Source organism: Tauraco erythrolophus, chromosome 26, assembly GCF_009769465.1.
Source record: "Tauraco erythrolophus isolate bTauEry1 chromosome 26, bTauEry1.pri, whole genome shotgun sequence".
In the NCBI taxonomy this organism is placed as follows: domain Eukaryota; kingdom Metazoa; phylum Chordata; class Aves; order Musophagiformes; family Musophagidae; genus Tauraco; species Tauraco erythrolophus.
The window spans coordinates 5,737,013-5,877,368 of NC_141490.1; the positions used below are offsets into that span (position 1 = coordinate 5,737,013).

Below are 140,356 nucleotides of genomic sequence, written 5' to 3' on the forward strand. Positions count from 1 at the left end.
GGGAAGAAAATCTCTTCTCTAGGCCGATTGGGATGGCGTGGTGGCTGCAGATGGAGGTAGAAGGAGAAAGAGGGAAGACCAAGCCCAAAATCATACTTAGCCCTGGTGTCTACAACATCCATCAGGGCTAAAGACAATCTGTGTCTCATTCATCATCTGATGTAAACAGAGGGAGACTCACTGGAACAGAGCGGTGTCACTGGATGAATGGCCTGCAGTTGGAAAATAAACATTTCAAACTCTGCCTCGCCGTTTATTTTTGCTAGATGCCTTCGCTGCGCCCGGGCGTTCTTGCGAGCAGCGGGGTACCCCTGCCCCGAATCCATCCCCAGGAGCACGGCTGGAGTGTGGGATCGTGGTGCCGGGCGAGAAACACCCCAAATGGAAGTGCAAGACAAACTTTGGAGCAGCCACGGTGGTGGTCTGTCCTGGGTGCTTTCATGCTTTGGAGCCAAAGGGTTTCTCCCACCCCGGGGGCTGTGGAGGGGTTTCTCTCTTGGCATCACTTAGTTTTTGAGCTGGTGGGAGATGTTGCAGCGAGGCAGCAGGGTTGGGGCTTGCAGGAGGAACATCTCTCCCTACCTCGGTCCCACCAACCTGGGGTCAGTGGCGATGCAGGGAGGTGGCACTTGCAGGTATAATTGGTGCATCTCCATCAAATCCTCTCCCTGTTCACGCACCACTGGAGTTCCACCGAGAGCAATTGGGTTTTTTTTCAAACCTTTTATGCCTGTTGTATTTTCCCCCCACTTCCCCTCTGCAAAAACCCACCAGGTGCAGTCTGGAATCCACCCTTGCCCAAATATGCCTCTAATTGTGATTTATTAAGATGGTTGTTGTATAGATGATGAGAAACATACTCTGGGAGATTTAACAGCCTCGGAACAGACGCCTAACTGTTACAGAGCTGTTAATCCTTTATAAATATGTTTTTAATCATGCCAGTATTTGACATACGATAACTGTCCTATGAAACGTAACATATAGCTGGCAATAACATGTAGCTATAACAATATAGAACTGCAAGCTACTTTTATTTTTCTCCTACAGGCTCATTAACTTCTGCTGCTCAGGAGGTATCACCCAAACCACAAGTGGATGGCTCAGCTCAGGTATCCTTCTCCATCCCACGCGGATCCCAGCTGGGGCTTGCACTTGCTGTACAAGGACCTTCAGCAGGAGAAGGGCTTGCCGAGACCCTCGTAGGTGAGTGGCTTTTGCTCTTGCCATGGACCTACTACCTGCCTATTTTTAGCGTTGCTCAGTGCATCTTGTTCCACCTCAAGCTGTGCTGTCTGTTCAGGTTGTAAGAGCAGCGAGATGACATATATCAAGCGATGCCAGTGCTTGCAACTTGAGTAGCTGGGGGAGCTCTGCTGAAATAAACCCGTTGTGTCTTATTCTGGTGGGTGCATGCAGTGCAGCAGCAAAAGCAACGTTTTCATCTGCAGAGCTTTGCAGGGAGCTTGACAGAAGCGCCCAAAGCAAATGCACACACAGCATAGCTCGTAGCGCGGTGCGTACCCCCTCCCGTGTATCCGTTCTGACATCAGGAATAGTCAATCTCATGAGCAGTGACGTTTTGGGTCTTATATTTCTGGTGGTGAGAAGAAAACAAGCTCCCCCTCACCAGCTACACTCGGTTGGAAAATAAATGACATAACCTGGGTTGGCTTTTCATGTGCCTTCTGACTCGACGTGCCATCCAGCTGCCCAGTCGTTTCCAAGGATGGGCTGGAGAAGACAGGTTGAGAAGGGGGAAAATTTCCATTAAATTGAAATTATTTGAGCTGGAAAAATAAACCCTCGCCGTAGCTTGAAGCAGATGTCTGCCTGGTGCCTCCCCTGCTTGGAACTAGATGCTGCCATGCCCCCAGTACCGCTGGGTCTGGGCCAAAGCCTGGGGTGGCTGTGTCTGACCTCCTTTTGCGGCTCTTTTTGTCTCTGGGTCTCCAAACTGACACTTTTTTGTGCCTGACACCACGCAACCCCCGGCCCCCTCGGCTGTCGGGGCAGGACAAGGGGCTATTCTTTGCAGAGAACAGCGGGGGATCTCATAACGGGGCGGTTGGCCCTCGGCCATCACCCACCACTGCCCTCCACACCTCGGTCACGTCTGGGCGCTGGCATTTATCGGGATCAGGCTGTGTCGGGCATCACGAATGAGTTGTGCAAGGAGGGAGGATGGGGAAGACGAAGGTCAGTGCTCGGGGAGACAGGCTTTGTCTCCCTTTCTACGAGATACTTCTCTGCGTTGCTTCTTGTGTCTTAAGGTGATGGGCTCCACCTGAAATGCTCCACAGTGGTCACAGCATGGAGTGTGGAGGGTACCAGGAGCCAGGGGAGGATGCAGGCGGTTGCAGGAGCGAGTGAGGATGCCCAAGAGTTGCTATGGGTAATGCAGAAAGAAAAGGAGGGGAAAATTTTGGCTGAGCCCAGTTAAGGATGGTGGTCGTCTCCATTTTCCTCTGTGAAATACTTTCTTTATTTCTAAAAAATGAAAAGGTGTGTTTTGCGTGGCTAAAATCCCAGAAGGAGCAAGGTCTGGGGGGCAGAGGAAAGCTGAGGAAGCAGGGCTGTGCTGATACCCCCAGGCTGGGGGGGTTCATGGCCCCCCAGTCACCTGGGGCTGTCAAAGACTGTGTTGGGCTAGTGCTGGGCTCGGCTGTGGGGAAGAGGGTGAGACCCCATGTGTGGGAGGACCAGGGTCAGGGCTAGGAGACAACGTGCAGGGCAGAATTAGCAAACCTCTGCTTTTTTTGTTGTTCTTCTTCTTTTCTGTTAAAAAAAGGCTCATCTGGGGAGGTTTTCCTACCAGCCTCCCTCTGCGCTGCAGGAAGGCCAAGCAGAAACTTCCCAAGGGTGGCCGACTTTCCATAGCTGCTTTCTAGAAGACTTTTTTCCCCTCCCCATTTCTCCTAAACCCTTCTCCCTGTCTGACCAGCTGTCGAGCAGGGCCAGGTCACCCCACGAACCTCTCGGAGACCCTCAGCAGCAATAAAGCTGTCGGCAGCGGCGCGGTCCGGGCGGCCGCGTGCTGGAGATGCACTTAAGGGGAGGCTGAGCCGCCGGCTCGACCCGGCTTCCCTTCCATCGCCGCGTGGTCTCACCCTCCATCACCGCCGGCGGCGTGTGCCAGGAGACAAAGCTGGCGCTTCTCCCACCAGCGGAGCGGTGAGCCGGCGGCCAGGATGTCTGGTGAGAAGGAAGAGGCTGTCTGGGAGCGCCAAGGGGGACCCCTCCGCCGACCCTCTCCGCTCGGTCGAGCCGGGAGCGAGAAGCCTGGGGCTCTGCCTGGGTCTCCGCAGGCATCTGGAAGGGAACCGGAGGGGATGGGCAGCTCCGGTGCAACGCACGTGCCAGAAACGGGTTTGCCTCATCCTTGTTTTGTGCGTGGGGAAACTGAGGCACGACAGAGCCAGAGCTGGCGCGCTAGGATGCTTCTGAGGACTGCCCACCAGTAGAAAGCAGAGAGTTTTAAAGAAATAAGAAATTTCCACCCTGTAAAATTCAAAAATTTCTGTCGGTCTTATCTTTAAATTCGGAAGTTTGGGATTTCACCTAAAAAGAAACATTCGCCAGAAGAAATATTTCCTCTTGTCTTTACAAATAAGAGGGAACGTGAGAGGAATAAGGGCACAGCACAAGGCACTAACCCTCCTGAAACGCAATGCTTCCAGAATCCTGAATAGGTGTTTTCATGGAATCGAAGCACGATTGCTGCAAAACGCTGTCTGGCAAAACTCGCCTCAGCTGGAAAAACACTGTCTAGCTCGCTCTGCCTTCGAGTTATCTCTCTAGACCTCATACAAAGTCTTATTTATTCACTCCCTTTTCAGATGGTCTCTACTTCTCCATCTCTAGGCGTCCACAAATCATGATTTGCTTCTCTAGCATCAGGAACTCACTGAAAAACCACGAAGGATTTTCTTCTTAATTTCATTTTTTTTGTTGCTCCTGCTGCGTTTCAATTCACCCTTGGATGTGTCTGAGCTCCTCAGTGAGTCTCGGAGCTAGAAATGCGTTTTCTTCCTTGGCACTGAAGATGCTGATGAAATTATTCAGCCCCAGCAGGTAGAATCAAGCAACTGTTGGGTATCTCTAAGCTCCCGATGAGTTTATCAGCGCTGTGGTAGGGCTGGTTGTAGGACAACAGGGAGAAGTTGGTGTTTCCCCAAAAAACATATAGTATGTGAGCTTTGGTTTTCTTATGGCTGTCTCCTCTACTTAGTCTTGTGGTCTGTAATGCTCTCAGCACAAGGCTCTCCCGGGAAGCATCCAAAGGGATGGTGGAGACAGTCGTGTGCAGGAAAGCAGCTCCCTGCCTGCTGTCCTGGGACAGGGGGGTGGTCATCTGGGACCTTTGTGCTTTGCTCCCTGTCTCCTGTTGCTATTTCTGTTCATCCTGGTACCCAGGGAAAGCAGGGGTCAGAAGAAGCCGTGTCCCTTTCCAGTGTCACCAGAAGGCTTGCCGAGGGATAAAGAGGTATTTCTGAATTTAACCGGGCTCACTGGAAGCTCTGGTCTGACTTTCTCACGGGAAGAGTGGACTTGGCTGCTCCGAACAGGCTCCAAATTACCCCCTGCCTGTGTGTGTTTGTGCATTGCAATCTCCCTGACATCTCTTCCCCCGTGGCAAACGCTGGCCCTGGCCAAGCCCCCGCTGTCCATCCCCGTGGCCTCGGGTACCGCAGCCATGGGGTGACAGCGCTCTGAGTTTTGGGTTATTAGGATGGGGGTCCAGCAGTGCACTGGAGACGGTGTGATTTCACGTTTCCCTTTCAAGGCTGAGGATGGTTGTTCCATCAGCAGCCCGGTGAACCCAACAGCCCCCGGGGCAGCCGACAGCTCGATTGGAAATAGATACGGTCCCCATCCCGCCCTCGTGTTGTTGTTGGCAGGCGGGGTTGGAGGCCTCCAGGTTGGGTCTGTCCAGAGCACAAGCGAAGGAAAATTGTTCTCATCTGAACAAACACAATCAGCTGTTGCCAGCAGCTCCAGTGCCCCGGCAGAGGATTCACATGGCTGTCCGTTTTCCCCTGGTCTGAGTGGTTTGAGTGGCTGGTCAGAAGGACTTGCCTGTCTTTGTTGGATGTTTTTAGGGGATGTTGCAATGCCTGTCTTCACCATCCAGGTGATGGAGTTGAGCTGGTGGAGGCAACCATGAGCATTGCCCTTCTCCAGAGACCACCGCTCGCCTCTGATGCAGGGAAGGTTTTTGCAGGTGTGGTTGCGCTTTCCCAAGTGATGGGAGAACAGGAGCTCAAAGCAGGAGGAGGTGACACGTCAGGGCTAGTGGTGCTGGAGTGAAAATGCTGCAACCAGCACAAGCTATGTGACCCATTTTAGACCACTTGCAGTGGTTGGCTTCATATCAGGTTAATCAGCATCGATCTCTGCAGGCTCACACCTTGAGCGCTGACTTTCCCAGCGGTGAGTTGCTGACGGATGGTATCTTGCAGAGACAACTTGAGCTCACCCCAGGTAACAACCTCTGACTTACTCCTCTCTCCAAACACTCTCACTTGAGCCCCTTCCCTATGTGCCTCCAAAACCCACCCCACGTCCTGCCTGGGGGACCTGTTCTGTATAAGCCTCAGGTGAGGGACGCAACACGGTACCTGCCACCTTTAAGGAGGCTGCAAAATCATCTGCTAAAATTGCTGATGCCACTCGCAGCAGATAAACCTGCAGTTTCCCCCACCCACGTGTGCTCTGTAGGGAGGATGCAGGTTTCACCGAGGCTGCAGAGCGTCACCACGGCTTCGAGCTGGGCGATCCTGGCAGACGCGCTAACTCCGCGTCGCCCAGCCAACCTAAACAGGACCGAGTGACCCAGTGACATGTATTATATTAAATTATATTACATTTCCTGTTCACAAACAGGCCCTGGGGCTGCTGCCTGCTGGGTGTCTGCTGCAGAGGAATTTCTCTGCCTTGAGCAAGGGGGTGGCTCTGGTCCTGGAGGGATCTGCCTGGTTGTTTGGGGAGGAAAATGTCTTTTCTCTGGCTTGGCCAGATAGCAGAGCACAGGCTTTTGCTTCTTCTTGTGCCATGTGAGCATCAGCAGCATAAGGTGGGATTGTCTCTGTCGGTACCAGCTGTGCTCAGCTGCGCTCGGGTTTGTTGCGTGGTGGCTGTTTTAATGAGGAACCTTCCCTGGAAAACCTCGCCTGGCTGTGACTCAAACCAGCCCTTCCACCCTTCTTCAGAGAGTCTCATATAGCTTCAGTCTGTTCCCGTTTGCCATAAAACAAGTCAAACCCCACCTGCTTCCTACCACCCACGGGCACTCCACCAGGCCCACTTCTCCTGGGGAGCTGCGCAGGTTGCCACTCATTTCTCATGGCTACTGTCTCCTGTAAGAGATTTCTGAAGCATCTGGCCCAAAAACCTTCAAAAACCTCCCCAAAGCGTGAGCCTGGAGTGCTCAGGGCATGAAGGACATGCACTTTCTAACATCTTCTCCACCTTTACTGGGTACCTCCTGACACTAAGTAACGGAGGGGGACGAGAAAGGCTGTAAAGCTACTTAAATTGTGAGTAATTTTTCCTGCTTTGAACTGCAGTGCCCCACACAGAGCACGTACCCCATCGGTGCAGGGAAATGACATCCACGTTCCTCTTTTACTGTTCACTCGCTATTTGGCCATTAAGCAAACGGGGGAGCTGGGGGCACTCATTCTTGACCTTGGGGAAAGCAGGAGGCTTATAAAAACTTTTAAGTGCTGCAGGAATTACGAGGCAATTAAAAAAAAAAATCAGGCTAGAGCTGGGACCGCCTCAATAAAACGGAGAGGAACTGATGTCAGCTCTGCGCAGGACGCGGGGACCGACGCTCCTGCCCTCTCCGGTGGATGCTGAGCTCCTGAGGTCAGCAGTGCCGAGGCCTTACGCTTCCCACCAGCATGGATTTGGAAATGCAAGAGAAAGAAGAGACTCTTTTGGGGCTGGGTGGGCTTTTTTATTTCTCCCTTGGTGGGTTCAGCTGACCTGAATCCCTCCCTCTAAATGCAAAATCCTGCATGATCCCAGGCGGTGGGTGTTTTATAAATGTGTAACGAATAGCCACCAAAAAAGCAAAAATTAGTATTGAAGGGGTGAGGAGGGATCCCAAATCACTGCTTTTGGGGTGTAGGAGACCCAGCTCTAAGGGGGAGGTGTATTTTACTCACCACTAGGTCATAAGGATTAAACCCAGGGAAGCTGGTTTTAATTTATCAAGAAGTTTATCACAGTTCAGTTTGGGTTTCCTGACCCGATCAGAACAAGAAGAGGAAAAATCAGCTGGGATCAGTGGGAATTAATACGCAAGGGTTTCCCATTTCTCGTTGCAAGACCAATTTCTTTCAGATCTGAGTCTTTCCAAGAGTGAGGACTTAACGTCCTCAGATGGGGTCGCAGCTCAAGACCCTCAGGCTGGTGTCGGAACGTTTCTCTTCGGTGTAAGTGATGTCTCGTGCCAACCACTCGAGTTCAAGTGCGTGGTGACTGGGAGCGAAGCCCCTTCTGGGCTTCCTCTTAGGAAAGTCCCAGAGAAACCAGCGTCTGGCTCTTGGGCTGCGGTGAGAGCGTTGACCAACATCTTCCAACCCATTTTAAACCAGGAGGAGGTGAAAAAAAAAAAAGGTCTGGTTTTTCGTCTGTGTTTGCTAAACTCCTGTTCAGCCAGTTTACTTGGCTTTGATTATTTACTTGTCTGTACTGGAGTGCTGGCTGGATCGCGGTGATGCAAGTGTGTTTCTTTAGGGTAGACAAGGACTTGGAATAAAACCCAGGACTGGCATAAATGTCCAAAGAGGGTCCTGGGGTGCAGCATTGAGCCTCCTTAGGATCCACTTCATGTGGGGTGAAATGCCGTTGGCACCTACTAATGCAATAAAAGCCACTGGTGCTCAGCTGGTAGGAAGATTTCTGTGGCAAAATCGCATCACACCACTCGTGTTCGGAGAGAGAGGGTCCGGGGGTACGTGGTGTGTGTGTCACTGCCGTGTCAGGCTGCTTTCTGCCCTTGAAATTTTTGTAAAACTGCACGTTTCGTGTGGTTTTGGTGTTGTAGCTAAAAAGCATTTGGCTGGTTTGGGGGATAAGTGTTTGGGGCTGGAGGTGAAAATTCAGGTGGCAGCTGAATTGGGGAAGGAAGATGCTGGGAATGCAGAGATGGGGAAGGTGCCTCAACCTCCCAGCTTGGTCCTTGCTGCTCTTGGAGGCAGGTCCTGGGAGATACCAGCCTGATGCTCAGGGCTCAAATAGCCGAAGGCACAGCCCTTGGCCAGTGTTGTATGGAAATAACTGGAGTTAACCCAGCAGAAAGCCAGTGAGCAGGATGATTTGACCCCTCTGTGCTCCACCAGCCCACTTCAAGGGAGCAAAGGTCTTGTTGAGCTCTTGTGTTCATGGTGTCCCTTGACTTTGCTGATTCCTGGCTGCAGAAATTAAAAGCCTGAAGGAAACAATCTCACTCGGTTTATATTTCCTATATATAGGAAATAAAACAAGAATGCACAAACACAGGGTCATGCGAAGGGAGTGGGTTAGGGGGCTGGAGGAGAGTGACCTTTGCAGGGAGACTTTGCTGCAGCGAGCAAACCTTCCCCTGCCCTCGCCAGCTCAGCACAGGGCCCCCATCGCAGGAACGGGGCATAGCAGGGGGTCCCAGCAAGCAAGGGACCGAGCTGGGGAGCAGAGGGCTTTTCCCCCGGGTTTTGCCCTCCTTGCACACCAAAGGCACTGTGTCCGAGTTATCCACATCTCCTGACAGGTTGTTGGTTTTGAGATAAACCTCAGAAGCCCTTTAGCAGAAGGATTTGCTCCGTCCATTTGTCAGAGATGGGGAAATTGAGGCACGAGGCAGAGCTGGGATGCCCTCGCTGTCCCCTAAGGTGCAGGGAAGAGGAAAGAGGAGTTGATCCTATGCCCTTAATGTCCCTGAGCCCTTCCCGTGACACTGCCTTCCTGGCCGGAGATGTTGGCTCCGGAGCACAGCGCTCAGCTCTTATCTGCCCACCCCGTCTGGTTCCCCCGGTGCCAACTCCACGAGGAAGCTGAGGGTCCGAGCTATCGCCGCTCTCCTGGGAAGCAGATAGCAAACCAAATCTCTGCTGATGTTTGCAGCTTGGAAAAACAGCAGGTCTGGTGGGGAGGAAGGATTTTGCTTCCTAGGGGACAGCTCCCCCATCCTGCCCCCCCTCTTCCAAATGTGCAGGTGCTTCCTATCCCTGTTGACTTCAGGTTTGGGGTATCCCCCGGGTAGGATGTCTCCAACAAACTGAGCATTATCTGCTTTCGCAGCTTTGGGAGGAAGCACTGGTAAGGTAGCTCACAGGTAACCCTCCCCCAGATTGGCACTTGGCTGCCAAAAAAAATGGTGCAACAAGTCCCAGGAGCCCTCGCAGAGACCAGCTGCCTCCTCCGAGAGCGACACGTGGGAGGTTCCTCGGTGGGACCCGCACCCGTCTCCGTCCCGCGGCGGTGGTCCTCGCGCGGCAGAGCGGTAAGGACGCAGATGGTGGGTGTTAAACACCAGCAGCCGCGCTCAGCTGTTCTCCCAGGCTTTGGCTCTGGTGGGAATTCAAGCTGGGCGTTTAACAGCCCTACCCTGCACATTCCCATCCCCACGGAACTGCTCACGCATCCCTATAACCCGCTTTACAGCAGAACACCTTCTGGGCAGTCGGCAGGGATGGGGGAAGGTTTCCTCTGCAAAATGTTCCCATAATTATTTCTGGCTTGATTAATACGTTTTACCTGTCCCCTTCTCATCGGGACCCATCTGAAAGCCAAGCTGGGATTTTTACACTTCAGGAAACCTCGGGTTTTTGCCTGTTTCCAGGGACTGCATTAAAATGTAAGGCCTTAATGAGAATGATACAGCTTCCTAGTGGAAAAAGTGAGTTTCTTCCAAATCAAAAAGCTTTGCAAAAACAACACCTTGTTTCTCATCTCTTCTTTTCGCTTTATTTCCAGCGTTTTGTTTTGCTCTTGTAAAAAAAACTGCCAGTGTGAAGCCTTGCTGCAGGTCATTTGCCTTGGTTTGGGTGGGATTTAGTATTCAGGTATGTATTGATGATGGAGATGACTACTTTTGAGAAATGATTAGGTACTGAGAGGAAATATTTCTGCCTGGTTAAGAGGAAACTACTGGATGCTGCCCAAATGGGGCACTGCACCTACTTGTAACTGAAACGGAGGATGCTGTGAACTCATTTTAGAGCCAAGCTGGGTCCAAACCAGGTGAGCACCCCTAAATATTTGTCACGTCCCCCTTGTCACCCCGAGCCTGGGAAGTGCAGGAGATGGGGGGAACCCAGTGAGGACGCAGGAGCAGCTCCAAAGGAGGAGCTGGATTCTGCATCGCGCCCACGGGAGCGACGCTCCCGTCTGCGAACTGGTTGCAGCTGCTTGTCTCTACCTTGTGATGAATCCCAGACGATTTCTCAGCCTGAGCTGTGCAGTCACTCGTGTTAGATTAGGAACTGGAACTTTTACAGGCTGTATGTGGGGTTTGTGGCTTTCTTTCCCTCTCTCCCTCTCCAAAGTCCATGATTCTTAATAAATCATCCTCTAGCGCGAGCTGAGCCTTGCTGTTTTAAGTTTAACTAGCTTATTTTTTTGCTGATAAGCCAGACTTTGAATTCTTCCCAAGATCACGGGTTGGGGCCAGCAATATCACGAAGGAGAGACGGTTAATCATGATCTATCACATGCCAATAGGAACAGCACCGGGCGCTCGCCGCGAGCGGCGCGTTTCCCTCGTATCAGCGTTTACAGGCAGGGCTCTTGTGTCTCGCAGAGTTGGTGGGAGGGAAGAGTCAGGGCTCCCACCAGATATAAATTAGGTTTATTATCGGAGCCGCCTCGATGGAATCGCAGGGAGGACAGAGCTCTAAGTAACGTGCGAAGGGTAAAGGGGAAAATGGACTTCAGTGGCAGGAAAATGTTGTAGTAGGCTCCTGTTTCTTAGGCTGTATGTATACAACGAGCTCGTTAAGGCTTTGATCCTGACTTTGCTCCAAATTCCTTCTCTTGCACCATCCGCAGTCCAAAGAGACCCAAATCCCCCCAAGGATGGGACTCGAAGGGTGGACCAAAGCATAGAGAGAACCTGCTACACCCTCTTCTTGTTTCTTTTATTCTTTGCCACCACTCTGGCAGCACATACATTTCTTTTCCTTGACAGCTCCAGGTACATCCTCAGATCCATCTCGGTTTGAGCCTCCTCCTCTCCCAGCATCACTGTTGACTTTGGCCAACTTCTACATAGATGTGTCTGCTCGACTCTTCTCCTTCTCAGAACCCAGACCAGCTCCCATCCCATCCCATCGCGACAGAGGTCTTAAAGTTGTGTTCCTATGGGATTAACCCTGCAAAGACCGATGTAGCACACAGCATAGGTCACCCTTATCAGAAGAGGGACCAACCCAGCTCTAGGTAGAGCAGCTCTCGGGGGGGTTTGCACCCAGCTAGCTTTACTGGTATGAGGTGGGAGGTGGAGGAGTCCTCCCTGAGGCATGTCATGTGCTAGCAGCCTATGGAAAGAATGGATTTATCAAGATTAAAAGTAGTCCTGGTGAGAGCAGCCAGGAGGAGCTGGGAGACACGCGTGGGGTTGTGGTTACCAGCCCTGCTCTTCCTCTGCTAACGCCTGGTACCAGGCAGCCCAGCCCTGTCCACCCCAATCTGTCTTCGGGCTGGCTGTGAACCCCCAGCCTGACTCATCCTCCTAGTTCAGCCAAACAAAAATCCCCATCCCTTCAGACTCAGCATCCTCCCGAGAAACCCCTCAGTGCTGGATGGTGACAGCACGTCTTCTATGTCACTTGGTCCTGCAGGTCACAAATTCCTGCTCCTTTGCAATGGGGGTGGGTGAGGGAGGGAGCATCTTGCTCCGTGCCCCTCTGCTCGGGATGCAGCTCCCCATGTCACACAGATCAGCCAGTTTGTCTCCTTGGAAAATTGTTTGCTGCTCGCTCAGCTGGGGTCTGGAGATCAGCCAGAGTCCGTCCGTGCCTCTGTGGGAAGGCAAGATGGGAAGACATGGTGAAGGCGCGCTCGGGGCTTTGCTGTCTTCGTGGGAATTTGTCTCGCTTTCCTGTTCCTATTTTTGCCTTCTGAGGAGATGTTTTAAACCACGAGGTTGCCGTTTTTGTTTCTCTGCAGTTCAGAAAGGTCGATGACTGTGAGCTGATGGCATCTGTCCTGTCTTTGCTGCCTTCTTGCCAAAGCTACCAGCACATGCAGCACCAACACCTTCTCCCTTGGCAACTTTTGCAGGAGAATCATAGAATCATTTGTCATGTCCCCCTGACGTGGTTTGGTTTGGAAGGGACCATCAACATCATGTAGTTCCAACCCCCCTGCCTTGGGCAGGGACACCCTCCACTACACCAAATTGCTCAAAACCTCATCCAGCCTGGCCTTGAACACTTCCAGAGATGGGGCAGCCACAACTTCTCTGGGCAACCTGTTCCAGTGCCTCACCACCCTCAGTGTAAAAACTTTCTTCCTTATCTCTCATCGAAATCTCCCCTCTTTCAGTTTAAAGCCATTGCCCTGTGTCCAAAGCCCCTCTCCAGCTTTCTTGTAGCCCCTTTAGGTACTGGAAGGTCTCCCCGGAGCCTTCTCTTCTCCAGGCTGAACAGCCCCAACTCTCTCAGCCTGTCTCCATAGCAGAGGTGCTCCAGCCCTCGGATCATCCTCATGGCCTCCTCTGGCCCCACTCCAACAGCTCCATGTCCTTCTGATGCTGGGGACCCCAGAGCTGAACGCAGAACTGCAGGGGGGTCTCCCGAGACAGAGCAGAGGGGCAGAATCCCTTCGCTGATCCTGCTGGCCACAGTGCCACACTCTGGCCTGTAGCCAAAGGCCAGTTTGGCTGGCAAAGGCTGGGACCACCTCAGAGGTGGGCTGTGCTCCTCCCCAATGAATCATGTTGGCAGGGACGCTGGCAGCATCCTCCACGGCTCGGTGGGATTAGCAGGGCTGATTCAGCTCGGTGGGGTCTGGCTTCCCTCCCACCTCGCCTCGCTACAGCCATCGCTTCGCAATCGAACTCCCAGGGCGAATCCCTCGAAGAGGGGGAGAGCTCCGTCACGCATCTGCTGATGGATGGATGCGTGTTTACTTTGGCCTTCCCGGCCTCGTGGCCACGGATAGTTATCTGAGTGATGAATTCTTCTGCGCAGGGACCCCCAAATCATGGGGGCAGAGGCGAAAGCATCTATTACAGCAGTTTGGCACAAGGGAGAAGGAATAACAGAGAGGAGACGGTGGTTGCACATCAAAGCTGAGCCCCAGAGTTCCTACCCTATCTCCTAGATTTCATCTGGCTGTGGTGAAACTCTAGGCACAAGTGAGTGGGCTTGAGCATTAGAGGCTCGTGTGTCTGTCTGCAGGGAGAGAAGGGAATTTCTCAATTCCAGCTATGTTAGGCATGTTACTTTCTTCTGTGCCAACCCTGCCAGGGATGGTTTTTTCATAGGGTGGAGAACCCTGCTGCAATGACTCGACATGCTTCGGCTTCGGGCCACCACGTTGCCGCAGGAAAATGTGACAGGGCGCTTTGGCATTGCAGCTTGGATGCCCTGGAGTGATCATCCCCGGCTCCATCCAGCCGTGGGGCTGAGCTTGGGCTGTTCCACGGCTCATGTGGAGCCAGCAGCTCCCAGTTCGCGCATTGTGCAGCAGCTGCTGCTGGATTTGCAGATTCCAGCAGCGGGAAGAGCTGAGACCTGAAGCCTCATCCATGGCACCTCCTTGTGCCTGCGCCTGTGTTGGAGTGGGACAGTCTTTTAGAGGGTTGCAGAGATCTGATGACAGGACAGGATAGAGAAGAAACCATAAAACCCCCATGAGAAAGTCTCCCTCCTGCGAGGTTTCCTTGCGATGGACATGGAGAGGTTAGCCTGGACCTGGATCCTTCTTCCCCTAAACCACCCAGGACATGCTGCCCTCTCAGGGCTGAGAGTCCTTTTGCAGGATCGAGTGACCCAGGAGGCTCACGGAGGGGAACCATGGGTTTTACATCCCCCTACAAGGGTTCATAAGGCACCAGCAGCTCAGAGGACGTGTAGGTAACAATCTTGCTGGCAGCCGAAACCCAAATCCCCCTTAGCAACAGTAGGATGGGTTTGAGATGGCTTTGGCTTAGAAAATATCATAGTTTTCAGTGGAAATCTAAGTGGAACAAGTCCAGGACAGGGATGCAGGGCCAAGCTCTCATGGGTGGTTACGTCACCAAGGTGCAGGTAGATGTGTAGAGCTATTTGCAAAGAGAACTGAACCCCTATTTTTGGTCGAGCACTGTATTGCTCTGAAAACAAACCCCCTTTTGTATCTAACCCCAAACTATACCAGCATCCCAAATCGTCTGACAGAGGAGGTGTGGGGAGGCCCTCCATTGCCTCCCCTGATCCCTTTGCGCTGGGGACTGCCTTTGGAAAGGTCAGCAGATCATAGAATCATGGGATGGTTTGGGTTGGAAGGGACCTCAAAGATCATCTAGTTCCAACCCCCTTGCCATGGGCAGGGACACCTTCCACTACACCAGGTTGCTCAAAGCCTCATCCAACCTGGCCTTGAACACTGCCAGGGATGGAGCAGCCACAGCTTCTCTGGGCAACCTGTTCCAGTGCCTCACCACCCTCAGTGTAAAAAAATTTCTTCCTTAGATCTGATCTAAATCTCCCCTCTTTCAGTGTAAAGCCATTGCCCCGTGTCCTGTCACTACACGCCCTTGTCCAAAGCCCCTCTCCAGCTTTCCTGTAGCCCCTTTAGGTACTGGAAAATCCACCTAGACCTTCTCCAGGTCATCTGGGTGGCACAGCAGTAGGAGAAAAAGCTAACAAAAGGAGTCGCGTTTCTTCTTCCCCCTATCCTCAAAGCTTTCAAAGCGTTCTCCACGGAAGGGGACCTTTTGCCAGCATTGTGCAATCCTGGCTCGTGTTTGCCTTGAACTTTAGTCCTCCTTTAATCTATGCCACGGTGACCTCCAGGGGAAAGAGCATTCCTTGTTCCCGATGTAAACGGTGATCAAAACCCTTCAGCTCGGTCCCAGGCCATTGTTCTGTGTCCTGTCACCTGCCTCGTCCCCGGGGTAAGGACCGTGTCCGTGGATCAGCGAGTGGTCCTCCCTCGGAGCCGACGCTCCGGTCTCCGTCGGCTGCCAGCGAAGCGATCTTGCAGATGGCTTATAAAATTAGCATTGTCCCCTATCGCTTTGTCATCCCGCAGAAAGCCACGCTGAACTTTGGGATGTTTGTTTGTTTGCTTGTTTTGGCAAGAGGAAAAAGGGCCTGATGGAAGTTCGGGGAAACGCGTCCTGCGTCCTTCGTCTCGCGGCGTGGCTCCGACTGGAAAAGCCGTTCCCTGCTTCCTGCCCTTATCAGTTAATGGGGTGGTTAATGCAGGAAGGGCAGCTGGGCAGCAGAAGGCACAGCCCACGTGTTGAGTGTTGCTGCCACAGTTATTAATAACATCTTGGGCAATGCCGGATCCAGGAATCGCGGGTTTGGGGAGCATGTGTTTGGTCACCCGGTTCTTTCAGAGCCGGAGGGGCAAGGTGTGTTTTGGGGGGCTCTCCCTGCCAGCACCTGGGTGCCTGTTTATTCCAGTTGATGGTAGTTTGGCTGGTGACTCAGTTTCCCCAGGGTGTCGAGCTGGAGGACAGTGTAAGCTACAGGGACAGAAGCTTTCCACCTTTTTGGAAAATGAGGAGTTGCAGGGGGTGGAAAGCAGAGGGGGTTCACATGGGCAAAGCGGGGTGCGCGCGTGTTGTCCAGGTTCCAGCCATCCAGACCCTCCCTCTTTCCAGGAAAGCACGTCTCTCACCCCAGCCTTCCCAGGCCCTGTTTTGTTGGAAATGACAACAAACTGCATGTAATAATCTCAGCTGGCTCTTTCCTGGAAGAAGCTTTTGCTGTCCCACCCTCTCGCTGCCTTTCCCCACCCCGGAGCGCGTCTTCCAGGGACTCCTCCAGCCCCACCAGTTCTTCCAAGACCTCTCAAGACCATCTGTTTCACATGAGGCCGGTCGCCTGGAGCCGGGTGGATTTTAGCAGAAGGGGATGTGATACCGGGCGTTAGGGCTGGGATCTGGTTGGGCTGTTGGGTTTTTCCTCCCCTTAATTGTGATATGGGTTTGGTGGTGGTGTTTTTTTTTTTTTTTTTTGCTGAGGTCCAGATTTATTAACCCCACGTGGTCAAGCCTCGTGGGTGACGGTAAAGCTGTGTTTGCATTCGAGTTGAAGGGCATGAAAAGGGCCAAGGAGGACAAGTTCTGTATTAAAGACCTTAATTTAAGTGCCAGGACAGGTCCAGGTGTGCGTACAGGATCCCTCCTCTGAGAGCATCTTCGAGGGGGTAAAGCAGTTTCTCCTCTGTCTTCAAAGCTCAGAAACAAAACCACAATTTTAAGCTTCTTTAAGGCATCTGCAGATGAGGTGAAGCCATTTAAGTGAGGCAAAACCATCTAAATTATGCAAAGTCCCTTCCCAAACTTGCCTGCAGTCGGAGAAATCCTGATTCATATCTCCTGGTCTTGAATCCTACAGGTGCCCTTGAGGAAACGAAGATAAATTTGATCCAAAAAAAATTCTACAAGGACTAGGTTGGGGTGGATTTAGTTATGCAAATTTGGTATTTGTGTTTCACGTTAAACGAGAGCATCCACCTTCTGCAGGCTTGACCAGAAAAGAGGGGATTCAGCCCGGAGGAAAGCATCAACACAAATAAAAGCAGTAAATACAAGACTCCTACAAACCCTGCTCTGTATGTCTGAATTAATGGGCATCCCCTTCGTCCCCAACCCAGGGGCGACCACACTGCATCTCCTGTCTGCACGGGCCATCCTCCGCAGGGCAGGACACCCACCCGAGTGTGGGACCACCATCTTTCCCCGAGGCAAGGATGGCCATTGTGGTCCAGACAATGGTCAGGGAGCATGAATGGAAAATGATCTCCTGTGTTGGGCTGACAACCAGCTCTCTGTTCCCCGGGCAAGTTCTCAGCTCCTGGGCCAAGGGAGCGCTCCCACCCCAGGCAATCCCCGCTTTGATCTTCCTGCTGGCTGCATTGTGTTTTCCTACTGCTCCTGAAGAATTGAGTGCATTAAAAAAAAAATAGAGAGGGAAAATATTCTTTTGCAGCCTTATTTACTGGTTATTCTTCAGGAGTTCCCCATGAAGCCAGCTTCTAAGAGCACAGCAAGGAGACAAAGAGGAAGGGGAGCTCTCTGCTATACCCAGGCTGTCAGATGATGCTCACACAAGACTCACATTTACCTGAAACCATCTCGGCCACCTCTTACCATGCCAAGAGCATGAATTCACCCTCAATGAGTAGAAGATGGTGAGTTTTAGCATTTTCACCTCCCACCTTTTGCATTTTGCCAAGAAGCAGGGTATTAGTTGGGGAATACAGGTGTTTTGGAGACTATATATATAATTACAGGAGCTCAAGATGATGTTTTTCCTAGTTGATGCTGTCCCAAAATTGTTATAGACTCTGTCCCCTCCTTACCCAGCCTGCAAATCCCGAATCTCCCAACATTGCATCCCGCGGTGGTGCAGAGCAGGGAACAACCGTGGGAGAGGAGCTGTAAAGAAAGTAATCTGGGCTGTTTCTCTGCAAAAAGTGCCAGGAGGAAGGGGCTGGGATGAAGGAGATCCGAGTCCTTTTCCACCCAGCCCCTCCATGTCCATGGATCTCGCATGGCTCACTGTTATTCTGGCTGACCAGGGCGAGGGGCAGAGGGATTTGGGGAAAGCGGGGGGAGGACAGGATTTTTTCATATGTGAATTGCCAGACCCCTTCTTTCAGTTTTTTTACTTTTTTTTTTTTTTAGTGTACTTTTGAGGAATGTCCCAACATAGAAAACTTTAGCCCAAAAGGAATTTTATCCAAAGAATTTATGAGCAACTTGAAAAGAGAAGGCGGTGAGAAGAAACTGAAAGCCAGATGTAACTACAGCTTTAGATGGCTTTTAGTTTTCGTTTCAAATTTTGCAGGGGCTCTAACTGGGAACTGTATGATTCCTGCAACGTTTGTAAGTGGATGTTGAGGCAACCATGAACTTTTGATTGCTTATTTCCTGGTCTTCTGCACATCTTCAAAAGGGAATAACCGACTCTTTCATTAAACTCTTGCTTTTAGATGCTGGCATGAGGAACAGAACAGCAGGAATCGGCAGAAATGCTGTGAAATCCTGGACTCGGGGGCTGCAAAACACCCCAAGCAGCACAGAGACCTGCTCCTCTTGAAGGCACATCCTGGAGGCTTGGTTCCAGAGAACAAAATTATTCAAAATAAACAGGTAAGCAAAGCCTCGCTTGTTATGCTTCAATACATACTCATACTGTGGCATGAACTGATCTGGAAACACGAGCAAACCTTTACTTTGCTAAGGAGGGGAAGATAAAGGTAGGTATGGGTTGGGGAGAAATGGTGCAATGCTCATGGTGGAGGTAAGTGGCTTTTGAGGAGAAGAGCAAAGCAGAAAATCACCTTCTAGTAAGTGGAGTGAGCTCCTGCAACACAAACAAGCTGCCAAGTGCTTCTTGGGGGAGGACATCCTTGGCTAAACCACCGTCATCCAGGATGGGGCTAAGGGATGAGGCTGAGATGCTCAAGGCACAGGATTTCCCCTTTGTGGATAAAGGCTCGGATCTTCTTAAACTGGTACCATTTTGGGGATCGGTTTTGGTGGCTGCTGGAGAAATCGGTAACAGCTCTACAACGAGGTGCAAGAATTAAACAGAAAGCGTAGGCTAAACCAGGGTAGAGGAGGCTTGCACAGCTTCCCTGTGGAATGATAAGGGATAATTAGGACAGGGCAAGACCTTAGAACCTACTTAGCATCCTCTGCTACCCCTTCTCCTTTGCTTTGAAGAAGAATAAGACCCCCTCGCAGTATTGAATTGTAGATGTCCCATCCCTGGCAGTGTTCAAGGCCAGGTTGGATGAGGCTTTGAGCAACCTGGTGTAGTGGAGGGTGTCCCTGCCCATGGCAGGGGGGTTGGAACTAGATGATCTTTGAGGTCCCTTCCAACCCAAACCATTCCATGATTCTATCCCTGGCTAGCGTGGGGGTGTTGGGGGTTGCAACAAGTTGGGGGAGAGCAGCCTCTCCCTCTCTCCCCTGCCCCGTACCCCAAGCAGCATCAGGGCCTGGTGCTCCCCAGTGTGTTTAACTTCGCTCTGTGTTTTGCCAGAGACTGTTAGTAAGAAATAAGGCTCTGCCTTTTTATCATTCCTCTGAGCGTCTGTCTGATGTCATTCTGTCTGGCAACCCAGCGATCAAAAGAAACTCCCCTGGGAGAAATTTCTCAAACAAACAGCCAGCAAGGAGGGAAAAAAAAAATAAAAATACCCCATTAAATACAATAAAATGCAAAAACCACAGCGTCTCCCTGGTAAATGTAAAGGCAGTGTAACCCAGGCTCCAAACACAGAAACTTGTCTCCCACCCTTCACCAAGGGCCAGATCCAGAGCAGGGATTTAGGGTGCCCTGTGCTTACCTGGATGATTATCCGTACTCGAAGCTATTTCAGAGTCTGAGATCATGAGGCTGGAGTCCAGGATCTCCCTGCACACACATTTTGGCCAGTGACACCCCCTGCCATCACGCTGGCGCACTGGGACCTGCAGATCAAGCAGCTTTAGCTCTGAAGGTTTTTAAGCAGATTGGGATTTTTGTTTTTTTGCCCTTGTTGTAGAAGGCATAGGTATGCCTGCAAAGCAAATTCTGGCTCTGCTTCTCCACGTTCCTTAATTCTTGGAGCTTTCAGGGGTGACAAACACCCTGTTGCCAACCCCTGCGAGCCCCTGGGATGTGTGTAGGCTTCTAGTTTTGGCAGCTCTGATTTCTCATTGATTTGTTTGGCGCTGGCAGAGTCCTAAGAGACCTGCTCACCAAAAAGGGGTAAGACTGAAGGGATTTAATGCAACCTCACACAAAGCTTCATCCCTCCCCAGACTGGGGACGGAGTCCCCTAAATGCTGAAACACTTCACAGCCACATTTTCCTTTCGAAAACGACCAAACAGCGACTTGACTCTGGATTTGGAGGACAAAGATAGGAGGAATGGTTCATAATCTGTCTGAGAAGAGCTGTTGCTGATGAAAAGCTACCCTTTGGAGCTGGATCCTGGCTGAATTGTCTTGGATCCATCATCACTCGCACATCTGACGCCACGATTCTCCCCTCGAAGCACCTTGCAGAGGTCGTTCTGCTTTGCAAGCCTCGTTCCCTCTTGCCTTGCAAATCTCTCTGCTGGAAGGTTTCGGGGCCTTCCCTGGAGCCCCTCTCCTCCTTTTCCTTGACCAAACCACCTGCTCTTTGCTCGGCTTTGCTGGGAAACTTCCCACGAGCCGCTCTGCCCATCGACAGCCGTGAAAAACGGGTCCATTTTCATTGTAGGGACCCGAAGCGGCGAGCAGCAGCAATCGCAGGGCACACACCCACCCTTTCCATTTTTTCCCAGAGTGGGAAAACCTTTGGAAATTCCTGGGAAATTTATCTCTTTTTTCTTTTTTTTTTTTCCTGCTGCTTGAGGCCAGTTTCCTTCCTTGCAGATCATGGATTCCCAGGCAATGCAAACAGCACTATCCCTCCAGGTCTTTCACCCGTTTTGGGGGGGGGTGTCACTGCTTCACGCCTTCCCAAGGCGGCACTGTGCATCCCCTGCCACCAGCTGCTTCCTTTGCAGTAAGAGGGGAAACTGAGGCACAGACTTGACCTTTTCTTTCGATGAAGGAGACCTTCTCCAGACCTCTGCACGATCCGAAGAGATGGGGCAAATACCCCCATGTGCCAGACAGGGATTTTGCAGCACTGGGTCAGGGCAGGATTGAGACTGGCCGCAAGCGGAGCGATGCAGAAGTGAATTTAGTTCAAACTAAACCAATCCAGGCATTATACATTCACTGTGGGAACAGCGTGTGGATAAATGACAGTTTTGGCACACTCATGCTCCACTTCTAGTTGCTGGTCGCTGCCTCAGTTTCCCCTGGAATAGGGATTGTCTCCATCTCCGCTGTGAAATCCTACCCAAATGTCCATTTCCAGCCCTTTTAGGTGCGACCCTCACCCCCAAGTCCTCCCAGTCAAACCCTTTTGGGTCTCTCTTAAAGGGGCCGCTATCTCTCACGCTTGGCTGGGGGGAGCTGCAAGGTTTTTCAATCATCTGCTAATGATAGGAAAGCAACTTTTATTCCCTCTCTCCCCAGGTCTTGGCAGGAAAGGTGGAATGCGGATCGCGAGAGGAGCAGCCACCTTTCAGGCCAACAGCTGCTTTGGGGGATGGGTTAGATAAATGTGCAGGATTTCCAATCAGCCCTACACATCCCGGCCAGGAGACTTCACCGGAGCGCGGGTGCACGGCTGACTCCGATAACACCGCGTTCATCTCGGGCGATCCCGGCTCCCGAATCCACCGCGAAGGCACTGCTTTGGCAGCTGAGGATGCTCAAGGCGATGGCAGAGAGAAAACCAGGTCAGCCCGCTTTGGAAAGAGCTGGAACGCAGAGGGATCTCCTCCAAGACATCTCTTACAGCTTTTGGATGCTGGCTCTCACGGAGAGGATGCGGCAGGCTCAGGAATGAAATTTTCCGGGTGTTTTCGCATCAACCTGTTGCCGTTACCCGCTTGGCCGGCCACCTGCTTTCCATCGTGGCGATGGGACGCCCGGACAACGGAGGGGCCACCCCAAAGAGTTCACCAAAAGGAGATGCGACCTGGGGAAGGGCGATCCGCAGCCGTCGACTGGCCAGCGTAAGCGGACAGCCTCACGCATCGAGAGGAGATCTTGTGGGAAGTTTGGGTTTCTTCTTCTTCTCCCTCTCTCCTCTCCCCTTCCCTCCAGCCACCCCCTTCCCTGCTTCCCGCTCACCCAACTTCACGTGCAGTGGGAAAGGAAGCAGCCCCTGGGGAAACACGCTGGTCTGACTTTCCATCTGGGCACGGTATAACACGGCCTTGGGAACGGCCAGGCACGCTCTCATCTTGCATTCTCCAAAATCAAAGCAAGGCAAAAACTGTCTCTCCTTTTTCCCCTCTTGCCAAGGGCTAGAAATCCCATCAAGATCCAAAGCGTATCATTCCAGTGGGAGATTTAAACCGGGGGAGGGGCAGAATTGGTTGTTTGATGATTGGGTTGGGGTTTTTTTAAGAAAAATCCTTAATATCTCCCTTCCCTCTTTCACTGTACAGCACAAATCCTCTTTCCAACACATGCACGAGAGCAGAGCTGAACCGTTCGCGCAGAAAACAGGTGATAAATCACGGGGCAATTGATTCAAACCATTCCAGGGAATGGGAAACACATGGACGGCCTTTCTAATTAACTGTTTGATATGGCTGCGGTGAGTTTGGGTGTAGTTTTCCAGTGTTTTGCGTTTGGCTTGTCTCAGCCCTCTCCATGGTAACTGCAGTTTACCGGAAAGTGAGAAAATCCTGCGTTCAAGAGAGCTTAAGTGACTCGGTACAGTTCAGCTCAACCACAATAAAAAAGCCAAAAAAAAAAAAAAAAAGAAAGAAAGAAAAAGTAAATACGGTGTTTCCTCTGTGGGAAGGTTCCCTTCTCTTTCTTTTTCCAGCTGGAAAAACAAAACAGAATAAAAGGTCCTTCTGCTTTATCTGTAAATCTCCACTTTTTGGTGGGTTCCGGAGCCCTCCAAGACACACTCTGAGGTTTGTGGGTCCGGGCAAAGTCCCTCTGCCACCTCTCCCACTCGTACATGAGCACCAACCGAGGTACTGGAGCAGCCCATCTATCCCCTCTGCTCAGTGAAACCACCCACCAAAAATCCCAGCAAGTGCCAGGCTGTGGATGAGCTGAGACCCCTTTCCACCCATACTGCTTGACGCATCGCTCTGTGTTCTCGTGGAAGACACATCTGTGGGTTGGTTTGGATTCCCAGGGTGGCATCTTGCACCAAGGTGTCACCACCGGGATCTGGGCTGGCAGGGTGCCACCCTAGAGGGATGGAGAGGGCTCAGGGCACCCCTTTAGCCCTGATTTATGCTGTCAAAGTAACCAAGCCTTTTAATTTGTGGTTAATTCACAGCGATTCTTCAACTCAAGAAGCTCTGTTAAGGACACAAAATGCTCCAAGAGGCAGTTGCATGTTGGAGGAGGAGCAAGCCCAGCCTTGTAGGACATGCAGAGACATTAAACCTCTGTGCTTCTCCCATGGGAGATGGGAGCTGAGCACGTACCCACAGGACAAACCCCAGGAAGCATCCGACTGCCTGGAAGGGGAGCTGCTTTGGTGACCTTCACAGCACTGAAATGGGGATGGAGCTGACCTGGAGGAGTTGGAGGTGATGAAGGGCATGAGGACCAATAGCTGCCAAAAGGATTTTGTAGATAAAGAGGAGGATGAGGAGGAGCAGGCTGGGGAGGACAGAGATCTGCCAGGGCCACCTGGGTCCCTCTGGACGGGGTTAGCAAGATGCCCTGGGGACGCTCACCCCAAACCTATTCAAGCCCAGCACGTCCTGCCAACATCTCCAGAGTAACCGGTGCATTAAAATGTAATTTAAAAAGGAATAAAGGTTTAATCCATCTGTGTTTGAGAACAGTCTTTTCCCATATCCTGCTTTTGGCACGTCCTCCCAGCCGGGGCGTTGCACCTCGCTCCGTAACGTGGGCACAGCTGCTGCAGCCGGGGAGGGGAACATGACACAGGCAAACGAGGTTGAGATGTTAATATTTTATTTTTTATTGGCCTTTTTTTTTTTTTCCTTTTCTTTTCTTCCCCCCCCACCCCATTTCACCCTTTCTGCACCACGACTCCCTGGGGCCCTGACGGAACATCTGGCCAAGCCACTTCTGGTTCCATTTATTGGCAGATAATTTATTTGTAGATCAGCAGGGAAAAGTGACCCAACCATTTACTCGGAGGTATATTGGTTGACCCTTTGGTGATGCTTGCTTGAACACGGGTTCATTAGGTGTTTGGGGCCTGATCCAGACCCAAGGAAGTCAAACACAGATCTCCCCTGTAAGATCCAAGGCTGTTAGATCTTAGTCCAAAAACACTGGGGGAAATTAGTCAAATAAATGCTCTGTGAATATTATTACATCTTATTCATTCTCTGGGAATATTTTAAAGTATTATTCACTCCTTGTGCATATTATTAGAGCAGCTCCCACTCAAAGAAGGAAATTAAATTGTAAAAACCACTGTTTCTCTCTGTCCTTTTATCTTTTATGTTCCTTTTCCCCACCATCCTTTTCCTCCAACCTTTCTTTTCGGAGTCTACGAGCTCAGGATAAGGCAGGAGCACCCCAGATCCCAGCACCCGAGCAGTATCTTCTGGATGGGAGCTTTCCCAGCACCTATCACTGCAAGGCTTTGCCTGTCCTCCTCCCGATCGCTGCTTCGTGTCGTAGCCGTGAGCTCAACTCATTGCATCGAAAAGGTGTCAACAGGCTAATACTCCCTCGTCAGCAGACTCTCCGAAACTCTCTTAAGGCTTTCCAATGGCCATGGATCCTATTCAAACTCCGTTCCCCATCTCTGGCTAAAATTATCCCGCTTTCAAAAATATAAATGATTTTTTTTATTATTATTTCTTTTTTTTTTTTTTTTCCTTGCACAATCAAAAGCGTGGGCTTAGTTTTCTTTGACTCAAAACGCAGAGGCATTTTCCAAGGAGGCATTTGGGGAAAAAAAAAAAACAATAATGACAATTCCACAAATTTTGCAGCCAAAAGCAGTTTGACCCTTTTCCCCAGGGAGGAGTTTCATTTACTTCTGGCGTTGCCACGCATACCGGTGGTCAGCCCCGTCGTACATGTGGCTAATCACAGCGTATAAAATGAAACAGGATTCTTTGGGCTTTTGGGAACAACAGCTCAAGCTGGGCAGGGAATGCTTCACCGCTGGCCACATCAGCACAGAAACCCCTTCTCGTGTGCATGGCACAAGGCAGGGTGACAAATCCGGCCGGTTTTCCGTTGCCCGTGGACCAGCAGGACCCGGGAGCCGGCAGCTGCTTCTGTCTCAAGGCTGAAAAAATGCAATTTCCCCTGTTTCTTGATAGCACCTGGGGACTGAGATTTATTTTTATGGACTCAGCCTGCGTGCCAGCCTCCCGTGCACGTTTTTAGCAGCTTTGTCAACCCATTAACACCCCGTCCGGCTCTCAGTTGCCACCCCACCAGGAGCACATCCCTGGCGACGGCTGGAGCAGCATCCTTTGGTGCATCAGTGATGGAAATGCCTTTTCCTACCATGCCCCGTGCAGATGGGATGGTGGGGAGACACCTGTCCTTCCCAGGGGCTGTTTGAGGTCTGTTGTGGCCCTGCAGAAAGGCATGGATGGATTTTAATCCACCTTGAGTAGCTTTTAGGAGCGGATGTGAAGGGCTTTGGCTTGTGCCCAGGAGCTGCCCACCTTTTTGGGGTTCATGCAGGAGGTGTCCTTTCCACCTGAGGATTTTCAGCTGTAATGAGATGAGTTTTTCCTGCTTATGACCAAATCTGGACAATTACATTAAAAAAAAAAAAAAAAAAAAAGGACAGACAGACATCCAAGCCAGGAATGAAATCACCACGTGCTTTCATAGCTTGGTAGGACTTTGGGATGGATTTCAGCCCTACTGTCCTTTGCCTTTTACTTTTGACCAGGGAGGAACCGGTGGGACTGTGGGATGAAGAGAATGTTTACAGAAACAAACTTTTTCATCAGACATCTACCCTTACTGATGGATATTTGAAGAGAGTGAACTCCGAACAACGGTGGATGTTGACTTCTGCAGTTTCTTTGAACTCCCTGGCTTACTGGCCCCATTAAGGACTTACTCATTCATGGTGAAACAGTTGAGAACTGAAAAAGGAGAACCTCCTCTAGTCTGTCGGGACAACTGGTTGCTGCTTTCCGCTCCAGCACTGACTTATTGTGTGACCATGGTCATGTCATCTCATGTCCCTTGTCTCCTCCATGAAAGATGGCCTTGATGCTCATGGGGATGCTGCCATTTCCAGCCCAACGGTCCTACAGAAAGCCAAAGATTAGTATTTTTAAGGACAGTAGCCACAATGATGTTTTCTTCACAGGCTCTTTCCGTGTTTCTGTGTTTCTAAATCCTTAGCCCTTTCAATTTCTTGGGAAAGCATCTGGTTTCCAGCTCTGGGTCTCTCCAATCTGTCATTTCCCACCAATATACAAACATCCCTTTTTTGGGTGATGGATTAGGGCTGCACTTTGGCTTGAATCACACAACCCAGACTGGAAGAGGGGCTTTGAAGTCGTGAAAATTCCACATTCCCGTGCTGCCAGCGGAACGGCGCACAGGAGGGACGTACATGCTGGGAAACACAGACCCTGGGTCATTTACACCACTCCAGTGTCACCCTGTGTAACATTACGCACTCGGTTAATTCACCTAAAGGGCATCATTACCCTCTGCAATAAGAGCTGGATCTCACATGGATTTACACATCCTCTGGAGAACGTGCTCCTGGCCTTTGAGGGAGCCCTCGAGACCACCGCTACCATAGACCCCCGTGCTTAAATCCCTATAATAACATTCTCTATAAGTCCACTCCGTGCTCCCGGAGCGCTGCAATGCCACTTTAATGCCTGCACATACTACCTTGGCAGCACAAAACGCCCTTGCATTCGTTTCCCAGCATCTCCATCCCCCACATTTGTTTGGGACCCCCCTCTTTGCAGCGACAGCGGGGCAGCGAGGACGTGGGACGCGGGTGAGAACAGCCTGTAGCTCTTCTCCCAACACGAGCACGAGGGCTGTCGCGCTGGGTCCCAGGACCTTTCGCCTTGCGTGTGAGAAGTCTCCACTTGGAAAAATTTTAGCGAGTACTACGATGATTTTCTGCTGATTTACCAGCCGAAGCTGTAAATCAGCACTTGTCAGAGGCTTGAGTTACGTGCCCGTGCCGGAGATGGATGGAGCCAGCTGCCAGGAGGAATTACCAAGCAGCAGATTTGGGTCTGAAATCATTGTTTTAGGCCTCAGAGCGAGCTAAAATATTCAGGTGATTTATACAGGAGGAAACAGCCTTGTGTCCTTTTCGACTGGGGTCCTGAATTCTGCCAGTAACGACCTGCAAAATCTCCTGGTTTTAATCTCACGTTTGGGAAGGACACCACTAATTTAATGAATCTGAACTCACCAATATGATGAAGTTCAGGGGTGAAGTCCTGCCCTCCATGAGGGATTTTGCCGTAGTCATCTGCCAAGCAACAGCTTCCCCAGCACGTGCTGCCCATTGTTTTTTTTCTTATCCCACTTTTTACTTCTATTTTAGGTACTGCCCTTGGGTAACACCCGCGGGAAGCCTCCACGATGCCTCGGTACGTGGGTGCTGCAGTGATGAGCCAGCCCAGATGGAGACAAGGTTGGTTGTTTGGCTGTTCAGCCAAGCAGAGCTGGATCGATTAGGAAAAAGGACGTCCCGTGGCGCGTACGAGTAAATAGGGAGTTAATGAATAAGGTGCCAGCAGATGGTGCTCAATAATTTGCAGCCTCCTCGCAGGGGTGAAGTGGTCCATCTTCAGCAAAGGGCTGTTCAGAAGGAGGATTGAAAAGCATTTATTGCTCTGAAGGTACCACTGCAAGTAGAGCTGAGGGGGAGTTTGTCACGTTGTCCCACCTTTATTTCAAACACGTGGCGGCATTTACAAAGAAAGTGCCTTTTTATTGCCTTGGACCCTGATCCTGCTGCTTGTTTGCATCCCCGGGGTTTTGTTTGTTCAGAAAACATACAGAGGGGAAAAGATAACATGAAAAAAAGGTGTTGGGATTCAGTTCCAAAAGAATCTCTCGGTGCCTTGGGAAGATAAAAGTGGTAATCATATCATTTGCTGTATCTCCCGTGGATGTTCCACTTCCGTCGCTAAACCGCTGCAGCGGTCGCTTTGGTTTTTCTCGTGTGCAAACAGAAAAGTGTGAAACGTTAACGGCTGAGATGAGCAAGTGGCCTTGGAGGCAGGAGTTGAGTGTTTTCCTTTCTTCTCTTTCCATGGCTTACATGCTGCTGCTTTCCCGGACGTCCCTTTGCCTGGGCCACCCGCCCACCCTTCCCCGTCCCTGCATCCCATAACCCGCTCCCTGCACACCTCTTCCCGGATTGCCCCAAGGTCACGCAGGAGCTGCCTGTGACATCGAATTTCTTTGCCATTCCAGCCTCAGACGAGCGTTTCACAACGCTCAGATGTTGCAGAGATAACAAATCCTCCTCCTTTAGACCCACATCTCCTCTGGGGTCCCGGCGCGGGGACCACGTACCAGCCGTATGGGCATCCAGCCCTCAAAGGATGCTCCCAGTCTGCAAAGTGCCCCATGATAAAAAAAAAACCATGCAAAAAACTTAAAGCAGGAACACGTGTTATGGATAAGACTGGTGTCCCTTGGGGAAGCAGCATCCCCAGCCAGCAGGGCGGCACAGGCAGCAGGTGCAGGGATGGAAGCAGTAAAACTGTTTCTAGGGCTTAGGAAAAGCTGAGGTTTCTGGCAGGTTCCTGAGCCGTTCGGTTTGGCTCAGAGCTCTCCGCTGTATAAATTGTGGAATTAAGAGTCAAACATGAAACTGGAGCAATAGGCCAAAGGCAGAGCTGGCAGCTGGCTGGAGGTCGGGTGGTTTTTTTTCTCCGTGTCCAAGCCAGCCCTTTCGAAGAGAGAAAGGCGAGGAAGGGGGAAACAAAAGAAAGGGGAGCCCAGCAAAACGGGGATGGAAATAACCCTCAAAGGAAGAGGGATGGAGCAGCAAGGGAGTGGAGAGGTTGATCCAGTGGTCGCATGGTGGGAAGCATCTGCGGAGCGAGGCAGTCCAGGGGATGGGGGAAGCCAACACCTCCTCGGGGATCATCTCCCAGGTGGGTATCACTTGGCACCCATCCTTGGTGACACCGGGTGCTGTCCCACTCCTTCCCAGGGCCCTGACTCCGCTGCCACGTGAGCGGGAGGGCGTTTCTCCACCGATGTCTGATTATTGTTGGTTTTGCTCGAAATGCAATTCCGCTTTTCAAGATCGGGCCCGTGCACTGGGGTGACCTCCGGCGTTTTACTGCCGTGTGGTTTGGATTAGCTGACTCATTGTTTATGGCGGGGTTTCATGGCCGTGCGGTGGGGCCAAGACACACGAAAAAAATCATCCGTGCTGGGCACGGAGGGAGATTTCATCTGCAAAGCATCGATGTGTTGTGAGATAGGCAGGAAAGCAGAGTTTTCCTGGGAGTCTTGGAGAAACCTGTGATTTTTTCGTAGGGAATTTCTTACGTGCTGCAGGTAGCTCCCAGGACCGAGGGGATAAAGAGATTTCCAGCATCAGAAACCTTATCTTCATCCTCCCAACTTTTGTTTTCTCTAACCAGTCGTCCAGACGTGCTGGGGATAGAAGTCAGATGTGGTCTGAATAGACGTGAGGGATTCAAGCGGGGGAAGTCATACCATGTGGACGAAGCAGGAATTTGAGAACAGAGCCGCTCAGTATGGACATCGCTTCCTTCTTCTCATGGTTGTGTACTGCAGACCCCATCCTTTAATCATGCACCCCCTGAGCTCAGCACTGGGGGATCTGGGGATCTCAGCAACCCAGGCTTTCTTCTTTCGGAGGCCAAGCAGAGCATCAAGCCCTACTTCTTGGTGGGGCCATCATCCCCACACATGACCAGATGCGACGGGACGTGCCAGCTCCCTGTGGTTGTGCCTGGGTAGAGTTTTGCTGAACGAGCCCACTCCTCATCTGCAACAAGGATATTTGAGGCTTACTCCTCCCAGAGTACGTGATCTCAGCCATGGCTGAGGACCGGGAAGGAGGTCAGGTCCGTGTCCAGATGTCTGCAGGGTCTGTGGGCGTTTAGATTGCAGATTCCTTCCGGCCCCAACCCCATCCCCGTTAAAACTCGCAGGAGGTTTCTGTTGACTTCAACTTGCAACTCCTGGGTTGCAAAACACCAAAAGATTCAACAAATCCAGCTGCTGTCACCCATGAGCCCAAAACCTGCTGCCACGAGGCTCCTAAATAACCAGCGAGGCTGTCACCCCCACACTCTGCCGTACCCCAGGCAAGGGCTTTCCTCTCGCTCCTCTCCTTACGTCTGCCAGCGTGCGAGCGTGCAACAGCAACCCGGATCAGACCCATATTGGGCTCTGAACTGCAACACGGAGTCGTTGCAGGAATGTGCCTTCCTGGAAACAGGCTACGAGTCCCGGTGCGATGCAAATGGGGTCACATTGTTCCTTCCATCGTGCTCATCCCTCCCTGGTGGAGCAGCAATGCCAGCTCCAGCTGCCCTGCACCTCCACTGCCGTTTGCCACCCGGGAGACAGAGCCCTTCCTGGGCTAGACGGTGTCTCTGGCACACCGAGCTCCTCCGTTGGGTCTTCTCAGGCTTTGCTGTTGAACGTTGGGGCTTGGCAGCTCGTAACTGCAAGGTGTGCTGGAATCGAAGCGAGATGCAGCGTTAAAAAGCACAATGAAAGGCTTTTAGGTCTTCTTTATGTTCTTGACCTCCCTACCACCGCTCCCAAGCCGCTATATGCCACCCGGCGCTCTTAGCAGACAATATCCCATTGATCGCCCGAGGAGCTCGTGCCAACCGAGAGGGCCGAGCTGAGGCTCCGCAGCGTCGCCGAGCCCCGATCCACCCCGGGAAATGCCTGGCACAATGCACAGACTGTGTACGTCGGCGCATCGTAGCACCGCTACGACGTCGCTGGAGGCCCGACGATCAGCCGGCACAAAAAGGGTCTTATGGCAGCGGGGCACAGGCCTTCCTTTCTCCAGGCCATGAATGTCACTGGTTTATTCCCTTTTCTCGCTGGAAACAGAATGCCCTTTAAAAATCAAGTGAAAGAGCTGAACTGGCCATGCCTTTGGTCCCCCGCTGCGTGGCCTTTTCTGCTGGGTGCCCTGCCCGTGCCGATAACCCCGGCTCATGCTCCCCGGGAGAAGGGAATTAGCATTTCATATTTCTAACATGCAAGTCGGGAGCGAGAGCCCAGCCACCCGGCGTCCAGGCTGCTGCTGTCCCATCCCAAAACTCCTCCTGCTCTTTGCCAGCAGCCCCAGTTGGGTCTCATCTGAGCCCTTGGCCCTGCAGAGCTGCCAGCATCGGCTTTGCCGGGATCGCCCCGAAATCTCTCCCCTCCCAGGAACTGCTGTTAGCAGGTGGTAAAAGCCAGCGTGAGAGGTAGGGATGAAGCTGGGTAAGATGCTGAAGAGAGCTCAAATAACGACCTAGACCCTCCTGGCCATGAAATGTGAGCAAGGGCTCCAAGGGGCTGGCTCCTGTTGAGGTCACCACCATCCAGCTCCGTCCTTGGGGTCGTACCGGGCTTTGTTCTGCTCAGCACTGGCTTGTTTGGTTGTGCTTGCTTTTTTTTTTTTCTTCTGTCTTTAATACCATGTTATTTTTATATAAGTCTCTTTCCAAAACAAGGCCTATAAAGTCTTCAAGCCATGTCTCCTCTCCCTGCCCCTTCTTCCCCAAGTAAATATTTTTAGTTCTCGTAAACACAAGCCATTAAGCGCTCGAGAGTGAAAACCAGTGCTCTGGGGAGGCACCGCTGCAGGGGCAACCCACGTTCCTCTCCATCCGGAGATGCTGAAAGCACAACCCAAAATTACCCCCTTATTTTAGCACCTCTGGCTGGACCCCGTGGCGTGGATTTGGGACCCACCAAACGCTCAACCCACCACCCAGCCCCTGCTTGTCTTTTTCACGAGGAGCTGGAAAGAGGCAAAGCAGGTGCTAAACTGGGATTTTTTTCTTTTTCAAAGGAAACCCAAAGGAATGAGCTGGCCGGAGCTCGGAGGGTTGCAGCTATCCCCAAAATTTCACAGTTTGGAAAACTCTCATCCCTGTTGTTAATTGCCCCAAGCCTTTGCCGGATGCGGTGCAGGAGATGCCTCTTGGCCCTCAAGCTGCCTGGATCGGGCGCTGACAAGGTGCTGTCTTTTGGTTTAAATAGCAGAGGGAGGAAAAAAATAAAGATTTAGAAATTCTCCAGTTTGAAACCCAAGTGGACATCTCCTTTGATTCAGCCTCACCCCTCTCCATGAGCTTTCCTGCTATCACTGCCCGAGCTGGCACCAAACTACATCTCTCCAACATCCGATCCCAGCTCTGATCACGGAATCCCTGCAGCTTTCACCAAATTTCCCTAAAATTGATGGGAAATTTACCCCCTCCTTTTTTTTTTCTTTCTCTTCCCTAGTAAAAATGTTGACATTTGGGGAAATCGGAGCAGCTGCAGAGTTTCTCTGTGCTTTGCTGGAGGCCGGCGCCCGGGTTTTATACAAATTGCACAAGGGACCACAAAGGATGTAAATACGTTGCCCACAAGGATCGTTCGGAGCGGTCCAGCGAGGAACACGTCCCATTCCCAGGTGTCAGCCTTCGACTCAGGTTGCGCAACGAGCCGGAGGGTTGGGATTGTGCTGATGAGAGCAAGATGTCCCCAGGAAAGAGGACATCCAGAAAAGGCTGGAGGAAGGCAGCAGTGCCAGGAAAGGACACTGGGAAAGTCTTTGATGGGAGCAGATATGACGTTGGCTTGGACGCAGGAGTCCTTTGAAGGAGCAAGGGGCTGAGGACGTGGCTTTGGGACAGAACGTGGCTTTCTCTGGCTGGTTGGGTCTCCTCCCCCTTGATCTGTGGGGCTCAGGGTGGCTTTGCAGAGCTGGACTTAGCAGGACAAGGTTTGGAGAGGCAGGCTGGGGAAGGGGCTTAGTGGCACGGCTTAAAGGGAGCGAGATCAGAGCTGGGCTCCCGTCCAAGGTTCAGGGCAAGGCATAACTCTGAATTTTCCCAAGCTACCCAAGCCTCCTGGGTTTGCAGCTTTGCAGCCTCATGAGATCAGATTCCCATGATGGATTCCCAGAGGCAGAGACAGAAAGCTTCCCAAAAGGGCCCAGATCCCATCTGCTGAGCAGCCTCCTTCTCAGGCTATTTGCGGTATTCAGATTTCAGAAGAAAGCAGCGAATGAGGAGGAATTTCTCCCTACTTTGAGGCTCCTGTTTCCCTCCTCCCTGGAGAACCTTGCTTCCTCCTGCAACAATCCAAGGCCAAGGCCAACCCATCCAGCCACCCGTGGTGTCAGCTCTTCCCACCATCCTTCTGCCCCAAAAAGCCTCCTGCTGTGGAACCAGCTTGTTGCCAGCAGGTGCAACCAAACCCCTGCTTTCTCCCTCCACCGGGCATTTGTAGGGTTCATTGGGATGTGATTTGCACAATTTAGGATAAGGTGCATTTCTTGAGCTCCCCCAGTCTCTAAGCAGTTGCTGAAAGCTCAGGAGCCCCCCAATTTGTGGTTGCATGTCTGGAGGGTCTGCATTAGTATTTCTTTCCCTCCTGCTTCTCTCCCACACCCTCTCTTTCACCTTTATGGGGAAATAGTGTCATCTGTGAGGACTTGTGGACTTTGCTTTCCAAAGGGAAAGGGATGCTGAGAGCTTCTTGTAACACAGCCCCAATAGCTGAGCCCTCCAGTGTCCTTTCCCCTCTCATCCGCCTTCCCAACCCTGAGAGGGGACAGGTCTCATCACCAAGAGCTATAAACTGCGCGGCAGCGGGCTGCGGGTCGGGTTTGCTGTCCCCGAAACAAGGTGATGTCGGGCTTGGAGGGTGATGTCAGATCGCCCCGAGTCACCACAAACCCACACACGTTCGTTTTCCTGTCGAACGGGCTTCAAACGAGCCCGGTGTGAGTAAACATGGAAGCGCGGATTGCCAAGGCTGTACAAACACTCCCGGCTAACCCGTTTATACTCAGCAGATGTTAATGTTTAGCAGGTGGGGATATGCCAAGAGGGTGAAATAAGAGGTTTCCGTCTACAACGGGCGATGTGGCTGCCGGAGCCGGCCCTTTTCGGTGGGTAAGACCCCCGTGGCAGTGGGCTGTGGGATGCAGAAGGCAGCAATCCAGCCTGGAGCATCCCTGAAACCCCTCTTCTGCGCCTGGTACCACCCGTTTGCCCCCAGCACGTAACTCAGATCATCTCTGGGATGTGCCAGGAGGGATCTCATCTTTGCAGGGAATGCTCCAGGGGTTTAGGAGGTTTTGTCAATTGGGGCTATTTAGTATCCATAGGAGCCAAGCTGTGGTGCATGCAGGATGCAGCGATCCAGCCTGGAGCATCCCTGAAACCCCTCTTCCGTGCCTGGTACCACCCGTTTGCCCCCAGCATGTCAGTCAAATCATCTCTGGGATGTGCCAGGAGGGATCTCATCTTTGCAGGGAACGCTCCAGGGGTTTAGGAGGTTTTGTCAATTGGGGCTATTTAGTATCCGTAGGAGCCAAGCTGCGGTGCGTGTAGGGAAGCAGCCGGGATCCTAAAATAATGTTATCTTAGCAAATGGTTTTGTTATGGTTGTCGGCTTCCTCCAGGAGCGTTTCTTAATCTCGGAAAGCAGCGATCCCAACACGGCGGGAAGTTTTTCATTATTGGCTCCGAGGAGTTCGGAGATGAGAGATTAGGAGGAAAGGCACACAAATCCACCGCTCCGGGCAAGAAAAATACAGGATCTCTCTGCGGTAAGATGTGAAAAAGCCTTGGAAATCCTGGCTGCATCCAGATGTGAACTCAGGTAGCCCAAATCCATGACAGGGGTGACCAGATGTGGGCCATGAGCAACTGCTGGCATTGCTTCAGCAAAGAAAATCTAAAAAAAAGTGGGGAAAGGAGGAACCTCGCACCTGGGACAACACCCTCTCGTTCCCTCATTCCGCTACATTCTTTGTGTCGTTTTCCACAATATTTTGAACAAATCCCAAATATTTCTACTTGGAGAAGCACAATATTGGCTCTTTGTATATATAATGTAAGGTAACAGGTTTTTTCCGGTGCTCACACCGCAGACGCAACTGGGACCTCCAGCCCAGACACGCAGATATGGTGCATTAGGGCTGCGGGAGTTTCACAGCATCTTGGGATGCACCCACCAACTTGATGTTGTTTTCCATTTGGGGAAAAAAAAAAAAAGGTGTTTGTACAGTAGGATCTCTTTTTTTTCCACAGGCACCCACAGAAATTAAAGTCGGTGTCGGGAAAAGGGGTAAAGCAGGAGACTAAAGGACTGAATGGGTCAAAAGAGGAGTTTTATGTGTCCCCTGCATCCAGCTACGCTCTGATCCAGCAAAGCAATGTGATTTCTTGCAAATATCCATTTGTCTAGTGCAAAAAACCTTACATATCTCTTCCTCGCCCTTGGCTCGTGGTCCAAACCCAATTCCTATGGGACTGGAGTGTGTTCCACAGGGGCAGCGTGGCTTGAGCAGGGATTGAACCTCTGCAGCCTGGATTTGAGCAAGAGCTCAAGTTTGCTTCTGGCTTCAGAGGTCATTTGGCACAAGATGCTACAGCCATGGGAGGAGAGAAGGTGTATATATAATTTTTATATATGTATATGTGTAGGTGAACCAATCTGGGGAAGGAAAAAGATCCGGAGAAGACTAAAACAGAGGAATGGAAGTAGCAGCACGTGAGAAGCGGAACCAGAAGGTCCCGTCCCAAGGGAGTTTCACCTTAATACAAGCAAAGGTAGACACTGAAATATCTCACTGCTGCTCCCTAAAGGCTTTATCCCCCCAAATTCAGACTCACTATCCAGAACAAGGAGGATTTGGGGCCTTTTCCTAATCGTCCGTGCTTGCATCTTTCCCACCCAGCAGCATCCATCCCTCAGCAGCCCCCGTCCGTCTGTCCCACCGGGTTGTTTGCTTTATCGACGTTTTCAGCGCCACGAGGGGAAGGTTGTCGGGGTTTGTTTTATCTCCTTCCCACTCCAGTTTTATCAGTTATTTATTTATTTGGGTTTATTGCTTTCCTTGTTCGTTTTGTCGTTTCGTTTACTCAAGCCCCAAGGCTGCTGAAACGAGGCACCGCAAAAGAAAATACAGGGCAACTAATTATTATTTGCGTGTTCTCTGGAACAAGCCAAGAAAGAGTCTCCAGGGAGAGGGTGGGATTCGCCTCTGTTTGTTTCTTCAGAGGCAATATTAAAAAGAAAAAATGTGGAAAGGCGGGTGGAAGAGTTAACCCTTGCCGAGCTGCGTCCCCGCACGACGGAGGGGGCTGAGAGCTCCCGGCAGCAGGGAGGAGAAAGAGGATGAATCCGAGACAGGTTCCCTGGTTCTTTTGGCTTCCCACCAGCTGAAACAATGCAAAAATAAAATGCAAGAGGAATCCCTGGCAGTGAGGAAAGAAAAGCCGTGCAGCCTGGTACCCAGCGAAGGGCTGGGTTATTTTTTCCCACGTAAACTCACCCCTCAAAATAAAAAAAAGAAAAAAAAAATATATATATATACTCCTCAATGGCATTTTCAGGAGTGGATGCCAGCTGGATTTGGTGAATCATGTCCAGACCTGGGTGTGGAGGCGAGGGGCTCTCACATGGCATCCCGAGCACCCGGTCACATGGGATGTTCAGCATCACCCCGGGGGCCGAGGAGCCCCCACACGGTCCCTCGGGTGACTCAGAAGAAAAAATTTGGCTGCCCATCGCTTTGTACCAACTCGTTGGCTTCTCAACAGAGCTAATTTTGTGCCTCTTTTTCGTTTTGTTTTCTTTTCTTTCCTAAAAGGAAACACAAACGTTGGCCCCCCCCCGCATGCACACGCACACCACGCGCTAATTACAGCAGACTTTTATTTTTCAAGTCCAAATAGGAAACACCAGCCACAGCCGGAAAACCGCCTCGGCTGCACACTTCCAGCAACCCTTCAGCTGCAACAGAAAATAAAATCCCTAAAAAACCTTTTTAATTGCATCTGCATTGGGGATGGATGGAAGGAAGGGGGGAAAGAAGGAAGGGAGGAGGGAAGGAAGGAAAGAAGGAAGGAAGGGAGGAAGGGATGGAGGGAGGGAGGAAGGGAGGGAGGAAGGAAGGAAGGAAGGAAGGATACAAGGATTTATGCAGAATCATTTATATTGGAGATGGGCTTTTTTTAAAAAAAACAGCTTAAATGCTTTAAAATTACATGCTTCACGAAGTCAGATCCTTGCTTTCGAGGAGATGGTCCTAAGGACTTTGAAGGAGGATACGTGTTATCCCTTTTTGCTTCCCATTCTCCTCCTCAAAAGCAGAAAAAAGAATAATTTTAAAAGGGAAGGAGACAAAGATCTCCTTTTCCAAAAGACACACATTTCAAATGATTTTATACAAGAAAAGAAAAAAAAAAAAAAGGCACTGTGAACAACATAAAAGTGATTTTCCTTTCCTCTCCATCACCTTTTGGCAGCCTGGGGACAGCGTAGCACAGCAGGCACAGACTGACGGAGGGTCTCCGGCCCCTCTGCGATGCTCCGGGGATGCGGAGAAGCCAAAAAAACCCCGGGATTCAGGTGGGATACCAGCTGCTTTGCATTAGCAAAAAACCCTCTTGAGGTTTCCCTTGTTTTTCTTCTTTCTCCTTGTTCCTTTTCTCTCTGCTTGCTCCTTTTTCTCCTGCCTTTGGGAGGGAAAAAAAAAAAAACACCCCAGGTTCTCCGTGTCTTTCAGTGCCCATTTTCCTCCGTGTTTGTTTTTCCATCTAATATATCCTCACCTTGAAAGTAGGTGCTGAAGCCAGGGGGGTTAATGGGCAGCTTGGGAATACTCTGACCAAGGCCATACCTTGCTGCAGCCGTCCTGCACGACCCCAAGTAAGACCCCTAAAACCCAGATCTCGCCTCCCCCCAAAATACTGGAGGTATCTGAAGGCGGATGAAGACGTGGCCTTCAGTCTCCCTAATTTCACTTAACATCTAGTGTGGGGATATTGAGTTTTTTCCCCAAACTCCCTGGGATTTTTTAAGATGCTTAGATAGACCAGGCTTAAGTAGACTCAGCTGACTTATCATCTCGCTGCACCTTCTCCTCCATCCCTTGTCCAGATGTCCTTCCCCTTCCTCTCACGCCTGTTTCTATAGCATATGGGGCTGCTTCTGGACAACATATGTCCCCGAGAAGACAGAGAGCCTTAATTATCTCTGTCATGATGATGTGGTCCCTATAGTGACCATAATTTCAAGAACATGTGTTTCTGCTATCCGGAGCCTGGGCGCTGCACTTTGAAAATATTCCAAACGATATAGAGTTGCAGGAAAGGCCGAAGCAGTATATTAGCAAAAAAAAAAAAAAAATTAAAAAGCCTGTTCTGTGACATGGGGAGGGATATATTTAGGATATTTTCCCAGCTTTGTACACTCCGAAGGCTTTGATTCAGCCGCGGTGTAAACTTCCAGCATGTGTGTGAAGTTGCTTACAGGGCTGTACCGAGCTGGGAGGTGCTGAAGTGCTGCTCAAAATTAAGAACATGCTTAAGGGCTGCGAAAAATGTGCGGAATTTAAGCATGAATAGCAATTAAGCACTGAAACGTGGCCCTGAGAGCCTCGGTGGCTCAGGGACAGAGTGGCTTGCTGAGCCAACTCCGACCGTGCCCGACACTTTGGCCACCTGAAAGTGTCTCAGATGCTCTGTGGAATCCCCACAGCCTCTATTTTTTTTTTAATTTTAGAGCAAAAAGCAGCTGTGGCTGCAAATAATTACCCTCACGCCTGGATTACGTACGGTGTTGTTCCTTCCACGACTCCAAAACATTTTTCCTCGAGGGCTTATATTTCCAGAGCTGTCAATCCAACACCTCTCACCAGCGCTGAATTAATTTACAAGAGTGGGCAGAAAAAAAAAAAAAAAGAAATGCTTTCAAAAATAAATAAGCAAGCCACATTAATTAATCATTTGGGAGACCATCCACCTCCCAGGCTTGCTTGGCTGAACTTGATATTAATTAGGCTGAATCCAAACGCAGCACCTTCCCCAGGAGTCGGCTGGAAAACTCTCACCGCTCACCCCACGGCTGCAATTTCCAAGGGCTTTACTTAGTTAAGGATTATAATCTTTAACAGCTGCCTGATTTACTCAGCTCATTCCCTCGGATTTACCCCTCATTCCTGCCGTGGTCCTCGGCCGACGAACACCGTCTCTTCCCTCCTTCCGCCGTCGCTTCTTCGAGGATTATGCGTTTATAGGAGCGAAAGTACGTGGTGGAGACCTGCAAGAAGATCAAATCCTGCTCCCAGTCAATGGGGAGGTGGAATTTCTCTTGCCATAAATCCACGAGCTCTGCTTGCCAGATTAGAGTTGGCCGGATGAATTTGGCGCTGACCGCGGTTTATAATTAGAAAAAAATATTAAAAAAAAACCAAATCAAAACGGCAGAAATGGTTGTGGGAACGTGTCAGTTTGTTGGCCAGGGAGGACGATGGGGGGAAGTTTAGTCTGCTGCAAATAGCGGGCGAGGGTTGGCATCGCCGGGGGGTTGGCATCCCTCCCCAGCCCTCTCGGCTGGACTGGAGCATCGCCCCGGCTGCGGAAAACCTGCCCGGGCTTCCTGCGAGGGTCCGACCCGGGGATAGGATCCATGACCATGCCCAGAGATGTCAGGGTGGGGAAAAAGGCCTTTCCTGCTTGGAGAGCAGGTTTTTTCCTGCCAGCACAGCCTGTCCTCTGCAGCTGTCGCAGCCGTTGGCACCAGGAGAGGTGGGGGAGAAAAGGTGGGGAAAGGGGTTGGGGTCTCTCATCCCTGACCTCCCATGAACATCCCAGTTCAGAGAGCTCCGCAGCCCTTCGCCGTTTATTTCCCGAGTTTTCTGCAGGACATGTGTTACCAGTTAGGTCCATTTGTTCAACCTGTGTCTGGTTTTGCTTTTGTCTCCTGGCAAAACCCACTAATAATAATAATAATAGTAATAATAATAGCAAGGCAGCATCCCAACCTCAGGGAATGGATCCACAGCCACGTCAAAGCTCCCTGGACCGGAGAGACACAAGCACTGCCCTCGCCCTCAATAGTTTCTCTCCCTGACATCACACTCCAAGTAACCCTTTCTTTTTTTTTAATTTTTTTTTTCAAGTTTTTTGGGTTTCAGCTCAGGGCAAATGAAAATCAGCAGGTTTGCAGGTGGTGCCAGACGCAGGATGGAGTTTTTGTCTCATAAAGGCATCCGGTACGCCTGGCTCAAGCCATCTTCAGTCCTCAGCCTCAGCCAGGGATGGGGTTGGAGCTCTCAGCACTTTGGCTGGAGCACGGCAGAACCTTCGTTCTCAGCAGATCCCCTTGTGTATTAAATAGTTTAGGAGAGTTGAACACTTGCTACACACGTTGCTGCAGGAGCCTGGAGATCTTGACGTCCCGTCGTGAACACCAGCCGTGCCTCGTGCTACTGTGCCAAGGGGGTAGATTCAGTTTTTGTGCCATTTCAGCTGCTTTAAATGTAAGAAAATGTGTATTGGGTCAGAGAAGAGGTTTATCTAATCCAACATCAGTCTTCAAAGGTGGCCAAAAGCAGATGCTGGGGGAAGTGCTCAAGAAAAGGGCAAAGAAAGTGGATGGGAGGCTAAAATAACCAGGGGAACTAAATGCACATGTTCTAGCAGAGGACTTGGGTAGGTATTTTCTTTTTTGGCAGTTTTTTTTGTAGGTTTGTTTTTTTTTCTTTTATGCAAAAACTCACAGTCCAGTTTGTGTGCCAAAGCCAGGGAAGGGGAAAATAAAATGCCACCACAGGGACTTTTCAGAAATACTCCCCGTGCCTCTCCTGGGGTGTAACTCGCTCCTGGGACCCTGCAGCTTTGCCCTTCACTGATTGAGACATTTGCTGGGAGCTTGATGGACACTCCTGGGCACAACTTCTTGGTCTAATGGAACGAGTCTCGAGTCTCCTGCCCATCAGTCTGTCACTTTTTGATTCTCTGGCCGTTTTTAACCCCATTTTAACCACAGCAAAGCTGAGGTTTCAAAGCTACGGGGTTGTTTCACGTTTAGCGGAGCTGGAGGATGCAGGTGAAGAAGCATCAGTGTCCCCTGAAGGAAAAAAGCAGCCGGCTCAGCCTTTTATTAGATAGCAGAGAATCTAAAGAAGATGAATTGACAGTGAAGGGAAGCAAAACACAAAACCTTTCAGTATCAGAAAACCAAGAAGCTGGAAAAAACACCCCTTCCCTTCAAACACAATGTATGATGCTCCGCGTCGTTTCTGTTTCACCAGGAGCCTGTTCCTGCAGTTTCAGGCTTGATAGGGATGCAGGATATCACCTGCATCACCTGCCTGGTTCCAGGTGTTGGTGTTTGGCTCAGCCCCATTAAGTCACTCCCAGCTTTCCTACAGCAGAGCATCCTGAGATCTTGCTGGGCTGAACACCAGCTTTCCCTTTGAGTGGGTGTTTCTGGCATTGCTGCTTGATTTCTTCCTTACCAGGTAAATATTTGGGGGTTTTGTGAGGGTTTTTTTGTCTCTCTGGGTAATTTTTTTTAAGGGCATCTGGTTAAAAATGTAGCTGTCACCCGGTGCTGGAGGAGCAGGGTGTTGTGTTTAACTTGGGTTTCTGCTCCTGGACAGATATTTGAGATGAAATCTATGGCGTGGGCTATTGTGCCAGGTGGAAGTCTTCCTCTCTGTTCCTAATGAAGCTGTTTGCAGCTGGAGCCTTTGCAGTGTGTGATATATTTGAGCTGAAATGGAATTTTCTTGTGGAAAGAGGCACAGATGATCAATTCTTCATTTCCCTGTAGGAGCCAGTGAGGAGGAAGGTGCTTAGTTGGGTCTGTTGTGTTTGTTTCTTTATGGTAATGAAAAGCAAAGTGAGCTTGCCCCCCACTAAAACACATTAAATTTGTCAAATTGTTATAACATATCAGGGAAGGAAATTGCATTTGCTGGGGGAAGATAAAATACCAGCTAATCTGTCCCCATGAGGGCTGGAGGGGGTGACATCAGGCATCCCTGAGCAGACGTGTCCCATGAAAAGGAAGGGCTTTATCTCACCGTTGGCCCTGAGTTGGGAACGAGGGCTCTGACTCAGGGAAGGTGTGCTGGGAATGGGCAGGAGGAACACGTGCTGTTTTCCAGGCACCCAGCAACCCTGCAGCTGTACTGGGTCAGCTCAGCTGTAAAGCAAACCTTGCTTTTCCCAGCCCATCCAAAGGTGATGTGAACAGGGGCTGGGACGGAGGCTGTGGCCACATACGGAGCGGATGACTCCAGAATAGGATGTTGGGAAGGAACAGTCCAGGACAATGGCATGTTCCAGGATGTGAGCACATTGTTCCAGTTTACATTAATCCCTTTAACTCTATATTGCTGTTATCCCAGCAAAAGAGCATCCTGATTTCAGGCTAAAGCAAACCAGCCTCGTGCCTCTAACGTCCCGCTGCAGGCGAGCCCAGGGCTCGCAGGGACTAATCCACCACTGAGCTCCTTCAGACTGGGGCTCTTTTTTTTTTTGCCAATAACAAATCCTGTAGCAGAAGCAAGTCAGAATAAACCTGTTAGGCCTCCAAAGTTGTTTTTTTTTTTTTCTTTCTCTCCAGTTAATGAGTTGAGGCTTCAAAGAGGTCAGGATGGCAGTAAGACAAGAAATACCCTGCAGCCACCAACGAAATGACACGGGCACGATCGCATCCCCCGGGGGAGCCAGGTGTAACTTTAAATACAGTTTTATTTCAGGTTTGCTATTGATGCACAAACAGCAGAGATTGAGGTTTAGTATACACGGTATACACAAAGCAGCCAGTACGATCGGCATCTCCGTCCTTTTGCTGCACACCCGGCAAAAGAACCGCACGCAAGAAATCCCTCCGGCCCCGTCCTTCCCCTCCCAGTGAAGGAGGCTGATGGTTTCTTGGTGGCTTGGAAACTATCAGGTGGATGGCAAGACACAAAAGGGCAGCTCCTGGGAGCTCTGTCCCCAAACGCGAGCGCGGCGGGCTTGGCTACGCAGGAAAAACCCTCCGAAAATAGGAAAAAAAAAAAAAACCACGTTCATGGGAATGGAGACCTGGAAGGGATTTCCTAGAACATTAAATCCCCTCCCCTGCTGTGCAGAGTAACCACAACATCTGCTCCAGGCTCTACTGAGCAGTGTGGAGATCTACAATGTTATTGTGTTCAAAGAGGCATTATAGAAATCCAGGGTGGATGGCTCCACAAACATGGTCAAGAGGAGTTTGCTACGCTGGTGGAAATATCTAGCAAAGAAACCCTTGTGCTACTGCTGGCTCGTTTCTTGCAATCTTTCTCAACTTGCCCACAGCTGGAGACCTTTGGGAGCAGAGCAAAGGAGTTTCCACGCTCTACCTGCATGGGACTGAGCAAGCAAGGTAGGCTCCAAGCCTGTAGTAGCTGAGATGGCATCTTCTGCCTGCCCATAATCTGGGTATCATCCCTATAGTCCCTTTCTGCTGATCCCCAGAGCTCGCCTCTGGCTTGCTCACAGTCCCAGCTAATGAATTAAGAGGCACCTTCAGCAGTAGAAAAGCAAAAAGTGAAATGGTCCCTGATGGTAGGATCTGAGCAAGAGACCTAAGCAATGCATTAAGGGGCTGCTGGGAAGAGGGCGGTGTGTGAGGTAAGACAGCCTCGGACCACGACTGGCACGATGCTACATAACCATCAGGGGCACTGAATAAACCCTCCTGTAAAACCCTGCACGGGGCAGCTGGTTGTAGATACTCTGCAACAGCAAGAGGCTCAACCCTCCCATCCCTCTTTCCCCACATACCTGAACCCCACTGAGCCCCTTTCCCCCAGGAAAACCCGAGACCCAAATTTATCTTCCACTCCCGCAGCTCCAAAGCGATGCCAGGAACGTCACCCCCGTTCCACTCTGCTGGAATTCAGCTCAGGATACCTCAGGAGGGGCTTAATGCAGAGATAAATAACCCAACCTGGCCCAAAGGTTGGAGGGCAGAGGGCGGTGGAATGTCTGGGCATGGCGTACTGGTCCCAGTAAGCAGTGAGCACCATTTCCAGAATCAAAGCACCAGCGACTCGTGGGGCCAGTACTACAGTACAGTTGCTTGTTGCTTTTTTTCCCTTTTTTTTTTTGGAATGACAGCTCAAATCTCAGGTTCGTAGTGATCCCTTTTAGCCCTGAAAAACTCCGGGTGGGCAGTTTACAACCTGCCCTGGACTGGGATGTAAAGAAGCATCCAGCTCCACGCTGGGTGCCGGCACAGCCCCATCCCAAAGCACCATAGGAAAACCTCAACCAGGTGAGAGAGCCCACTGGGAATAACGCCGTCCCCACTACGCAAGGGTCACATCCATCAGGCAAGGGGAGGAAGGAGGTTAAAAAAAAAAAAAAATACAGAGTTAAGCACCATAAAATCTACACTGGTCAGGTCATAAACGTGAGGAGAAAATGAAAATAAAGCCACCACCTTCCAGCCTGGTCCGGCGATGCTGCTGGGGCTCTCCCGAGGGCTGGAAGCATCAATCCCAGCACCTCATCATACTGGTGGTCGGACAATACAATTTGCCCTCGTTGCATTGGTAAATCCTTTTGGTCCTGTTTAGCACTAGTGGTGGGGGAGGCCGGGGAGGGGCGAGGTAGGCTTGGCCCTGGGAAGACGGAGGAAGCTTCAACTGTGCAATTTCAGGGCATCTCCCTGCCTGTCCTGGGATCCATCCTGGCCAGCGATCCTCCTCGTTTCCATGTCCCCCTCCGCCGGTGGGTTTCTGCGTCGTTCGGCGGCTTCGAGGTAGACGTTCGTTCCCGCTCTGTCTCCGAGCGACCTGGTCAGTAAAATCCCTCTCTCCCGGGTGCACGGGGCACGCGTGCTCTGTCCCCAACACCCAGGTCCCTTTTTTTGTTGGTTTTCTCTTTTTGTCCCTTTTTTTTTTTCTATTTTTTCTCCCCCCCACCCTGTTTGATATGTGCTATGGACATCATCCCCTCTCCCAACCCCTGGCTGCTGCTCGGCCACGTCCAGCCCGAGCCACGCCGTGCCCTTCCTCGGAGACACCCCCTTGACCCGCTCAACACGGCCTCAAGGTGCAAAAATCCAGCTCCTGCGGCTTCCTCCGAAAATTGCAACTCTCCCGGGGCAGCGAGCGCCCGGCTGGCACCGCGCACTTCAGCGCCCGTCTCTTGAAACCCCGACCGCAACTCTTGGAGCAAGGAGACCAAGGTCCAACTTCCCAGGCCGGGCAGGGCTCCCCGCACAGCCGGACGTCGGCCGGCCGCTGCGCCGCGTCGCACTCGGCGGCCGGTTGGCCGTAGGAGTCGCGACAGGCCACCGAACGCTTCTGCAGCCCGTCGCCGCAGGTGACGGAACAAGCCTCCCAACCGCCCGCTGCCCATTTGTAGGAGGGACGTTTGTAGCTCGGTCTCCCACCGTCCAAGCGGTTGGACAGGCTGAGGACGCTGTTGTTGAGGTCCGGTGGGGTCTTGCCCTCCTTCTTGTAGGAGGACTTGTCCTCCTTGCTCTCCTTGGGGAGGTAGAAGGAGTAACGTACCCGAGGAGGAGTCATCTTCCCTACTGAGAGCACCTCCAAAGTCAGAGGTTCCTGGATGGGTTTGAAGGCTTGGAGGCTCTCGACGGCGGTGCCGGTGCCGCTGTACCGCAGGACGCTGCCCTTGACCATCAGGTCCCTCTCCACGGCTGAGACGATGAAGTGGCCATTGAGCAGGTACTTGCCCTGCCCGTTCTTCAGTGCCAGGTAGTTGTCGTCGCTGATCAGCCCTTTGTAGCCCCGCTGCCTGATGTCGATGTTGGAGGCGCCCGCGGGGATGACCACCACGAAGTTGTAGCCGTGCCTGGAAGGGAAGAGCAGGTGGGGCAGGCCATCAGGCGGGGGGACATCCCGCTATGACGTGGCCTCAGCCAGAAGCTCTGCAGCTACAACCCTGAGATCTTCCCACTGCTACAATTATCTCCTCCTTCCTGTGAAGACCACTTTGAATGTCTTCCCTGCGCTGAGCTTCATCTAGGCTGAGGTCACCCAGATACAGGAAGATGCTTCAGCTCCTCTGGCTCAACAGTATGGATGTACTAGAGAGAACTCCATCAGCAGAAGCTGATAGCACATTAAGTGCATCCTGCTTCTCCTTCAGAGCTAGCCCAGGTCTCCATGCAGTGATGTATGCTAGCACCAGGAGAATTTCTCGGGATGGACTTAGCCCCCATCACCATCTCCATGGCCTTCCTGCATCCACCCAAAAAGCAGAGCTGGGAGAGGGCAAAGCAGAGGCAGTCTCCTAACACTTACATGGGTTTGGTGAACAAGCCCGAGACTTTCTTGCAGCTCTTGTTGTCTCCTCCACACACACTGCATTTGTCAAACTTCTTCTTGGAGCCCAGCTTCCCGTCGCAGCCCGCTTTGATGCATTTGCCCTGGACGCAGACCGAGGTGGAGTCTGGGGAGCAAGGGGTGCCATCCACGACCTGCACGAGCAAAACAAGGCGCTGCATTTCTCTGTGCCTCCCCACAAACCCCCTGGCTGCAGCCATCCAACCCAGGTCTATCCAAATCCATCCAACAGGTCCCAAGGAGATGCTAGCAGGCACCACGTTGCTCCTTCCTCGTGCTCTGCTTTGTAGTCAGGATTTTTAGGGTCTCTGAGAAGAGATGGATGTGACTATGTCCCTTTTCTGTTGCACCTACGTAATTTTCTAGCTGTCTCCCCAGCACTGTAATTATCATCCTCTATTTCAGGGCTATGGGCATATCCCAGAGGCACCTTTACAAACCCGGAGGAAGATCCTTCCCAGACCAGTTCCAGCCCTGAAATAAATAAGCGGACACGTACACGCTGATTCATGCCAGCCTGGTGGATTCCTCTCCTCCACAACTTCATCTCACACCAGACAGGGAAAATGCATTCATTTCCAGACACACTGGAGTCACCCTACAGCCCAGACGCTGCCCTTGGAGATCCCTCACCAACCTTGGGGGCCAGCACGTAGAAGTAGCCGGTGCCGTTAGCCCGGCAGATGAGCTTGCATTTATCCCGGGGCGAGACGCCGGAGTATTTGGGGACCCAGGAGATGGAAGCAGTGAGGCGGTTGGTGCTGTGGCTGTAGCCATTGAAAGCCTCACACTGTTCCTCGCGGAAGCTCTTCCCTGGCACTGGAAAAAAAAAAAATTAGGGATGTGTATGGCATCGAGGACCAGCCCAGACCTCTGACACTGGTTTTACAGGGTTGTTATAGATGATGCAGGCAACCAGGAGTAAGCTGAGCTCCAGCCCCTTACCTGCAGCAGAGCAGGGCTCCAGGTTGCAGGAGCGGTACTTGACGCGGACGCCCTCGCAGTAGGAGCCCCCGTTGGCGGGTACTGGGTGGGTGCACTCCCGCTTGGCCAGCTGCACCCCGCCACCACACGTCCGTGAGCACTGCCCGTAGGGAGCCCACTTGGCCCAGCCGCCGTCCACCTGCGGGGATGCGGTGGGATGAGACGCTGCATCCCCTTCACCGCCGCTTCCATCCCAAGCCGGGGACTCTCTGGACTCGGAGCCATCCCTTCGCAAGCAAAAACCTCTAGTGGCTGCCCCCAAACCTGCCTGGGGGTGGATGGAGCCCATCAGCAGCACCTCTCCTTGAGAATTATGCAATGCTCAAGGGATCTCCATCTCTTTTCTCATCAGGGTCCCCCAGCACGCGGAGGTAGGGGATCGCTCAGCCAACATCCATGCAAAAAAAAAAAACCTCAGGGCGACCCCGCGGGCTGTTTTTGGGCTCACGGTGCAGGTACTCACCCTGTACTTACTGATGTTATGCCTCTCAACGCAGGCACCCTTTAAGCAGAAGCGTCCCTCGCCACAGCCGGTGCCGTCTGCCCAGGGGAAGTGGCGGGTCTGGCAGACGACCTGCCCACGCGCTTTGCCCGTGCACCAGAGCTTGGCACAGTACTGCATGTACGGGCAGGGCTTGGAGCCCACGCCGAAGGCCAGCTCGCACTGCTGGTTCAGGCTGTAGCTCGTCCCCGGCAGGTCTTCGGGCAGCGGGATGGGTTTGGCAGGCTGGTCCAGCAAGCAGTCTCCTGCAGGAGTGGGGATGGAGGGTCTACTGGGTGCTTGGGGAGTTGTAAGGACCAGGGTGGGGAGGTGAGGGATGGCTGCTGGCAATTTGGCTAAAGCTATGGGAGCCGCACGCCGCTAACAGGCTATCCCAGGGATGCCCTCGAGGTGGGCTGCATCCCAGACCCAAGTGACTCCATCTCTTGGTGATGGGTAGAGCCATGCCAGCAGCCTCAGGGCAGATGTCACTGCTGGGGACACCAAGGAAGCCTGGCCAGTGCGGAAAGTCTGCCAAAGTCTCTGTTTCCTTCTAACTTTGGTCGCAAAGGAGGGAGAAAAGTTGCTCTACAGCCCATCAGCCTCTCCCAGGAACCAGCCCCAGGGACAGATCCTGCTCCTACGGAGCAGGGACACAGGTAAGAGGGTGAGGGTGGCGGGGGGCTCACCGTGGCCGCTGTCGAGGAAGTCAGTGATGATGGCAGCGCTGCAGGCGGACCAGGGGTTGGCACGGTCGATCTGGATGAGGGTGGGGGACATCATGTGGTTGGTCTTCAGCCGGCCAAAGACCTCCTCACAGGCCTTCACGTTGTCGTGCGGCATGTTGAAGACGTGGCCTGGGGAGGTGGGATAAGGAGGGGCAGCATGAAAAACCCCACTCGGCACACAGATTCGGGCCCCCACAGCTTCTTGCAATGGGGGAAACTGAGGCACGGAGTGGGGCACACCCTTGCAAGGATTGCAAAGGCTGTCTACAGCCTGAGAGACACCTGGGGAAGGATGATGCTTGCACACAGCCTGGCTTGGACTGCACGCAGATGCTGGGAACTTGCAGGACTGTCACACGTGAGCCACACTGCCGGTGGCATCCCTGAGCCAGCACGCTTTCTGGCACACTGTCCCGTGCATCTCCAGAGGTAGGTGTGCCCTCCGCCTGTTATTTCAGGACTCCTGAATCCTGGAAACCCAGCTGAGGTAGCAACCACAACAGCAAAGCCTTTTGCTTTCTTGGCAGCTCTTTCCCACCCAGCTCGGGGGGGGTCTCATGCCCCAAGGTGGAGTTTCCCCCCTCACCGGATAGCAGTTATTGTCTGATTTTCCCGGAGGCTGAAATCAGGGTTATTTTGAACCTCACCGCCTCCTGGCATTCCTCCCGAGAGGAAGAGGAGAAGCAGGGAGCCTTACCCAGCTCATGGGCGGTGGTGAAAGCCGAGGGCAGCCCATCGTCCTCAATGACGGAGCAGCTGCGTTTGGGGTCGCACATGGTGCCCACGTCTGCCATGCCCAGCGTGTCGCAGGTGGTGGCACCGCACAGGTCCTGCGAGGCACGGAGGTGAGGGGTTAGCACCAGGGCCAGCACCGGCATCGCCGTTCCCCATCCCCACCCCACCCCCAGTACCCCACTGGGAGCTGATCCCAAGCTGCTGGGGGAAGGCAGCCCAAAGGGATGGGGATCCCAGGTGAGGAACCTGACCTGGACCAGGCTGCAATGATGTGTTTGCATTTAACTCTGGCACTGGGGATGCTTTTTGGGTGTAGCATCCTCCTGTGTCCCTTTTCCCACCCGAACGGCTCCTCTGGCCAGGGTGAAGCTGGTTTTGGCACCGAGACATCAGCCTGGCTCCATCCTTCTGCGCGAGCTCAAGGACCGGACCGAGGCAGGCGGCTGGGAAGGCACCTGGCCTTGGGCTCACAGCTGAGCAGTTTCTCAACCTCATTTCTCAACTTCTTCCTCGGAACAAGAAGCCCCTGGCCTGGGTCCAGAGGTTCCCAAGGCTAAGGGAAGCGCTCCTGTTTCTCCAAAGCACTTTGCAGCCATCCCTCGAGGAGGAACCAGCCCAGCCTTCCACCCCCAACACAAGGACCGCTGGACCCTACGTAGACACAGCCGGGACAGGTCCCATCGTAGGTGGATCTGCCCTTCTTTGGGATCCCAAGGTGCTCGTGCAAACAAAAAGTCCCTGTTCGAGGAGGCATCATCTCTGCAGCCAGGCAATAACCTTGTCCTTGGATGCCCCCTTCCCACGCTGGGATCTCTCGGTGGCTTGGAGGGAGACCATCCCCATCCCTCGGTGCTGTCCTAGCCGGGCTGGGAGCTGCAGGGAGACCATTCCGGAGAGGGCAGGGAGCAGTTTTCCACGTGAAAAGAAAACGTAAAGGACTCTCCGGGTGCTCCCGTGCTATAAATAAGCGTGATTCATGCTGGGCGCTCGCCCCGCCAAGAAAGCGCCTGGCTTGCTCGAAACCTCGCACGAGCGGCTCCGCCAACTTTTCCAGCGAGGTTTCCAGGCTGAAGGCATTCCCGCGCGGGCAGGTTCAGCCGTGGGTAAATAACAGTCCCGATGACTTCAGAAGAGCCCCAGCCAGGGCCGAGATGGCTTTAACAGGAGACCTGTGGCTACGAAGACAGACGAAACGGCCATCTCCGGAGAGGCGAGGCAGAAAAACACGTGGATCTGTGCCGGCTACCGCGGCGGGGGGCAAACCCCATCGTACGAGTGGGTTCAGCCCTCTGCTCCGTGCTGGGTTTCCTTGTCAGCTGGCACCCTGCCACATCCCTGATCCCACCACACACAGATGCTGGCAGGGATGAGAAGGTGGCAACCCTGCATCCCTGGTTGTGAGCCCGGGGTGACTAAATGGGGCTGGCAAGCCTGGATGCGGGGTCTCCTGTCCCGAAACATCACCGAGAGCCGGTGCCGCCATCACACTGAGCTCACCCAAGGATGCAGCTTGCCCAAACCCCCCTGCCCGTGCTGTCACCCACAGCTGTCCCAGCGCTGGGGGTTTGGGAGTGAAGGTGGAGCATGGGGAGGGGGGGACACAACGCAGCATCGCGGGGACGAGGTGGCCACCGGCAGCCCCCCCGCTCGCTGCTCTTTGAAGAGTTGCCGTTTCCTCGCTGGCGCGGAGAGGTTTTGGCTCCCGGCCCAACACCTGCGCTGACACACTGACCCACTTCTTGCTCCCGGCTGTGGGGATACACGAATGAGCGGCTCTTAAAGGGGGTTTCTCCTAACCCCCTGCCCTCTGCCACAACCAGCTGGGGACAGCCTGCTTTGAAAGGCTGGGCAGCACCCCTGGGCTCTAAGAGGGGTCCTGACCCCCCCGCTCAACACCTCCTCCAGCTTTGCTGGAGGTCCAGCTTGCTCAGGAGGGAGGATGGAGCTACAGAGGAGAGGAGAGAGAAACACCAGAGGTTTAAGGTGGGAAAGGCTCATGCAGAGGTCCAGCTCTGCCTTTGCATGGCGTGCTCACCGTCACCGATACCCAAATGAGGGGATGATGCCCAGTGCCCCTCATGCTGTGTCAAAGGGCTGCCAGCAACCTGCTTTGATGCACCTCTCCTGCCAGCCTGATCTTCCTCTGTGGGTACTTCTTCAGCCTCTTGTGAACTTCTTGAGGTGTTCTGCAGGTCACTTGGGGAGGATCCTTGTGATTATTGCATTAGTTCACCTACTCAGAGGCCAGGTCATACGTAGTCTGCCAACCATGGAAGCTTCCCCGTGTGTGCCCAAAGCAACCCTGAAAAGCTGAGCCTTCAGCTGCCAGAGCGTGGGCTTCCAAATTCCCCCCGCAGCATCTGCTGCACGCTGGGCTGCAGCCAGATGTTCCTTGGTGCCACGTCCCTTTGGTTTTAGAGCAAGCCAAAGATGTTCTGCTGGTGGAACATCAAGGTTCAGGATGGGTGGGAAGCGTGGCCGAGCCCTTTGCCGTGGTGTGCAACGCTCTTTCCCAGAGGCAGGAGCGCTGCTGAAGGCTGGATGCTCTGCAGGACCCTCCAACAAGCGCCGACTCAGGTAGGAAAGTGAAGGTCCCACCGCTGTGGTTGCTGGAAGATCTACACCCACCGGTTGAGCGGGACCGAGCTCCCCAAAGGCAAATCCACAATCCAAGCACGACCGATGTCGGGAAGGGAGCAAAGCTGAGCAGGAGAGGACAGCCCCATTCATCGGCCACTCGTTGACACAACTGGAAACTGCCCATCAGCCCGGCTCGAGATGAAATTTAAGTTGGGGGCTTATGTAACAGCTTTTTGGCAGGGAGATGAGCTCCGGGGTGTCAGGGGACCGCAGATGGACACGTTCAAGGAAGGCAGATGTCTCCTCCACCGTGTGCCTTGCTTTGGGATTTCAGGAATTGATGGTTTAGCAACGTGTGAAAAATGCAGCCCGGCTGCGATCGGCGGCTTTCGAATCGCTGGGACCGAATCCATCCCCACGTGTGGCTCCGGTGACTTCACTGGTTTTCCACCAGAGATGGAGCTGACTGGTCCCCGCAGGAGTGTCAACCACTGTCCTCCTCTTTGCAGCCGCAGGAGCTGCTCCAGCAGGCTGGAGTTCAACCCTGCCTGTGCTCCAGCAGGATTTACAGCCATCTGCAGCACAAGGCCCCTGCCCAGAGTGGGGGGGGGATGAGGAGAACGGGTGGGACGAGGTCATACACGTCCTGCACAGCATCGTTCCTGTTCCGGGCCATCATCAGCCAGCGCTGACCCCAGGCCAGGGGCAGCTGAACCGAGCTGGACGCTGTCTCCCTCCCACCCACAAGCGCTTGACTTGGAAAGACAATTTGGGAATGGTCTCCCTGCTGTTGAGGGGAGTTCCGGACCTGTCCCTTATCCAGAGACATCTGGGCAGGCATGGGGGAAGGAGAATGTATGAGCTGCTAAAACACAACAGTCCCCTTCAAACCGGGCTCATCCTTCTCCTCTCCCATTAGCAATTTGGGGGTGCAGGCTGTCACACCCCCACCAGGCACCGCACCGATGTCAACACTGAGACAGCAGCACAGGGAAGAAGAGGAGCATTTTGGTGGGGGGAGACCCTGGGACTGGTGTCACTGCTTCGGTGTTACCCAGTTTACCAGGGTGGGGGGGATGGAGACCTCACCCTGGCGCAGCAATCGCTCCTCACCTCGCGTAGCCAAAGGCCACCAAAAGGCAGCTGGCCAAAGCCCCTCTCCGACCACAGGGATGTGGCCAGCTCACAGCAGCGATGGGGGAGACTCTGGCCTCCCCCCACCAAAAGCTGCAAGCTCTGGCTGGATCTCTGGTGCTTTTCCTTCCAGCCCTGAACCGGCTCCACGTGGAGCAGCCAGCGTGCGGAGGAGAGGGCCAGGTTCTCAGGAGGACCATGAGTCAGAGGAAGCGGGGAGAGTCTTTGGTTTGTTTCTTGGCAGGTGGCACCTTGAGCTGTTCCCAGCCGGGGAGGGGGAAGCGAGGCTGCACTCCTCCTCTTTTGGGCTCAGACCCCGCGTTTTGGGGTGGCGGCCGCTGCGGACCGTTGCCACCGGGCACTGGCTCCTGCCAGCAGGCAGGGGATGGAGGGGCAAGATTCTGCCCGTGGGGACAACCCGCCTTTGCAAACCTCCTGGCCTTGCTCACTCCCTGGCAGGGCTTTCTCTGGGGCTACTGGCCAAAACCTGCCCAGAGGACAGCAGGGCTGGCTCCAGTAGGCTTGTTCCACACCTCTGCTCCCCGCCCCATCCCAGCATCTGAGGGTGGAGGGGTCCTTTAGGAAAGGGGGAACCAGTCACATGTGCAACCTCCTCCAGCGTGCGCTGGCGATGGGGCACAGGTGGCAGGAAGCCTTAGCATGGTGCAGGGCTCCTCGAAATGGGGGACAGCCCCTCTGAGTCATCCCCGCTGCACCCACCTGCTTGGTGAAGAGGATGGCGGTGTCCCAGTACTCAGGGTGCTTGTCGCTGACCTTGTTCCACTTCTTCTGCCAGGCGCAGAAGTTGCGGAGGGTGAGGGCGGCGTTGCCGGTGATTTTGGGCCCCTTGTCATCCTGTCCGATGAGGAGGAACTTGACCACGGAGATCTGGATGGGATTACGGATGCTGGGGTGCTTGTAGAGGCGGGCGGCCGTGGCCATCAGGGTGAGCAGGTAGTGCTGGAGGTCATCTCCGTGGAACTTCACCATCGACTCGTCCGCCACCACCAAGGTCTCCACGTAACGGGGGATCGAAGCGAAACGCTTGGCCCGACCCCCTTTCCCCCCTCCGCGTCCCCGGTACTTGTCCAGCGCCTGCAGCACCCCGGGGGTGAGCCCGGAGCCCACGGCGCAGCGGGATGCTCCGGCCCCGACGGGGCGGCCAGGGCTGCGGCGTTGCAGGCGGTGGGCTCCGCCGGCCGCCCCCCCCGCCAGCGGGCTGATGATATACTCGGCTCCGCGGTAGCCGAAAGCCCCCCGCAGCCCCCCGCAAAGGCTGAGGGCGGCGAAAGACTCGCGGTCGGCGTTGACATCCCCCGAATAAAAGCAGTGGCGGAGAGCGGGGAGGGGGCGGGCGGCCCCGGGCGCGACCCCCAGGTAGTGGGCGGCGAAGGCGGGAGCGATGAAATGGGCGTCGGGGGAGAGGTGGAGGTAGAAATCTTCCCCGAAAGCTGAGAGCTGGAAAACCACCGCTTGCTCTCCCCGGGGGGGTTCGGCTGGACCCCGCCTGAAGTAAGGCCGCCCGTTGATGTCGGGGTCCAGGCGGAGGGGGGTGACCACCTCGGTGTCCCCCGGGGGTCCCCCCGAGGGCAGGCTCAGCCCCGGGGTGCCCAGCAGCAGCAGCGGCAGCAGCGGCAGCATCGTCCCGGCGGGCTCACGCCGGCGGCATCGGGGTTTGGGGGAGGCGGAAGGGAAGGGGGGGGGAGGAGAAAGCAGGACCCGGCCCCCCCCTTCCTCCCGCCCTCCTCCTCCTCCTCCTCCTCGTCTTCCCAAAACTCAGCGGAGGCTGGAGGGGAGCGGAGCGGCTGTGCGAGCCGCCTGCCCCGCCGCTACCTGCCTTGTGGGGCGCATCGGGTTTATATACGGAGGGACCGGGGGGTGTGGGGGGGAAATGGGGCGCGGTTTGGCCCCGCCGCAGCCACTCCGGTGCGGGGGGCCGGGAGGCGGCGGAGCGGGGCCGGCGGAGGAGCGGGGCCGGGAGAGCGGAGCTCCGCCCGGGGCTGCCGCCTCCTCCCCGGGGCGGTGCGGGACGGGGGGGGGGCGGCACCGCGATGGAAGGGGGGTGGGATGGGATGGGATGGGATGGGATGGGATGGGATGGGATGGGATGGGATGGGATGGGATGGGATGGGATGGGATGGGATGGGATGGGATGGGGGGGGCACATCACTTGGATTCTCGCAGCGGAGAGGGGACCCTGCAGCCCCCCGGGGATGCTCCCGTCTGACCCGGGCTCCCTTCAGCCGCTCTCCGGTCCCGGGTCTAAGAGACGGGGGAGGATGAAGGTCGGTGACCCCCGGTGGGGAGTAAATCCACCAAGATGGGGGTGCTGAGTGGGGGGGGTCTGATTGAGGAAAGGGGTGCACAGTGAAGATGAAAGGTCCTCTGCTCCACCCTGGTGTTTGGGACGATTGAGCAGAGTGGGGCACCTGCTATTCGACAGCCGAGGGTTTGTGCTTTTGGGAAGATATCAATATGTTTTTCACAGTGCAGGTGAGTCTAGCACTGAGATCCGGGCTGTGTCCCCCCATGTACCTTCAGACCTGCCATCCCAGCGAAACACCACCCCGATGACCCCACTTTCTGTGCCTCCAGACCTGGGGTACCTCGTGCTCTCCTCCACAGGGGACCAGCTTTTGGTGCATCCCTCACTATCCTACCCCAGCCCCGTCCAGTGGCTCCAACCAAGGGGCAAAGGGGCGATTTCCACTTCTGAGAAAGAGCTCAGCCTCCCTCCATCCCTAGGGCCACCAAAGGGAGCACTCGGTAAGTGTTAATACCCATAATACTCCCTCCTCTGAGACCTCAGGACACATTACATGGAGTGTACAGGCATCTCCCCATGCCCACCGAACAAAGTGATCATCAGAAGAGTGTTTGGGATCAGGAGAGATGGTGGGGCAGCTGATGCTATCAGGAGATAGAAAGATCTCATCATGGGTGGGAATTTTTGGAGCAGGACAGTTAAAAGGAGAGCGATAAAGAGCCCTCGGTGACCACCTGTGGCTGAGGAACAGATTTATTGAGAGCAAAAAGCACCCCGACATCAGGATGGGCTGCACAGGAGTTGCCCAAGGGGTCTTTTTTCCCTGCAGCAGTTCTCTTTCCACCCAAGCTGGTTTTGTGCCCAGAGGGAAGGATGGACATTCCAGTAACACTCCCAAGCTACCCCTGGGCACTGAAGTCCTGCATGTCCTCACATCCCACTGTCCAGCACTCCAGGAGAGTTTAAGAGTAAAATTAAGTCCTTCTCATAGACAAGCTGTTTTTGATGTGATTTCAAGCCTCGACAAAGGCTGTGAGCACGGCTTAGGAATTTGTGCATATATGAAATATAAGCCAAGGCTGTTGCTTAACACACAGAGCCCGGGTGCCAGCGCTCCGCCGCGCCGTGGTTTGCTGGGTCGTGTGCCTTGCAGCTGAACTTGTGACCCAAAATAATCCTCTGACTGTGCTGGGCTCAGCGAATCAGGGATTTTGCCTGCTGGCCAAAGTGCAATGTGGCCAGGGACGTCGATAGGACTGCAAAGAGAAAACGGGCAGCACGAGGAGTGGAGGTGCAAGGGGAAAAGGACACAACCTTGAGCATCTCGAGGTGCCAGGAGAGAACTTCTCCTTCCCACGATGCTGCCTTTTTCAACAGGACAGGTTTATCCTGGAGACCACTGCAGCATCCAGGGTGGCACGTGGTCCCAGAGGTGCCACCTGACAGCAGCAGCATCCAGCTCTGGGCTGAGCCTCTGGCTCCTGGGGATGTTCTGGCAGTGAAGCTTATTTCTGAAGCCACACCGGGGTCCTGAGCGGGACGAGGAGGCTGCTGTGCTTCCTCCCATCCCCACCTCCGCTCTGTTTGCTCTTTGTGGCTTCATGTTTAAAGACACAAAACTCTCGTTCTCTTCACATGCGACGGGCAGGCAGCAGCGCTGGCACCATCTCAGGTGGTGTTTGGTGTTCAGCACTGGGGAAAGACACAGCAGAAGACCTCACAGGCTGGCACGTACGCTGATCTGCAGGAGCTTCTGGGGGTCTCTGCCCTGCAGAGATACCGGTGAGGAGCAGACGGGAAGGGGAGCAGAAAGAAGGTCCCTACGTGCACCGTGACAGCCCCTTGGCTCCAGACACCCCAGCCCAGCAGTCATCAAGTCAAGGTTAGTCATTGCTGCCACAGGAGCTCCAGCCCCTCCATCTGGTAGGTCTTCCTCAGCAGCAGAGGATGAGTCAAACCGAACTGGCAGGACTTCACCTCCAGCCTGGAGAACGTCTGATCACCTCCTGATGGGGAAAGGCAGGCAGAAAACACGAGTGTTTCGGCTCTGCCTGAGCCTAGGCTCCCTCCACCCCACCAGACCCTGGCTTTTAGCTGGGCTCATGCTGTCCCATGATATTAATGCTGTGCCAGCATCTTTGGGGTTGACGTGATGGGACGGATCAGCTGGCTGCTCTCTCACAGCCTTCCCTGTCCTCACCCTGTCTCTGAACAGGTGGGAATCACCTACCCAAGGACAGAGCTTGGTTCACAAGCCACATCATCTGCTGCCTTCATTTTCCTGCCCACGGCGAGTAGAAAAGCTGCTGAGGACATGGAGCATATATTGCCCTTAGGGCTCACCCATTACAGGCAGCTCCAGGAGCTACTGGCATGACTCAGAGCACTCCAGACAAGAAGGGAGGCATGTTTTTATCTTCTTTTCCCTCCATCCCAAGGGCACGATGTGATTTTCCCAGACTCTGTCACTAGAGAGGACCCAACCAAAGCCCTTGAGCAGTCCCAGGGTTGCAGCATCTGCTCGAGGCGCTTCTATCTCCGCGGCGTGTCCCTCTCGAGCCAGGGTGGGCAGAGGGGAATATCTCTGTTATGTCTCCTGCCAAAAGGAAAGGGCAGATCACAGCGATGGGCCACGACAGGGGAGGGTCAGGGCCTGGAGAGAGCAGGTAAGTCCCTTCTTTGGGGACCTCCCGGCAGTTGCTTGCACTCTGCAGCCCCATATAGCTGTGGGAAGGAGCTGGCCCAAGATTATATTTCTTTCCAGGTGTTTGGGGTTGAATTTGGCTGCTCTTCATGCCCCGTAGTTTGCCTGGATTTAATGGAAATAGGCTGGATATAAGTGACCTAAAGGAAAGCACGTGGAAAGCAGGGAATGGAGATGGAGGATGCCTTTGGACCTCACCAAACAGCTATGGACAATAAGATATATTAAGATATATAAGGTAAATTCGGATCCTACTTTGATTTTTTGCCTGGAAATCACTTTATGGTAAATGCTATCTGACCCAGGCCTAACCCATAGCTCACCCTGATCTTGAAATATCAGTGTGAGCTGGTCTGCAGTGTGGACCTTCCCTCTCCCACCTTCCTCCCGCTTCATCCCAAGCGCCTCCGGGAAGCAACGACAAGTTATTTTCATTCTTTTTTTTTTCCACCACTGTTGCGATGCCAAAGCTGCAAAGTTAGAAATATAAGAAGAGGGAAAAAAAATCCCAACAAACCCAAATCTCACGTATCTCCCGGATGTTCCAGTTCACCAAAGAAACAGTTTTAAATAGACTGTCCAAGAGCTCCGCACCAAAGACGGAGTGAAAAGGTTGTAGGCAGGGAAAAGCCGGAGTTGCAAGCCCTTCACTTGTCTTCTGCTGAAAGGTTGGCAGATCGGAGGCCTGGGCTTTCACCCAAAAGTTCAGGCTGTGCTCTCCCAACTCCCCACCACATGGGCAGGAAGGAGGATCCTCTCCAGGGACCAAAGATGAGTCAAAGCGAGTTGTTAGGCGGCTTTCCAGGAAAGAAAGGCTTGGAGAAAAAAAAAAAAAATAATAAAAATCTGGCTGGGTCTAGATAGGGTCATCGAGGGAGAGATACACAAGAAACCTGAGCACGTTGAGGTCTTTGGAAGCTAAACCCAGCCTCATCCTTGGTCCAGGAAGATGCTGAATTTAATTAGATGTATTCTGGCTGGGGTGATAGCGACTGGAGACGGGCAGGATGCTCTGCCTTGGGTTTCTCATGCAGCCCTTTGCAGTTCTTCCATGCCACAGGGATGGCAGCAGCACTTTGCCAGCCCTTTGAGAGAAGAGGATCTATGCTTTAGACACCTTCAAGCACAGGTCTGTGTGCAACACAACAAAAATCAAGGCAGCCTGCTTCCCCCATGCACAGGCGACACGGGAGAAGGATGCCTGTGCATTATCTTCTTGCTCCTGGAGCAGGAGCATCTCCACCACCTTCTCACTTGGTCCAGACACATAATGTCACTGCTGAGCATCTGGCAGGCCTTCAATATGGGAATACCAAGGTATGTGGAATAAATTGTAAAGCTTGGTTTGGCCTCATTTCCAGCCAGTATTGCAGGTCCTGGGGTTGCTGATAGTTCATCTACCCAGAAAACATCCAAAACTCCCCACTGTGTTCACCCTCCTTGGTATTTAAGGCTCTCTCCTGTTTAAAGGGAGACAGAAGCAGGTTTTTTCCAGGATGCTTTCAAAGAGTAAGTGGAAATTTAGGGGAGCTAGATGATAGTCCCACATATTAAAAAAAAAAAAAAACAGTACCAGATGCTAAATATTGTTCATACAAACACCTTCAGCCTGAAGATTTATGACCCAGGACTACACAGTTCTATACTGTACGCACCTGCCTGAGATAAGGTCCATCCTTGATTAATTAATGGCTTTAAACTGAAAGAGGGGAGATACAGATTAGATCCAAGGAAGAAATTTTGTACAATGAGGGTGGTGAGGCGCTGGAACAGGTTGCCCAGAGAAGCTGTGGCTGCTCCATCCCTGGAAGTGTTCAAGGCCAGGTTGGATGAGGCTTTGGGCAACCTGGTGTAGTGGAAGGTGTCCCTGCCCATGGCAGGGGGGTTGGAACTGGATGATCTCTGAGGTCCCTTCCAACCCAAACCATTCTGTGATTCTATGATTCTAATTAACTTCATGTGGTGCTCGTGTTACAAATAGATAAACCAAACATGCATAAAGACACCAAGCTTGCAAAAAGGTGAAGCTGCAGGTCTGGGTAAGCCTGAAACTTTGGCAAAATTATGCACATCTGGAAGAAACTTGGGGTGATGGAGATTCACAAGCCAGCTGCTGAGGACGCTCATCACTCAGGCAAGCTGTTACCGAGTTCATTCATTTTCCCATAAACTCATAAACCACACGAGGGTGGAATTGGGAGGAGGGGGGGGGGGATTCACACTTTTTTTTTCCCTAGAGAAGAGTATTTTCATTATAACTTGTATTTACTGAGCACAGTTTATGGGCTGGTTCACAGGAAAAGCAGCCCTAGGGCAGGCTTGGAGGTCTCTGCCAAATTTGGAGGTTTTTAACCCCAGGTCAGACACAACTTCGCAAGAAGTTTGGGGAAGGACCAGGCCATCCTCGAAGGCCCTTCTCATTGATGTGCTGGTCTCAGGACACCTTGTAAGCCTCAAAACCCAGCCGAGAAGTGGGGAAGCAGCTCCCCAGAGAGGACAAAGCCTGGGAGGAGGCTGCAGAGCTGGAAACAGGGTTTAACCCTTGATTTTGGAAAGCCATAAACCTGCTTCTGTTACAGCCACACCTGCAAGCAACCGAAGCTCCAAAACCACCCTGAAGCACGGTTGCCCTCTGGTGACATTGCCTAGCTCTGCAGACCAAGGTATGGAATGTAATTGAATGCAATGGATGGTGTCACAACTCGAAAAAGCAATTAAAAATGCAGTTAAAAATGGAGAGTAAATGTGGAGGTGCCTCCAGATGGTTTAGAAATCCGAGCTGTAATCCTTTCAAATCAAATCAAATCAAATCTCAAGCGTGGCCCTTTGCTCTGGGTGTACCCAGTTTACCCTTGCGCCCACAACACCAAGAATTTTTGGAGAAGGCATCATGGGCTGATAAACCCAGACCCAGCCTGCTGGTCCCTGCCCTTTCCTCAATTCTAAAATATCTGATTTCCCCACATTTAAAGGACTCAGCAGGAATTACAGTTTCCCCAGCATCACTCTCACAGCCACTGGACCCGCCGTGTTTTCAGTGCACGTTCCCCAGGGACAGGCTGCTGCACTGGGGGGGTCAAATATTGCACTAAGGACAAGGCAAACTCATTTTTTTTAGGGGGTACTGAGGGATTTTGAGATACTAAACACTAAACAATCACCACTTGTAAGACAGGGGGTCCCTCTCGTGGCTGTGGTCATGCAGTGGGGGGTGCCAACGCAGGGATTACAGTTTTATATTAGGATGGCACATTTTACTACTTAATCCACTTGCAGATTCTCACTTGCTCCGAATCAAGCCCAAACCTCCCCTTCTCGTGCAAACCTAAGGTGGGCAACCGTTTCCCTGAATCTCACTTGCCAACCTTGGCGGCTAAGATGGTTTCACTGAAGATAACGTGGCAGGACACGAGGCCACGGCCCTGACTTAAAGCCCAGCTGCTTTTCTGGGAGAGGTTCCATCCCACTTGCTTACTTTAAAAGGCAAACTGATGGAAATGCTAATTTTGACATCAGGTGGGTTTGGGGGCAGTTGCAGGACCCCTTCTCTCTCAGTGCTGTAGGATCTGCTCAGTGGCAGCAAACCCGTAGGGATGGATTTAGGGTTTCCCACCACGCAGCGTAGGGCGGCACTGACATCTAGTGGTAATATTTTGGGGGATCGGAGCTGGTTTTTTGGTAGCTCAAATAATTCTGCTGAATGTTTTTCCCCAGGCTGAGGGCAAAGCAAACAGAAGAATGCCTAAAACACCAGCCCGGCACTGCAAATTTGGATGCCATCCCGTTAACAGAGCAAGGAGGGCACAGCAAAGCATCCCGGAGATGATGCAAGGGCTAGAGCACCTCTGCTATGGAGACAGTCTGAGAGAGTTGGGTCTGTTCAGCCTGGAGAAAAGAAGGCTCCGGGGAGACCTTCCAGCACCTTCCAGTACCTAAAGGGGCTACAGGAAAGCTGGAGAGGGGCTTTGGACAAGGGCATGTAGTGACAGGACAAGGGGTAATGGCTTTGAACTGAAAGAGGGCAGATTTAGATGAGAGATAAGGAAGAAATTTTTCACCCTGAGGGTGGTGAGGCACTGGCACACGTTGCCCAGAGAAGCTGTGGCTGCCTCATCCCTGGAAGTGTTCAAGGCCAGGTTGGATGGGGCTTTGGGCAACCTGGTGTAGTGGAGGGTGTCCCTGCCCATGGCAGGGGGGTTGGAACTGGATGATCTTGAAGATCCCTTCCAACCCAAACCATTCTGTGATTCTGTGATTCTGTAAATTGGGAAATCTCATTGCCACAGAGCAAGAGTGGGAAATCCAACATGGATCTCATCCTGACAACAAAAACTGCACTGGGAGGTGGGTGTAAAGCGATGGGAGCACAGGGCTTCGCCCTGCGGGGAGGACGCGGAAGGGAACCACCGGCTGCCTGGCTCTGCAGAGCTGGGGATGTGCGGGGGGGGGAGCAGGGGCAGACGCTTGCAAGCTGCTTGATCAAAAGGGTCTTTAAATCACAGTGACGAGGGAGTTAATGGCTTTCACATGCTCAGACAGCCCCATAGAAATGAGAGCCACCGGCGAGGTTCGGTGGCAGTGTGTCTGCAAGGGGTTAAGAAGCAGGAACCCCAAAAAGTCTTGGGGTGCCTCATCCTCTGCTGGAAGGAGACGCAGAGGGGCAGTGTGGTGAGGTTTTGCCCTCTCCCAGAGGACCTTCGAGCTGGTTCGTAACTCATATGGGCTACAAGAGATTCCAGCTACTGTTTGCAGAGCGAGCTGCTAATGAAAACCAGCGGTGCCTTCAAGCTAAGATGCAAGCATGTCCTCCGAGATCAAAGATGCAGCTCTGAGAGCGGAAAGCCGGGAATAAATTGCATCCTGTCGGACACAGAGACGTGCCCCGTGTTGCCTGCAGCCTCACCTGTCCTAGTTCAGAATGGGGGCACCACTTCTCCTCACCCACCCTCCCATGGCAAAGTCAAAGCCCAATGACATGCACACCAGTGCAGGCACCTGCAGTGGGCTTTGGGGTTGGAGGAAGCAGAATCAGGGCTCACTTTTGGCTTCTGGTCCCTCTCTGCGCTTTCCTTCTGATTTTAAAACTCAAACTGTGTTTTCTCCCCAGCCTGGTGAAGCTGTAGAGGGAGGAAAACTCACTCTGGCTACTACGAAGAAGCCACTCTAGGGGCAGGCTGAGGTCCCTGCCAGCCGGAGCCGGCTGCCACAGGAGAGCAGCCAAGGCACTGGGTGTCCAGGGAACATATTCGATACGCAGCCCTGGAGAGATGTCCCAGGCCGAACTACACCGTGCCTGAGATTGCTTCTTATTATTTTTTTTTAATTATTATTTCCTCCCCTCCTAAAAAAAAAAACCCAACAATTTAAAAAGCAGTAATCAGAGCCGTGGCCCTGGGGCAGCGCTGCTATTTGGAGCCAGGGCTGTGTGTTTACTATATAGGTAGGGATGTGGCTTTTAAGTGGAGATAATAATAGAGAGGCAGATGTAAATACATCCTCACATAAAGGGAGAGCAGCATTTAACCCTGCACCCCGTTGCTCAGCCATGGCTGGACTCTGGTTTCCCAGGAATCCGGAGGTGCTTTACCCTTTCAGATCTTTTTAAGCTTAGTCTAAGGGAGTGGGGAAAAAAAAAATGAAAGCCTGCGATGTAGAGGAGCTGGTCCTTGGATTTGTATCCACAGGAAGGTTAAAGGAGCACAAGCCTGGTCCTGAGTGTGTGCTGCTCCCTGTAAAATGTTTAGAAAATCAGGAAAAGGAGCAGGATAGGACCAACCATGTCCAGACTGTGGCCAGGACATCCCGGGATATCTCATTGCTGCACAAAGGGTGCTCCGGAAGCCAGGAATCTCGTGAACTAATGGGAAAGGAGGGCTAAAGAGGAAAGAAGGAGTAATATCTCAGGATTATTTTCCCTTTCTCCATTACAGCTGGTTGTTCCCTGGTGCTGAGAGGGTTCCCAGCCAGGGACAGCGTGTTTCTGCCCATCTCCTGGTGTTTGCCACCGCCGAGTATGTGACAGTGGCTACCTGGTTTTACAGCCTCAGACTTTTATACTCCCGTAGGATTTTCACTCACCACAGGGGAATGCGGATGGGGAGAAAACCTTAACGTGGAAGGGAGAGATTTGAGTTTTAAATGAAGTCGCACAACACCCCCCAACTCATCATTAAAAAAAAAGTGCGACAGGAGGAGCTGGCTGCATTGTTTTATTCTCATAGGTATTTTCCACTAGTCTGATTTAGCTCCTTGCCTTATTCCAGCTGGAGGAAAGCTCACGTGGACCCAGCTGTTCGTTCAGGGCATGGAAACCTCCTTGTACGTGTCACCTTTGGAGCTTTCCCTGGGGCCCAGAGCCCTCTCTGTCCCCGGCTAAGCGAGGGACATGGGAACCGCGAGGCAAAACCTCCCGAGGCACCTTCTGCCTGGCGGGCTGAAATGAGATGCTCTCCAGCTGGCAGAGGCATGGAGCTTTCCAGCAGGGAAGGGATACTGGGGGAAAACGAGAGAAGAATCAGCTCCCTGCGGTAACTTGTCCCATGGTGGGGAAGCGGCGGGGGGGATCGGGGTGCCGACCCCCAGGACCACCTCCCCGAGCCCTTTGGTGCCCGCCTGGGCAGGATCAGGCGGGCGGGCAGAAGCTGGGCTGAAGGGGTTAATGCTGGGAGAGTAACAGGCTGGAGTTGACACTTGGAGGCAGGCGGGGCTCCCGGCGCCTGATTGGCCTCAAATCGCATCCAAAAGTGGGTTGTGTTGTGGGTTTTTTTTTTTTTTCCCTCGTGGTTTTTTTTTTTTTTTTCCCTCTGCTGCTTCTTTTTTTTTTCTCCCTTTTTTTTTTTTTTTTCTGTTTCACTTCTCCTCCTCCCCCAGGCTCTGGCTGGCAGGGGAGGGGAGTGGGGAACAGCGAGAGATCAAAAATAAACCTCTTATGTCAAAGCCGGGGGGAGAAAGTATAAATACAGCGGGCTCCGCAGCCGGCGCGGAGGCTGCGGGGGAGCCACCGACAGCCCGGCGGGGCGGCAGGGCCGGGCGATGGGGCGGCGGGCGCTGCTGGGGGGCCGGGCTCCGCTCCACCTGCTGCTGCTGTGCCACGCCTGGGCACTGCCACCGCCCCCCCGGGAGCCGCCGCCGCCGCTGCTGCCCGCCCGCCTGCCCGCACCGTCGGGGCAGCTGGCCCTGCGCTTGGCCGCCTTCGGCCGCGCCGTCGTCCTCCGCCTCCGGCCCGACGCCGCTTTCCTGGCCCCCCGCCTCCGCTTCCAGCGCTTGGGGGGTCGGAGGGCGCCGGGACGGAGCCCGCCGCGCCGGGGGTGCTTCTATTCGGGGACCGTCGAGGGCAGCCCCGACGCCCCCGCCGTGCTCAGCCGCTGCGGCGGAGGCGGCTTCCGCGCCGCTTTTCTCCTCGACGGAGCGGCTTACGAGCTCCAGCCGCTCGGGCGGCCCTGGCCCGGCCCGCCCTGGAGACGCCTGCACCGCCTCCGGCGCCGCGCCGCCCCGCCGGGAGCCCGGCCCGCCGCCGCCGCCGGCCCCGGGGAGCCGCTCCGCCGGGCCAAGCGCTTCGTCTCGCAGGCGCGGTACGTGGAGACGCTGCTGGTGGCCGATGCCTCCATGGTGCGCTTCTACGGGGAGGACGTGGAGGTAAGGGCTGGCGGTGCCCTCCGACCCCGCTGCCTCTTCATCCTCCATCCCTCTGTCCCCTCCATCCCTCTGTCTCTTCGGTTCCTTCATCCTCCGTCCTCCCCTGCTCCTGCATCTCCCTCTCCCCTTCTGTCCCCCCCACATGTCTCTTCGGCTCCTCCATCCTCCCCTGCATCTCCCTGTCCCCCCCACAACCCTGCTGCGACCTCAGCCCACTGGGGTCCACTGCCGGAACCCTCCCTGCCCGCCTGGCCCCCGCAGGGACAAGCAGCCCCGGAGATGCCAGGGACCACCTGGGGTGAGGGGGTGGAGAGCTGGGGACAGAGTGGGGGGCCTTGGCTCTGTCCCCACCTTTCCTTGCTGTGCAGGAGCCCTCAATCTTTGGGGCAAAGGCTGCAGGGATTGATCTATGGGGTTCAGCCAATGTTTGGGGACCCTTTCCCAGACCCAGCATCCATCCTGTTGAGCCTGTGAGTGCAGATGTGATGTCCCGTCTGCCCGGTGTCCCCGTAGATGAGGGACAGAGAGAGTTAATGCCTTTCTTGCTCCAGGGAAAGAGCTGTGCTGCAAAGTGATGGGCTTAACTCCCTTCCGGACAGGAGCTTGGGCCAAATAGTAAATAAACCAGGGGCTGAGTAATGCACAGTCCTGCTCCTGAGCCACCTGTTAGCCGAGCAGATGCACCAGCAACCCTTTCCCCCCAGCCACCACTGCCAGAAACGTTCTCCTGTCCTTAAACATGCTCCAGCTGTGGAGACCCTGTCCATAGCCAGGCTTTGTGGAGACCCCGGTAGCTGAGATCATGGCTTCTCGTCCCCCCACATCCATCTCCAGGGCTGTTGACCAGCTGCTTTCATCAGCACCAGGTTATTTTTCATGTCTCTCACAAAGCCAGAGAATTTGGGTCCTCGGGTCCAAATTCAGGTTTGCACGGTCTGAAATGCACTTGGGTCTTTGTGAGGGATAACTGTGTGCTGAAGTTGGTCATCTTCTGCCGTGGGTTGGTTGGGTACGGGGCTGTTGGAGGAGTGCTTGAAGGTGGAGCTCAGTGAGGAGCAGTCAGGCAGCTGAAACCAAGCTGGATTTGCTGTTTCTGCCTGCTTTGTCCTTCCCCTGGGGGCTTCATCCAGCTTCCCCGCTCCTATGAAGCAGTGTTTGAACTCAGAAATGCTAAACCTTGGGGTTCCATCTGATTTCTGCTGCTCAGCATCACTCGGGGTTTTGCCACCAAGTCAGGCTGGCAGGAACAGATAGAGGATGAAGGAGTGATAGGTGCTGCATGTGGAGACAATCCCCCCACCCCAGAGCTCACAGCAGTCAAAACCAGAATTTGCAATGGAATAACTTGAATTTTTAAGCAACAGGCATATAAACGGTGGTGGAAATGACTCTCCCAGTAATGTGAAGCTTCCCCAAGAGGACAGGAAAAGTAGTTTATTGCATCTCACGCAGACAGGTGGGCACCTGATGGTTTTAAAGGAACACCCGAGAGTCTGCTTCCTGCTACAAATAAGGTGATATGTTTTGGGGGGAAAAATCCTGATAATGCCCAGCTTGAGTTGAGGGGAAAAAAAAAAAAATAACACGAGTAAATCTGTGCCACGGCAGCTCTCAAAGGGAAAAGGCTGCTGAGCTGCATGTAGACACAACTAAGGGGCTGAAAGGCTGGTACCCTGCCCTGGTTGGGCTGGTATGGCCCTGGGAGAGGGGTGATGCTGCCTGGTACGTCCATGACAGCTCCCTCCTTCATTACCAGTGTGTTTCCAGTCTGCTTGGCTCCCATTTTACCATCATCTCTTCTTTGTCCCCAAGAGCAGTATCTTCGCATCACCTCAGGATATTTCTTGGTGGGAAAGAAAACCGTTAAAGATCTTGTTTTGGATGAACAGAGCAATAGGGTATTGAAGTGTTTAGGAGAAAACTTCATCCTGCTTTCATGTAGCAGTTAAAAAAAACAAGTCACCTGCTGAGTTTCTGTGTCTTTTGTTCTCAGCAAGAAAAATGCAGGGAGAAGCACAGTGGCTGCTAATGCAGGAGACCAAATAGCCATCTCACTTGTCCCTAAATACCTACATTTTTGGGGCCAAAAATGAAAACGATGGCTTGCTCATGCTAGTGAGATCCTAGAGAGCTGACTAGGAGATGCCCAGGGAGCAGAAACCTTGAGTCAGAAGAATTCATATTTATATAGTGACTTTTCTTCCTGTAACCACATTTTAATTACCAAATATTTATTAAAGGTCACAAGCATTGTTTGTATTCCCAGTGATTTTCTTGCACAAGCTGTAACAGCTCGAGTAGAAGATAGTCACCATAAGACGTGTTGAAGCATTGCAAGTTATAATGGATGTTATGCTGTTACTAGGAAAATGCTATTGATGATTTATTTCTAATCAATCTGAGCCATTACAGCTCAGCTGTTAACCTAATTTAGACAACAAGAGCTTAATTATAGCTTCATTACTATTAATCATAGAATGGCATAGGCTGGAAGGGACCAGGAGGAAATTATGAAGTGGGAGCAGAACCAGACCTGAAATCTGGGGGTTTTAAGGGTTCTCTTGGCTTGATTGCAGGAGATTGCAGCAGGATGGTGCTGAGCAATAACACCTGTGAGGAGCTGGCAGGATGAGACCCTCAGTGACTAGGAAGAGCCCCCTTATATAAGGATGGGGATGAAGCCACAGGCTGGATGTATAAGTCATCCTTTGCGTTTTTCCTGCAAGGGACTCAAAATGCTTGGGGGGGGGGGCGGGAAAAACCAACAGTGAGCATCACTAACACAATTAAATGGGAGTTTTGAGTATGGGAAACTGAGGCAGGAGATGGTGCAGGGGCTCATCCCTCTGATGTGCAGAAGAAAGGGGGTTTGGGCTGAGCACCTGCAGCGCGGGCTGCACTTGCCGAGATGCTCTGCGGGTCTCAGGGGATGTTTGCCCAGACACCTACAGCAACAGGCAGTTCCAAAAACCACCCGCAGCGTCCCCAGCCAGTTGGCAGCAGAATGGGATTCCTGTGGTGGGATTTCTCCAGTCTCTCGGGTCCGGATGAAACACATTCCCAAGCTTTCATCTGCAAATGTGATGGCTACGATCCCCTTTTCTCTCCCTCTTGCTCTTCCAAGTGAGGAATCTGCAATCCCTGACTGGTGAGGATCAAGGACCAGGGCAAAATTGGATCCAGCTGGGATTCCTCACCTGACTTCTGTGGAGTTTTCCAGGCAGATTTATGAGGTTTTAGGAGTGCTGTTGCAATCCCTTCCCTGTAAAAGCAGACGGGTGCTGGAGTGTGCGGCACAGGGCACTGCTGGTGTCCCGCTGCTGGCTCTCCGACACTGGGATGGACCATCAAAGTGACCATGGAGCTAAAGCCAAAGCCAGTCTGGAGCCTCAGGTCCTGTTGTGTCCGGCTCCTAGGCTCACTTTAGGATCTTTTGCAGCTTGAGCGGGTGAGTTCACTTAATCCCTTGACAAAAGGAGCTGGTCCTTCCCGAGCTGATCCCAAAGAACACCCCGGGTGGGATTAAAGCAGATCTTTGCAAAGCAAAGGCGGACCTGTGCCGATGCTGCCATCTGCCAGCATCGCTGCTGCTTTTCCTCTGGGATTTGTCCCCCTGGGTGTGACCCTGAGCCTGTGTCCACTCCCGTGCAAAGGCTCAGAGGACCCGGGCAGCCTCCCTAAATATTCCCCATGCCGATGCACTGGCTTCCTCGCGTCACCCCGTGATGTTAAACAGCTGCCATGTTTCAGCCCCGTCCCTGGCGCGGCGATGGCCGATTATCGAGGGCTTTGGTATGAAATGCACAGCGTGAAGGGAGCCAGCTCCCACCAAAACAGCCCAGGAGCTGCAAACAGCAACGCTGCAGCCCTGGGATGCTCTAGGGATGGGATTTCTCTTCGTGCTCATCCATGCCTGCGTGTGCCTCAGTTTCCCCTGCCCTGAAAAGGGGTAATTGCTTCTTTTGCCGGTCAGCCCCAAGTACCCAGCAAAGAGGGAAAGAGAAAGGAGGGGAAAAAAAATGTGGCAAACCAAAAAGGGATGGGGCAGGGAGCTGGGAAGGCAGGAGGTGCAGCTGGGCACACCGGCAAGCTGGCACGGTGTCCCCCTCACCTCCAGCTTGCCCCCTATTTCCCTTGGCTGCCCCTCACATTTTTCCAAGGAAATTCTTGGCCTGGGCTTCAGACCGTGGGAGGAGGCTGGCAGGGTGGCCACCAGCCGCTGCAGGTAGCCGAGCTGGGGGAAGCCAGCATGCTAACATGGCTTTGGGGGAGAGAGACAGGCTGGGATGTGTTTTTACCAGTTGTTTTTTAAAAGCTGGGCAGCCCTTGCATCTGACCCTGTGTTTTCTTCCTTCCATCTGTCTGCGCTCCAGAATTCTCAGTTTCTTTTTTATTTTTTTTTTTCCTCCCCCCATGCTGGCTTCTAGGGAGAAAGGAGGGGGGGGGGGGGGGGAAAGTCCAAAAATAACACTATAATAAACAAACAGCATTAATTTCCATGAGCTGGGAGGCCAGTGGTGCTGCGGTGTTGTATGGTACTCCCTGCCATCCTTCCGTGCTGGGTGGATCCAGCGGGATTAGATCATTATGTGCATACCACAATAATAGTTAGTGTCTGTGTAAGAGCAGTTTCTGCCCCCTAAAGTAATAATAATTAAAAAAAAAAATCAAACCACAAAACAAAACAGTTTGGGGATTTCTGCAGGCTTCAGCTTCCAAACAGTTCCCATGAAGGAGAAGGTAAGCAGTGCCTGGCCATACAAGCCCTGCATGGGCTTCTTGCAATCCTTTTGGGCTTGGGCTGGTGTCCTCTCCCCGCATAGTGGGTAAGGGGTTGATTTTCCAGACGTATTTACCACTTGGACAGAAATCCTGGCACGATCTCCTGGGATGTTGGTGCAAATGGCAGGGAAGCGCTCCAAGGAGCACCAGCTCCTAAATCCATTTGTGCCTCTGCGCTCCCCAAACCCAACCCCATGGCTCCCTTGCATCTGATCCTGATACCCACAGCCTCAGCATGGATGCTGGGAAGGAAACCCTGGAGAATGTGGTGTTCCCTCCTGGGTGGCTTATCAAGCCAGAGCCTGTTTGTAAAGGCACGAGCAGGATGGGACAAGAGGGATTCAACTCGTCCGCAGCCGGTTGTTGGCCAAAAGCACTCGGTCAGCCTCTCCTGAGCTCTGGGGATCCCATAATTTGCTTTTGGCCCCAGCTCCAAACCCTTGGCCAAGCCAAGGCGGTGCAGGTGGATTGCTGCTCTCCCCGGAGTAGTCAAGGTCCATCCCAAACCCAACCAATTCCCGCATGGTCCAGGGATGGGTATAAATAGACACCAGATGGTGGAACAAGTGAATTTGACCTTTTAATCTGTACTAAATAGCTATTTGTTCGGTTTGCTTTCCACCTTCCCTTTCCAGAAGAAGGGAAGGCAGATGGATGTTTTCCGAGTCCCTTCGTTCCTGCTGCTGAAAGAGGTTCTTGGCTGGATGGAACCCTGAGGACGTGAGGGTTGGTGACCTGGGGGATTTGCCGTAGGGACTGAGAACTCCCAGGTGAAAACTGCCAGGATGGAGAGAAACCTGTAATGGGTTAGAGAAGGATGGGGCAGGATTTGCTCGCTTGGAAATGACGGATGATCCCATGACACGCAGCTCCAGTGTAGAGCGTCCTTCTAGGTCTTCCCGTGTGTAACTTTAGGAAGGCTTTGTGATATTTTTAGGAAGGTTTTCAATGGACTTTCCCCATGGGGTAAACAATTCCCCCGGTCCCCTGGAGCAACCACTCCTGGGGATCTCGCCTGGGTTTCTTGCCTCGGCTGTGACTTCTCCGTGACATTTGTTGCATGTTTCGGGCTGGGATGTGAGTCATGTCGCGGAGATCTGGCCAGTCTAAATAAACCAGTCTATTCAGCGCTCCCATCATCCTTGCTGGGGCCTGCCCTTGGATAATGAGCCGGCGAGGACTTTGGGATATGTCTCGCTGAAGCAAAACATCTGTTTACGTGGAACTGCCAGCGACGGGATAAAATGTGGCAGAATAATTTAAAATAACCACAACCACCCTGGGCAAGCAGCTCTCGGTGGAGCAAATACGCCGTCCGCTGTTAGGAGAGGGGGGGCGTCCCCCTAAATATCTCCCTTGTTTCCTAAGAAAATGGCATTTTGGGCATATCGCTGTCCCGGCAGCATCGAGATGGATGGATGGGTGTTCCCACTCAGGAAATATGGATTTTGGGTGAGGGAGAGGGCTTCCACCAAGTCTTTCCAGTTTAATTAGGTAGTGGCACCGAAGCGAGACCGCGGGGTGTCACTCGTCTGGGGAGGAGAGAAGCCACTTTCTCTTTCCCAACACTACATTGTGTAATAACTGCATTTTTTCCTCCTGACTCCGGGGCTGCGAGCGGGTGCCAAGCAGAAGAGGAATTTCGATGCTCCGATAAGATGTTTACATCAGCCTAAACATCGCTGGCGCGTTTGACATATTAAGTAATCTCTGGTCATCCCAGTCGCCCGAGCAGGGGATGCTGCCAGACGAAGACTCGGCCGTCCAAGTGCTTTGGTTTGTCACCGAGGACGTTGGGTTCAAGCCGTGCCAACCGGCGCTGGCAGGAGTTTTACAGCCGTTCGAGGACGAGTTTGCATCAGTGAGATGTTGTGCATGAGGCACTTCCTGCCCCGGGGCGGCGAGGGCAGGGTTAATGCTTTGGGAATATGCGAGAGCAGGTTTCTGGGTGCAAAGCATTCATGGCAGGTGGAGAAGGGCTTGCAGGGGTGGGCATGACCTGCCCTGCCCGTCCTTCCCGCTGGCACAGGGTGTAAAGCATCACGTACGGAAAAGGCAGCACTTAATCCATCAACCCAGGTGGCTGCCTGAGTCCGTCTGGTTGTGGTGGGCTTCAGAAATGAGGTTGATTCCTCCTTTCCTAATAAAAAAAAAAAATAAGAGCCCTATGGCGAAGGTTTCAGCATGGCAAAGGTTTCACCCGGGCTTTGCCCGACCCTCTTTTTACCCCACAGAACCACATCCTGACCCTGATGTCCATGGCAGCTCGCATCTACAAGCACCCCAGCCTGAAGAACTCCATCAATCTGGTGGTGGTGAAGGTGCTGGTGGTGGACGAGGCGGCGGCGGGGCCGGAGGTGTCTGACAACGGGGGGCTCACCCTGCGGAACTTCTGTAGCTGGCAGCAAAGGTTCAACCCGCCGAGCGACCGGCACCCGGAGCACTACGACACTGCCATCCTGCTGACGAGACAGGTCTGGAGGGTCCCTTGGGGAGGAGAGGAAGGGGGTCGAGGTGTCCTGGGAGGGAGAGGAGGGATCCCCCACCCCACCGTGCAAAGAATGGAGCTTGCAGCAAAGCAACTGGGGGAGTATTTGGGGTGCAGACCCACCGGTGGGTTGCCCAGCTCTGCTTGGAGATGTTGGGGCTGCCAAACGTGGGACCCCTTCACCTGCTGCCTTACCCCCCACCCCGCCCCTCGCAAACAGGACTTCTGCGGACACCAGAGCTGCGACACGCTGGGAGTGGCGGATATCGGCACCATGTGCGACCGCAACAAAAGCTGCTCGGTGATCGAGGACGAGGGTCTGCAGGCAGCCTACACCCTGGCTCACGAACTGGGTAACGCATCCCTTCCCGAGGGGTGGGGGGGGGATCTGCTTTTTTGGCCTGGCACGGCCAGTCCCGCTGCCGGGAGGGGATGTAGCGCAGCCCAGCACCCGCATCCCCTGGCTGGGTACCACCTGCCAAGCCTTGGGCAGCACCGAGGAGCTTCTGGCACCGTCAGAAGCTGGTTTGCACCAGTGAATGTGCTTAGAAGTCCTTGAGTTGGTGTAAATTGGTGCCTTTGCCTGATGTGATGAGCTTTTGCAGCAGCAGGGGCTGCTGGATAACTGGTAGATGCTGCCAACTGCCCACGTGGCACCTACAGCAGAGCAGGGGCCGGGAGGCTGCAGCTCACCCGTGCTCTCTGCTGCCCAGGCCACGTGCTTAGCATGCCCCATGACGACTCCAAGACCTGCGAGCGGCTCTTCGGACCCCTCGGCAAGCACCATATGATGGCCCCTCTTTTCATCCACTTGAACAAGACCCAACCTTGGTCTCCTTGCAGCGCCATGTACCTCACCGAGTTCCTGGACGGAGGGCACGGTAAGGAGCCTTCATCATTCCAGGAAGCCTTTTCCTTCATTGTTCAGGCTCTTTAATGCCTGGAGGGATGCGGGGGATGAAGGGGGTTCAAATCGGAGCGCAGACAGAGGTTTGGGGTGCCCTGCTTGGTGCAACCTGTGGCATCAAGCCTTTGTGCCTTGCCCAGGCGACTGCTTGCTCGATGCCCCGGCCGACCCCCTCTCCCTGCCCGCCGAGCTGCCCGGCCGAGGAGCCCTGTACAGCCTGGACCAGCAATGCCAGCAGATCTTTGGCAAGGACTTCCAGCACTGCCCCAACACCACGGAGGAGGACATCTGTGCCCAGCTCTGGTGCAGGACCAGCAGCGGGGAGCCCCTGTGCCACACCAAGAATGGCAGCTTGCCCTGGGCCGACGGCACCCCCTGCAAAGCTGGAGGGCTGTGTTGGGACGGCCGCTGCGTCCCGCAGGACACCCTGAAGCTCCAGGTAATGGCGGGGGATTGGGGACCAACAGGCTGGGGCTCTGTCCTTTGGGATTCCCAAACCTTTGACCCTGGTCTTCCATCTCCTGGACTAGCTTTGGATTTGCCTGGTTCTTTTTCTGGATATCAACAGCACCTTTAATTAATCTTTATGACCAGCAAGCCCAGCTCATAGATAAACACTGCCTTGCCTTTTGCTGAAGCATGGGCTGGTCTGATCCAGAGCAAGCAGCTGCAGTCCTGCAATTCCATCGTGGCTTTTTGCCCTGCTGTGGGAATTAGCAGCGATTTCGGAGTCAGTCAGCAAAGTACTTAAACCCAAGCTTAACTTGAAGCACACGAAGGGGCTGGTGGAAGTCAGTAATAACTCCGTACGAAGGATGTGCTTAAGTGCTTTGCTGGATCAGGGTCCCAGCTGGAGACACAGGGAGACTTTTAGCTCTGCTTCAGACTTTTTGCTCGCCCTGGGAGCGAGCAGCCGGGGCCGGATGGGCTCAGGGATGGACCTAACGGCTCCTCGTGGCCTCTTGCAGCCGGCGGTGGATGGTGGCTGGGGCCCGTGGAGCCCCTGGGGCTCCTGCTCCCGGACCTGCGGCGGCGGCGTCCAGTTCTCCTACCGCCACTGCGACAGCCCCCAGCCCCGGCACGGCGGCGGGTACTGCGAGGGGCAGCGTGCCAAGTACCAGTCCTGCCACACCGAAGAGTGCCCGCCGGATGGTAAGCCCAGCTCCGCAAATCCGTCTCACCTCCGTTCCCCGTTTCTCCAGGACCTGTTGCCAGGGATCGCTCCGCTCTCCCTTGAATATTCCTATTTTTTTGGAGGTGATAGCCTTCTGCCGGGGGTTGTGATGCCCTCCAGCTGGGTGGGAAGTGTGTGGCATCCCTCCTATCCTCAGCTCGCTCCTGCATCTCCACGATGGCAGAGAAGGACGGCGATTCCTGCCTGCTTTCCGTGGCTTTTGGGTCACGTTTCACCTTTCTTTCCAGGGAAAAGCTTTCGGGAGCAGCAGTGCGAGAAGTACAACAGCTATAACTTTACGGATCTGGAAGGGAATCGCCTGGAGTGGGTTCCCAAGTACGCGGGAGTGTCACCCCGAGACCGGTGCAAGCTCTTTTGCCGAGCCAAAGGAGGGAATGAATTCAAAGTCTTTGAGGCCAAAGTAAGATACCTGGTGATGATGATGATGATCACCCCTTTTACCCCGTTTCAGATCAAACGCCCTAATTGCTCCTCTGCATCTCCCCTTTCCTAGGTGATCGATGGGACGCTGTGTGGACCGGAGACCCTCTCCATCTGCGTCCACGGCCAGTGCATCAAGGCTGGCTGTGATCACATAGTCGGGTCCTCCAAGAAGCTGGACAAGTGCGGGGTGTGCGGTGGCAATGGTTCGACTTGCAGGAAAATATCTGGCTCGCTCAACCGATCCAAGTAAGGGGAGAAGGGGTCTGCAGAGATGGGCTGGGGGGAGAAAAACCAGAAAAACCAGCTACCCGTCTCGTTCTCCTTTCTTCTTTTCTTTTTTTTTTATTGCAAAAGTGCTAGGCTAGGAATATTAGAATCATAGAATGGTTTGGGTTGGAAGGGACCTTCAAGATCATGTAGTTCCAACCCCCCTGCCATGGGCAGGGACACCCTCTACTACACCAGGTTGCTCAAAGCCTCATCCAGCCTGGCCTTGAACACTGCCAGGGATGGGGCAGCCACAACTTCTCTGGGCAACCTGTTCCAGTGCCTCACCACTCTGATTCTAAAAAATTTCTTCCTTAGATCTCATCAAAATCTCCCCTCTTTTAATTAAAGCCATTGCCCCATGTCCTGTCACTACACGCCCTTGTCCAAAGCCCCTCTCCAGCTTTCTTGTAGCCCCTTCGGTACTGGAAGGCTGCTGGAAGGTCTCCCCGGAGCCTTCTTTTCTCCAGGCTGAACATCTCCAACTCTCTCAGCCTGTCTCCATAGCAGAGGTGCTCCAGCCCTCGCATCATCTTCTTGGCTGTCTCTGGACCTGCTCCAACAGCTCCATGTCCTTCTGATGTCGGGGACCCCAGAGCTGAACGCAGCACTTCAGGGGGTGGTCTCAAGAAAGCAGAGCAGAGGGGCAGGATCCCCTCCCTTGACTGGTGCCCACGCTGCTTTGGATGCAGCCCAGGACACAGTTGGCTTTCTGGGCTGCCAGAGCACGTTGCCAGCTCATGTTGAGCTTCTTATCCACCAGCACTCCCAAGTCTTTCTCCTCAGGGCTGCTCTCAATCCATTCTCCACCCAGCCTGTACTTGTGCTTGGGATTGCCCCGACCCACGTGCAGGACCTTGCACTTGGCCTTGTTGAACTTCATTAGGTTCTTATAGGCCCACCTCTCCAGCCTGTCCAGGTCCCTCTGGATGGCATCCCTTCCCTCCAGCGTGTCCACCACACCACATAGTTGGTGTCATCAACAAACTAGCTGAGGGTGTGCTCAATCCCATTGTCCATGTCTCCAACTAAGATGTTAATTAGGACTTTATTAGTAAAGCTAGTTTGCTTTCTGCACCCGAAGCATCGTACCTGGCTGCAGACCTTTGCAGCAGCTGGACTGGAGGAGTGCTTGGCTTCCCCTCCATGCCCTTAACTGGGATTTGCAGCCATGCAAACACCCTCAGCCAAGTGGCCTCACAGCAGCCCGGTCTCCACCCCAGATGGAGGAGTTTATTTCCTAAAATAATAGCTGGTGCTGACCCTGGGGGTGGGCTCAGTAAACCACCGCGAGTAAATCCGCTGCCCCGAGGAGTTTACAACGTGCATCTCGCCCCCGCGCAGCGAGCCGGACGCATATTTCGAGGGCTGATGGGGGATATAAATAGTTCAAAAACTTCTCCCTGGGCTCAGGGGGGTGAATTTCAGTCCTGGGACACGGGCATCGAGGCAGCCGCTTCCTGCGCTCAAGATCTGCGTCGCTTTGCCAAAGAGCTGAATTTAAGGCTTTTGTTGAAAAGATTGTAACGAAAGCCCAACGCGTCCAATTCCGTGCGGTGAGGTGACTCATGCAGTCCAATTAGATTTCCTAAATGGTTTCCTTCCAGGGAGCCAGCTGAAGTGGGGCTTCCACTCTCCTATGAATTGTTTGTGGTTGACTAAAGAGAGATTAACGTGGTAGTTACAGCCAAGAAGAGATCCCATTAAGATGAAGGTTAGGGAGGCCAGGGTGACTGAGAGCAGAGTTTGACCCAAAGGCTTTTTTCCAAAATACTCTAAACTTAATTACTGACCGCAGCATCAACCCTGGGGATGCGTGGAAAACGATCCCGCCGGCCCTATGGCATGAGTCACGCCAGGGTGGCATTTTATTATAGCGGCAAATAATTACCACAGCATGGGGTGCCAAGGGCTGGAGTACTGAAGCTTTCCTGGTGCTGTCCTGCGAGCCGTGGTGCTCCAGGGATGGGCTCTGGCTGGCTTTGGAGGAAAATCCTCCCTGTGGTGTGGGAATGTGCTTTGCGCCCTTCAACGGGAGCTCTTCTGCATCGTGGTGGTGGCTGGAAGACCCTTCCGAAGGTGAGCCCAGGGTGGAGAGATGCCTGCGCATGGATGGGTTTGGTTTTGCTGCCGTAGTACTTGCTGTCTTCTAGGAAAGGCTTTTGAGTTAATCTCGAGTCATCTACAATATGAGATGTCTGCGGGGTTAACTGTTTCACTGCTGGTCTGGTTTTAGCAGCAACATGTGGCCAATGTATATATCCTGCAGGCGTACAATGGCAGCAGCACCCTGACTCTCTCCTATTCTGCTGTTCTATATTTGTCTCTGTCTATAGCTGGTGCTGTCCTTCAGCATCACCAGTGACAGCATCCCTGGGCAGAGCCAGGTTTTTAGTCCCAAACACTTCACCTCTTTCAAAAGAAAGAGAGTAAGGAGAGTTTCCCAACAAGACTGGTAACCATGGGGCTGTTTGTTTGATTGCATCGCTCATTTTTTTGCATGTAATTGAGCAAAACCTTCCAGCCGAGCACACATAGAATCATGGAATGGTTTGGGTTGGAAGGGACCTCAAAGATCATCTAGTTCCAACCCCCCTGCCCTGGGCATGACTGGCACGACTGCAGTATTTCCAGCTCTTGAGCGCTCTTGATGGCTTCAGAGCCATGATCCCACTCTCCAAGTGCTACCCCCAGCATGGTTTTCCTCTTACTAAGTCCAGGGAAGATAACAGTGTCCCTTTGCCCCGTGCAGATACGGCTACAACGACATCGTCACCATCCCCGCCGGGGCGACCAACATCGACATCAAACAGCGCAGCCACCGAGGGGTCCGTCACGACGGCAATTATCTGGCCCTGAGGACCCTCGAGGGCAAATACCTGCTGAACGGAGACTTTGCCATCTCAGCCATGGAGCAGGACATCCTCATTAAGGGGACCATCTTGAAATACAGCGGCTCCATGACGACCTTGGAGAGGCTGCAGAGCTTCCGGCAGCTCCCGGAGCCCTTGACCGTCCAGCTGCTGACCATCGCCAGCGAGGTCTTCCCACCAAAAGTCAAGTACACCTTCTTCATCCCTAAGGACATCCCTTTCAGCAAGCAAAAGGGCAAAGAGAAGAAGTCGGCCAACATCATCCGACCGATGCTGACCTCCCAGTGGGTCCTGGGTGACTGGTCCGAGTGCTCCAAGACGTGCGGCTCCGGCTGGCAGAGGCGAACGGTGGATTGCCGGGACGTGGAAGGTCAAACCTCCTCCACCTGCGACCGAGCCCTCAAGCCTGAGGACATCAAACCCTGCGGAGATGTCCCCTGCCCGCTCTGGCGCCTGGGTCCCTGGTCCCCCTGCTCCCAAACTTGCGGCGAGGGCGTGCGGACGCGCAACGCCTCTTGCATCGATTACACCGGTAAAATCACCGCCCCAGAGAAATGCAGCTCGCCGGGGCCACCGTTGGCCACCGCCGCCTGCGTGCTGCGGCAGTGCTGAGCCGCGCCGGGACGGGCTCGGCGGTGATGCCCCGCGCCGGCGAGGATGCTCGCCAGACGAATAACCACTCTCCACCGGTTCATCCCCACCCCATCGATGTCTACCTCAGAGAGGGGAATAACGGCAGCAAAACAGAGAGGAATCACTTCTTTTCTTCCTTCCTTCCTTTCTTTCTGGCTGGTTGCTCGCAGGCAAGTTGTAATTTAAGGGGAAAAATAAGCGGATCCGTAGGGTGATTCCAAAGAGCTGGTCGCAGACTCTGTTTGTAAGGTTCGCTGGGGTTTGTCGCTGGAAAAAATGACCAGCCTGGCTTTGCCATCGCCCCATTCCAGGTCAAGGAGGTCTGGGGTGGGTGGCTCTGCCCATCCAAGATGTGATAAAATCAGGATCGCTGTGCCAAAGGCTTGGATCGGGCTGCCATCCCCTCCCTGCAGCAGCGTGGGCATCTATGAGCAGCTTTTTTTATCAGCTGTGGCTTTAGCTTGGGAGATAACTCGCTCGTTTGGCTGGGAGTGGGAAGGAGTCGAGGGCTGGATCCTGGCACGCGTTAGGCGGGAGGACAGGCAAGATGGTCCCAGTGGTTTCTGCTGGATTTACAACCTAGGAGGCAACAAACCTCTACCCAGCATCTGCAGAGTTATTCCTAGAGCTGCAACCCCATGCCTCGATTTCCCCAGCTATAAAACCGAAGCTTGATTACACCTGATCTGGCTCACAGGGTTGTGCTGAGGATGAATTAATTACTAATTCTGCAGTGCTTTCACTGGGAAATGCCTGTTGGGATACTCCGTCCTCCCTCTGGAGCGGACACTTGGCTGTGCCAGCCTTTCCTCTCCCATCCTCGGCTTTCAGTCCCCCGTGTGCTCGTTTTCTCAGCTCTGCTTTAATTTTGGAGAGAATTTGGCTTGCAGCAGGGGTGAGCCCAGGATTGCTGAGTCTCTCCCAGCCCGTTGCGGTGACCGGTGCTGCTCTTCACCTCTGCTTTCCCGGGATACGTGAAGATGCTCGGATCTGGTGCCAGGCTCCAGCCTTGCTTGAGCAATTCTCAGTCTAAACCCGAGTCTTGGCAAGGCTGGAGCTCTTCCTTCGCGGCGGGGAATAGCCAGTACCCCTCACCCCGGCACAGGTGGCTGCTCAGTCCCTGAACTTTCCCCCTTTCGAAGCCATTGCCGCCTGTGCGCTGGCAGCAGCCAGTGCCTGGGGAGCGGGGATGGAATTTGGGAAGGTTTTGCCATCGTTTGGACGAGTGACTTGGTATCTCCAGCCTCTTCCGCTTCCCTGCGGATGCCCGTACCCTGCCTCGGCTCCCCTTTTGGCAGCAAAACGTTGAATTCCCAGTGGGAACAGCCTTTTTCTCGTAGGAAGGGGAAAAGGGCTTGAGGAGGAGGACTCGGATTTGTGATGTCTGAGCTTCCCCGTTTGCAATTGCAGAGCAAATCCTTTTTCTTGTCTCTTTTTGCCTGAGCTAAGCTCATGCGAGACCCTTTTCTCGCTGGCCAGGCAGGTTTGGGATGGGGCTGTGGGGTGAGCTGCTCCCCCAAAGCCATGCCAGAAACCCTACCATTTATTTGGAAACCCGAGATATTCCGCTTTTATCTCCCGTAGGTGATTCCTATTAAAACCAAGCAAGGACTGAGGGTACCGAGGGCTTGGCTCCTTTTTTTTCATTTTTTATGAAAATCAAATAAATAAAGGCCAGCTGCAGAGTTTGGATGCAGAGCTGTTTGGGCTGTTGTTCAGACCTACCTTCGGGCAATGTTCTGCGTCTGCTAATTAATCTCCGGGAATTTAAGCCTTCTCTTGCTCTAACAAATAGCTGGATGCTAAAGTCATGTAGCCTCGCAGGGTTGTTTTCTTTTTCCCCTTTTGAATCTGCGAGGGTTTTAACTCCAAGGCCAGCGTGCGTTTCCTCTCCAGCATCGTAACCAGCATTTAGGATGGGTCAGAAATTTCAGCCTGAGTCAGTGCCAAGGAAAACGTCTGTATTTATCACACAGGAGTCGTGCATGCCAAGGGTCTCTTCCATTTTTTTGTTGTTTTTTTTTTTTTTTTTTTCATGTTCACTTAACCGGAGCTTCCTAGATGCAAAAACTCCCTGCTGTGGGCAAATCCTGCTGCTTTTCCAGCGAGGAGGAGGATGGGGGACTGTGGGTGACGATGCTCGGTTGAGGTGTGGGGTCTGGGTGATGTTAAGTGGGATTCCTGCCCTAACCTTCCCATAGAAACACGTAGCCTTTACGCTGATTTAAGTCAAAGAGGTTATATATTAGGATATATATATGTATATATATGTTTCCCTTCAGTGAAGGATTGTAGCAATGTACTGAGCCTCTTGTCTTAGGTATTTATTATAAATTTCTGTTTGGTTTTGTACAGTAGCTGTCTGGAAAGGAGAGGGGAAAAAATAAAAAATAATAATTAAAAAAAGACTGTCTGTGTTTTTAACATGCTGCTCCTACATCCTCACTCCGAAACCTGCGGCGGGGTCGGAGAGGGGACGTCTCTGCTGGTTTTAACCACTTTGGTGTGTAACTGGTGTCAGGGTGCCATTGCCAACCGAGCTGTGCAAGCATTCTAAGGGGGAAGGAGGGAATGTAATTTTCCAGTTTTTAGCCTTTTGTTTGTATTTGTTCTTAACTTTAAAAAAAGTGTTTGTGACTCTGCCTTTACCCCTTCAATAAAGGATTTCCTGCCTCTTACCTCTTTGTGTTTGTCTCTATTTGCACTTTTCTCAGCATATATATATTTTTTTTTTATCTCCATCCCAGTAGCAGTATCTTAAATCTCCCTTTTCCATAGCTTACTCAGCCTTAAATAAATGGTGAATTTGGTTTGAAGATGCTAAGCTAAAATGCTACATGACAGAGCAGACAAAAAGCAGGGAGCAAAAATAATTCCCCAGAAATTTTGCTTTTTCAAGTCTCTGAAAAAAAGTTTCTGCTTTTCAGACTGCTTATGAGTGTTTACCTCCTCTGTATATACACACATATAGGTAATTCTGCTGCTTACTAGGAGAAAATACAGCCTAAACAGGGCTAATCCAGAGGGGATGGTGGCTCCTTTGCCTAACTAAATAATAACCATCGATACTGGGAACTCGGTGCTGTTTCTCTAGATGTGGTGCTGTCCTCCGAAACACAGGATCGCTGAAATTTGGGATACGGCAACACAGATTTTTTGGAGCTATCTCATTGGAATAAGCACGGGCACGTTAGGAGGTAATTTGGATATCTGTGTTTGGGTCAAACAGGCTCTGCTGCTAGATGGTGAAAGCACCACCTGATGTTGAATAGCGGCTGTGGTTTATTTTCTGTGTAATTCTATATTTCGCCCCACGGGAGGGCAAGGGAAAGGGTTAACCCACCACCACGGGCTGTGTCACTGCGTTAATGGGCACAGCCACGCATGCCACCCTATTTATAACCAGGTGTGACATTCATTTTAGATGACTTCCCTTGGCACCCGTACAGCCGGGTCCTGGGTTTCGACTCATTAGGGCACAGCCTGCCCTGGCTTTTCCCCCACCTTTCTTTTTTGTCCTTTTGTTGCCATAGCTGGGTTTGAGTTGAATAATTGGAATTTCAAACAATGCCAAAGGCTTTGGGATATTAGCGGATAGGAAAAAGCCTTTAATTAATCATAGCAGCGCAACCATCATAATTTAACTTTTAAAAAAGAATAGTGGGATAAGAAAATAAACATTTTGGGAGCTTCTCTGTCACTACACCCACGATGGTACCCCAGAGACAATGGGGACTGGCGGGCAGAAATGCGTTTCTCCTGTCCCATCAGGGGGAAATTATTAGGGTCAACCCATGGCTGGACCCTCCCAACCCTGTGCTGCAAATAGTGCTGCTCCCCAGTTGGGGATAATTATATTTTATCCACGTATTTCCTCATCTATGGCATTTTCAGGGGGTGTAGGATGCCACAGGCTGCTCCTCCGTGCAGGAACTTCACCAGGTACGTGTTGATATGGTGGTTAGCTCTTTTGTTCCTGAACTTCGTTCTTGCAAGGGCTGGGCTCTCCTGATCTCCAACCCAAGTTATTCCTGGATAGTTGCTCCCCCTTGTCCTCGTGCTGATGCTGTTTTTTAGTTTAACAGCTTTCCTCTCTCCTTGGTGTATACCTCCCTCCCACATGTTTGTAGATAGTTGTCATACCCTCTTTTCTGCCTTATTTCACTAAACTGTGCAAGCCAAGTTCTGCAGGCTCAGCTCATAAAACACCCTCCTCGGCTCTGGGCTGAATTTGTTGTCCCCAGGCAGAAGTGACCACAGTGTCCCAGCAAGGTCACACCAGCACCTGGTGCTCCAGCCAGGAATCCTACCGTGGAAACATCCTCCCTGACATGTCCTAGGATCATAACCTCCCTTTTCTGCCATTATCCTCTGCTCAGCTCATCCATCCCAGTCGTAACAACTCCTCTGCTCTTCTAGATCTCTCTTTCTCCTTGCAGATACCTGCTAAATCCATCCTCAGTCAACCAAGCCAAGCGGTCTGGTTCCCAGAGCTCCTGGGCGATGGCATTTCAGAGGAGCTGTTGTGATTCAGAGCATCTTAGAAAACAGGCTCCTCTCTTTAACTGCCTGCTTCATCCTCCTCTCCCATCGACCAGGATGCTTTAACCCCCAGGACTGCGCTCACCAAGGACCAGGCAAAGCATTCCCAGGTCTGGAGAGGACATAAACCCCCAATCCTCCCAATGCCAGGAGAATATCAGGGGTTGCCAAAGAGGGGAGTCAGCAGGACTGAGCTAAAGCAAATTGAGAGCCGTGGAGACTGCAACAGGCAGAAGGATGGAGAGAAGATGGCTCCTGCGCAGCGGTGGTACGTTAAGGAGTAGGCAGTGAGTCCTCGAGGGTGGAAGCAAAGAGGATTTCCCTCCAGAGGTGCTGAGGTTGAGGACGGGAGAGGAAGGCTCTGCAGGGAAGGTGTCATTTTCTTTCAGTGTTAATGGATGCATCCTGCCAGGAAGAGGAAAGCAGGCTCCTAGCAGCACGGGATCTGCTCCAAGAGCCACTGAAGCAAAGGAAAACGTATCCCACGGGCTGCAGAAAGAGGGGAAACCAGCCTCCAGGCAGGAATTGCACATTCTGATTGCTCGAATGGGGTAAGCAAGGGAGAGTTTCAAGGATTAAAGCAAGGGGCCGGACCCTAGTGATGGATGGGGCATAGCTGGGTGTCTTCTGGGTGAATGGGAAACTGGGATTTCTGATTAGATGGACAGAGGAGGCTTTAAGGGAATGGTGCAGCCTCTGGCTGCGTCCATCGTGCTGCAGATGGGACCCCCTTCCTTGCAGCGGCTGCTAGCCCCAAAAGTGATGCAGGACCGCTCTGCTAAGCATCCCTGGCTCCGGCAGCTTGCATCCCATTTAAAAGCCAGAGGTGGAGGCTACAAATCACGCTTTGAAAGCTTTCTCCTCATTTTCCCACCACACATACCTATCAAATTCCAGCTGGTTCAGCCAAGGAACTCTCAAAGTCCCTATAGGTCCCTATAAATAAGCGCAGGCTTGCTCTCAGTAGATGCACAGACCATGTTCACCACTGAATTACTCAGGGTTTTACGTCATCTGTGTCCGTGAATTGAGACCACGACGTTGTAAAACGTGTGGAAGAGCAAATCCCCTCACCGGGAGTCGGCGTTTCGCTGAGAAATTCCCAACTCCACAGCAAAAGCAAACAGCAATAAAGGATGACCCGGTAGCTTAGGAAACCCAAGCAGGCGTAAATCAATACGGCTCCCTCTCGGATTTACTCCAGCAAACAACGTGGCTCCGGGAATCGCTGGAGAATCTCTTCAGGTATCGAGGGCTAATAAATTGTTATTAATAAAACAGCCTCTTCTGCCGGAGTGGAAAGAAATTCATATCTGAGTCAGGCTGGGGAGGCTCATGTGCTCCTCTGCGTGATGCGCCGAGCGCTCTGTACCCCAAACCTGCCGGCTTCCCGCTCCGAAATGCCCCACTGTTAATTGGAGACCTAACGAGCCACGCAGAGACGGCAGCAGGAGCTGGGTGTGCTGTCACAGGAGGTAGTAAGGAAAAGGGAGAAAGAGGAAGAAATTAAAGAAAGGGTTTTGTTTTATTTTTTTAGCTTGGCTGGGTTCGAATCACTGGAGACACGGTGATTTTTCTGGGGAAATCAGTGTAAGATTTCCATCGGGGAAACACTGTTGATTCGGAGGCAAATCCATCTCCGTAGGTTGATTTGCACTGGCTGAGCATCCCGTGCTCATCCCTGCTCCAGGAAAAGCCTGGGCATCCCGGCTGGGTACCCGCAGCCCTATCCCCTTCGCCTGACGCCGGGGCCGTGCTTTATTCTCAGGGTGTTGATGTGTAATTAATTAATTCCTTAAAAAGAAAGTCAAGGTGGTGTTCCATCGTGCAGTTTGATGGATTATTCCCAGGCCACACTTTACAGGTTTAAAGGCTGCTGGTTTAAACGTCTTGGAGGATTTTGTTATTTTGCTGAAGCACAGCGAGGACCACGGACCGCGCTGAATTTTACTTGTCTTCCAGACATGAATTTGGGTAGTTTGGACCCTACTTCCCCCCCGTGCAAAGCCAGTGACCTGCTCAGAGCAAGACTTCAGCAGGATACAGCTGTTGATTGACTAAAATCACTCGATCTAAAGCAGTTTCACCACCAAACACCCCCCAGCTCCAGGCTTTTCAGAGCAGCATTTTGAAGGTGAGGGATGGCAGCTCGAGTTTCTTTATTAATCCTCTGCGATTCAGGAGTGACCACGGAGCGGATTCTTCCCTGCCTTGCAAATGATGCAACCCGTGCACGCATGCAGCCTGCTGAAATCCGTGCTCTTTTGCTCCGGCTTTGCACACGAGTAGATCACAAGGGTGCACCAGGGTTGCAATACAGCACCTCGTGAATAAAAAGCCAATATAAGAGGAAGCAAAAGGAGAATTAAGCAGCAAAGAATCCAACCCTGGAGATTGCTGGGGCTCTGGATCTCTCCCCAGTTTTGCAAGGAATCAGCTAAAACAGTCCCAAGGTTTTTACGACAGAGCAGGGAGTTTGGCCTCTTTGATTTTTTTTTTTTGTTGTTGTTGCCGACAGAGCAGCGTGGCGTTTTCCAAGGGCCAGTTTTAAATTTTTTACTGCTGATTAACATTTTTGGACGGCGGCCTTTCAATCTGTTTCCTGCTTCAACTTACTGAGCGCTCGGGGTGAGAAAAAAAAAAAACCAACTAAAAACTTCAACGACAACAACAAAAAAAAAACCCAAACCCACCGTAAAACGGGCCACGGAGGAAATGGCTGCGCTAATCATGTTAAATTAAGCTGTGCTTAACCCGAGTTAGCGCAGATTTGGACCGAGTTATGGGAACGGATTAATTCGAGACTTGTTAACTCTAAATTTGATCGGGGCTGGTGCGAACTGGAGGGTGGTTTGCACCGTTTTAGGACCAGGGGATGCGTGCACTGAGCACCCCGTGCTCGTGGGCAGGGCAGGGATGCATGGGGTGCGTGTTCCTAGGGGAGCACCCTGTGTTCCGGAGGGGGTAGGATGCACGCCGTGCACAGTCCTGGGCCGAGGGGGTGCCTGCAACATCCTCGGTGAGGGGCTATGCATGCTGTGCACAGTCCTGGGGGTGCATGCACTGGAGCACCCCATGCTTGGAGGAGGAGGATGCATGGGGTGCAGGGTCCTGGCCCCAGGGGTGCATGCACTGGAGCATCCGTGCTCAGGGTGGAGGGGTGCACGGTGTGCACCGTCCCGGGCCAAGTGGGTGCATGCACCAGAGCACTGGGGAGGTTGAAATGCACGGGGTGCACAGTGCTGGGCTCCGAGGAGTGCATGCACCAGAGCACCTCGTGCTTCGGTGTGGGATGATGCACGGTGTGCAGGGTCTTGGCTCCGAGGATGCATGTACCGGAGTACCAGGGGGGTCAGCATGCACGGTTTGCATGGTCTTGGCTCCGGGGGTGCATGTACCGGAGTACCAGGGGGGTCAGCATGCACGGTTTGCACGGTCTTGGCCCCGGGGATGCATGTACTGGAGTACCAGGGGGGTCAGCATGCACGGTTTGCACGGTCTTGGCCCCGGGGATGCATGTACCGGAGTACCAGGGGGGTCAGCATGCACGGTTTGCACGGTCTTGGCCCCGGGGATGCATGTACCGGAGTACCAGGGGGGTCAGCATGCACGGTTTGCACGGTCTTGGCCCCGGGGATGCATGTACCGGAGTACCAGGGGGGTCAGCATGCACGGTTTGCACGGTCTTGGCCCCGGGGGTGCATGTACCGGAGTACCGGGGGGGTCAGCATGCACGGTTTGCACGGTCTTGGCCCCGGGGATGCATGTACCGGAGTACCAGGGGGGTCAGCATGCACGGTTTGCACGGTCTTGGCCCCGGGGATGCATGTACCGGAGTACCAGGGGGGTCAGCATGCACGGTTTGCACGGTCTTGGCCCCGGGGATGCATGTACCAGAGTACCAGGGGGGTCAGCATGCACGGTTTGCACGGTCTTGGCCCCGGGGATGCATGTACCAGAGTACCAGGGGGGTCAGCATGCACGGTTTGCACGGTCTTGGCCCCGGGGATGCATGTACCGGAGCACCAGGGGGGTCAGCATGCACGGTTTGCACGGTCTTGGCCCCGGGGATGCATGTACCGGAGTACCAGGGGGGTCAGCATGCACGGTTTGCACGGTCTTGGCCCCGGGGATGCATGTACCGGAGTACCAAGGGGGTCAGCATGCACGGTTTGCACGGTCTTGGCCCCGGGGATGCATGTACCGGAGTACCAGGGGGGTCAGCATGCACGGTTTGCACGGTCTTGGCCCCGGGGATGCATGTACCGGAGTACCAAGGGGGTCAGCATGCACGGTTTGCACGGTCTTGGCCCCGGGGGTGCATGTACCGGAGTACCGGGGCGTTGTGATGTGGACCGCGCACGGTCCTGGCTGCACGCAGCGGAGCATCCCGTGCTCGGGGAGCGGATGCAGGGACCTGAGCATCCCGGTCCCCGGGGGATGCACGCACCGGAGCATCCCGGTCCCTGGGCACACACACGCCGCGGGGTGGGTGAGCACCGTAAACACCTCGCTCCCCGGCGCTGCCCACCCTCCGCCCGCCCTCCCGGGCCGCTCCCGCCGCTCCGCACTGCGCATGCGCCCGGTCCCCGTCCGTTCCCCCCCCCCCGCCCCTCCGCCGCCGCCGCGGCCCCGCCCCCGCCGCCGCCGCGCTGCATTGTGGGACACAAACAAAGTGCCCGGCCGGGCGGCGCGCCGCGCGCGGGAGCTCGGACCACCGGGAACACCCTCCCCCACCCCCTTCCCGTTCCCCCCCCCCCCCTTCCTCCTCCTTCTTCCCCCCCCCCTCCTCCTCCTCCGCCCCTCCCCTCGAGCCGGCCGGCGCGCGCGCGTGCACACCTCTTGCGGGGGGGCTCGCGTGCCCCCCCCCGCCCCTCGCGCCCCGCTCCGCCTGAGGGGGAGGCGGCGGCGGCGGCGAACCTCTTCCTCCTCCTCCTCCTCCTCCTCCTCCGCCGCCTCCCGGTCCGCCGTGATGGCCCAGGCAGGGCCCCGGCGCGGCCCCAGATAGGGGGCTCGGCCTCCCGCGCACGCCGGGCCCAGCCGGCCCCACCGACCGCCAGGTAACCGAGGAGCGGAGCGTGGCCGGGCCGGAGGCGGCGGTGAGGGGGGGGGGGGGGGGGGGTGTTGGAGGCCGTTGGTTCCCCTCAGGGGCGGGGGACGCCCACCCGGGGGAGGGCTTTGGCTGCTGCACCCCGCGGGTCCGTCGCCTTCTCCCCCCCCGCCGCTCTGTGCACGTGGGTTTCCCGGGGGAGGGGAGGGGGGTGCTGGCGGGACCGGTGTCCCCGGGGCTTCCCCCCCCCCATCACCCCGGGGAGGGGATGGCATTGCGCGTGTGTCCCCCTTCCACGAGGGGCTCCCCCGCCCCCCGGGCGGGTTCCCGGGGCGGAAAGAGAACCGGGGGGCGCGCTGCCCGTGTGCGCGGTGTTTGCGCGGTATTTGCGCGCACGCCGAGGGAGCCGCGCTGCTTGTTGGAGCCCGCGGGCGCGCTCGGCTGCCCGGGCGCACGCAGACGTGTAGTTTCTAGGGGTTGTGTTGTCTCCTGCATCCCAGCGGGATACCTGCTGCCTCCCTTTCCCACTGCAGGCTGATGGGAGGAAAAGAGGGATTCCCACTAGCTGTTAAGCAGAGCTTTCTGTCTCTTTGTTTTGTGGTTTTGTTTGTGTTTTTTTTTCCCTACAGCACCTTTTTCGGCATATTCTTTACTGCCAGGGCCTGCTGTGCTGCCTCTGCTTGCACCCGTGTCCGTGCGTGATGAGGATGTTGCAGTGCTCATCCGCCAAGATCTGTTGCATGTTTCTCTGCTCTCCTTCCATGTATTCAGGGTTGTGTTCCTATATGCAAACGTAAACATTGGCAGATGCTGGGAGGGGTGTTGTCTGCTTCTTGTTTGCCAAGAGCCTAATGCCTCCTCTCGTACACTCAGAGCAAAGGTACCACTGCTTTCCAAAATCTGCTGGACTTCTTTCCACACACAGGTGTGCTGGGAAATGCCTCCCTCCATCCTTGACCGCCACGGCTTGTTAAATACCTACAGGAGGCGGCTTCTTGTCTACGAAAAGCTGCTAAATGCTTTTCAACCCAGATAGATGTGCAGATATCTTCCGCCAAAGCCTAAGAGATGACTCCTCCAGCCCATCTCCTGTTTGCCTCGTGCAGCTCGTTCTGCCCGCTGAAGAGAGAGGGTCTGTCTCCTCCTGTATGTATCTATACACACCAGGATTATCCCACTGACTGCCTACCAATAGCTGGTGCATCCTGCGTTGTGTGTGTTTGCACACATCAGAAAACGCGCAGGCAGCGTTTCACTGGTAGCCTTGGGAAGGCAGGCAGGCATTTCTCCTACATGCTTCCAGGGAGGTTTCCACTGTCCTTTCATGTCTTGCACATTCCCACAGACACCCAGCGGCAGCTGTTTCGGTGCCTGCCCCTAGACCGTGGTGCTTCCATGCTGTACGTGCCAGAGAGGTCACTTGTTCTTACCCATTTCTTATCTGTTCGTGGCTGGCTGTTACATCTTTCATGACTGAGGCTTTCAACCCTTTTTCTTCGTGTACCCTGCTGATACTGCAGTGTGATACAGTCAGGTTAAGCCTGCCTTGTGTTTTCCTTCGACTTTTCGTTTTTCTCAGAGTAAAAAGTAGTAGTCTGTGTACTTCCTAGGTATCTGCAGATCCCAAGTTGGAAATGACAGATCTAAAATAAATTCAGTTTCACTCTTCTGGTCATATACGTAATTTCTTCAGCCCAGGATTTATTCTGATGTTTCTAGAAGTCTCCCGCTTTCCCAGTTTTCCTCACATGAGGTTCTTGGTTTGCCATACCCACATGGGGAATTTCTCAGGTCTCCCACTTACGTATTTACTCCTGCTTTCTCTCTGTGCTTCTGCCTGACATGAGGCTTTTTCTTTTCCCCTTTTTTTAATTTTTATTTTGTTTATCCCTGGGGTGTCTAGTACACTTAGCTTTTACTTAGGTGGAGGTCACCCAGTTCACCCCCAAGTTGATCCTTGTCTTCTAGCTGCATGTTTTTGTAGGCAAGGTGACGTGTTGTTTATCAGCGTGCCAGGCACGCCTGTGGCACTGCTCTGCGTACCCTGCAAGGTGACACAGTGGGAATGGCATTATTGCAGGTGGGTTACAGACTAGAGTCCGGGGGTCTTTTAGGGTCTTTCGAGTGCGATGTGCTTTTCTTCTGCCATTGAGGTCTCTTACTGCACCTTGACGTCTACACATGACGCAGATCCACAGTGTGATGCACCTGGAGACCTTGCCTGGGTTTAAGGGCATCTGTTTAAGGAGATGGAGCTGAACAAGTGTTAACCTGCCAGCTTAGACACAGCTCTACCGGTATAAATGGCTCCATTGATGTAAAACTGTTTATACCAGAAACTAGTTACAATGCCCCAAGTGTCTCTCCCTAGGGACTACTTCTGTTTAAACAGCTGGTTTTAATCCGAAACTTTAATTGGTGCGAACACTCCAAGCAGTCCCTTTCCAGGGGAAGGGAATTTCCAGCCCTACTTTAGTCTCCCCAGGTGGATGTCGCACGGACGCTGACTTGTCAGGAGGGCGGATCGCGCTCGCTTTCCCACACAGAAGGTTCCACACTGGTTTTGTTGACACAGTGAGAGAATTCCTTTTTTTTTGTGACTGTGAGGTTTGGAGCAGGGAGAGTGTCCTTATCTATTTCTTCTGTAACACAGAAGAGTGAAACTGAATCTTTGTCACAACGGGAGGTTAATCATAAACTCTCACAACTTTTAAAAGGGGTGGTTTGGTTCTGCGGTGTCTGGAGCAAACTGTGGTGCTGTTTGGAGGGTCTGGTCAGCTGTTTGCTGAGAGGATCAAAAGCAAACACAGCTTCCCCCGTGCGTGAAGCTGAACGAGCCTCCGAACGTTATTTTTGGTTGTATCCCATGACTTGCTTGAAGGAGGCTTTTTATTTTCGTGTGCTTCTTGGGAACGGCCGTGTGATGCCCGTGCTGTGAGGTGAGCGGTGTTGGTGCGACTTGGCGCTGATGAGGGTGAGGTCTTGGGTACTTTGAGCTTCTGTTAGTTGCTTCACACCTGGCATTTCGCTGGCGTCGTCTGTTACATCTGGCAAACGTGTTTTTCCGTGGTCTTTGAGGATGTTTGAGCATGTTTCTACGACACGATCTGACAGTATGTGTAACTTCACTCCTTTTAGGCGTTGTAATCCACTAGCTTAAACAAGAAGAAAGTCAAACTGTGACAAAGCAGTGATGCTCTTGCTGGCACGTGACGAGGAAGAAGTCCCTTGACGTAGAAGGGATTGTCTGTTGATATTCTTCTGTCTCACCCGGTTATAAGTAGGTTATCCCTGTTCAAATTATGCAACTGTGCAGCCAGCCAGGCTTCAGGAATTCCAAATACTTCAAGGTGTCAAGCGCTGACTTCTGCTACAGTTGCGGAGCGCGTTCGCCGTCTGTCGCTTGGAGGGTGACATCAATCTTGGAATTGCGAATGGCTGAAAAGGGGCAGCAAGTTAATTGCTTGTTTCTTTGAAAAAGTGTTGTGTAAGACTGCAGGAGCAAAACTGGGTGGGAGATACACCTCTGCCTGCAATAACGTTTCACTGTGGAAGCAGGTGATTAGTATTTTAGCAGTTACAAGCAGGAAAAAATTACTGAAAACATTGATTTACGTGAGAAGTTGAAACACTTCATAGCTGCTTGTTGCCTCAAAAGATGCAGTTTGCAGCATATAGATCTAATTAAATCGTTGTGTACTTATTGCTAAGTAAACATAGAAGTCCATTACTCTTAACTTGCCTTGGAGATCAAATTGATTCTTTTAATGGTTTCACTGGATGAAAACAAATGTCTAATACTGCTTTGCAAAAAGTGCCTCAATGAGATGGTGGTGGTAGGGAACGAGCTGCAAACCTGATAAAATGGCATTCGTGTGTATGGTTGGGAAGAAAGGAATTGGAAACGCTCAGCAGTTCATTTAATTCTTACATTCCCTTTAATCAAGTTAAGGAAGTGTCTTAAACTGTGCGTTATTTGTAGGTGGCATGTTTTTAATGTATTCCAATTTAGAGCTGGGGAAATAATCACTTGACATGAACAGGTTTATCCGAGTACGTGGATGATGGGAAAATAAGCACTGCACAACGTGCGTGGAGCTCAGCGTGAGGTCTGTGGCAGTGGGCAGAAGTAAATCATTCGGGAGAGAACGGAAGAGCGTGGATAGACAGCGCAGTAATCATTCCTTGGTGCATCCACGAGCGGGGAAGGGGCTGGAAGTGTCTGGAGCAGGAGGATGTCTGCCGACAGTCATGCTTGGTAGTACCTGTTGGACCTGTCATCTGTGGATTTGCCTAGACCTTTGGAACAGTTCATCCCGTTAGCTTCGGCAGTATAGCGTGCGATGAATCCCGCTATTTGTGCAAAAATAATTCCTGGGGTTTAATATTTATTTTTTTTTAGGTTTAAACCCGATGAATGGTAATCTCATTGAGTGTCTCTTAGTTTTTGTAATACGAGAAAGAATAAAGAATCTTTTTCTAGTCACCACCTCATTTGCAATTTTATGGATCTCTGTTCCCAGTTTACTCTGTTTTTTTTTATTTTTTCTTTTCCAAGTTGTATTCTCCCAGTCTACCTAGTGTATCTGTCTGTGGAGGCTGTTCTACATCGCTTTTCTTTTTTCTTTGAGCTCTGCTATATTGTTTTGAGGTGACTTGACCATAACATTTGCTTGATTTACCCAAGGAGACTGAATAAAGACAGTTTTTTCAGAGCATTAAGAGATGCTTTCTAATAAAGGGACACTTTGTGCCTCATCCGTGATAACATTCTAAACATTTACTGTGTGTAATATTTTATATTCAAAAGCACAAATGAACATAGTCGTGGTAGTGAGAGCTATTTTAGTGGAAATAGTTACAGATACTGAAGAAGATCTTAGTTTATAAATCTAGCTACAGATGGTAGTTGATACAACATTTTGTATTTGGATATTACCAGGAGTGCTTTATGGAAAAACTGCAATTACAGTGGGTGCTTGCCAGAGTGAAGCCTTTTGGAAGATTTTGGAAGAATGAAGATGCCATGTCCTGTGGAGACCCAAGAGCCCCAGAAATCGCTAGTGGGTTTGGAGATAACTGGTGGCTGAAGGGGTAAGGTGGTCCGTGTTAGGGGCAGATGTTTACATCATGTTCTAGCTGTGCAGGTGTGACAGTTTCTGCAGTTTGCTTTCAGGATCTTTTTTTTTTTTTTTTTAAGTGGATAAATACCCCTGTTAAGAAAGACCTACTCTGAGAAGTTTCTGTGAAATGTTTAAAAAAAACCCCACAAGACTCTACGTATCCCCAACCTGAACCATGGATGTGGTTCTGCCAGTCCAGGTTTTGCCGTAGAAGGGAAGAAAGTTACAAAGCCTGTATAGCTGCTCCTCACCTGATAACATGATTTGTGGCTAAATACAAGTTTTTTTTTCAGTTTTCGGGGCCAAGAAGAACTCCTTTTAGGCATTTAAGTTTATCTGCATAAATGAGTCATTAGGAAAATAAAGGGTACACGTAGTGCTGAAAGGGTGATGACACAACCACATTCCTGCCTTGCTTAAACTTGTCCAGGATTCTGTATAGCTGCTTCCGTTGGAAAGGTGGCTGGCTGCTTGTTGATGTGTCTGTGACACCTTGGCTAGCTGGCCACGGTCCATGCCGTCTGGATTAGCGATGCCTTTCCGCCTCTTGGGATCGTACACGATGTGTGACTCTGCCTTGATCTCTCCCCTTTGCTCTTCACGCAGGTTTTTTCCATGGGTTCCAGTGCTTCGGGCCTTAATGGGGCTAACGTGCTTCGGGGAGATGTGAGATTTGCATTGGGCTTCAGAAAAATTCGTTTATTGTACTTACCGTGGGTCTCGGTGAGGTGTAACGCTTCCTGGCTAATCTGGAATAAACGTGAGAGAAGGAAAGCTGTCATTTTTTGTAATAAACCTGAATATTTCAGGCAACAGATGGGTTGACAGGTAAGCTTTGTGCTCAGCTAGTGAAAACCAGCACTTAACCAAATTTGGCTGTCACAAACCTCATCGTTGTCGTACGCAGCCACAGCCGTTTGTTTCTGTAAAACGAGGAGACAGGTTTGTCATTTCCAAGCGATGAAAATGAAAGCCTCACGCACAACAAGGCAGGAGGGAGGGATTCTTCAGCTACCAGAGTTTGGGGGTTGTTGGCAGCTCTTGGGGTGTAACGCACCCTGTTAGGTTTGGCTTTGGAGGAAATGAAGAAATAACTCCTCTGTCTGAAAACACAAGGCATGTGCCCTTTCCTCTCTTTAAAGGCACGTAGCAGGGCTTGGCACTAATCTCTAAATAGGTGTGCAAGTGTATGAGGACACACAGTTTGTTTTTGTTGGTTGTTTGGGGTTTTTTTTTTCCTTCCTTTCGACTCTTTTCATTGATCTACCAAGAAAATCTGGAATTTACAAGAATTAGTTTGGTATGGCAATACAAAAAACCAGGCCGTTTTCCTTGATGTTTCTTTCACACAGTGCCACCGAAAAGGGATTGGAGCTTTTTGCTGTTGTTACTATTTTGGGAGGTTGGCTTGGGTAGTCTCTTTGATGTGTATTTTTCATAAGTTTTTGTTGATATACTTGCAGAGCTTCTGAAAGTGAAGACTAAAATGCTATGGGTAGCCATGGTAAACCGAGAAAAAATAGCTTTCTGGCATGAGTTTAAACTAGAAGTTGGCTGCCACGTGACAAATAAAAGTACTTTATGGAGATTTTTTGACAATTTGCAGTACTTAAAAAGAATTGAATGTTCAACCTTTTGTTTTTTTGTGTCCTTCATTTGTACTGCTGTTAAAGACCATAGGGTATAAAACCTTGCGTTTTATTACAGAGAATGGGAAATGGTCATGCAATGGCTGAGAAACTTGGGAAAAATTTGACCTGAATTTGCACGGAGCAAAAGTGTAAAGAGGATGTTTGGATCACATAAAAATTATGCATGAACACCGTCGTGGAAAGAGTGGTTAAATTTGACCATGTGCCTCAGGGATGTAACACACCAGTCCATCCGGTATGATCTAACTATGTTCTGTGAGGCTTACCTATGAGAGGATGTGAAGAGGACTGTGAATTCCCTTGTTGCTTTTATTCTAGTCAAAAAAAAAAAAAACCCAAAGGGAGTTTTGCTCGTGTTTTGATAGTAGAAGCATCTCTAGCACGCGCTCTCAGGGCAAACCACAGTGGAACCAGTGATCTAATAGTCTGATCATGTGCTTTTTCAGAGAAATGCTGAAAACCAGAAGTTACAGGGCAGTGGATCTGTTGTGAAATGTCTCAATACGTTCTGTCTAATGAAGTTTGCACATCAATTTTTCATTCAATGTATAACAAGACCTTTTGGCAGTTACTGCTCATATTTGTTAAACGTGCCTCAGTTTTAAGAACTATCAGAAAGTCTGCTTTTATGTGCTATATGCAACGCTAACGTGAGATTCCTGCATTGAGAAGTTCAAAGTGCTGGAGGCTGGGGAAAGTGGCGTTTCTCTAGTTTGCTTATTCGGCCATGTGAAAGCTGTATCAGACACATAAAGTTTATACTTTGCACTGCAGCTTCAAAACAGCAACAAGTTCAGTCTGGGCCCTTTGAAGTAGTGAATGGCAACATGCTGTTCTCTGGAAGAGCTGACTTCAAATGGTCACACCAAAACTTGAAAAACTCCCTTGTGGCTCGGGAAAACAAGGCTCGAGGGGATGGGGAGGGCTATGAAAACGTGTGGAGTTTCTTGCAGGTCATTAGGAATCAAGAGTAGCCGGAATATTGTACTCGATTGCGTTGCTGATTGCGTGTTCTGCACCAGAATGTTGCAAAGTTCCTGTTTTAAATTCTGTCCGGATAAATCTGATTTCAGTGAGCTCAGCTGCTGCGCGAAACACGAAATGTTTGTCGGAGCTGGTAAAGCTCAGTTTTGTAGAAAGGTCCCGAGTCTTTTGACAACGTGACGTCCGTCTTCTTGATGTATCTATAAAGGGTTTCAAGAAACATCTTGGCTTTTAGCTGTTGCGTAAAAACAGTCAGTGGAGTCAGACCAACAGTTTACATATGTGCTGCCCTGATTGTTGTAATCTCTTCTTTTAATTAGATCCTGAGATTAAGAGCTGTCTGGCGGATCAGTGCGTTTAATGTATGCCCTGTCGGTTCCAGCTAGTACATGTTTCGAGCTGAAACGGCGTCTGGTTAAGTCAGATGCTCGGAGAAGATCTAAGCATAGTTTACTTCACAGATGCGTTAAGGGGGAGCTGCACAGAGAAGAAAAACACCCCCAAAACCCTCTTGAGAACCTTTCAGGAGAGAGAAAAAACACCCCCAAAACCCTCTTGAGAACCTTTCAGGAGGTTAAAATAGGTATTGACAAATCCCTGATAAAAAAGGAGGTATTAAAGTAGTCTGGTTTTTCTGTGGGCCTTTGTTAGCTGTTCGATTTAATGTAATAGTGCGAAGCTCTTACTCCAAAGTCACTTTTAACTAATTAGCTCCCAGATTATAGGTCAATTACTCGCTCCCTAGTATATAATGCCAAGGCTTTCATTTCATACTGTTGGATTTCCCATGAATTTGGTTCTGTTCCTAGGACTCCAGTTCTCAGTCGTTTGTTTTTCAACGGTACCTCTTAACCTTTTCATCAGCGTTTTTTGAGCCCGTGTCTCTACGGAAACACTCGGAGATCATTGCTAAAACGAGTCCTTAAGGCACTTCACGGGTAAATTCTTTAACCTGGTGTTTCAAGTACACGAATTGCTTCTTTTCAGCCCGCTCCTTAGCTTCAGTTCGTCTATTCATCGCCTTGTTTTCACTAATATCTCTGTATGTCATGTTATTCAAACATTTTAATGAAGTTCTCATCAGATGTGGCGTTTCCTTTTTTCTGAAAAATACATTATCAAGTCAATTTGACGTACTTTAGCTTCAGTAAACACAGGTGGTGTCCTGTTTTCTGTTTGTTTTCCTACTCTTCCTTCTTTCCTTCAGGTTGTTTGCATTTAGCCGGATTTCTGCAGTTGCATACAAACACCTATAATCACGTATCTTTGAGAGAGGAAAACCTCTCTGTATTTTGAAATAATCAGAGCTTCTGCACTAAATATTGGAGAGGTGAAATTAACACAGTGTTGATGTTGCCAAGCTTTCTGGCAGGTGTGTACCACAAAATGAGACAATCTTTTTGAGAAGTCCTGTCTCTTCTCTGGGTACACCAGCACCTTTTTCTTGAGAATTAAGATATCAGTTGGCATGTTTGTAATCACAGGAGTGTCTAGTGGAAACATTTTTAGATTGACTTGTAATGAAAGGAGTGGTAACATGTTTTACACACCTACAACGTGATTTTTAATCTTCAAGTTTTATCTAGACTAGGAGCTGTAGCTATGCTTTAATCTTCTTGCTGCGTTAATCCAGCACACTCAGTGCCTACATACAGAGCTCTCGATTGTCTCGGTGGTTCCTGAGCTTTTTTGGTTACAAGCTGTTGTCAGCTCTTGGCTTCTCCCATCAGTCAGAAGCGTCTGCTGTTGGCCATGGCCATTTACTGTGCTGTGCAGACTAATTTTTGTTGCCCAGAGTCAACGGGACCGTTCGGCAGGTTAAATTTCACTATGTATGACTTGAATTCCAGCTCTGTGACAATTCCGCAGTTGTTAATTTCCCAGTTTATCTGTGAACCGGTTATCTGCTATGGAGCTGCCTCATGACAGCTGTGAGATTGTCAGCTCTAGAGATCAAAACTCGTTTGTCTTTCATTTGCCTGAGACGTAAGTGGTGTGCAGATCCTGCAACAGGAATTAAAAAGAAAGGTTTACAGTGGATTAAATTCTCTTGCCAATGTGAGATGGGTCACCAGAAAGTCTTGCAAGCTGCTTTTTGTAGGCCATGCATACAGGATGATAAGGGACAAGAATAAATCTAGAAGTGTCACTTTCACGAGGAAATGACAAGCCAGAGCTGCAGGAGAGTCTGCTGTGAGTATGGGGCTGCTGATGAAGTTAATGAATGTGGCCTTGGCATCTGTCATCTGTTACAGTCAGGCAGACGACTTCTTAATTCTGCCAGATGCAGGGGCTGGAAGGACTCCTTTCTGAGTTACAGAACGTGCTTGGGGGTTGCAAACAGATACAGTCTGCAAAGGACGTGCTGGAAGATGTGTTGGCCCAAACTGGTGAGTTCCGTGTCTTGTTCTCTTCCGTCACTGGGAATTTTTTGAAGGTGTGTGGAGGCACTGTTATTGACAGATCCAGCTTGGTTTGGGTGCACGCGTTTCCATCCTCTCTGCTGTGTGCTGGGCTCCGATGTAGGCTCTGGTTTTGGCTGGAATACTTCTTCCGATCAGCCCGCACCCAGGTTCTTTTTATCTAGTATCTCCTGCCACACTGTTGGAACATGATTGCTGAATTTTTAAATCCAATTTCTGCATTTCCATGCAAATGACCAATCAGGAAAACAAAACAAAAATCCCTAAGACATGTTGCGCTTCACGTTATGTGTAGAAACAGCAACTGCTGAAAAATAGGGATGGTTTAACTAATGGTTTACCATTTTTTTTCTTTGTTATGACTTCATGGTACGAGAACAGCAGCACTGCGATGTGTTTTACGTTGGTTTTAATATGCTGAAATAAGAGGAGTAGACACGTTACCCTCTTTTTCGTTGTGTAGATGTTGCTTTTTTCATGTATCCAGCAAATATGCTGCCTTAGTACACTGTGGCGGTCTTGTAGCATGAGGAAGACGTTGGTCTTCTCACTCTGGAATCTGCACACTTTTTACTTGGAGCTTTATAGTTTAGAACCAGCACAACTGAGATGTCTGGAATGAAGCAAATGTTTCTTATTTATTCTTGGTCTGTATTGCTTTGACAGCAGGTAGTGTGCTGTTGTGTTTAATATACATGGTGTAAAACAAAAATAAAGTTCTGCAAAACCAAGGAGCAAATAGAAGAACATGCTGAGGTACTGCCTGTCTTTCGGTGCCCTAAGTCAAAACCAGGTAACAGGAATGTGCAGAAGTGGGTTGGAAGAGCCATGCCTTTCCCCATCCTGCCTCGCAGCCAAGATTTGCTAATAATGCTGTTACCAGGGTCTCTAACGAGGTGCTTTGGCTTCTCTCACAGGCCCCTTCATTTGTGTTCAGATCAGCTCTGAGTCAAGACAGCGGATGCGTTCCTCGCCCTGCATGCCAGGAGGGCACTGGTGGTTGAGGGATTGGCTACTGGAGTTTTGATAGAGTGCTGTCCAGGAGCACACTCTGTTCAGTTAAAACTTTGAAACCCACTTCAAGGTGATGAATGAGGATGACAAAAGGATTTTGGTGAGCGGGCCCTGGACTTACCATAACAAAAACTAAGGAGAGAAATGAGAATTTTCGTAACGATTTTTAGAAATTCGCGTAGTAATGGGAGCTCTTTCATTAGCTTCATACCTGGTGCATATCGGTTTCCTTACCACTGAGTAGACCACATTTTCCAGCATGTTGAGCAGCAGCATTGGTTTCTGACCAAAGCTTACACCTTGATGCTAATACCAGTTAAAACTGAAAGCCAGAATAGGTGATTTTTTGCTGTCTCTTGTATGGGAATGTACTTCAAGAAGTTAATTAGATTAGCATCTTTTAAAAAAAAACAGCAATTAAGGCATAGTTGCCCAAAATAGTCCCTGAGTTTTGAAGGCTAAATTACAGGGGTGATAAGTGGCTGGGAGCCATGGCATCTTGAAGAGGAGGGATATCGACTCTCTCTGTGTTCAACTCTCAGCTGAAGTTCCAGTCCTGCAAATGGTCTAAACTCTTCAGTGAGGGGAAAGTCGTCTATTGTTGCGGCAAAAACTGCACCCTGAACTTTCCCTTCAAATGTATATGTAAATGTTTTCTAATGTTGTCCTTGCAGAAGTATTCTGTTGCAGCTGACCTACCTTCTCAATTGACAATAAAACCGTTTTGTAGAATAAATTGCTGGGTTTGGCACCCCACTACTTGTCTCAATGCTTTCACCCGCTCCGTGGAATTAAAAAGCACCTGCTTTTCCAGATGATGGACACTTTTCCATCATCTGAGTTGTTCTTTTCCTACCCACATTAAAGATTAATGTTTTTGATAGCAATGATCATGTGAGTCAGTGCTGTAACTGCCATCTAGGACTTTGCCATGCCCTCACACGTCTTTCTTCTCACGGCACGTTACAGTTAAAGCTTTTCCTTTCTGTTATAGTAGGGTTAATTTTGGGAAAACTTAAGAAACATGTCAGGAATATACAACATATATTTCATGGACACTCTGGGCCTTCCTTGTTGCTGAGTAATTATTTTGGAAGAGGAGCTGTTGGATGCTTTTTATCCTTGTCCTTTGCAGATAAATACTATTCCTGGTCAGTGAGAGAACTTAACAGCGAAGGAGTGTGTGTGGTTTTCACCTGCCTCTGTTTCTCCTGCTCCAGAGGTTTACCTTGTTGGTACCAAGCAAGTGAAGTTACCGTGGACCCTGGTGCAGCTCAGGATTTCCAGATGTACAATTCTCTTCAGCAGTTTTTTTTGTGAAGAATTGCAGCCTTGATGCTTCAACTTTATAAAGCTCAGCGCTTGCAGCACTCGTGAGGAACTTCGTTAGATCCTTAAAATTTAAGATCGGAGGGGAGCTTATTGCCACAATGCAGTTTCCACAACTGTTGAACAGTTAGAGGCCTGGGTGCAGAGAGTTCGTCTTTCATCTGAAAATTACGCAGGCTGGTTACACAAACCTGGATCGGTTAGCATTATTTTTGTGCACTTACACATTTGAAACCATAGCTGCTTCCTGATAGTGTCTTAATCTGCCTCTGTGAAGCGAAACACCAGTTCGGAAATACTTCCTGCCACCCTTCTGCAGCAGCTTCTGGTGATCTGTAACTGAAATTTAGGAAAAATCTTGTAGAAAGTGATCTTGTGACAAATAAATAAAAAAAAAAAATTAAGTGGTGAACATAGGTGCAAGCTTGTGCACGAGTACAAAGAAGCTAACAAATGCTTTTTGCCAGCGACACCAATGGTAAATAGAGTCGCTGGCCTCAAAAGTTCTGGCACGTGAACTTGTCAAAAGTGGTGTGCCAAACCCCCGATTGGTGCAAAATAAATGGCCTTATCTTATCAAATGCAGTACTTCTGGAGTATGTGGGAAAAGCACAACACGCTTTTATATGCTTTCTTCTGTGAAAGGGCATATTACTGCTAACAAAAAATAGATTGATTGTAGTATTTCAGGTTTTCAGCTTGCTGCATGAAATTGCTCTACCATTAAAGCTCCTGAGTGGAGTTCTCCAGAGTTAAGTACTTCTCTCACTGTCAGAGATTGTTTCCTGGGCAGACAGGTCCTCCTGCAGGACTGTCCAACTTGCATCTGTCCAAGAACAAAAGCCTCCTGCAAACTCTTTGAAGCAGAAGACGCCTGAAAATTGTCCTCATCTGTGGAGCTGGGAGGAAAGGGACACGGGAGCCGTTTCGGTGTCTGGGGGTAGTTCAGTGCCAGTGGTTTGGAAAAGAATAGTCTGGTTCCTGAACTGAGAGCCCAGGGAGCAGATGAGCCCCAGTGCTGAAGGCTTTCCTGGTTTTTTGCAGGGTGTAGTGTCACCTCAGCCTCCGTTTGCAGGCTGCAGCTCAGCATCCATTTCAGATTTTAACATAAGGGTGTTTATGAAGTAGCTAACTGAACACTAGCTCCTTTGTGCACTTCCAGTTTGAAGCGTGCTGTCCTAGAGGAAATTGAAGTTCTGAAACACTGCATGCTTCTCTGGATGGTTCATTTCCCTGCTCCAGTCACCCACTGCAGCTAAAGGTTACAGGTTTGCATTCCACAGATTCCAGTACACCAAAGTGGATACTGCACATTGACGTAATTTTCAGCAAAGAAACCTTGTGTTTGCCTTTTTTTTTTTTTTTTTTTTCATAAATACCGACAGCCTTGGCAGCGGTGGGCTGAGTTCAAACAAGGTTTACTGACCTGGCTTAAAATATGGTTTTAAGCGAAGTTTAGAAAGTGCTGTTGCTTCGTTGGAAACGAGAACAGTTTGGCAGCTCCAGCCAGTTTTGTCAAGTGAAGCAAGGCAAGATTTGTAGTGGGAGATAATACCTTTTATTAGGCCAGCTGGTGATGGGGGAAACACACATGTGTTTAGATACACAAGTGTTTCAAGTCTAAATAGAAATAGCAAACTTGAAGTTAAGTACACACTAACAGCAGCAGTAAATTCAATTATAAATTTAATTATACTGACCAGGTAGTTTGAGGGAGCAAGGGGTGCTGGTACCTGTGGAGGACAGCAAGAAGTCAACAGAGATAAGGTGGTCCACGTCACACATTTATCCTCATGGAAGATTTGTCTGTGCCTGGGCTCCAGCCCAAGGACTGGTCTGGGTTAAAATAAATTTCAAAAAAATATAACTAGTGATCTCTGATGTATACCATGACCTCACAGTTGAATGAGGGACTGGCAAGCACGAGGGTGGGAATTTCCTAAGTTTTATTGGGCAGTAAAGCCGACGTGGCGTTTGTGTATCTGAAGTCTGTTGGGTTTAGTATACAGAAAAGTTAAGTGTTTTCCAATTCTGTTACAGTTTCTTTTCCATCTACACAACAGAGTGTCCACTTTCACCTTTACTGTTTGTCTGCACAGAAACTTGGACAGTGGTTAGTCATTGTCCCAAACCAGTGTATTCGAAGTGGTAGCTGTTGCTAAAACTTGTTTTTCTGTAGCCTTGGAACAGTAAGAATGAGCTAAGTTACTTTGGATCAGGTCCACGTTGGTGGTTGCAACATTAAAAAAAAAAAACAACTGATTTTCAAATGAATTGTACCAAGTCTTTGGTACGGTAGCACTTACCTTCAGACTACTTTTAGCTGATGGTGGAGAAAAATTCTCCTCGCTCTGGAAGTCCTGAAGTGCTGGCGTTTGAGCTTTGGCAGATTGGTGAATCCCCACACGTTTCCAGTGCAGGAACGCACGCTGGAAAAACCATTCTCTCGAACTGGAAGTGTCTGCGGCTCAGTTAAATCCAGCCCATTAAGCACAGGCTGAAGTGTCCCGCTGAGAATATTTTTAAAACTTTTGAAAGCGTTTTTAAATCTCACTGTGTTTCTCTTGAACTTTGAAATACTCCAGTGTATCATGGGCCGGGGTGTAAGTGTGTGCATGGGGATTGTGAGGAGGAGGAGGAGGAGCCATGCTGCCGGCACTGGGAAGGAAAAGCAAACCACTGTTTCTTCAATACCGACCCCAGGCCCTGTGTAGAGAATTGCTGATGGCTTGTGGCTCGAAGATGAACAATTTTCCCACCTTCAACCCACTTAGCACTTAGTTTACGTGTGCACCTTGATCTCCCCACCCCAAACACCGCCAAGGTACCGCGTATATTTAGTTGTTGTTTATGGTTTTTAATCACTCCTGGATGTAGCACTCTGTGGTCTAACAGCTGCTGTCGTGGACTGTCTAATGGTTGATAATAAGACGTGACAAAACGTTATTTCGAAGTGGAGACGATCCAAAGATACTAGAGTTGAGGTGAAGTTTTAATGTTGCAGCCCTTTACTCTCTTTTGTCACCATGCCTTAGTGCAGCTATCAAAGTGCCCTGTGCCCCTAAAAGATTAACAAAAAGAACTGAACCGTTTTATAACCTGGCTGAGCTTTAGCATGCTCATCTTTCCACGCTGAAAATATCTTCCTATTGTTTAAATTACCTTCTAAAGGTAGTTGAGGTTTTTGCTACCTGATTAACTGTAAAGAACTGATATTGTTCCCCCTCCTCAGCCCACCCCTTTTGATTTTTCTGAAAATAGCGTGCGTACACATACGTCCTTTGTCCAAACTGAAGCCTGTGCAGGAGCCACTTGTTCGAATGGTGGTGTAGTGAGAGGGATGGTCATTTTATGGAGCAATATCCCCCATTCATGGCAGGCACGCTGCTCCTGTAATAAATTTAAATCAATTTATTGCACATCACTGACTTCTGCTATTTTATTTTAAATTCTGTGGCCAGATCAAGGTCAATGTCAAGGAAGCAAAAGATGAAAGCAGAAGGGGAAAGGAAGCCAGAAGAGGGGAGAGGCAGGCAGGAAGGGGGACGCAGGACAAGGCACAGTTCAGAGCAGGGTTTGAAGGAGGTGAGCAGAATAGAGCTGTCACCCTTAGAGACTGGAGAGATGAGCGTTACTCGTTCAGATGATCAGAGAAGGAAAATGGATTAGCCTTCCGGGCTTATAAGAATCGGGAGTATTGCTTGCTTAGATTTTTCTCCTTGTTTATAATCATGTGTTGGTACTACTTCTGAACACCAGATATGCTGCTGATAGTCCTTGCAAGCGTATTAGTCTTTTTGTAGCCAGCTGCTGAACAGAAGTACTTCTGGACTTCTGATGTGCCAAGGAATTGCTGCAGCGCCTGGGAATTCAGAAGGAAGCGTATCCCAAGGCCGCTTTAGAATAACGCCGTTACAGGATTTCACTGTAGTGTTTTGGTCTGAGATCAATTAAATATGCTTTTCATTTGATTCGTGCTGGAGAACAAACAGTCTGGATCTTCGGATGCCTCTTGAGGTCGATATGTTTTCTTTCACTGAAGGGAGTGTTTTGCTTGTGCTTAACTTCTTCCTCTGCAGTAGTGTGAAATTTCATTTTAAACCCAAATGGCCCTTGTAGTTTCACTCAGACTTTATATATATCGTTAAGTGTTAGTTAATCCGTTCTCTTGAGTAGATATTTTTCCTGTGTCTGAAAGGGTTTGCAGTATCAAAAGTGAAATCACAGGAGCAAGAAGCAGCCAAGTGTAAATGTCTGTAGAACAAGGTAGACCCTGACAGCTGCCACTTAAACATGTGCTAAGACTGGTGAGATTTGCGGTAAGTTGTTCCAAACTCGCAGTGCTCTCTGTATCTGTGAAGCCCCACATGAACAATTTGCAAGCGTGGTATGTTTTTGCCTACGTGTAAGGGAAAGGAGAAGGATGATGTGAAGAAGCTGGCTGACTCCAGGAAATAATCAGATCCAATTATGTTGTTGATGTTCAGCCACCAACTTTACTGAGATGATATTTCTGTATCATGTTAATTGTGTGAGTCATGTGGAACACAGAAGACTTTTCATGGAAGCATTGGGAGGGGCCCTAATAAGGTGAAACGTGGTGGCTTATGTTTCCTTTACAGTGAAATTATTCAGAAATAGTTGGAGCAAACCAAGGGACTGATTTTTCTTGTTTGGAGATGCTCCGTTCTCTGCGAGTAGAGACAGCCTTGGTGGCTGCAGAACTTCCACTGCAGAGGCAGAGGATGTCTGAGCATATTGCACCTAGCTCAGCACTGTGTCTTTCCTCGTGTGTTGCAGAGGGAGTGAATCGTGGATCGGCTTCATCCTCCTCACTTCAGAGGCATTTAGTTTTCAGAGACTGCTGCAGACTTAAAACTTGCAGGCGGTGTGGGCGTACAGTCCCTTCTACTCCTTCAAGACCTGGCACAAAACCCACGTGTTTACTCTTACACGTAGGAGAGAACTGGTCCCCAAGAAGGTGGTTTTCTATTTTTCAGAATAAAGAAGTTGTTCTCCTCCTTGTATTATTTATCACATGCATAAAATCAATCTGTGTGCGTTTGATTTAAATTTAAACTTTCCTTGGAGTTTTATAATCTATTGTGTTTTTGAAGGAATTTTCAGTAACTTCTCATCCTGGTCCAAAACTATTTATTAAAAGCAGCTTTAGGCAAGCAGTACCTGCACTACAGCAGGAAAGCAGAGCTACTGGCAACTGTCGTTTTACGTTTACTAGCTTGAACTCTGTCCTCTGAAAATTTGTGCTGTAGTTTCTCTAAAGCTTTTCTGCTATTAAATACCTTCTCTGGGAAACTTGCTTGCTCCTGCACACTTGTGAGTGGACCCAAGCTAATGTCTTTTCCACTTAAAAGAAACATTCACCAAAGTCTGTCAGGTTGAAGAACTGTGAGCGGTGGTTTCCTGAGCCCAGAAAGTCAAAATACAGGCTTCTCACATAGGTGATAGTTTCAAAAATGCTTTCTTTTTAGTATTACAGACCTTTGTTTTTCCCCAAACGGTGTTACGAATTTGTTTTGAATGAGCAGCAGCAGAAATGTAGAAAAAGATGGTGTTAGTGATAGATTCCAAATCATTTGATCTGCGTTTTTTGAAATTACAAGTAGGTAATTGCATTTCTGTGGAGTTAGTCCGTTGAGCAGTCTGGATCCTAGAAAAAACTGACTCTAGAGAATCCTGCTGATCGTAGAGTCTCCTAATCATGAAGCCACTTCACTTTTGCTTTCAGAGATGAAAATGACAGTTGTCCTCTTTGTTTCAGGATACCTGTGATCTCTCGTATGTGGAAAGAACGCTAGCAGAAAGGTGGAAAATGGGTGTTAAAACGTTCACTCATAACTCCCCTGCGCACAGCCAGGAGATGCTGGGAAAGCTGAACATGCTCCGCAACGACGGGCATTTTTGCGATATCACCATCCGCGTCCAGGACAAAATCTTCAGGGCGCACAAGGTGGTTTTGGCAGCCTGCAGTGACTTCTTCCGTTCCAAACTCGTCGGCCAAGCAGAAGACGAGAGCAAGAGCGTGTTAGACCTGCACCACGTGACGGTGACCGGTTTCATACCTCTCCTGGAATACGCTTACACGGCAACGCTGTCCATTAATACGGAAAACATCATCGACGTGTTGGCTGCCGCCAGCTACATGCAGATGTTCAGCGTCGCTAGCACGTGCTCGGAGTTCATGAAGTCCAGCATTTTATGGAATACGCCCAACAGCCAGCAGGAGAAGGTGCTGGATGCGGGGCAGGAGAACAGCGCAAACTGCAATTTTACTTCTCGAGACGGCAGCCTTTCTCCGGTTTCTTCCGAGTGCAGCGTGGTGGAAAGAACCATTCCCGTTTGCCGAGAGTCGCGAAGGAAGCGCAAAAGCTACATCGTCATGTCTCCCGAGAGCCCCCTGAAGTGTACCACGCAAACAAGTTCCCCCCAAGTGCTGAATCCTTCCACTTCTTACCCAGAGTCCAGAAATCAGCCCGTGGACTCGTCCTTAGCTTTTCCCTGGACTTTTCCTTTTGGAATCGATCGAAGACTTCAGTCTGAGAAGGTGAAGCAGGCGGAGAACTCTAGGACTTTGGAAATGCCCGGGCCCTCCGAGTCCAACAGAAGAATGGCAGATTATGTGACTTGTGAGAGCACAAAAGCCAGTTCTCCCCTGGTGATTGAAGAAGACGTGCGTGTCAAAGTGGAAAGGTTGAGCGACGAGGAGGTTCACGAGGAAGTGTCACAGCCCGTTAGCGCATCCCAGAGCTCTCTGAGCGATCAGCAGACGGTCCCAGGAAGCGAGCAAGTGCAGGAAGATCTCCTGATCAGCCCGCAGTCTTCCTCTATAGGTATGACCGTTTCTGGGGTTAGATGTGTGTACGAATATATAGGCGTGTGCTTATGATTTTATTGGAGGAAGTCTGCTTCATGTTTTTTCATGCTTTACTTTTGTGAAACTGCGTTTTATTTCCTATTTTATGAAACGTTGCACGTAAACCTTAGCGGGGGATAGGACTTGTGGAGCTCTTTAGAGAACTTGGCAGAAGGCAGCTAAGAAAGGTAAGCCTGTTGGTAGACCTCCTTATTCAGGAGAGGTTGAGAGCTCCCTTTTACCTCTGGTTGCTTGACTGGGGGAAATAATTCCATTTTCAGTGGTGTCACAAGGCTGAGCTGCAACACCAAATTTGACAGACTCGTGTCTGTAACCGCAGAGGGATAGAATGATACTTTGCATCAGACATAAAATCTTGTATAATCGTGACAGACAGCCTTTGTAAGAAGATTTGCAAAATAAGTGGTGGAATGCTGTCGTCTTAATGCCCCAGACGAAAACAAACCACAGAATCATAATACTGAGAATCTTTCCATTTCTGTGGGATTTGGTTCTCAGGTTGCTTCTTCAAATCCTGCCAATTGCCGAGAGAAACCTTTTTTCCATGGAACACAATTCGAAGCCAGTTTTGGGTTCTTCTAGCAGGCTGTTGTTTATGAATAGCTAATACTTAGAGGTTACTGGAGCAATCCTTTTTTTCCTCTTTGCACACCAACGCCTTGAATGGCTTTTAGTAAGTCAGAAGATAGGGGCTTTGTGATATTTCTAGCTTAATTACCAATTTTTTGCCTAAGTCAGCTACTTTGCTTTCAGTTTAGTGGCTTGACCTGTGCTCAGCAGCATTTGTTTACTGAAAGATTTTTAATAAAGCCTGTTTTGTTTGAAGACCTGAGAATGGCAAGCGTGCTGGTCTGCTTCTTTCAAATAATGTACACATGAAAGGCTGCTCCAGTTAATTAAATAAATAAACTACAACAAAGTAAATAAATGTAGTCTAGTAGCCTGCATTGCTTGTTTTGTTTGGTCTGCCTAACGCTGTGCCTTGTCTGAGGAAAGTGTTAGATCAATCTGACCATTCCAGGATTGCAATATATAGTCAGTGTTGTTAGACTAGGCAGGTAATACTCACTAAAAATAAATTAAAATATTTTCCATTTATCCCATCCTTCAGAACTTTATGTTGTTGCTTTCGTTCGTGGGTTTCTGTGGCTCATGTGTTGATAGTTTAGATGGATAATGCTTTTTTCCAAATGAAAATGTTTTATTTACTGGAGACAAGACTGTTTACCTTTTCTGAGAAGCAGATTTAATACAAGTTTAAATATAAATCTTTAAATGTAGTTTGCCAAAATTGTGCATGGATTAAAAACTAGAAGAAACAATTGGTTTGCTGGGAAGCCTCCAGGAAAAGTGGTCCTCATTCAAGAACGGGTTTAGTTTGACTGAGTTTTTAACTCATTATAGTAGGACCTTAGGAAGGGCCTTGCCAGGGCCATGTGGTAAAAGATGCAAATAATTTTATCAACATAAATGTACCATCACAGACAAAATAGAACACTTAGAAATAATTATTAGAGAAAGTTGAAAATAGCATATCAAGTGAAAGGAAGGAGTTTCACCAGCTATAAATATCATACCCAAGCATTGTAAAAGAACAAACTGGTGTAAACTCTAGATTACAGATGAGCAGGATACGATCTACGGAAGTTTTTGGAGGGCATCTCTTTGGAGTTAGAAATGCCAGAAAAAAAAAAAAAATTTAGTGGTCTTTGCCTAGCATTGGATTAATATTTAGTGGTCTTTGCATAGCATTGAATTAATATTTAGTGGTCTTTGCATAGCATTATTATCTATCCTCATAATAGTTTTTCTTCAAGTTTTGCTCTAAAAAGAAACAGTGCTCTTGCTTTTTAGCACAGCTCATGTGTACCTAGTATATCAAAAGGCAAGCTTTGTAGCTAGAAAGCATTTTTTACCTCCCAGAGATGGATTTCCTTATGCAGTAATACAAGAAGAGTAAATGGAGGCAGCAAGATATGTTAAAGTACAGCTTTCTCTTCCCTGAACATGTTCCCCTCGTATAATTGCGTATATTTATCTCAGTGTTTTATAGTGCATTTACAAAAGCATGCCTGCCTCTCTTTCTGATATTGCAAAAAGCTCTTAGTCACTCTTTGGCCAATTTCAAGAATTGTTCATTTGCAGTTTATTATATTTGGAAGCACTTTATAATGCGGAAGGAGACGTGAAGCAGGGCCTTGATAAATAAGTCATTATGGTTACAACAATAGCTATGTCTGAGAAGATATTTTCATAACTCATTAACACTGTTTCCATTTGAGAGGTGAAGGCATGAAATTAAACCTAAGAGCAACTGGGCTTATTTTTCAGTAGACTTTTGGTTAAGTATTTCGTGACAAAGAGAGATAAATCAAAACGGGATTAACTTTTGTAGCTTTATAGAGTGTGTAGTTGCTGAATTTCCCAAACATAATTTGTCAGCTCGTAACAAAATAAAAAATGTTGATTCTACTAGTGTTGTTTTGAAGCTGCTAGAGATGCAAGTTTCCTCCCATCACTGGCCCCATAACATGAGGTCACGTTAAGACAATAACCTTTCATTTCAGTGAGGTTCTGTGGAACACCCTGTCCTTTATAGGGACAGCCTTTTTTGGAGACAGTGCTCTCATTCTTTTTGACAAAATAAGCACGTTTTCTGCTTCTCTTTCCATGTCTTTGCTCCTTCTCTTTGGTTTTCCGTTTTGTCTGACGCTTGTCGCTGTAGACCTAACGATACTAGGTTTTCCTAGTGTGCTTTAGAAAAGGGTTCCCAAATTCCAGTTGCTCATGTGCCACTCTCTTAGAATACAGAATTATTTTTACCATCGCAGCAAGAGCAGCTCCTAGCACTGTTCTAAGTTGTTCTTGTTCTCAGGCCGTGGGTGTAGAGAGAGAAACCTCCTTCCCCCATCTGTTCTCATCTCACATGGGTTCAGTGGTAGAGACCCAAAGGCAAAGGCTGCTTGGCTGTTCCGAAAAGTTCAAGCGGTGCTTCATATTCCATCTCAAGAGATGGAATCCTACTCATCGTACATGTGTCGTGGTTTGGGACCCCCTGTTTTGGAGGGGAACGACAGCGATTCTGATCCTTTGGAAATTTGGCAGAGTTCAGTCATTGTTTTTTCTCATCTCCCATTGCACCCATCGACGTCGTCAGAGGAAAAGGAGGGATGCGAGGAGATCCAGTCTGCTCTCTACGCTCAGCTTAAAGAAGGAACAAAAAGATGGTTTATCTAAATGGGCACACGTAACCAAACCAGAGGATTTTTTTTTTATCAAGGGATATGGTTGACAGGGGACGGGTACTATTTTAGTACTCTGCTGCCAACTTCACTCTCTGTTATGGTGACATCAGGCCAAAATAACCTTGCTTAATGCGCCTAAACAAGGACTGAATGCCAGACTCCAAGTGGTGATGAGGAAGACCCATCTGAGACCCAGTTGGACACGTCAGGTGAATGAAGTTGTGGTTTTACTTTAGTGCTGAATTTACCTTAGATTCTGTTTCCAAAATCCACTTGAGCTACTTTTGCTTGATTGTTGGGGCGCTGAGCACAGCTCTGGAATGGTTTCGTGTGTACATTTCTCTCACAAACAGGTGTTTGGTCTCTTTTGGGTTGCATTTCTCAGAGGGGTCTTCCTGTCTCAGTGTCTTATCAGTAAATGAAGGCACTATCAACAAATATACCTATATGGAAGATTTGGAACACAAAAGCAATGTAGTGTAGCAGGATTGAACTCCTTATTGCTCAAGAAGTCTTGAAAATTGATGAAATAGTCCCTTTAGGTGGAGATAATATTTCTGCTTTACAGTGTTCGTACTGGATGTGTTTTGAAAACTGACTGTGTTTAACACAGATTCTTTCCGTTTTCTAGGTGTGCCAAATATTTGCACTTTATGGAGTTGTCCATGTACTAGATAAACTGTGCACAGGAGTTGAGCTGGAACACATTGCTTCTGGGTTTTCCAAATGATTTTCCCATGCCAATTTTAGCATCTTATCAACCAGGGAGGAGTATGTCTCAGAGATTTGGGAAAGCAAGCTTTATGTGTATTTTAACTGCCCTTCCAACCCTTTTTGAACAGTTATTTGCATTAAATTGCCCTTTTCTCTTTGCCTAGGCTCAATAGATGAGGGGGTTACGGAGGGATTGCCCACACTCCAGAGTACCTCTGGCACTAACGCTCATGCAGATGATGATGATCGGTATGTACCAATGTAGTGTGCAAACTGTTGTGCAGCAAGTGCTGTGCTGTAATTAACCTACTCAGCCTTAATCCCAGGATGTTTAGTTGTTCGTACATCTACTTCTCCGTGTTGATCAAAGTACAATCAGTGCCTGAAGGATCAGATGCTTGAGATGAATGTAGGTGATGAAAGTCAGAATTTGCTTACTTGTTGCTTTTCATTTCCTATCTATTTCCAGGCAACACTGGTGAGGAGAGACATCCGTGTTTGTGCTGTTTCTTCATCACTGCTCTTTGCTAATAAATAAATTTTAAAAAGAAAATCTTTACTGTGAAACAGGCGTGGTAGTTGCTTGCATGCTAAAGCTGACATAAAGCCAGAAAAGCAACAAAATGAGAACAAGTACTCAGTCTTGGCTTCACCAGACTTTGCTCTTGCCATAAACAACAGAGCAGCCTTGAATTTTGTCTCCCAAACTTTCTGCATGTAGCTTCTTACCCAGACTAATGAAGGGAATCCCTTCCAAGGGAAGGCTGGCAGAGAAGGCAGAACCAAAATGGGTCTGTTCAGTCAAAGATGTACCGTAGTTGTGTCAGAGCAAAGTGGTGTACCTGTGAGTGGCATACGAGGGTACACGCCACTGCTTTGACTTTTATTTCTTTGCTTTTGTGGTGTGTGTTAAATATGGCTTATAGCTAGCTGTTCCCTTCCTAAGCCAAAATTTTAAAGTATTGACAAGGTAGCTTTTGCGTAGTGTTTTGTTAGACAAGCTGGTCTGAGGAGGAAGCGTGAACCTTTGGGAGTTGTTCCAGAAACTGTGTCAAGTGAAACTCCCTACAGAGATAACTATCGAGAGCTGCGTTTTCATAGCTCCTAAAATCTTTCCTGCCATTTCCATCTAAAACCTGTCCCATTGTAGGATTAAATCTGAAGGGAAAATAGCTGCCTGGATAAGATTTTGGGTATGACAGAGAAGATCTTTATCTATCTGCTAACAAACCTCAGTATAAAAATAATACCCTGCACTTAGGGTTTGAATTGATAGGAGGGAGCACGTGTTGCATTAGAACTAACCCAGGTTTTTAAAGCTGTAATTCTAAAGCCAAGTGGTGTACGTGTTTTCAGCACTGCGTTATTTCAGAAATTTCCTATAAAATTGCAGAGCCTCAGTACAAACTGCATTAGAAAATTGAAAATATATAAACTCTTTTTAACACACTGAAAATTCCCACTGTAAGATCTCTTCCATGGAGAGAAGGAATGGATATTTGCCTTAGTTTATGCCCAAGTTTGCAAATAATTAGTCTCAGAGTAACAGAAGCATCAGCAAAATAAACTAGAATTTGCACATTGTTTATATAAACAATAAAGGAACTGATAGTTATGGGAATTTATGAAAACTTTAGACTCCAGAATAAATAAATGATAGGGATGGAGAAAATTTCTGTCACTTTTTGTTTGGTATTTTTTTTAATACACCTTTTGTTTAGAGATTCTCCAAATGTCAAAATCAGTTGTGAGTGGACAATGCAAATTTATATTGAAAAATATATCTTTGAGGATGTATATATTATATTTCTATCCATAAAACAAAGCAGAAGATTAGTCCATCTAAAGGTCTTTCAATGTGACATCCTCACCACTGTGGCAACAATAAAAATAGTATTTCAAAATTTAAGATGTCTTATCTCTTGAGTTTCTGTGTTAAATAATTAACATCATTAATCAGTGCTCTTCCATAATCAGTGTCACGTGTAATTTAATAGGCACACGGGAATCTGTTCGGTATTAAAACTACTGTTTCACAGTGAAGTCTGATACATTTTTCCTCTGATATTTCACATTTGGATTGCAGTACACTTTTCTAGCATAGATTTGTAATTCAGCCTTGGCTGGTTTAACAGTCTCTTTATCAGTTCGTGGCTGCGTTTAAGAAGGAGATGCAAAGGCTCAATTACAAAAGATCTCTCTGATCCAATATAATGAGAACCTCCACTTTTCTAAAATAATTGTTACTTACAAACAGAGAACGCTTCTAGGCTCACTGAGCATTTTGGCATTCGCATTTGCCAGAGTTTAGTTCTACACAGTTCAATATGTATATAATCTCTTGGTGAAAAGAAGAAAGAATTGCAAGTGGAATATTTTGGCATTACAGTGAAAACATTTTAAACCTATCTTTTTATCTAGCTGTTACAGAAATTCCCTGAGATATTAGACGAATCTCAACTGCTAAACGTCAGATTTATCATAAATTGCAAGTCATGAAAAATTGAGTGTATGGGGAAAAAAAGGAGCAGGGGAGAGAAAATATGATTGTGTTTCAAATGTAATTTCTTCGTTGCGCTAAGGTCCGCAGTTGTGTCACCAATAGGTGTTTCAGCCTGCTTGCAGTGCAAGGATGGAGAAAGACATGCCAGTCACTGGTAGCTGGAGAACCTCGTGATTCCTGTTTTATCTGCTTTGACCAGCCTTTCTTACTATGAAGCTTTCATGTAGGAAAAAACCCCAAACTTTATTTTAAATTTCTTCTAGGGAGATTGTCCCCATAGCACCACTTCTTTCTGTTTCAGTTGCAGAGAAGCTGACACCAGTACAGGCTTTGAGGATGAGCTAGCCCGAGAAAGGTGGAAACAAAAGGCTCCTAATTTCTGTCCTAGCTTGAGTGTCTCCCTAGAAAGCTCTGGGAGCACAGTTTTGCCTCTTTGTAATCCCCTAACGCAGGAATGAGGGAGGAAGGACCTAAGAAACACGTTGCCAGAAGATGAAGTTCTCTGTAAAGCGAGTTAAATATAAATAAAAAAGCAAAATGTAATTCTTACTTGAGCACACTGCGTGTGTATATCTATATGTACATCTAAGAGCAGGAGCTCTTGCTGCCCAGCCAGTCATCTTTTTGTCACCCCAGCCTTGCAGCTGTCACTTCTGTTGCACATAGCTGTGAAAATTTTAATTCTGAATTCTCCAGTCAGCTGAGCATAAGGAAACCTTTCCTGAAGGGATTTGCCCCGTAGCCAGACCGCATGACGTTTGCCAAATACCAGGTGAGGGGCAAGTTGTCTGTCCTGGACCCAGATCAGTTTGACTATTTGATTAGTCTGTGCTGCTGGAGTTTTCATACCAACTCCAGAGACAAAACTAGTGTTTCCACATCCACGTAGTAGAGTAACATCTGTTCTTTATCCAGTGATCTGCTCACAAAAAGGAACAGGAGTGCCAGAGTTTGTCAGAAATTTGGTTAGACAAATCAGAACCAATGTTTAAAAACACCCTCGCTTGTTTCAAGTGCATTTGGTGAGCCATCAGTTGGCTTTTTTAGGCCCATAAGTGGCAGTGAACTACACACTGTCAGGCCCAGGATGCGATCTGCCGACTTCCCTCTTGCAAATATTCCCTTTAGCAAAAATGAACAAGTCTCCCAGCATCTGTCTTTTCAAGTTAACAGCTCTCTAGGACCCTACCGTGTATAAAAAGAACTAAAGGACAATAAAAGTTGTTCCTTAGAGCAAATATTATTCCAGTTCCATGTGAGACCAGAGATCCTTATTGGTTTTACAGACTGACTGATACTAAGCTCCTGCAGGAAACTCTCTCGTGTGTATCGAGAGATGCCTGTTGCTTGCTCTCTCTCCAGATAAATTTTACAACTGGAACTTTTTGCCACTGAGACCCGTCATTGTACTCAAAATTCAGATACCCAAAGTAGATAAAGACAGTTGAAATATTGATTTTAAAGAGATGGTCCTAGTTCTTGATCTCCTGTGCTGATCTGCTCTCTGGGTTTCTGTAGGATACATAGGCAAATGTCTTTGTGCAAAGTGCACGTTTCATTCCTGCGAGCGTTAGAAGTGCACAAATTCAGCCTGACCTCAAAACCAACAGTCTGGGCTCGAGATGGAAGCACACCAGCAAAAGGATTTGCTCAGTTAGGGAGACTTTCTGACTATGTACAGTAGGAGACATCGTTCTACTTTCTTCTCAATACGTTTCAGACATTACAGTTCATTAAAACTAAAATTACATTCTTCTGGCCATGGAATATTCCGGGTCAGAGCAGTTCCCTGCTGCCAGTGACGTCTGATCTGCCGTCAGGCTGTGAGCAAGCTGAAATGTCTATTTCAACAAAAAATATAGACCTTAATGCTCAGGCAAGAGAAACCCCAGGTAAGCACAAACTCCTGTTGTTATTATGTTTGTACCAGCAAATTTGTTTTTATTTCACTATGCCCTTTAGCGAAACGAGTTCTTTGCCAGAGGACTTGGATCGTACCACTGCAGTTCCTTTAACAGTTTGCAGCTAGAGGCTATGTAGGAGCAATTAGTCAGTTTTAAATAAATTACTTTGAAAGTTAAGTTGTTCCTTTATTACAGTCTGTGCGCTGTTTTTTGAGTACAGCACTTGAGCTATTCTCGTAGAGCCAATTGAATCAGACAAGGAGCAGGTATTGATTAATTAGATGAATATTTTAAACTTAGAAACATGTCATTGTAGATACTAATGTTTGCTCATTGAACTTGGATTGAAATGAAAATGAATCGGCTTTAATTTCCTTTGTAAATATCACTGAAGCTGCAAAATGCTCCTTTGCTTTCCCATTTGTTCAGTTCTTGAAATTCTTCACCAGGGACTGCTGGCTGATGTAGGTAATCGATATGCTTGAGAAAATGCCCATGCCTGGAAAATAAAGTCCAGTTGGCAGGTGGTGCTCAGACCTGTTGCCCAAAGGAACAGAAGTCAGAGGCTCTTCTCTGGTTTTGCTCAGATGTGCAAAGTCAGTGAGTCTGGGACTTCAGGTGCAGGTCAGGTGCCTAGCCGTAGAGGGAGAGATCTCCAGCAAAAATACGGATTTCAACAGAAACGTGAACACCAGTCTTTTTCTTCTTCTCATACAAACACGTCCAAGGTTCAGATGTCCACAGGCAAGGCTGCTTGTTTCTGTCCTCCGGCTTGCTTGTAAATCAGTGAATTTTTATTTTGTAGTTTGGAGAACGTTCAGTATCCCTACCAACTCTACATTGCTCCTTCTACCAGCAGCACAGAGAGACCCAGCCCAAACGGTCCCGATAGACCCTTTCAGTGTCCAACCTGCGGGGTCCGCTTCACTCGCATTCAGAACTTAAAACAACACATGCTTATCCACTCAGGTAAGAAACCCTCCTGTTTCCAAGAGTTACTCATTTAGAGACTCAAAAGAGGTTTGCTGCTCACTGGGCAGCAAATATAATAGTGCGGTTCTTTTTTAATCGCCTGCTGAGTGCTTGAGAACCGATTTCAGAAAGACTGAGTAGAGGTATGTCTCACTGAATGCTTGTTTTAATACATCAGGTCTGACTGACAGCTCTACTCATGGATGATTAGCGCTTGTGTGGACTGAAAAAAATCTGATTGCCTGAACCTCATCAGAATAAGTCATTTTCGTGATAAAGATTTGAGATGAAATGAAGTATACTTGGCTTTTTTATTGTACTAAAGAAGTGATGTAGATTGGAGTTCTTCCTCTTACATGTTGTAATTGCCTGCTGTGTTTTAGAGGAGACTTGCAGGTAATATAGAAAATATTATCTGTCTTGTGTCCTTGCATTGAAGAATGTTGTATGCCTTTGGATCTCAGAATTTTTGGAGAGATGCAGGACAACTGAATTGGTTTGATAGTCAATTTAGCTACAACAGGTAGTTCAGGTAGCAAGAGGTTTGTGTGAATGCCTCCTCGTGAGTCTCGATCCACAAATTGTTGCATTCATTTTGGTTTCTAACCTAGGTATGAACTCCTGGTGTCTTGTCTATCAGTGTTTTTCAAGACTTGCCAGCATTATCTCGCAATAGCGTTGACATCTTAGTGAACGAAGGGAATATTGAAGGGGTTTTGCTGTTGAGCACTAAGCCTCATGGGTTAGCATCTCCTGGTCTGAGCTTGACTCTTACCTGCACACAGATGCTGTACCATTTTTGAGCAGAGCCACCACAATTGTCAAGGTGTAATTTTTTCACTGTCAGCAATTATTGGTCAAATCCCTTCATGCAAAACGACCGTATGATGTCATAGTATGTATTTAATACTTAAAAAACCAAACTTTTTCAGTATATTGGGTGCAAGTTTATCCCAAGTCGATTGCTAAAGTCCTAATTGACAGCAGACAGGCTTCAGCAAAGCATCTCTGGCAACCTGTCGGCAAAGTCAGGGGAGATTCCAGTGGCTGTTTTAGCCTAATTAACGTGCAGAAGGAACTCCCAAAACTTGTAAACGTTGAAAGTGTTTTCACATAAGCAGAACGGCTGAAGAGATTTTCCTCAAACTGTCAGGGAAACTAGATGCCCTTGGACAGTACGAAAGCATGAAAAGTTTTAGCTGCACAAGACAATACTCTGGTATATTAACTTGTTTTCACATGCTTAACGAGGAGTTTCAGTGTACCCTTAACTACAGCTTTCTCTGTATAAAAGCCCCAATTAAAAGTTCAGCTCCTGCTTTGAACATAAGGAAAGCAAAGTGAAAGACTGGTGGAATTAACAGCCTGGACTGATGCACATTCAGCCTTTTGAAAAAACCTTTTTTATTCCTTGACAGCCCTATCATGAATAGAGCTCCATATTCCAGATTCTTGGCCTCATGTTTGGATTTCCACACTTTGTGGAGTTCAGACTTTTCATTAAATCTCAACTTTTTGGTGATTTCAGTCTTTTATGTTGTAATAGTTCTGTTTGGGTGTGATTACATCCTCAGCCACTGCAATGTGTTGCAGAGCTCGTATGTCATGGGGTTTTATTAGTGCCTGTAAGAAATGCAGAATGAACTAGTAACAGGTTTTCTAAATTAATATAAGAAAAAAAATGAGAGGCATGAACCTAAACTTAGGAGAGCTGTCTGTCATGCAAAGTTGCTGAAAGTTCTTGTATAGAAAGGTTCCCACGCAATACAAAGGCTGCTGCTTCACCCTTTTATCGCCGTTCCTGCTGCATTACAGGGGCATCCTTGTGCACACAGTCCCCCCGCCAGAATGCTTCTCTGAGGCCAAAGGCAGCCAGAAAAAGGCATTGCAATTAAGGGTAGTCTGATAATTGCATTGTTGGAAACCAGTCTGGCACAAGGATCTCCCGAGATCAAAGGAGTTCAAAGATGGCTTGAGATGACTGCTTCATCGGATCCTTTCTGGCTGTGGCTCAGGATCTTAACCATAGTGTAATGCACGGAGGCTTCTGTTCATTTTAAACTGTAGGGAAGAAGACGTGGAAGAGTTATGGACAGGTCACACTGTTACGGAATTTATTGGCAGTTGGTTCTGGGAAAAAGTAGCTCCGTGATAATTATTCCTGCCCTCCTAAAGTGAACCACGGGATTTCTGCCTCAGACAGCGCTTTGCTGTGACTGGCCACAGCTGCTGTCCTTCTGCTGTTAGAAATCTGGAAGGATTTTGCCAGTGACCTCTCGTTTCAGAAGGTGAACCGTTTTTTGCTCTCTCTCCCGCAGGCATTAAACCATTTCAGTGTGACCGCTGTGGGAAAAAGTTCACCCGAGCTTACTCGCTAAAGATGCATCGCCTGAAGCACGAAGGTAAACGCTGTTTCCGGTGCCAGATATGTAGTGCCACTTTCACTTCCTTCGGGGAATATAAACACCACATGCGGGTTTCCCGGCATATTATCCGCAAGCCTCGGATTTACGAGTGCAAAACATGCGGCGCCATGTTCACCAACTCTGGAAATTTAATCGTTCACCTGAGGAGCTTGAACCATGAAGCGTCAGAGCTAGCAAACTACTTCCAGAGCAGGTGAGGTGCACAGCAAAAACTTCACAGGGAAACTTGCTGCTTTTTTTTTTTTTTTTTTTTCCTCCTTCTTTTGCTTTTTTTTTTTTTTCCTAAATCATCTTTTCCTGCTTTCAGGGCAGCCTGCTGTGCCTCTCATCAGGTTGCCAGCTAATTCCAGTCAAATTCATTCTTGTGCCACTATCTGTTGTATCTGATCTGTCTTACAGCATATAAGCTATATAGGAGGGCACTGAAGAATGGAGTGATATGCAGAAGCTGCTTCTTAATTTCTCTTTCCAGTAGTACCTGTGGGCAGGCTAATGGTGTTAAGCCATAGCAATCTATACTGTAGTATCTGTGGAGTTCTGTGAATGATTTGCTGTTCAAAATCTCATACATAACCTGTTCACTTACATAGGGAATAGACATGTGACTTCATTTTAAGTACTTGCCTGCTGGTGGATGTTGTGGAAAGATTGCATGACTCCATACCTTCTCTTTTTTTCATTTTCTAGGTGACATTGCTAAATGATCAGACCAATAGGGTTCGAAATAGCAAAGGCCAGTTGAACATTTCTTGTTTATCAGGGCACAAAAGACTTGGCATATCTCACAAATGCACTTCACTAAAGACTATTAAAAGGGTTCTGAGACATGAGACTAGCACTGTGTTCTCGTATTGAAATAAATGTTTGTAACTGTTGGAATCCGAGATAGAAAAATATGAAAGTGGATAAGGGAAAGTGGATGAAGATAGATCTCACAGCTCTGAAATCTATACAGGGTTCAGCCTGGTGTGTATAAGTCATCTGTCTTCAGAAATGCAAAAGAGATGTATTGTAAATGTTATGGCATCTACAATACCATTCCTCATGGTTCCTAGACGTGGTACTTCTTCCCCTAGAAAACATTTCAGCATTTTGTTCTCTTTGGTTATCTCAGAAGTGATGTAGGATGGAAAAACTGCAAAACAAACCAGGAGAGCCAGTCTGTGTTTTCCCCACAGAACATTACTTAAAAGTACAAGTGCTTCCTGTCTGTGGGTTTACACAGTTCTCGTTCTTAGCACTTGTGCCAAAACTAGAGTGAAAACTCTTGAGGGATGATGCCACGATTGTGGTCAGCACTCTATTGTTGTCGCCAAATTAAAGTCAGCTTGAGGTATATGATTTTAATTGTCTTTGAATTGAATTTACAAACCCCAGGTTTAGCATCATTGATTGTGAATTTGGATTTGAAGCAGTGAATGCTGCTTTTAAAATGTTTTTAAATGGATTGCGAGTATAATGCATACACTTGCCTCAAGTACTAACTTACATGTCAGGTGCTGGAAATTTGCGATGAAATCTTATTTGACTTATCTGCTCACGCTCTGAAAATACTATTGGACAGTTTGGTCGATTTTCTTTCGATACGCTCAGCCATCGGTTGGTAAGAGTAAGTTACAGACTTGTCCAGAAAGGACTGAAACGGGAAGGAACTGGAATTCTGTTCTTTCCACAGTAGTGTGATGCATGTCAGCGCCACAAAACACCGCTGTAGTTGGCAGCCTCCACCCTTGCTTCCTCGCCTCGTGCTCCTGTGTACAGCCTGTCCGCTCTGAGAGGAGTCATGCTGCTGCTGTTCCTTGGGTGGATCTTATCTCAGCGCTGGGAAAGACCCACATCTTTGCCAGTGCTGGACTGATTTTTGTATCTATTTTTAAAGCTTGAGTGCTCCCTGTTTTCAATGAGGTTTTCAGTGCCATACGATGTTCCAAACATTAACTTTCATTCTCATCAAGGTGATGCAATCTAAATGATAAGAATTTGCTGTGTAGGACATAGGGGTGCATGACAATGCCAAATAGATGCTTTCGAGTAAATTCTCTGTGCGTGTCAATGAGAACCAGGTTATAGTGCTTGGTGAAGTACATCGCTGTGATGATCTTAGAGCAATGTGAAACGAATATCTCTGTTCTCTGTGCAACGCAGCATGTAGCTTGTGTGATGTAACTGATGCAAAGAAAGTGATAATGTTTGTGTGAGAAATGACGTTTCTCTTCTGTCCTTTGCCCCTCTTCTAGTGACTTCCTAGTACCGGACTACTTAAACCAGGAACAAGAAGAGACCCTCGGGCAGTATGAGCTAGGGGAGCATGGCTTTGAAAGCAACTCTTCTGTCCAAATGCCTGTCATTTCACAGGTGTCGTCAACTCAGAATTGTGAAAGCACTTTCCCCTTGGGGTCTCTGGGTGGGTTGGCAGAGAAGGAAGAAGATGTGCCAGAGCAGCCAAAGACTAACGCCACTGCTGAGGCAGCCGCAGGTGACCCTCCGAAACCGGAGCTGTCATCTATTACTATCGAATAATTCATGGTTTGGTTTCATTTTTGTTCTTTGGAAAGTGCCTGTGTTTGGTCCTGTACATTTTAATTTAATTTTTTTAAACAAAAGTGGGGAGATTTTCCCTTTTTACTTTGTAAGCTATGCTTTAAACGGAAAACTGCAACAGATGTTACATTATTTTTCATGACTGAACGATCACTTCTGTGAAAATATTTAAGACTGAATGCACAAAAAGATCTTGTCAGAACATCGTGGAAGCTGTGATACACTTCTAAAGAAGAACAACTGATTCAGATCACTTTAACTGTTTCTTCTTCCACAGTTAGAGCAGCTCATTAAGTTTCTCTTGCTTCTGCAGACCCTCTGGTTAAGGGAAGGAAATCAGAGAAAACCTTTTTAAAATTACAAACACAAGGATGCATTGGAAATCATTATTGAACAGTTTTGACTAGTTTTGAGTGGATGCTTTAATCTTCTGCACACACAAAAAGAAAAGACACTTCCTATCTCTGTGCCTGCTGTTTTCCAAAGCGCTTACTGTAACCCTTTTCTTGGAAACGGTAAGCATTTTTGAAACTAACAGTCACACGCTTTTCAAAAACATATTGTCCCTTTTCATCTCAGATGAATCAGTTTCGACAACCCAAGTGATGTCATGCCAGGTATTCCTGCTTCTTATATTCCAGTCCTTTTAGAAACTGCTTGATCAAATAGCCTGTCCAGATTTGCCCGTCTAAGGTTAGGTGTGGAAATACTATGGTTGGGAAAGGTCTACTGGTGCATCATGAGTTGAGGATGACAGAAAAGTGTTTATCCATGCAAGCCTGACAAATATCTCATGACTGTATCTTTCTGTATGTAGAAGGGGAACCGTCTCTGAAAACAAAGGTTTTCCCAAGCTGACATTCACTTCCCCCTATCATATATACTGTATTTTTGCTAATCTCCACAAGCTAGCTGGAGTGAGTTTACAGATTGGAAAAAATGAGCTCTTTCGTGCGTTATTGCACGTTTTTTTGTTTATACATATGCATGTATGGTTTCTGAGATTTTTATTAGTCTGTTTTGGACAAAACAAGCAATTTATTCTCTTTAGAGGCCAACTTTCTAACCCAACAGGGGGTTGTTTACAAAAAGCCTATATAGCAATGATGAATTGTTCCTGTTTCAAAACATTTTAAATCCTTGCCAACTCGGTTTATTAAAGGCCATTACTTCGGCTACGTACACAGCTCAAGTAAGCAATAAACTGAGAGAGTTGCAATTTCATTTTTCCATATTTAGAAAAAGCTGCAAATTCAGGGTGTGGGATTTTCGGAGCAGCGAATCTTGTTTTGTCGAGGCTGTTTGGGCTATAGTACTGCTTTGAAACCTAAATTAGGAAATACATGAGGAGGTTTGTGATTTTTCTTTTTGCTTCTGAAGTTAACTCAGTGTTTGATGCCAAATGCCTGTGGCCTACAGGTGACATGCTGAGCGAGTAGGTATTACTTGATCTTAGTGTTCCAAAGGCATGACCCTTAGTTTCGAGTCATGTTTTTTTAAATTGTTGTTTTTTGCCCAGATTTGTTTTACGCAAACATGAAGAGGAAATGAAACCAATAGAGAAAGGTTGCTCCTGAAGAAACAGAAGGCACAAAAGTCGTATTATATTGCAAGATCAATTTGTATTCACTTAGCTTAGGCAGCTCTGGTACTCTGTAGATTTGAGTTGTTTCTACTACTAGCCAACTTCTGTAAGGAAAAAAAAAAATATTGCCCTTTGGAAAGAGCTTGAAGGGTTTCAGTGACTTTAACAATTTTTCTCTGCTGTGTTTTAGGTAAAACCCACATATTTTAGTTAAACAGAGCAAAAACAGTTGGGGATTTAAATCCTTTCCAAGTTACTGGAATGAAATTTCTCCGCCAGATCCAAAGGGTGTTCTAGAAACATGCTGCAATGAAGTTCTCTGCTACAATTCAGTCTTGTACGTCTACCTTTGTACGTCTTCTTAAAAGGGCTTGAAGGAGAAATTCTTCTTTTGGGATGCTGTACTGTGAATTAGTCCAGTGTCTGTTGATGGGCTGAATTTAAAGACCAGTTCCCTTCCACTTCTGATTTCTGTAACTGAGAAGCCAGTGAGACAAGACAATGCCTTTTGCGGAGTTTTATCTTGAATTACAGGGCTATGACACTGAACTCAAATACGTCCTTTTCTTTTGTTACTCCACTTTGCAGGTGTGTGAGAATGCTTTGTGATTCATGTAGTAAGAAGTACTTCACGCAGGAACACATTTCCAGACTGAATGGATGTAAAAATCAAAGGTAGTCAGACAGAGATGGACATAATCTTCTGTTAGAATCTGGTAATTTTCACCCATTAGATATTTTGCTAAACAGCTTATCGGTGAGGAGATGTGCAAATACAGAATAGACATATCTGGATATTGGATTTCTACGATTTAACATTTTGTGTCAGAAGGAAAACTGCTTTCTGAATACTAAAGAGAAGGGGGGAAAAAGTTAAGAAGACTTTGTAGCTCTAATCTGTTCTTCCTTGGAAAGAAACGAGTATCATTAACTGTTAACACCTTGGTACAGTTGTGAGTTTCATTGTTTGTTGAGCTGTGTTGCACATTGTCTTTTCAACCCTGTAATCTCCGTGTAACATCTTAATTTAGTTCTCACTTTTCAGTCGGGTTCAGCTGCAGGAACAATGGAGTTCTTAGAGGATTTTTTTTTTTGTTTATTTGTTTTAGGGTTGGCTTTACTTGTTAGTTTTCCTGTTGGTAATCGGTTTCTGTTAATATCTCTTTTCTCCATGGAAGTGAACACAGATTAAATACAAATACCATTTTATTTCTCCTCCCTAACTCATTGGAAGCATTCAGTTCTTTGAAATACTGGTATTCTTCACAGGGCAGATGTAAAAACATAGGACGTATTAATACAATCTCTGTTGCTAATATGCTTAGATTCCAAATCGAACGAGATAGTTATCTAACTAAACTAGAATAAACTTGCCTTAAACTACACTTGGGATTAAACCTAAAGCATAAAGTTCTTTCAATAAATTATTAGAGGGTTTTGAACTCTGGACTGCATTTTCTTTTTTTCTCTTTTTTTTTCTTCTCCTGTTTTTACCCCAGAAAAAAAACATGCATTTCTGTTTCTGCTTGATAAGGATCACAGAATGGTTGAGACTGGAAGGGACTCTAGAGGTGATCTAGTCCAATTCCCCATGCTCAAAGCGGAGTCAGCAAGAACAGGTTGCTCAGTCCAGTCAGGTTTTGAATATCTGCAAAGATGGAGACTCCCCAACATCTCTGGGAATCCAGTGTTTGACCACCCACACTGTAAAAAAGGTTTTAGTATGTTTAGATGGGAACTCCTGAATTTCAGTTTGTGCCCACTGACAAAAGTCTGGCTCCATCTTCTTCACTCTGGTGGTTTTGGACATTGATAAGATCCCCGTAGGCTTTTAACTTCTGCAGGCAGAACAGTCTGAGCTCCCTCAGCCTGGATGGCAGATGCTCCGGTCCTTTCATCATCTTCGTGGCCTTTATTAAGTTGTTTAGAATTTCTTCCAAATACCTACATGGATGACCCATTGCAGCAGTTTCTTTGTCGATGAGTGGTCTCCAGATTCATTCACAAAGCGATTTATGTCTTGCTTTTGCATATCCTTCTCCCATGGGGCACCAATCTTTGCACTCAGTGGAAAATCCTTTTCTCACCCGTTTATTTTGCAAGCAGAGTGCCTTCACTGCCATAGAACCAGCAAGGTTCTGCTGTGTGCCGGGGATCTGGATTCTCAGAGCCTGTGCAGGGTCTTTACTCCTTGCATATCGTGTAGAGCAGTATGTCTGATGGGATCAATGGGAAAGGAAGGGATAGATGTTTTTCTGACTTAACATGGTGTTTTGGGAGAGGGGAAAAAATTCAGAAGCTTCCTACTTCCCCACAAAAAACGAGAGAAAAAGAAGTGATGTTTTAGCTGTGCGGGAGATTTGTCCGAGTTGTTAAGGGTTTGTTTTGGTTTTTGATGCAGACACGTAGCACAACTTCCCTGGAAATCCACGGGGATGCCCACACATTCAGCAAATCAAGCTCCCCGCCAGAACTGCTTGTCACTGTTCCTAACACCACATTAAAAAAGATGTGCGTTCCTGATGGTTTTTCTGTCTTGACTCCACTTTGAGTTCAGTTGTCAGGCTCGCGGATACTGTGGTCCAGTCTCTCATACTGAGAGATTAGTAGGTTACTGAAAATGGTTCTGAGTTCACATGTATCTTGAGTCTAAAAGGTGTGAATTTAAAACTTTTTAAAAAAGTAATAGCTGCCAATGCAGTAAAATATATTTTATAAGACTATGATCCCTATATGTCCCTTACGGGATAAAATTTTATTGTTTTTAAGCTATGGTTTAAAGTTTTTATATGAGGGCTTCAGTTGCTTCTTGGTTGCTGGCTTTCCCCCCCAGCCCCAGGATGTAAGAGCACTGAGACTATCGCCGGTCTCTCTCTTGAGACGAACCATGAAGCATTTTATATGCAAATAGAACGGGAGCTTTGTGCACCTTGCAGGGATGGAGACATGCAGATGTAGGAGCACCTGTTGCTCCTACGTCCGTTGCAACTTCCACACCATCAGAATATGGAAAATAGCTCATTTTCGTTCAGATCGATTGCGTTCGAGTTTTGCTTACAAGGTGAAACCCGTTTTTGGAGGGTTCTCGCCTCCAGTTATGGACATAATAAATCCCATAGCATCTCGATGACAGATAAGAGGGTTGAAGGCCAGACGGTGCCTCAGCCACATCAGAGGTCCCCGGTAAATGGAGTCCGTTCCAAGCGGTTGAGGAAATGTACCATACAAAACAAATGTGAATTTTTTTTAATGCAACAGTACTTACTGCTCGGGGTTTTTGTTAACTCGATGTGTGCTATCACAGTGATTCAGTGTCCCACAGGTCCCAACTACAAATCTGGTTGCACCGAAAAGAGAAAAAAAAAAAAAAAAAAAAGCTGAATCAGTTTTTGGTGCTGCCAGCCTGTGTGGCAACTGTACCTACAGTCTTCCTGAGGGTTGCTGAAGTCCCCAGAGGAGTGATTTTGTTGAACCATTCGTTTAGCTGATGCATGCTTTTGATATTCTGACTTAATAGCCCTGGCTACACAAAGTTCTTGGACAGCTTCTTTGCCCTGTTCCTGCAGTGCCTTCACTCTAGGTGCTGCCCTATGGTGAAACCCCGAAGAGGGTAAAGAGTAAGCTGGAGGAAAAAAAATGTGAATTAAATTATTGTTGGGCTTCTTTGTGCATTTTAGTAACAGTGAAACCCCCTTAACTGTGCCAGTCTCCGGTCACCAGCCGTATATCCAGTCGTCATCTCATCCACAGTACAGCTTCTCTTGTTGATGCTGGCCACAGCTAGATTTACTTGGCATGTTTATTGACTTAACAGAATTGTTTTTTGGTTTTGGTTTTGTTTTTTAATGTATACGATGTTTAAATACACTTCACATTTTATATAATACTATCTGGCTATTAGTATTTTTCAGGAACCATAGTTCTTGGTGGCTATATATATTTTTGTGACTTTTTTTGTAAACTAAGTGCCGTTTCAACGTTACAATCATTTTTAGAGTTATTGTAATCAATGTGAATATCATGTTTTTTCAAATCTGTTCTGAGCCTGTAGTGTTTGCTTTGTGATCATATGTGTAATGTATATATTCTGTATAGTTACATTGTATTGAAATACTAGCTTGTTTGATATAAGAAAAGTATGTATTGGGTACCTTTTTGCTAGCCTGGTTGTTTAATCTTTAAAAAAAAAGTTCTAAAATACAAAAAAAAAATATCTCCAAACTGGTCCCATTATAGGTCAAAATTAAGGGGGGAGAAAAACTAGTTTTGAGTGTCTTTGGATAGAAACATGAAGCTAAGATTTTTCATTAAAATATTAATGTTTTATGGAGTATATCTTTGCTTTGTGTCGTTATTTAACTACACTATAGTTTGCCTTACAGTACAAGACTAGCTTTGACCTTGTGTAAGAAGGTGCAACTCTGTTGCCAGAGCTACATTCTCTTACAACTTTTGCTTATAATTAGTCTCAAAATAGTTGAATATGAGGAGAACCCACTGCTGCTGAAGCTGTCATTGGGAGGAAGGGGGTTTAAAACAAAATAAGCGTTAATAAATCATTGGAGAAGTTACATGAGTAAAGGGTATTAAGAATAAAGTACACATCACTGTTTAATTTTCCATTGTGTATTACATTTCCTGTTGTTAATGTTCTCTTTTAGGCTGTATTCTGCAAAAACGGTGGGGCCATCTTTTGAACGGGGTTTTATTGATGGAAAGCCAGCCAAGAACGAGCCTAATCGAATTAGTCAAAGCAGAAGATGTTTAAAAAGGACAGTAGACAGAGTCATCGTGATCGCAGCTGCGCGTGAAAACAGTCATGAGACAGCCTAGAGTCATGGGACTTAAAGTACACCTCTGCTCTTTCTGGCAAACCTTGCAATTAAATTGATTTGCCTCCTACAGACCCACCTGTCTGACCGAGCTGGAATGTTGGCTGGATCAACACGTAGGTAGGGCACAGGTAGGAAAATGGAAGTTTTGTAACTGCTTGGCCGAAACGATTATAGCTCTGCCCAGTAACCTATAGGAACAACATAACGAGCAGGCTGGCACGATTAATGCCCTAGCAGTCAGATTGTGTCCAGCATCCGACATGGGAGCGAAAAGGAAAACGGAAAAACATTCCATGGTGCAGAGTAAGCAGCTGCAGTGAACCTCGGGTGGGAGGGTTTGGGAGTTTCCAAATTCCAGGTTCTCATTTTCCCGAGGACTTGCGTAGGGACAGAAGTATTTTATCAAAAGTGTAACTGGAAGAGAGAACGTACCTGGTGAAGGCTTTGGAGAGAGTTAAGTTGGAGATGCAAAGGCTTTGAGTGTTGGTCTCCTGCAAAAGCAAGGAGAAGACCTTCTTTGAAGACAGGCAGACCCAGTTAGGAGTGTGCAGACCAGTACAAATCTAAAGGCTGTCTGACTGTATGTGAACGTACACAATCACAAAGCTAAGGCAGAGTGCTAAAATCCATACCTTTGGTGGGCATCGAAGTTCAGGCTTGAGCGGGTTTTTCCAAAACACAACCATATATTGAAGTTTAGCACAAAGCATCTTTTAGGTGTCCTTAACAAAGTCTACGCTGTCGAAGTTTTTCCGTGGCTTCCTTAGAGGATTTAAGCATTTTATTCCTGACAGTAACAAAGTGCCATTTCTTTTGCACAGAGGAGAGCTGCTGAGCTGAGACTGAATTCCTAGCTACCGAGAATGTAGTAGAGCAGGGAACAGAGTTCTCCCAGGGCTTTCTGCACCATTCCTGCGTGTGTGATATCCTGATGCAAACGAAGCTGCTAAGAGAAACCTGGCTTGGATTGGGAATAAAGTGCTTTTCGCAAGCCGATCGTGCGTGCTGCGTCTCTGGCGTTCGGAGCGTAACTCTCACCACCATTCTTAGAGCAGAGATTGCCCTGAGACCATGAGCAAGCAGAGCAGGGGTAAGTGTGTACGTGTTAGAGCCTGGTTACAGCTCAGAGACGTGGGATTTGGGGATCTGGAACAGGTACTGGAGGTACTGGAACAGGTTGCCCAGAGAAGTTGTGGCTGCCCCATCCCTGGAAGTGTTCAAGGCCAGGTTGGATGAGGCTTTGAGCAACCTGGTGTAGTGGAGGGTGTCCCTGTCTGGCAGGGGGGTTGGAGCTAGATGATCTTTGAGGTCCTTTCCAACGCAAACCATTCTGTGATTCTATCTGGTAACACTTTTTTCAGAGGAATGCACTCTCGAATAGCAGATTTACACTTGGTAGAAGTAGCCCTGATTTTCTTAGTTGCTTTCCACAAATCCTTTAGAAATAGGCCACGGACACCCAGAGTGAAAACCGTGTGTTTGAAAATCACTCTGGAGGCTTGAGTTGACTGCCTTTGATCGGGAGTTGCCTTCATCTCGGTCACAAGGTCTCCCAGTGAAGATCAGAGAGCAACTCATGGGGCGTCTATTTGTGTATCTCACTTGAACCTCTACCTCTGATTGCTGAAATTTGAACTTCTATCCAAATTTTGAAGCTAACGACCCAGCAGCTTTGCTCAACTGTGTGTCGGTTTGTGTGGCAGTGCCACTATCACTGATTCGTAGGTACTCTCCCCATTTAGAACACAACTGATTGGATTGATGTGGGAATATCTTTCAGAATACACCCGCTGCATCTGGCTAAACTGCATTCCCAGTCTCCCATATGCCTGCGTAAAGCTAGATGCTCAGGCCCTGTGTTTTGTTAACGCTCCCATCGTTTAGAAGATAGCAGTTTTTTCCCCCAAATTACTGCCTGTTCCCCTGTGCACGCATGCGTGTGCACACACACAGTCTGTATGTGCTCATTCAGAAGGAATTTTGAACAACCAACATGGAAAAACATCGATTCACCGACTCTTTCCTTGCTGCTCCCCGACAGAAGCAGCTGGTACTACGATCTTTTTCTTGGTTAATTCTCACCGGATGAAGCAGGTTACTAGCTTAAACCTCCAGCAAGAACCTTGCTTTTCTCTCAGCCCTTACAAACTCCTCTTGAGTTTGGAGAAAAAAGGAGAGACACGGTTTCCTGCGATGCTGTGCTCATCTCTAAACAACCTTCTCCTCCACAAGGAGGCAGGACTTATGGATAAGATATTAATTATTAGGAAGCAGATCTATTTTGTGGTCTTGAGGGGGGGATTTTTTGGAAGAGAGGAGTGTTAATGGTACTTCAGTGTATTTTTCTGTTTAGTTTTTTCTCCGGGTAGACTCTGACGTTTTCCAGACTATTTCTAAGAAAAAACGTCAGCTACAGACAGATTGCTGTTAAGTATGAAGTAGCATCGCATAAGTATGGGCAGTATTAATTTATGCCAAAACAAAGTACAGTCCTTAATTATTTATTGGCTTAAAGCACTTATTCTGCAGTGCAGTATAGCTTTCAGACCATGTTGAGCCCAGGATAGCTGTGAGTATGCCCCTGGCATTCGTGCCTCCAGAGAGACACAAAACTCATGGTAAAATGGATCATCTGAATTCTTTGCAGGCAGGGGAGACGTCTACCAGGTGAGTACAGCTCTGAGTCAAAGGGGAATAACCAGAAGTGTTGGGAGAGGAGCAAGGAGACCACGGTGTGCTCGTGGGCTGGTGGAGGAGGTGACTCTCAACTCCAGGATCATTATTTTGTGTGCAAGTGAAGATGTTTTGACATGCACAGAAGGAGGAGTGATCCCTCAGGGTGTGATGCTGTGTCACTGAACAGGGTAAGAGTCCACTGGCTTCGGAAGAGCAAGGTAAATTACAATCCCACTCCACTTAAGCATTTAAGTAGTCTGTCTTTCCAGAAATACGTTTAAATTGCTCCTTAAGAGCTTAGCCCTTTAGTGAACTTTACTTTTGCCTCCTGCTTCTCTGACTCAGCACAGTGTATTTTATAGCCTGGGTATTAATGAGGTGCACAGAGCTGTTTTTGCAGAGTTTATGTGCATAAACAGACCCTTGCACTGCGTAAAACAAAACTGGAGAGAAGAGACACCAAAGCACAGGACTAACAGGCAACAGAGCTCAGAAAACCAAAACATCTCTCCAGGGTAGGACTTCATCTTCCCCCAGTTTAAATGAGAAAAATAACAAAAAATCCTAACAAAACCTTTTATATAACTTCAGTGTTGCAGTGATCAGTTTCAGAGTGGACGTGACAGCAATTATAAACAGCAGTTATGCAACTGCCTCGTTGATTGAATTGAAATTAATACGGAGAAAGAGCCAAACAACAACAAAAAATGGCTTTGGGTTGACTTGTTATGTTTTAAATAAAGAAAGAAATGCTCAGGTCAGCCTCTTTTTCAAAAGTGAAAAGTCTCCTTGAAAAACAGACAAAGTGATTTGCTCTTAAAAATTATATTTGTGTTAGAGGCACAATTTTGTTTATCTTTTAAGGCTTACAGCTCTTTTTTTTTATCTGACAGTGAGGTAATTCAGTACTCCAATTTTGCCCAAGTTCCTTCTGCTTTAAAACTCTTTTTAAAAAACTGTTTAACGCCTTGTGTCATTGGGTGTTGTGATTCCAGCGCCGCCGATTCCTGCCATCGGAGAAGGCCCACGTGCGCGTCGTTCCCTCCGCTCGCCGTCTGGCAGGAGTTCAGATGGTTGCACAGGCAGAGACTGGTATCTCGGAGAGAAACGCTTCCTTAGAGTGAAACCCGTTTGGTAGTGCTCGAATTCACGCGAGGAGGTAATTCTTAGTAATTCTTAGTCGAGCTGGCTGTACTGGCAAAGCCCGAGTCGTGCCTGGATTGTGCCAGAGTTGTGCCCAACTCATTTTGGGTGATCTAGGAATCCCCCATGGCAGGGGGGTTGGAACTAGATGATCTTTAAGGTCCCTTCCAACCCAAACCATTCTGTGATTCTATGATTCTATGATGTCTGATAGAGGCAGGATGCAATTACTGCTCAGTGCCGTTAATGGTTTCGCGCAGACATGAGCTAATCTCCTGGAATTAATTTGCCTACTGTGAAGGAGGTGTATAAATCAATGCCAGGTTGGATCTCTTATCAAACAAATACTGTGGCTTTTCTGTTTCTCCAGATTTTCTCCTGTCGATTCAGGGAATAACGCATGCAGGAAGAGATGAGGGACAGGAACGAAACCTGTTGTTTCTTTACTCCTCCTCACCTTTTCCACCCTGAGTAAGGAGGCAGAGGAGCCTCCAGCTTGCTGCTTCCAGTGGGAGAGAAGGAAGCAGATTTTGGAGGCAACTCCTCCAGATGAATGTGCTGCACATCCCAGTGAGTGTGCTCATGTGAGTCATCCAGGGAATTCACTACCCTGTATGCAACAGGTTGAGGGAGCAGAGAGCCAAAGAAAACCTGCAGAATATAGCACACTTACTGTTTGTACACACATGCTCAGCTGTGATGAGCCTTTTTGCTGGATGCCCTGCCAGCTTTGCCACAAGCAGACATTGGGCAGGTGGCTTCACCCCTGGTAGCCTTGGAAAAAAAGCTGATGTCGAAGTTACCTACCTTAGCTGTCCAGTTTCCGGAGTCCACTTGTTTACACTTGTCTTTCCTGGGCCAGTAGCTCAGTGTTGCACATTACCTTTGGCATGCTGTTAGGTGACATGAAGAGTGCAGTTTATGTAGCTATCTCCTTGTCCTTGCTCGCCTTTCCTGCTTGCTTCCTGCAGTCTGTTGCTGTGGATACTAAGGGAGCAAGGAAAAAGTGAAAGCTCTCATGGCCTTTGACATCTCTCCAAGCCAGAAATAAAGCACTGGGAGGTTAAATTTTATGTTTTGCTTAGCCTTCCCCTCTGGAGACATGAAAAGAATTATAGGAGGTTGATCTATAGTGTGGCTAGGCAGCTGTGATGGGTGCTTTATTAAAGTCTACAGCAATCGAGCTAACACAAACCAGAACCTTTCCCTGTAGCTTTATGTAACCCTTTAAAAAGTGATGGATGTTTTTGCAGCGGGAGTGGGGGGAAACCAGTAGGTTAAGTCAAACTGTACGACATGATAACCAGAACAATTAATAGCACTTAATGTGACATAGCAAGCTCTTGGCTCCTCAAATATTGTATAGTTTATAATCCAGGACAGATTGCCTTTGAAGTATAGTTCTCATCAAAAGAGTGGCTGTAGAGCCCTTGGTACAATAAAGCTGTTCCATGGAGATGATCCTTTTCGCTGTCTGTGATGTCTTGGGTAGTTTTTTTGCTACTGGTTTTGCCCCTCTGTCTCAGCACTGTAGGAGCAATGCAGCTTTGGGGGAGGGAACTGGATCCTTTTCTTTTGCGAACTGGCAGCTGAACTGTTCACTGAACTCTGGTGACAAGGGTGCCTTCTCCCCATCAGTTGCCATTTGTGCAAATTCACTGGATCAGCTGCAGAGCTGCTAACTGGGCACGATCTGGTTTTGTCTTTTTGCTAGTGATGATGCCAGAGAGCTTCGATTCCCATCTCGAAGTGGGTTTGCAGGACCGGTGTTCTGAAAAAGCCTTTCTTTTGTTTGCCGTCCAACACACAGCCTCTGAGCTGGATGCTGGGAGAGACAAAGAACCTAACAGCAAGGAATACAACTTCCTTGACATACCAGAGCACATTTTCCTCTCCTTTAGCACCTGGGCTGTTTTGATCCCTTAATTAACCTAAGATGTTACATTTTCTGGGTATCAGCTAGTAGACCAGGCAGCTACTTCTCTGTCTTTCCTAAAACCAGAAGAGGAGGAATCAAACCTCAGTAGGAAGAGGGAAGAATCAAAGCACAGCAGGAGGAATCAAAAAGGCAATTCCTGCTGAGCAAGTGTCACTATTAGCAGGATGTAAAGCCCCAGCTCCTGACTCTCCTTGCCCTCTCAGTCTATGCAGAGGCGATAGGCGTAAGTCTCCATCTCCTCGTGCAGTACCTTGGATTTTCATGCAGTGCTGTGTGCTACTGTGGCATTCTTTTACACAGGGTGCAGCCACGTTATTTCAGGGTTTCTTGTGTTGTGAGACTGGCACAGAAGTGGTCTAGTGTACTTAAAGGCTGAGGTCCTTGTGCCCATAGTATTTTTTATACGACTGCCTAAAATTCGTCATTGTGGTTCTTTTTTATCAAGGATGTCAAGTATGTCCTCTTTTCTCATTAAAGCTAACTTTGTTCTTAAAACTCCTGAAGGGAGACAGAGAGAATGAAGAAGTGGAGTTCTGGTTTTCTGAAAGTGTCTTGGGAAGAAAATTACTGGATTATTGTAATTATCCCCAAAGTGAGAATATAAAACTCGCAAAATTGGAAACTCATTTTCACTGCAACTTTTTAATTTAGAAAGTAACTTTCATTGTGAGTTGATGATTCATTTTGAAAAGACAGACTCTTTTTTTTCTGTGATTTTGAAATGTCCTCCTGAAAATGTCTATGATTTTTTTTTTCCTTGCTATTAAAGGTTTTTCTTCCTGACTTGGGAGAGGAGGTAAATTCAGATCATTAACATTTTTCACAAAGAGGACGCAGTTCCTTGCAGGACTCTGGCTTAACGTCTCAGCACACCGCTCCCGTGCTTGCATTCCGGTCGTGTTTGGTAGTTTGGCTTTGGGGCAGAGGGGTTTTGTCATGGCTTTGAAGACTAGAAAACAAACTCTTAATTCTGCTTGTGAAAACCAAAAGGAACTGTGCTGGAAGAGAGCAGCCCACCGTAAAAGTGCGTTGAGAAGGGCAGGTGCTTGCAGTCGTCTTTCACGTGTAGTTCCATTGCCATAACCATGGAGCAAAATCCTTGCCCTCCCTCTGCTATTTATAGAAAACAAATATAATGTCGTTAGAGCAGGAGAGAGGCTGGACTTAGTAAATTGCATTAGCATATTGGCAGAGACTGAATTCCTGTCCTGGAATAGTGTCCATAACAAAACAATCTGCCTAATCGCCCCTAGGTCCGGCAGCCTTGAGTGAGAAAAACCAGATTTTGCAAAGTGAAACCAGTTTTGCTGTTACCTTTCCAGCCCACTGTCCTTAAACAAAGCAGTTCCATCTCTGCGTAACCTTGTGGTGAACGAACTTCCAAGTCTCCAAGCCAAGTCTGAATTTAGCTTATGGTTTTTTTATCTCCAGAGGTGTTTCATTAGCTCAATTACAAGTGACATGTCCCACTCCGCGCTGCTGACTGAAAAAACTCAGCCAACCTAAATCCCTCTCCAAATAGAATCCAATTAACCTCTTACTCCCCTTCCTTTAATCCCCTGTGCCTCATGACTTGTTCACAGCCACACCTTTTAAAGACACCAGAGTAAACCACCCTGAGATAACTATGTACTTAACGACCGAGGTGTTTGTACTTGATTTTTTGTTCTCTTGGGCTTGGGTGTATCCTGTTATTGTTCAAAAAAAAAAGCCTGTGTCTTTTGTGGTGGTGTCCGGTGAGAGTTCTCTGTTGCACAACCCACCGGTTGGGCAAGGGTCTGTCCCTGGATTTACCACGTGTCCCACGTGGATTTACCACTTTCCGTGCCTCCCTGTCGCCATCTCTAACAGGTGGGCAGTGATCCTTAGTAACGTACAGAAAAGTTGTTGAACGTGTTGGATACTGCAGAGACCACCCAAGGACATGACCGCTGTTGGGAACGTTCTTGCTCACAGTTCTGTTTGCTTCTATGAACTTCAGATCCTGGTATAAACGTAAGATACCTGTTTTGAAGGTAGTTAAGGTGCCTGGGTGTTACGCTGCCTTCCTGCTCGGGGCTGAGTTTTGCCCTAGATCCATTAATGTTTTGGCAGCAGCGCTTCCTGGCTGGTGTTGTCAAGACAGTTAGATGCTGAAGTCGTCAGCATAACCCGAAATGGATGGGTTGGATCAGTGACCTACTTTAACACACGAGTCTTGCACAAGTCTGACCTCCCCATGATCCACCCTCAGACCTCGGCAGCACAAGCCATTCCAAAGCATCCTGTGCGCTCTTCTGCTCGTGCGTCGAAGTCTTGCTAGCAAGGGGGTGAGTCTGCCGTGGCCAGGAGCTGTGATTTGGAAACCTTGACTGCTTGCTTTGGCTACAGCCTTGCTTTGCAAATCCACACAAACATCTCATTTTCTCGATTTTTTTTTTTTTTCCATTATATCCACAGTCCCTGTCCTGAAGAGCTTGTACTCCCTGTGAATTAGTGGTAGGATTATTACTGGAATTCTGTCTGCTTGCGTGCTCAGATGAGCTCTCAATCTGGGTTGGGATTTGGGCTGCATCAGTCGTTGGTTTTTGTTTTGTTAGCAGACAGTTATTTTTTAAAATAGTTCTGTTTTCATCTCATAAGCATTTTCCTCCAAATGTGACAACAACTAAGCAGTAAAATAAGTGGCATAAATGTGCTGTTGAGGAGAAACCAGCCCTGGGTTCTAATCGGAACAGGTTACAGCAGAGGTATGGGGTTACACCCTATCAACTGAGGAATACAGTAAAAGACATACAGAAAAACTCCATCTCTTCCATTGAGGATGCTCTGAGCATTTTGTAGGTCTTGGATCAGCATGATCCAACTCTCCCTGTTCCAGCCAAGGCTCGTTTTGGAAGTGTTTCTACAAATGGCACCGTAAAATTTCCTGTCTTTGTTGGGTTTCACTTTTTATTCCTCTAAGTTTGAATAGCCCAACAACCACCTTTCCCGAAAACCTGGTGCGTGGGCTGACGCCAGAGGTGCCGTGTTACTGTCCAAAATGAGTTAGTTATATGGGATAGACTAGAAAAAACAGGCGTCTGTCTTGGGAAGGTGGACAGGTTCTGGATGGGAGTGGGGATGAGTGCCAAGGTGGTGGTGGTGTCTATCCAGCTCGAAGCATGGGTGAACCATGTCCCGCAGTGTTTGGGCTGTTAAAAATCCACACGGCGTTTCCGTGGCTTCAGCCTATTTATTGTTCTTTGGTTTTGGAGATGTTTTCTTTCTGCCTATCCCCTTAAGAGGTCAAGTGCTTCCACAGGGAGGTCAGCCTGTAGTTTTCCATGCACCCGGAGTACTCGGCACACGAGTGAATTTGTTCTGTGATAGTACAGCCGAGCAGGCGAAACCACAAGTAAATCAAACTGGGTTTTTTTCCCACTTTTAATAACAGTTTACTATTCTGTAAGTGCATGTAAAGCACATGCCCTATTCCCCCAGCCAAGGAGCCTGACAGCTTGTCAGCAAGAACTACCATAGGTCTGGAGTGACTGATTTATACAAGTAAAAGCACACGTGCCAAGACCTGGCAGCAGCTTGCTCCTTCTTTTTTTTTTTCCTTTGTAATGACTTGGCAACCCTCTCTCTTCTCTTTTATCCAAACTTTTGCCTTTTATAGTCTTTGAATAACGCCTTTTTTTTTTTTTTTTTAAATGTATGTAGCAGTTTCTCCTCCTTTCTCTGCCATTTGCTCTTCTCCTCTGAATTGGGTGTAGGACAGGAGATCTTGGCTTCACAACAAGCGGTTCTTGACTCACACACAATCACAAACCCTACTGCGCGTGGACTCGTGGGTTTGCACGTGGGAATGGTTGCATCAGGGCTTCACGATGCTTTCTTACTCGTGCTCTGGTGTTCCCATGCTCGTGTGTTGTACATGCTTGTGCTAAAACTCACCTTCCTTCGTAGAAGCATATGCACAGACGTGAGCTCACATTGGTGCACTCTACTTGATTCTTTGTTCTCGGTGTGGAACACTCATTTGAGGAGTTACGCAAATTTGTCTGCTTATCCAAGCAGGAATTCTTAGGCACAGGTGCACACAAACATGTATAAACCACCCTGCATAGTCACATGGCCTCCAAAATAGATTCAAACTTGATCATGTACGAGGGTTTATTGATTTTCTCTGTCTCACCCAAGTCTGTGTTCAGGTATGGGCTCATACACAGCTGTGCAGCCGCACGGTTTCTCAGACAGAAGCATTCTTCAGCACAGACAGTCTCTCACACATAAGCTTATAGATTTATGATTTGTTGTGAGAGTGGAAAACAGCTGCTGCAGGCTAATCAAATACAGCAGAAGATTTAATGCAAAATATTGAAAAACACTGTCTGGTAGGAGGGTGGAATTCCTAAAAACATGCTGGTCTCGTGGCTCCAGGCCAGTGCAAGAAGATGCGCACCTGGCCGTGATAAACGTCAGCAACGGGTCCGGAGGAGGCTGCTTCGCCCTCAAAGGGCTGCCAGACACATGGGCTAAAGTTCACGTTGGGTTTGGCCCCGTGGATAAGCTACGTAAGCTGGAGGCTGTGGTTTTTCAGGGGCACGCAAGCAGAGAAGACAAGTAGTCCAACCAGAGCACAAGCTTTGCAGCGCGTTGGCAGAGCAGGTTGAAATTCTTGCTGCTGGCTCCCTTCTGCCCGTCCCCGTAGACAAATGGAAAGCCTGTTTCTCCAGGGCTGTCAGCTCAGCACCTTTCAGCAGTTCTGCTAAGGCTGCAAAGGCTTGGAAATAATTAACTGCAAAGGAAAGAATTTCATCTCAGGTTTCTGCTGACTGACGACACAGGCAATTTATGATGCCACAAGAAGCTCAGGCTGGGATTATTTCGATGTAATTCCCAACGCTGCTGCTTGGCAGCCTAGTGACTGTGTTGGAAGGGACTGAACTAGATTTAATACCTTGTGGATTTGAACTGTAAACTTCACTTGCAACGTCCTCATCTCCCTTTCCTGGTGCTGGTAGGTGGGACTTGTCAGCACAGTTCTTCCCTTTCCCACCTGGCAGGTATGAGCTCAGTCGTCCGCCTCCAAAGGTGGCACCGGAAAGGGCCGGGTTGTGAAAATAGCATGGCATCAGTCTTCAAAGCGTCCTTCCCGCAAAACCTTGGCTCGGCAGCCTCGGCGGGTCTGGAAAACGGAGCTGCTGCTTGCTTGGGTGCTGGGCAGAGAAAATGTGACACCTGAGCAGGGCGCTCGGGTGTCGCGGCTGAAGGACAGGTGTGTTTTGTTTCTGTCAGCTCTTGGTCTGCGACAGGAGGTGAGAGGCGTCTGCTCCAGCGGCGGTTCTGACCGCAGGAGGAGACGGCTCTTTTGCAATCGATGGTTGTGGGTTTAGTCCCTGTTACTGACCTGCAAACATGTGTCAGTCTTTTCCATCGGGGACTCCACAGGCAGAACCAGCAAGTCAGTTCTCCTGTGCACCGTGCTGTCAGCTGAGAGAGAATATTTTCTAAAGAACAGGGCCACGGGGCAGCTGGGCCAAGCTGATGCTGCCCATGCCTGTCTGCACAACCTTCAGCCAGCAGCTCACCCCGATTATTCCTGGATCTATCCTGCCCACACGTGCCGGGAATACCTCTGTATCTTTGCTGTGTGTTTCGAGATGACCGGGTGAACAGCACTGCTCAATCTGTTCTTTGCAGTGAGCCACCAACTGCACATCTACACGCTGGTGAACCAACAGCTCTGACTCATGGCTGGTGGGTGCTGCTCTGCCAAGGAGCCCATATTCGCTTTCTTCGTGGGTAGACAGCCCTGGGTGGCATAAAGTACCCATTGAAACGTGCCCTCCAGGGGTATGGGAAGCATCTGTTCCTTCCAGATGTTCAGTCATCTTATTGTTTGTTAGATTTGAGGACAGGAACCCCCTTCAGTTATGTGAGGCACTCACTGTTCTCAGACTGGGAGAGCGTGTCAGGTGGAGGGAGAATTGGCTTTCTGGGACCCCAGCAAGGAATAGAGGC

The 140,356-nt window shown here is 49.5% G+C and overlaps 3 protein-coding genes and 1 long non-coding RNA gene across 7 annotated transcripts; 3 read left to right on the plus strand and 1 right to left on the minus strand.

The window, feature by feature from the left end:
• The first annotated feature begins 1,056 nt into the window (after window positions 1-1,056).
• On the plus strand, window positions 1,057-23,439 carry LOC147526874 (uncharacterized). The gene is made up of 4 exons (XR_015222879.1): window positions 1,057-1,206; window positions 17,169-17,346; window positions 18,151-18,310; window positions 23,067-23,439. It is a non-coding gene; the product is annotated as an uncharacterized LOC147526874 (long non-coding RNA).
• A 21,344-nt stretch (window positions 23,440-44,783) lies between these two features.
• ADAMTS15 (ADAM metallopeptidase with thrombospondin type 1 motif 15) lies at window positions 44,784-54,341 on the minus strand. Its single transcript, XM_086626849.1, has 8 exons — window positions 53,421-54,341; window positions 48,949-49,081; window positions 48,213-48,380; window positions 47,506-47,789; window positions 47,004-47,181; window positions 46,696-46,877; window positions 46,017-46,192; window positions 44,784-45,564 (listed from the first exon to the last, which is right to left on the minus strand). The coding sequence occupies exons 1-8, from the start codon at window positions 54,339-54,341 to the stop codon at window positions 44,784-44,786; spliced, it is 2,823 nt and encodes a 940-aa protein (XP_086482975.1).
• A 10,361-nt stretch (window positions 54,342-64,702) lies between these two features.
• Window positions 64,703-78,852, plus strand: ADAMTS8 (ADAM metallopeptidase with thrombospondin type 1 motif 8). The gene is made up of 9 exons (XM_086626899.1): window positions 64,703-65,305; window positions 72,322-72,561; window positions 72,796-72,928; window positions 73,289-73,456; window positions 73,623-73,921; window positions 74,451-74,634; window positions 74,905-75,077; window positions 75,171-75,346; window positions 78,120-78,852. The coding sequence occupies exons 1-9, from the start codon at window positions 64,703-64,705 to the stop codon at window positions 78,850-78,852; spliced, it is 2,709 nt and encodes a 902-aa protein (XP_086483025.1).
• Window positions 78,853-88,453: 9,601 nt separating this feature from the next.
• Window positions 88,454-128,809, plus strand: ZBTB44 (zinc finger and BTB domain containing 44). 4 transcript variants are annotated; one of them, XM_086626904.1, is made up of 6 exons: window positions 88,454-88,475; window positions 106,773-107,841; window positions 112,009-112,093; window positions 117,057-117,220; window positions 119,542-119,842; window positions 128,437-128,809. In XM_086626904.1, exons 2-6 carry the CDS (start codon window positions 106,824-106,826, stop codon window positions 128,606-128,608), a joined length of 1,740 nt encoding a protein of 579 aa, XP_086483030.1. In that variant the 5' UTR covers window positions 88,454-88,475; window positions 106,773-106,823; the 3' UTR covers window positions 128,609-128,809. The 4 variants fall into 4 exon arrangements, with proteins under 4 accessions (XP_086483030.1, XP_086483027.1, XP_086483028.1 ...); XM_086626901.1 differs by lacking the exon at window positions 128,437-128,809 and adding an exon at window positions 121,887-128,094; XM_086626902.1 differs by lacking the exon at window positions 128,437-128,809 and adding an exon at window positions 121,887-128,094 and having other exon boundaries at window positions 117,108-117,220.
• The last annotated feature ends 11,547 nt before the right edge of the window (window positions 128,810-140,356 follow it).

What these genes read in the sequence shown, in the direction of transcription:
- ADAMTS15 (XM_086626849.1), bottom strand. Translation starts at nt 54,341, where the DNA reads ATGCTGCCGCTGCTGCCGCTGCTGCTGCTGGGCACCCCGGGGCTGAGC. An exon ending in CACCACCGCCCATGAGCTGG is followed by an intron (nt 48,381 to 48,948) that starts GTAAGGCTCCCT and finishes CCACCTCCCCAG; the next exon opens with GCCACGTCTTCAACATGCCG. An exon ending in GGCTTGTTCACCAAACCCAT is followed by an intron (nt 45,565 to 46,016) that starts GTAAGTGTTAGG and finishes CTTCCCTTCCAG; the next exon opens with GCACGGCTACAACTTCGTGG.
- ADAMTS8 (XM_086626899.1), top strand. Translation starts at nt 64,703, where the DNA reads ATGGGGCGGCGGGCGCTGCTGGGGGGCCGGGCTCCGCTCCACCTGCTG. An exon ending in GTTCCTGGACGGAGGGCACG is followed by an intron (nt 73,457 to 73,622) that starts GTAAGGAGCCTT and finishes TGCCTTGCCCAG; the next exon opens with GCGACTGCTTGCTCGATGCC. An exon ending in TCAAAGTCTTTGAGGCCAAA is followed by an intron (nt 75,078 to 75,170) that starts GTAAGATACCTG and finishes CCCCTTTCCTAG; the next exon opens with GTGATCGATGGGACGCTGTG.
- ZBTB44 (XM_086626901.1), top strand. Translation starts at nt 106,824, where the DNA reads ATGGGTGTTAAAACGTTCACTCATAACTCCCCTGCGCACAGCCAGGAG. An exon ending in CCCGCAGTCTTCCTCTATAG is followed by an intron (nt 107,842 to 112,008) that starts GTATGACCGTTT and finishes CTCTTTGCCTAG; the next exon opens with GCTCAATAGATGAGGGGGTT. An exon ending in ACACATGCTTATCCACTCAG is followed by an intron (nt 117,221 to 119,541) that starts GTAAGAAACCCT and finishes TCTCTCCCGCAG; the next exon opens with GCATTAAACCATTTCAGTGT.